General features: G+C 46.5%; 10 protein-coding genes and 2 pseudogenes across 10 annotated transcripts; 10 read left to right on the forward strand and 2 right to left on the reverse strand.

Moving 5' to 3' along the window:
• The first annotated feature begins 1,315 nt into the window (after positions 1-1,315).
• On the forward strand, positions 1,316-4,364 carry LOC101785226 (transcription factor MYB83). Its single transcript, XM_004962829.3, has 2 exons — positions 1,316-1,896; positions 3,133-4,364. Exons 1-2 carry the CDS (start codon positions 1,601-1,603, stop codon positions 4,073-4,075), a joined length of 1,239 nt encoding a protein of 412 aa, XP_004962886.1. The 5' UTR covers positions 1,316-1,600; the 3' UTR covers positions 4,076-4,364.
• A 12,230-nt stretch (positions 4,365-16,594) lies between these two features.
• LOC101785628 lies at positions 16,595-21,385 on the forward strand (annotated as a pseudogene).
• A 149-nt stretch (positions 21,386-21,534) lies between these two features.
• LOC101752978 lies at positions 21,535-24,673 on the forward strand (annotated as a pseudogene).
• An 859-nt stretch (positions 24,674-25,532) lies between these two features.
• On the forward strand, positions 25,533-27,160 carry LOC101786029 (DIBOA-glucoside dioxygenase BX6). The gene has a single exon (XM_004962830.4). The coding sequence runs from the start codon at positions 25,782-25,784 to the stop codon at positions 26,937-26,939; it is 1,158 nt and encodes a 385-aa protein (XP_004962887.1). The 5' UTR covers positions 25,533-25,781; the 3' UTR covers positions 26,940-27,160.
• Positions 27,161-27,645: 485 nt separating this feature from the next.
• Positions 27,646-31,834, reverse strand: LOC101786431 (mitochondrial import inner membrane translocase subunit TIM22-2). The gene is made up of 5 exons (XM_004962831.3): positions 31,524-31,834; positions 29,273-29,337; positions 29,104-29,176; positions 28,948-29,001; positions 27,646-28,167 (listed from the first exon to the last, which is right to left on the reverse strand). The coding sequence occupies exons 1-5, from the start codon at positions 31,792-31,794 to the stop codon at positions 27,935-27,937; spliced, it is 696 nt and encodes a 231-aa protein (XP_004962888.1). The 5' UTR covers positions 31,795-31,834; the 3' UTR covers positions 27,646-27,934.
• Positions 31,835-32,758: 924 nt separating this feature from the next.
• On the forward strand, positions 32,759-33,885 carry LOC101753378. The gene is made up of 2 exons (XM_004964045.3): positions 32,759-33,059; positions 33,216-33,885. Exons 1-2 carry the CDS (start codon positions 32,968-32,970, stop codon positions 33,637-33,639), a joined length of 516 nt encoding a protein of 171 aa, XP_004964102.1. The 5' UTR covers positions 32,759-32,967; the 3' UTR covers positions 33,640-33,885.
• A 1,786-nt stretch (positions 33,886-35,671) lies between these two features.
• On the forward strand, positions 35,672-39,576 carry LOC101752963. The gene is made up of 4 exons (XM_004962834.3): positions 35,672-35,906; positions 36,049-36,265; positions 37,856-38,048; positions 39,074-39,576. Exons 2-4 carry the CDS (start codon positions 36,176-36,178, stop codon positions 39,202-39,204), a joined length of 414 nt encoding a protein of 137 aa, XP_004962891.1. The 5' UTR covers positions 35,672-35,906; positions 36,049-36,175; the 3' UTR covers positions 39,205-39,576.
• A 2,287-nt stretch (positions 39,577-41,863) lies between these two features.
• On the forward strand, positions 41,864-48,799 carry LOC101786826 (heat shock protein 90-6, mitochondrial). Its single transcript, XM_004962832.2, has 20 exons — positions 41,864-42,134; positions 42,486-42,689; positions 42,782-42,855; positions 43,019-43,144; positions 43,231-43,324; positions 43,416-43,499; positions 43,654-43,797; positions 43,874-43,987; positions 44,063-44,125; positions 44,232-44,306; positions 44,415-44,519; positions 45,104-45,235; positions 45,325-45,417; positions 45,498-45,575; positions 45,658-45,912; positions 46,667-46,769; positions 47,039-47,213; positions 47,302-47,407; positions 47,617-47,706; positions 48,236-48,799. Exons 1-20 carry the CDS (start codon positions 42,018-42,020, stop codon positions 48,455-48,457), a joined length of 2,454 nt encoding a protein of 817 aa, XP_004962889.1. The 5' UTR covers positions 41,864-42,017; the 3' UTR covers positions 48,458-48,799.
• Positions 48,800-49,143: 344 nt separating this feature from the next.
• Positions 49,144-53,425, forward strand: LOC101753370 (OBERON-like protein). Its single transcript, XM_004962835.4, has 3 exons — positions 49,144-49,314; positions 49,881-51,084; positions 52,494-53,425. The coding sequence occupies exons 2-3, from the start codon at positions 49,905-49,907 to the stop codon at positions 53,102-53,104; spliced, it is 1,791 nt and encodes a 596-aa protein (XP_004962892.1). The 5' UTR covers positions 49,144-49,314; positions 49,881-49,904; the 3' UTR covers positions 53,105-53,425.
• Positions 53,426-55,444: 2,019 nt separating this feature from the next.
• Positions 55,445-56,535, forward strand: LOC101753780 (CASP-like protein 2U1). The gene has a single exon (XM_004962836.4). It carries the CDS (start codon positions 55,669-55,671, stop codon positions 56,269-56,271), a length of 603 nt encoding a protein of 200 aa, XP_004962893.1. The 5' UTR covers positions 55,445-55,668; the 3' UTR covers positions 56,272-56,535.
• Positions 56,536-73,747: 17,212 nt separating this feature from the next.
• On the forward strand, positions 73,748-75,675 carry LOC101754572 (polyol transporter 5). Its single transcript, XM_004962838.3, has 3 exons — positions 73,748-74,083; positions 74,186-74,532; positions 74,613-75,675. The coding sequence occupies exons 1-3, from the start codon at positions 73,939-73,941 to the stop codon at positions 75,576-75,578; spliced, it is 1,458 nt and encodes a 485-aa protein (XP_004962895.1). The 5' UTR covers positions 73,748-73,938; the 3' UTR covers positions 75,579-75,675.
• Positions 75,676-105,747: 30,072 nt separating this feature from the next.
• On the reverse strand, positions 105,748-107,578 carry LOC111256773. Its single transcript, XM_022825304.1, has 2 exons — positions 107,195-107,578; positions 105,748-105,756 (listed from the first exon to the last, which is right to left on the reverse strand). Exons 1-2 carry the CDS (start codon positions 107,576-107,578, stop codon positions 105,748-105,750), a joined length of 393 nt encoding a protein of 130 aa, XP_022681039.1.
• Positions 107,579-129,485: the final 21,907 nt, after the last annotated feature.

Below are 129,485 nucleotides of genomic sequence, written 5' to 3' on the forward strand. Positions count from 1 at the left end.
CCCGACGCATTTCTACATCTTCCGCACCTGTGCGTTGAGTGGTAATCCCGTGATCCATATATGGCAGTTTTCCTGGTTTACGTGGTAGAAAAATTTTATTTTGCGCTAGCGTAGCCTACCTCGTATCCCAACATGGAGTGTGCCCAAAACATTCTTTCTAGTGCCTCCCAAGCTTCTGCTGCCGTAGTTGCCGTTGCTACTGGCGCCAAAGCATCCTTGGTGAGAGAATTTAGCAGGTAGCTCAACACGCTCAACACTTGCTGATCTCTCGCAATCCAGGAGTGGTACTCAACATTGTGGACGATCTTCTTCTTGCCATCTTCCTGACACCTCCAAGGTCTTGGGCGGTGCCAGTGTAGATCCATCTAGAATTCCCATGGGTTGAGCTCCTCTTATAGCAGGAAGGAATTGAGCCTTCCATAAAAGGTAATTGTCTCGGGTTAATTTGTCCGAGACTACTCCTAGCACCGGCATGGCAGAAGTTGATGTCAGTGCCATGGAAGAAAGTTGCTGGCGTAGGAATTTTTGTTTCTGTCGCAGAAAATTGACCTATTGCAGGGCCTTCTGGTTACGCGTAGAAAATTGAGCTGGTGCAGGAGCTTTTGGTGATGCACAAAAGTTTTTGCTTCTTTGATTCTGGCGCAGGAATTGATTCTGGCGCAGGGGCTTCTGGTGGCGCAGGAGGTTGGGGTGTTGGGATGTTTAGGAAGAGGATGCTCTGATTATCATGAAAGAAAAGGAGGAAACGTGGTTGCCTATCTTGGCTCGCCACGGTTATACGTTTATATGTGGTGAAAACACCAAAGAGATTTACATCAATACAGTTGTGATCATCTAGGACTCGTATTCTTGAATTACATCCGGACTCAATCTATCTCTAAGCAAACTTAGGCTCTAAGCAATCTTGAGCCGCACCCTAGATCACAAACCGAAACAGACTCAATTACAACCATATATTTTAACATCTAGTTCCTAAATAAGTTGTGTTTTATGGTCGCAAATGAATTTCTCTTTACATGCTAAAAGTGGAGTTTGTTTAATTTCTCAAATTTTTTACCGAACTAATTAATCTACTCGCAAGGCATACCTGTAAACCCAAATCCGCACGGATCGAAACGAAGCGAATTACACCTTGGCAAAACTTGGACGTATTTCGGGGTCGGCCAAACTCCTAGAAGGGCACCGTGTGAGCCTAGCAAATTTGCTGTTTGTCGATCTCCCCAAGTCCCCCTGCAGCTTCCCATTGTCCAGTTTCTAAGCAAAGCACACACACCCCATCACCATCACCATCATATGTCATCTCCTTCCTCCCTCTCCTCCACTCCTCTCTTCCTTCTTCCATTCCCCATCCTCACTACTCCATACACACACACACTCTCTCACACACACCATCATATATATATACAACACACACTCAGGTCCATTTCCTCCTTATCTTCCACACCTACACACTGCTTGGAGATCATCATCTACCGATCGACCTCATGCACATTCCCTAGCACTACACTACTAGCTCACCGCCGCAGCTACGTGCACCGGCGGCACGCCGCACGTGCGAGATCAAGCCAAGATCAGAACCAGCTGGGTCAATAGGACGGCAATGAGGAAGCCGGAGGGCCCAGCGGCGAGCGGCGGCTGCAATGGCGGTGCGGCGGCGGCGGCGAAGCTGCGGAAGGGGCTGTGGTCGCCGGAGGAGGACGAGAAGCTGGTGGCCTACATGCTGCGGAGCGGGCAGGGGTCGTGGAGCGACGTGGCCCGGAACGCCGGCCTGCAACGCTGCGGCAAGAGCTGCCGCCTCCGGTGGATCAACTACCTCCGGCCGGACCTCAAGCGCGGCGCCTTCTCGCCGCAGGAGGAGGACCTCATCGTCAGCCTCCACGCCATCCTCGGCAACAGGTGCGGTATGGTGTGATTGGTCGTGTGTTTGTTGGTGTGCACGTCAAGGCTCCAAGTCAACTGACCATGGGTGCTGATTTGATTATGCCGTTCATTCGGGGTGCACTTTTTTTTCTCTTTTGCAATCTTTTTGTTTATAAAATAATAATTTTGTTAGTTGATCTAGAGAACACTTTGCTATTTTGAATAATGAAAGACGATGTACTCATAGAAAGAGGATCATAGATACGTGCTGCTGAACAAAGTACTGCACTATGAGTTTTTGATATGTGTGGAGTTTCTCTTTTAGTTTCTGGTTTATTTACACTTCAAGTTTATGCTTACTTATGTAGGTGCATTGCGCATATGTTTAGCGTTTCGTATTCCAAGAGATATTTGAAATTCTAGGTGATTTTGTTCACATATGTTTGCAGTTTCATGTTTTGTATATATCCCTCATTTCCAAGCTTGCATGCATATATTTACCTTTTTAGATAATTTCAATCGTGTGAGACCGAATATCTTTATTAATGTCGTATGTCACTAATGTCTCGCCAATACACGGTCCTTGGCCCCTAACTATCAACCTAACAATGAGTGAGTTATCATGGATGTATCCTTTTTTTAGGTACAAAATTGTGTTAAGCACAAATATCATCAACTGGTTTTTGTTCTAGCTATCTCATATATGCTGTACCTAGGTAGATCCAACATTTTACAGCATTAGCATGAATGTTTACATAAAACCTATTCATACATAGGCGACATATATAGCTAACATCGTGTAATAATTAATGCAGTAGTACATGCATGTCAATTTACAATATTCCTTTTCTTTTTGCGAGGACATAATATTCCACATTTGCATGTCTCCACACTAGATTTTTCCCCTTTGATGTCATTTTGCATGAAATGAACATATTGACAAAAATTGATATATCTAACGTAGTAGAAGCTAAAAGTTTCTCAAAAAGGACACTGAAAGGGATATTGTTACCTGTTCTTGTACTGAACATGCAATTTTCTGTCGGAGCCACACTAATCTCCGTCTTAAAGGAGATTGAGACATCATTTATTTTCTTTAACCACTAGATATTTTTCTTTTAAGCTAGCCATGCATCACGCATATCAGAATTAGCTAGCTGCGTGAAGTTGACACGTACAAATATGTGTAAATGGACGCATGACTTTTTCTCTGACAGAAACTTCTCGACCGTTTGCTTACTGTGAAATCAACCCTACGTTACGACATTCCAGGTGGTCTCAGATCGCTGCCCGGCTGCCGGGGCGCACCGACAACGAGATCAAGAACTTCTGGAACTCCACCATCAAGAAGCGGCTCAAGAACAGCTCCTCGGCCTCGTCGCCGGCGGCCACCGACTGCGCGTCGCCGACGGAGCCTAGCAGCAAGGTCGCCGGCATCGACATCAGCGGCGCCACCAGCTGCCCGGACCTCGCCGGCCTGGACCATCATCATCAGGACGGCGGCCACCACCACGCGATGATGACGACGGGCTTGTGGATGGTGGACTCGTCCTCCTCCACTTCCTCATCGACCTCGCCGATGCAGAGCCGGCCGCCGCCGTCGGCCATTGCAGCGGCGGTGGCCCGGAGCTACGGCGGCCTCCTCCCCCTCCCCGACCAGCTCCGCGGCGGCACGGCGGCCGACACGTCGCCGGCAGGGTTCTTCCACGGCCACGCGGCGCCGTTCAAACAGCAAGCAGCAGTTGCCTCATTGCATGGCGGTTACTATGGAATGGGCAGTCCTCATCACCATGGGATGATGGCAATGGAGGGAGGAGGAGGGTGCTTCATGAGAGGAGAAGGCCTCTTTGGTGTGGCCCCTCTGCTGGATGCCATGTCAGCACAAGACCAAGACCAGGCAGGCCAGGCCCTAATAGCATCAAGTGGTGGTAACAACAACCCTAAAAACAACAGCAGCAACAACACTACCGAGACTACAACAACAGTGAGTAACAATGAGAGCAACATCACAGACAACAACACCACCAACACCAAGGACAACAACATCAACGCCATGAGCCTAGTGAACAGCGGCAGCAGCAATGTGGCTGCTGTCTACTGGGAGGGGGCCCACCAGCAGTACATGAGCAGGAATGTCATGCATGGGGAGTGGGACCTGGAGGAGCTGATGAAAGATGTGTCATCCTTGCCTTTCCTTGATTTCCAAGTCGAATGATTGGGAGGGCCCATCTCCAGCTGGCTGCCAATGAAAGGAGTAGAGTAGTACATATATGCATATATACATATATACACAACTATACATAAATACATACGTATACATTAAGATTAGTATTTCCCCCCATCCTTGACATTATTGTTCCCTCCAATGTAAAAGATTTTTCTCTTCTCACCAAACCTACTTCACCTCACTTTTGGTCCTACACATCTTGGATTATTCATCCTCCTGTATACAGGCATTTTCATGCCATGCAATGCAAATAAACAAAATCAAATCTTGAGCTACACTATGTGCATGGTAGTAGTCATCATCTCTCATCTCAACAGACATAATTTCTCAGTAATATCTCTAATGTCAGCACATAATTAAAATGCATGTATTAATAATGCATGCTTCACCTTTATCCATTTTTTTCCTTGGTGGTAAAGCTATCTCCCTTTTGGTTTTGTGTCTGCTCCTTTGCTTCCCCTTTGCTTTCCTTTCATGTACCAACTGCTTCCCTTGCACATGAAGTCACATTGATGAGCTTGTGTGAATATAGATCCTGGGGCCTGCTGGCCCGGACGGGAAAGGTGCAGTACTGTGCCTGAGACAGAACATGATTGTTCACGACCCTGCTGATGCATCCGTCGATCGTGCATGTGCTTCCATGCATGGTGTTGGAGGAACAGTCACTATCGGTACTGGGTCAAGCGTATGTTGGTTGCAGACGCAATCAGTTAAAGACGCAATCAGAGGCACGGCAGGGGTCGTTAGCAGAGAGGTGCAATTAGAGCACAGAAGAATGGAGAGGGGAGACACAGAAGGAAAGTGGATGTGTATGTGTCGCTTTGCCATGACAAATTAATAGAAACACTAAAAAAATTTTGTAGGTGCGCCTCTGGAAATAACTTTACAGGAGCGGACATGTTATCCGCTACTGCAAACAGTTATCTGTAGTTGCGAAAAGTAGGAGCGGGTAACACATTCACCACTACAAATGCTATTGTACCCGCCCTTGGAAACTTTTTATATAGTAGTGAAACGCCTCTCTCTCACACACACTAAACCACAGAACAAACTCTATCGTGCTGTCGTGTAGTGTTTCTCTCCTCGTCTCAACTAACCGTCATCTAGCTAGCGCGTCAGGACATGAAATGAAATGGGATCACTATCAGAGAACCCAAATAACTGACGGCTCATATCACTGTCGGCAGCAGTCGTAAATTACTAACTGCTTGGAGCACCAAAACTTGATGGTGCTGGGAGCACCAAAACACGGAAGCATGCTAATAGGCAATGCAAACGGCTCACAAGAATGATGAGCTTACAGCTGGTAAATGAGAATAGCATTTCCAAATGAACATTAGGGATATGCATGCACTATCGATAATCATGCAAGATCACAGTTGTTGCGAGTTGGCTCAATTGAGATTGTTACAAGTTTTAAAAAACTAAAATCAACCAAGCCATGTTAAAAAATTTACTGTAATGCCATGTTATACATGTGTGAATCACTACGCCAGATTTGATTTGTGCTGGCACAAGCAAATTAGCGTGCTGGCGGGTGACGCAAGCACCCGCCAGCACAGATGCACCCCATCTGTGCTGGCGGTTGACTTATGTCGCCCGCTAGCACAGACCTCGTCCATTTATGGCAGCGGGCATCTTCTTCCCCAGGCAACCTTCCATTTGGAGCTTACCCGAGAGGAGCTCGGGAAAAACTCCAAAAACACCAAATCTAAGGGGGAAGGTTTTGCTCTTGATTTCTTTGGAGGAGGTGGCTATATAAGGTGAGTTTGTGCCATTCCAACCTTCCTTTTCAACTTCTATCCATCATTTCTAGCTTCATTAGCTTGTCATCTAGATCTAGAACTAGGAGAGAGAGGAGGGAAGAGAGAGAAAATAACTAGAAATTGATTATTTTTGTAAATAAAATTCTATGGTCATATTATAACCATTACAATGCTATGTTTGTCATTTAATGTAACATAGAATTGAGTTTGATTATGTTTTTCCTACTTATTAATTATTACATCCATAGTTTTAATTAATGAAGTTGATTATCTTAATATATAATTGAGTTTGATTTTTTCCTTCTTCTTATTAATTATTACATCCAAGGTTTAATTGAGTTTCATTTAGGGTAGAATTTTTTTATTAAATTTCTTCCTACTTATTAGTTACTACATCCATAATTTAATTTAGTTTATAGAATAGCTCATTAAATTAGTTACTATAACATATAATTCTTGTCATAGGTTGTTAAAGATGGATCATAGAGTATGGATGTATGGCATGCGGAGACATTCACATAGAGCATGGATGTATAGCATACGGAGACATTCACATACTTTCATGTCAGACGTATCAAAGTTTGTGGAGGTTGCGAAGAAGCATGCTCGCATTTGCAAGACAAAGCAAATACTGTGTTTTGATTGTAGCAACAATATTGTATGAGAGGATACTAATGTCATCAAGAGGCATTTGATAAAGCGAGATTTTGTAGATGGATACACAATTTGGTCCCACCATGGTGAGGTAGGAGGTACTTCCAACAACATAGACATGGATACTGGCTGTGATGAAGTGGGTGGTGATGATGCAAACGAAAATAATCATGTTATGATGGATGATGATTATGACCGTGGAGATCAAAATGGTGATCAAACAGATGTGTGTGTGTAGAACCACAGGTGAACGAGGAACGTGATATTGATATGGAGGACATGTTGCACCACATTGAACCGAAAGTATTGCTAGGAAGTGCTAAAGGGTTAGAGAATTTTGAGACACTCAAGAAGGCAGCAAAGGACCGTATGTATGTGGGATGTGGGAACGAGTGGACAGTGTTACATTTCGTCCTTCATCTTCTGATCCTGAAGGCTAAATTCGGCTGGTCAGACAATAGTTCAATGATCTCCTTACTCTGCTGGGCAATTTGCTCCCAAAGCCTAACTTTGTGCCAAAAACACATATGAGGCAATGAAGATTATCAATCCATTGAAGATGAGTGTGCAAAGAATACACGCGTGTAGCAACCACTGCATATTGTATCATGGTAAGTACGCGGCATTGGAAAAGTGTCCAAATTGCGATGCTAGCCATTACAAAAGTAATGCTGATTTCTGTGAGGATCGTGTTGGTTCCTCCATTGGGAATAAGAGGATGAAGGTTGCAAAGAAAAGTGTTGGTGCTCAAGTGGAAGACGAGTCCTGTATAGGTACTGACACGATGACTCAGCGTAGAGTCCCTGCCTTGGTGATGTTGTATTTGCCTGTGGTGGACCGTCTGAAGCATTTGTTCTCAAACCCAAAGACTGCTGAAATGATGACTTGGCATGCTGATCGCCCAGCAAAGGATGATGGAAAGCTTCGACATCCTTCCAATGCTCGCTAGTGGAAGACCTTCGATGCCAATCATCCAAAGTTTTCAGATGAAAAAAGGAAAGTACGGTTCGCATTGAGTACAGACAGCATGAATCCGTTTGGTCAAAGAAGCAGCACGCACAGCACATGGCCAGTACTGATGACCATATACAACCTTCCCCAAGAGAAAGTTCCTTCTGCTAACCATTCTCACACAAGGCCCGAAGCAGCCTGGTATCGACATAGATGTTTTCCTTGAGCCATTAATGGAAGATATGTAGAAGCTTTGGAAAGATGGGGTTTGGATGTGGGATGAGTACAGACATGAGCACTTCACACTAAGGGCCATTATCTTTGTTACCATCAAAGATTATCCCACCCTATTTGTCCTGACAGGTTAGGTAAAAGGTAAGACAGCATGTGTAGTTTTCCTGAATGGAACATTATATGTGTACCTTAAGGGATCTATGAAGACAGTGTTCACGCGGCATATGCGCTTTTTATTGAAGACGCACAAATACCGTAGGATGAATGACTTTTTCGATGGTACCAATGAGAATGACTTTGCTCCAAAACCGGCTACTGGTAAAATAGTATTTGAAATGTGCGAGAAGGTCAAGTTCGAACTCGGTAAGAAGTCATTAGGTGGTGCTGATAATTCAAAAAGGGGAAGGAAGCAGGCTGAAACTACAGACGTCGCAGACGTGCCATTTAAGAAGATGTCTATCTTCTTTAAGTATTTGCCATACTGGTGAGAGCTAGCGGTGCGTCATTCCATTGATGGGATGCATCTTTAGAAGAATGTGTTCGATAGCACCATCGGATTCTTGGGCTTATCGGGCAAGGCAAAGGACGGACTAAAATCACGTAAGGATCTGGTTGACCTTCAAATCAGGCCAGAGCTCCACTTGCAAGAACTACCTAATGGTAAGCATTACCTTCCCCCGGCTAGCTACAATTTAACACCAGATGAGAGATTGGCTATGTGCAAGTGCTTGCGCGGGTTGAAAGTGCCGACCGAATTCTCATCAAACATCTGGTCACTAGTCTCATTGAAGGACATGATGCTTGCCGGCTATAACTCTCATGATTGTCATATGATGATCATAGTTTTTCTCGCTATTGCGATCCGAGCTATCAAACCAGTATTCATAAAGATGGTTATCACATGGATGTGTTACTTCTTCAACGTGATTTCGCAGAAAGAGATTGATTGTGTCGAGTTGGCTAGGCTTAAACTGTTGAACAATCATGATATTTGGCATGTAACCACTTTAGCAGTGAACAAACATGGATAAAAAATATTAACACAATTTTGAGATAGTGTAACAGTACGTCTTTCCCAAATGGATATCCAAGTCATGATCACCCTATAACTCATAAGGTGTTTCAACCTATAGTGACAAGTGAACTAACTAGTCATTCTCATTTATGTTATGTATGAAATTATATTTTCTACATTCACTAAATAATATTTATGTTCACGTGTAAAAGTTTCAAACAATTTTAAAATTATTTATCAATTATTTAAATTGGTTGAAAATTTCTTGAAACTATTGTATCAAGTATCTAAATAGCACAGAGTCTCAACACTGGCGGGCGCCCGCTAGCGCAGAGTGTGACCATATAACCCCCAACCAGGCTCGAAATTTTCCAAGTCCTAGCGCGAAACTTTCACTACACCGTCAGGCTACCAAAATTTCACGCCGAAACCGCCGCCCTCCTCAACGCCGCAGTTAGTCACCCGAGCACGGCCTCGCCTCCCGGAGCGCCGCCGCAGTCCCCTCCCCGATGCCCCCGCCGCACTCCCGGAGCGCCACCGCTCGCAGCGCCCCCCTCCCGGAGTGCCGCCGCCTTGCCTCCCGAGCACCGCCTTGACTCCCCTCAACGCTGCCGCCCTTCCGTAGCGCCTCCACCGCCCTCGTCCCCCTCTCCACCCGCCGGTCCTCCCCCGACCGCCCCCCTCCCCGATGCCCCTCGACGACACCGCCCTCCCAAAGCGCCACCACCGGCCCTCGCCACCCGCCAGCCCTCCCTCAGCCTCGGCTCATCCCCGACCCGACGCCCGATGCCGCTGCGCCTCCCTCCTCCCCGCCGCGACATGATGCTATGCCGCCGCTTCTTCCCGAGCCATGCCTCCTCCCCGACCGTTCGCACGCCGCTCCTACCTGAGGCCGCCATGCTGCCGCCGGCCTCCCCGATGCCGCTGCGCCACCGCCAGCCCTCGCCGAGCCCGCCAAGCTGTCGGCCCTCCCCCATGCCGAAGGACCTCGGTTGTTTTTTTTCATGCAAATAAAATTAATTGATAAATGAGAACAATGCCGAAGAAAATGTAATAATAAATGTTGTATTTAATTGATAAATATGTTTGAATTGACAAATATTCATTGATATGCATAAATTCATGAATAATTTTTAATTGCAAGTAATACAATTTTGCTTATTAAGAGTGATGGACAACAATGAGAACAATGTTGAATCCGCCGAGGGGGATTCTGATTTCAATGACGATTGTTGATCGTATTCTACTCCACCTGAGTACGAACCAAGCCCACCTAGGACTCGCAAGTGTCTAGATGAAGATGACCCTAAATACGATCCAACCGCGGATCATTAGGTACCTGCATGCATATTCATATACTAGCTAGTGATGCATTTATTGTTCACATGAAAATGATAAACTCCAACTATTGTTTTCTCTATAGAACGATGACCAATCTCTGGCTCATTCACCACCACGACGTCGTAGAACATCTACTTTGCATGAAGGCGAGGTAGCTGCCTCTACACCACAGCCTTCGGCTACAACTGCTTCCACTAGTAATCTGAAAAGGCAACATGGGAAAAGAAGCTGAAACCAGATCCCTAAAAAAGGTATTCTCGTAATAGAATTGCTTGGCTCCAAAGGTGAGCCCATATTACCTGAGGGGATAGCTGCTAGGTTTTGGAACATATGTGGAGCTATTGTCAAGGATAAATTGCAGACCTGGATCACGACTAGTAATTGGAAGAATGTGGCTACCACTACAAATGATGTATTGTGGACTACATTGAAAGAAAAGTTCACTTTTCCTGAAGGTCAAGAGGAATCCGCAAGAAAATTTGCTGAGGACCTCATTGGGAGATGTTTCAGGAATTGGTGGTCCACTCTTAATACAGAATATGTATAGAAAGGCACGAATGCTAGGGATGACTTTGGTAGGATTCCTCCAGGAATGTGGGAAGAGTTCATATAATAGAAGAACATGCCAGAAGCAAAAGCCTTGAGCGAAGAAAATACCAAGAAGGCTAGGAAAGCCGCCGAGAACCCCCATCACTTGGGTGCGGGAGGGTACGCAGCCAAGATCGCTAAATGGAGGAGAGAGGAAGAAGAACGGAGGATAGCTGATTTACCGGATTTGTTTGAAGGCTTGGATGAACGCAGCAGGAATTGGGTACTAGCTCGAATTCCGACAATCACACCCGATGGCAAGGTTAAATTCAAACACCCAACAACAGACGAAATTTACGCGAGGTTGGAATAGCTCGTCGAGCTGCAAAAGAAGGGTCTTTTCATGCCGGATAGGGAGAGAGATCAGCTAACCGCCACAATCGGAACCGTGGAGCACTCTGGGTGTGATCGAGGGATGTCATCAACATTGCCCTGGGGTAAAGAATTCCACAACGACCAAGCAAGCTACAGGAAGCGGGACCATTATAAGAAAGACCTTGAGGAGAAGATGAGAGAAATCGCGAAGCAAGAGTTCATGGAGTTCTTGGCCAACCAGCAACTATAAACAAGGGCTGAATTGATAGTATCCGATGGTCAACGACAGGCAGAACCAACCATGCAGCTTGCCCACACAAGAGTCGTTGCTCCGAGTAGTGCTAGCTCCATGGCAAACGTGAGGTATCCCATTGACGACATACAAGTGGATACACCATGCGGGTTGCTGATAACTTATGGAAGGAAACAAAATAAGTTTCGAGAGGTTGCAAGCGGCATGGTAGTAACGGGTCATGTGTTCCCAAAGGAACCTCCGCCAGAATACGCCTGGGTGCAAGTTGTTATGGTGTTGGATGAGTCGTGCAAGATTGACATCCCTATTGATGAGGGGATTGAGGTTCTTGGTGACGCGACGAACCAATACATACTGTGGCATTGCCGAGATATCATTCTGAATAATGCATCGCCAGAAACCTCACGACCGAGCCAAGATGTACCCCTGCTACATTCAAATGTTGACACGAAGCAGCCGACGCAATCACATGTACATGAAGAGGGTGAGCAGCCAATGCTATCACCATTCTAGAAGGTCTCACTGAGGATGAGTGGACATCACTACTCCAAGGCGATGAACAGGTAGATGATTTACCAGTTATTGATCCAACATCGCCTTCGCCGACATCTCCACCTCCCCAGAGGCCAGCGGTACCTCGTATGATTAGCATATGATCAAAAGGCTCCATCAACAGAAGTCAACAAGTTCTTAAACATATTGAAGAAGAAGGTTTCATCTTCTAGTGAGAAATCTGTAGCTTGTGGTGCCTCTCGGCAAAAGGAAAAGGATGAAAACCTCAATTTCTTTGTGTCGGATGAAGTCCCAGAGAATTATGAGCATTGCAAACAATTCTTGTATCAGTGGGATCTACTGGAGGGCCCATGGGAACTGAATAAGCTGCATGGATGGATCATGAAAGCAATGAAGCAAGGCATTTGAGCAATCACCATGCGTGTCCCAAAAAAAGTTCTCCTTGGCATTCTCGATTACGAGATTGTGATCGATTTTGAGGATTTACACAGACTTTACCATCAACAACACCTCGACGTGAATCTCATTACCGTATGGTGCTTGTAAGTCCACATGTACCGTATACACGAGTTTTAAATACATATGTATATATTTTATATGTCAAGTACATGAGCGACTACCTATTCTGTAGGATGCAACGGAGGGAGGAAGAATTGATGAACGAGAGGTTCAAGGTAGCGTACCTTGACCTAGCACGAATTAGCGAGCCAGAGCACAAGTTCAAAATGATGGAAATGGTAAAAGAACAAATGGAAGCAGCACATACACAAAAGGAGAAAAAACCTATAAAAGCAAAAGCCCACAGAGATGAAATGCATAAAGTGTCCGTATACATTGCAAGAGTAATAAGGAAAAAGGATCACAAGGATTATATCATGGCGGCTTACAATTTTCAGTAAGCTAGCTAGTTTTAATTACTATATATACTTAGTGCTATTTAATGCTGTCTATAATATAAATTATTCTAATATAATATAGAGACCACTGGATTTGCATCATTATTTTACCTAAGCCTGGAGAAACAGTGGTCCTCGACTCAGCCAGATTTAGCAGAGATAGTTACAAGGAAATCATAAGCACTATATAAAAGTAAGACATTCCTTGCCACTACTTAAATGCATGTTGAGATTCTATGCACCTAAGTTGTATTACTAACTCTTGTCTTTATATCCTCAAAGTGCGTACAAGCTTTACATAATAAAAGGCACGGAGTGCCATGAAAACAGGAAGAAAGCTATGAAAATAATATATTATAGATTCGTAAGAACATAAAAACTTGATTTTTTTCATATAATGTAGACTTGTCATTAATAACAACTCATAATTTTTCTATTTGATTGCAGTACCACAAGCAATCTCCCAGCTCTGTGCTATGCGGATATTACGTGTGCGAGTTCCTCAGAAACAATGGGATGTACCGGACGAACCCCGAAGACGTAAGTCTCCTATACACTGCCATGTGCTAACTTCTTAATGGTAATACATCCTAATCTTCATTTACTGTATACCTGCAGATGCCTAGGTTCAACACTTGCGATGCGGCGCTCGAAGACAAAGGCATCAACAACATTTGTAGGGACATGGCGAGGTTCATCCAACGTGAGATTTGTCATGAGGATGGAGCATTCTTTGATAAAGATGGCGTGTTTATGGTAGACGAATGCAAAGGTCTTCATAGATGGACGTAGTAGTTTTAATATTAGCGTGGCAAAGAATAGCTCTATTCCAAATGTTGAATTATGTGAATTATTTATTATTCAAGTTTGTTGAATAATGTGAATTATCTATTGTGTATGATGCAGTTTTCAATAATGTAAATTATTTATTATTTAAGTTTGTTGTAATGTGGTTGGAGATACATATTTAAATTTGGCGGCTAAAAACTGGCTAATTTCTAGAAATAATAAATAATTCATGGGAAATAATATATTGAATGGGAAAATACATATTCCTGACGGGTGGCATAAGCCAGCACAGAAATCTCCTATGCTGGCAGGTGGCTAACATTGCCCGCCAACACAGACCGCTCTGTGCTAGCAGGCGAGCACCCGTCAGCACAGACCCATTTGTGCTGGCTCAAGGCTGCTGGCGGGTGCTTTACCCGCCATCATAGATATTTTGTAGCCTAGTGAATGCATATCTTTTTCTCTCTTTTTTCTCATTAACGAACAGGCGGGGGATCTATTATAGCAGAGAATTAATTTACTGCCGAGAGATGAATTTCACGAGGTAAAACTCTGCATTCACAATGATAGATGATTATATCTCATCATGTATGTCCCAAGTACAACTTCTTCCAAGTAGAGGTAGCTTGCTTTGTACCACAAAGTCCCTTTTCAAAGATCCAAAGGGAAGCAGGAGAACGTCGTTTGATGGAAGAGGGCCCTTGTTTGCTTCTTTCAAGGAGGTGCTAGACAGTTGAAGTATGAAAATCTTGCCCCCAAGGATTTGTCCATCCCCACTTTGGTTGTTAGAAACAAAGCAAGATCTCATAATAGAGGTTTATGAGCATTATTGTACTCCTCAGTCCGCACATCATTAACACAAGGAACACAACCACCAAGTGAAGTACAGATGTAGTAGCCAAAGGTTTGGAATATATGAGTGCATGCATGTGAGGGCATTATTGTTGCTGTATACTTGCTAGGGCGCCCGGGATCCAGGATAAGTAGAGGACACATTTGTTATCATCTCATACAAATTCATGTGAAAGATACATCATTGCGCAATAGGTGTATTTTTCTTGAAAAAAAATATCAATAGGCGATCTCACTATACCCTTACTTAAATAACAAACCTTTTTGAAAAAAAAATATGAAGGCCTATCTAACTAACCCATGCCCGATTTGGTAGCTAACTTCTAAATTCTCCAACCTCTTTGCTTCATATTTTGTATGCCTTTTCGCTTTTAGCAAAAAGATATGCTCAAATTGAGAGCCTTCAAAGTCTAACCTAGCTCCTTTCGCTTTCTCTCGATGAATCGACGAGCTGGTGAATTAAAATTAAAAGCTAATGAGCCCCATCTATTTCTCGCATCCAATCGGTGACATGTCGTGACCTTTACAGAATCCATGATTCGTTGCATCTGTAGAAGAAGAAAGATTCCCTTTGCATGAGCATTGGCTCATTGATCTATATACTACTCCCTCCGTTCCAAATAGTAGGTCGTTTTAGTTTTTTAAGTTAGATATATGTATGTCTAGCTTAAAAAACCAAAACGACCTACAATTTGGAACGGAGGGAGTACTAATTAGTCACCACAAGTTTCTTTCAAAACCTAAAACTTTGATGGTAACCACGTACGTACATCATTTGTTCATTGAACTAAAAACCATTTATTAAACAAGATAAATATGTATTTCTTTTGGAAGCCAACACAAATTAAATAACTATGGTTCCCCTAGTGAGATCTGTCGCATGCTCGGTACTCATTCATTAGTTGGAAAGCTTATTACTGACATCCGGGGCTTTCTTTGGTCAATTTCGTAGTTATTTTCTTTCATAAAAAAGTTGGTTACATATTGGAGAATCTCCTTTATCTTTTCTTCCAATGAAAATAATACAGTTATTACTGCCAGACACCAAAAGAGATCATCAAAGATCTTCTGTATGCCTTGATCAATTGTGTTGTTGTTGCAAAAATATGGAGTCTAATGGAATCATGTTGTTCATCTAGGATATAGAATGTAAAAGGATAGACATATTATAAATATACGTATAAATTTATATATGAGGCTCTAATAAGAAAAATAAATAGATGGACCATGTCTACCGTACCTGCAAAAAAATCTCGCAGATTCACTTCGTCTACAAGAGAGAAATTATATGGAGGAAATGGGTTGAAGAAAGTTTTTTTAAAGAAAAAGGGGTTAAAGTACGAAAACTTCCACTCCAAGCTAAGGTAAAAATAAGAGCATGACTGATGAGAGGCCTAAAATAAAAATTGATTTCCAAGCACCAATTGACTATAGCACAATAAGTCTTTAATAAGCTTGTGCAATCACAGTCGAGCAAGCCTCGATTTGTCACATTTTCTTTTCAGTTACTCAACGAATTTCTTGCTATAGCTACCTAGCTTCTCCATTTCATCTACTGTAGTACCGTGGCAGCTTGTCGATGTCTGCTTGTGAGTTGTGGGACTCAAAAACAGTTGAAATGATCGATGGAGAGACAACACGAGTGCGTGTGCTATTCAAGTAGCTAGGAGTACTGTTCGAGCAACAGGTTTTGGCAATATGGTCGGCAACTCGGCATTAGACATGGAACGTATGTCCGCGTTGCGCGATTAATATATTTCCTCCATTCTGCCTGGATCGTTTCAAAAAAAATATTTTTCTCCAGGAATTTAGCGTTCAATGGCGTTGATTCTTTTTCTTACCATCTATAGCCGATCAGTTAGTCTAGGTGACACTTCCTATTATGAGACGCATTACGACTTATAGCACTGCGAAAGTGCTGCAATAACAAAAAAAAGAATTGGTGTTCACTTGTTACAATATTTGCTTGGCTCGGTAATGCTCATGCAAAATTTTTTACTACCTCTGTTTTTATTATTTGACGCCGGCAGATGGAAACGTAGGCCATTTAACACCGGAGCAGCTGTAGCAAACGACATATAAACAAAAGTGGAGGTAGTATATACTTCCAAAAAACCACTAGAATATGTGAAATCTTCATGCCTCAAACTTCTTTTCTTTTTTGGCGACAGACCTCAAACTTCAATTCAAGTTTAGAATTTAGATCGATTCCTCCTTGGCGCACGTTTATTTGCATATTTTTCGCATACCACCCTTTAGAAAGACGAAAATTTGCGTGTGCCTTCGTTGCCTCAGGCAGCCACAGAGACACAGATCAGTAGATCACAGAAACAACTTTCCTGTTTAGCCCCCCACACTTTCTCGTAATCCGGGGAACAGGGTCAAGACTCAAGAAGACAGGAGGCGCGGCCAGTGCGGCGGCGGCGTCGGCCATGGCGATGCCCCTCGTGCTCGTCGTGCTCCCGCTCGGCCTCCTCTTCCTCCTCTCCGGCCTCATCGTCAATGCTGTCCAGGTGACTTCACGCTCCCCGGGCCCAGCCATCTCTTCTTCAGTAATTATTTTTACTGGTGATTTCGGGGGTTAGTGCGGTGATCTGAATCAGTTCGGTCGCAAAGATTTGTTTTATAATTAGTGAATTTCTACGAGATTTGGCTCCTGCAAACTCTTTACGCTTATTTGCTGGGGTGAGTTCCGTTTGATTTTATCGAATCGTGTTTGTTTCTTCTATTTTTTATGTTGTTGCCTTGTTTTTCCCTCAAGTCTGATCTGCTGCAATGCGCTTTCAGTTCAGCTGTTTCATCCGGAAATATGTCCTTCGTTTGGCTAAATTTGGAGTTGTAATGATCTAGCTAAATGCTTTCCGATCCATTAATTGCATACTAGAATCACCATATGTTACAATACATTGCAGGCTGTCCTGTTTGTGTCTATAAGGCCCTTGTCGAAGAGCTTGTATCGGCGGATCAACAGATTCTTGGCCGAGCTGCTATGGCTTCAGTTAATCTGGCTTGTGGATTGGTGGGCTGGTGTTAAGGTAATCAGAAACATAAAGTTGAGCAATCCAAAGTCAGTTTCTTTTCTTCTGGATGGAGCTGCGATGCATCTCAATTGTCTGAAGGGGAAAAAACAGCAACTTGTTTCCTCGTGTGGGCTATATGGCCCCTCATGCTAGCTTATTGATAGCAAAAATAAGACGAATACATTGGTATATTGCCTACTAATTACTTGCATGAAGAATGGTAGTATGCCATCGAATGGTCCACTCGGGAATCTGGTATGACAATGGCACATTGAATAATTTGCAGTTCCTTTCGGATAAAAGGGAGTGTTGAGTGTTGGGGGTTTGGATGGGCTGTTTTCCATCAAGACAAGAATGGCCAACACTATACATGATTAAAGTCAACATTCTTTTTGAAAGTGGCCAAGTCTACAATTAAAGTGACTACTATCTGCTTATCCAGTTGGATTAAGTGAAATTTGGGTGCCACATGAGATTGCTCTGTCTTCTTCAGTTATATTGTTCTTCTTAAACTGTATTGAGATAGCATAGTGAGGGGGCGAGGGAGGAGGGAGGTATTTCCATCACAAACGTTATTTAGGCAACATGTAGATGTTTGACCAAAGGGTGGCATGCAATGGAGCTGTTGCTGCTAAGGGTACACAATTTTCCTCAGTATGGTCAGTTGCCCACTCACAGAAACAATTCAAATGCTTGTGTGATTTGCAATGCAAAGTGTCTCTTGTTCCCAACTTTTTTAAAAAGGAAATAAGGTCACACAGGAAAAGGTTGTATTCCCAGAGTAGTCAGGAAAAACTCCTATGTTCGGGCCTGAGACACAGTGCTTGATAGCAAAGCTTAATTTGTTTGGATCTTTCTGAAATAATTGGTTTCACATTCTTAGTTTGTTCGCTGATTTCAACAGTTTAATTCAAATTTTCCAGGTACAATTGCATGCAGATCAAGAAACTTATCAGCTAATGGGTAAGGAGTTAAGTTCCAATATTTTCACATGGGCATTGACGTTATAGCTTAGTTCACTAGTAAATTTTTTTTTAAAAGAAGATGGAATTTGATTATAGCCTTATCTGAAGAATTCTATAGGCAAAGAGCATGCCCTTATAATATCAAATCACCGGAGCGACATTGACTGGCTTACTGGATGGATTTTAGCACAGGTGATTATTTTTTTTTTCTCATTAACTATTTTGCTTAGAACTAGCTGTTTTACTGCTCATACATTGTGATGAGATGAGATTGAGCATGATTCGGTGGCCAGCGTTCAGGATGCCTTGGAAGCACACTAGCTATTATGAAGAAATCGTCAAAGTTCCTTCCCGTAAGTTAGCTCTTACATTTTTACAATGGTATGCTGTCTCATGTTTTTGTTCTGTATTACTACTAGTGCCGCTCATTCCAATGTATTTCTGAAAACCTGTTTCAAGTAATGTAATCAAGGGAAACAAACCGAATAAGATTTGGGATACATATAGACTTGTGCTACAATTATCATGCATAGTTCTTCATGATACATGGTATTTCCCTTTGACCATCAGTTTTGTGACCTGATGGTTATGCGAAGGAATGATTTTCCATAAAAACCTATGAGATCATCCCTGGTGTCAAAGTCTCAAGAGTCCCAAGCAACAAAGTAGTAGTGAACAAGTAGATGATCATCCATATTGCTAGGGTCCTTACCAGCAAAGTATTTTAAGAATAGATATCAAAATTGAAGTCATACTAAAAATATTCTTACTGAACTTACGAGCACCCCAAAACAGGCACAGGTGACAGGCCAATTCATTTCTGAGCTAGAGCTTGCTGGTGGCCTGATAGTTGATTTGTCAGACATACAAATTGGTTTTAACTATACAGGTTTAATCATGCTTGAATGATAGCAACCTAAACTATGCATAATCTCTACTTTTTCACACATATTATCTTAGCATAAGGGGCTGCATGTACTGTGTCTCTACTCGTACTCTGATAAACTATTGCAGGTTATTGGCTGGTCCATGTGGTTTGCAGAATACCTCTTTTTGGAGAGAAGTTGGGCAAAGGATGAAAAGACACTTAAAGTAATTTCAACCTTACCTAACAATTACAATTGACACCTTGCCGTTCACAGTAATTTAATGATCTTAATGCTCATGAATCCAGTGGGGTCTCAAAAGGTTGAAGGACTTCCCCAGATCATTCTGGCTTGCCCTTTTTGTTGAGGGTACACGGTTTACGCCAGCAAAACTTCTAGCAGCTCAAGAATATGCAGCCTCACAGGGTTTGCCAGCCCCTAGAAATGTTGATTCCACGGACAAAGGTATCCGTTTATGCTGTTTCCTGACTGAAATTTAATATGTTACCATGAATGTTTCCACTGTTATAGTGAAATGTTAAAGACTTCTCCCAAACATTGACGGATTACCTTCTCCCATTTGATACAACTTTATGTAAAACTGTTATATATTTGAGTTCCACTCTAACTTTAGTTGATTTGCTGTGCCTATCTTTTCTGCTAATTGCTTATTGAGGTCAGAACTTAGAAGGCAGACCTTCTTGCAAGGACAGTTGGTCAACGTAATATTTAGTAGTTTTTACTGTGATGTATTATACATTTTCTGCAAATTTCGGCCTCTCCCTTGTTTTTTTTTACTTTTCTTTCTGAAAGTCTTAATGTGCTGACAGCTCTTTTCTTTGTGTAAATATCAGGGATTTGTATCAGCAGTAAGTATTATGCGTGATTTTGTCCCAGCTATCTATGATACAACAGTGATAATCCCTAAAGATTCACCTGCACCAACAATGCTGTGTATTCTCAAGGGACAGTCATCAGTAGTAAGTGTTTCAACTTTCAACTCCTGTGGACCAGAATTGCTGAGATGCCATCAATTTTTATCTTGAAATTTCAATTGGCTACCATTCTGATGTCAATTATAGTTACAGATCCAATTTTTATTGTAGGTTCATGTCCGCATAAAACGTCATGCAATGAGTGATTTGCCTAAATCTGATGAAGATGTTTCAAAATGGTGTAAGGACATATTTGTGGCGAAGGTATTTGACTACTTTGTGAAATTATGAGCACACAAGGTATCACATTGGAAAGGCTCCACAAATTGGCTGATTTGTTAATTACTTTTTCCATGGCAGGATGCATTATTGGACAAGCATATAGCAACTGGTACTTTTGATGAGGAAATTAGACCGATTGGTCGTCCAATAAAATCTTTGCTGGTAAATACCTAACTAAGTGCTTAAGGCATCGTGTTATAGCATTGGCCATCAGTTGTTAAGAAATCAAAATAGTGAATCAACGATGCCTTTGTAGGACGGTAGCTCCACTAGCAGTCTAGCACCTTGAAATTTCAGACTAGCATCTTCTGACAGAAAAAGTGGCAAGATGGTCATCATGATAATGACCACACATCTTTGCTCAGTGTAACTAGCACCTCATTTCATGTCAAAATATTTTGCTATTCCTACCATAACAAGCTCAATTCTCTTAATGCATGAAGCATGCTTGATAAAAGATCACAGTGCACTAAGTAGTTGGGCACATTTGGTTCTTAGCTATTTTGCTACGAGAATATCTTTAATCCATAGCCTTTTCACACTTTTCGCTTGCAGCTGCTCACTTGTATTCCTGTTGTTGGAGCAGGTGGTTCTGTCTTGGTCATGCCTCCTCCTATATGGTGCCTGTAGATTCTTACAGTGGACTCAGCTCCTGTCGACATGGAAAGGTGTTATCCTCTTTGTTGCTGGATTGACTCTGGTGACCGGCATTATGCATATCTTTGTTTTGTTCTCCCAATCAGAACGCTCGAGCTCTGCCAGAGCAGCGAGGAATCGAGTGAAGAAAGATTGAGGGACTCCCAACTCGTTACTTGACCAATTATGTAGGCACAGGTGTGATGGAAAAAAAAAATTCTCAGTGCTTGTGCTCTATAGGAACTGAAATTTTGTGTGGCAAGAACTGTCATCTCCCAACCTCTTCTTGTACTTGTATGACACAATTGTAGATTTGTTTTTGGTACAGCAGAAACTAGTACATGAACTTATTGAACTTGTAGACTGAATCTGCCAAAAGTGACAAACAAAGAAAAAGGTGTTGTATTGTTTTATTTAGATTACAAAAGGCAACATTTTAAATTACATTTCCACTGTGTCTCAAGCTAAATTACCTGGTGGGTGTATGGGTGACAGCTTACAGGATTGGATGGTCAATTACAGCAGACAGATTGTTATTAGTGATGGTAAAAAATAAAAACAAGGCTGTGGGAAGATAAGTGGACAGGTGAGCAATCTCTTGCAAAGATTTGTCGCTGACAGGGAGGAATCTTTCAGTCACACATGGGCTTTCAAAGCAAAACCAAGAAATTGGTGGTGAGATCGGACGACATGGCACATGCTCTGGATGCAGCTATGCATGGGAGGAAGCTTCCAGCCAACGGCTCAGATGGTGTGGGAATCAAATCCAACAGTCAACGATCTCCGCGCATCTCATTTGTATATGCCACCCAGCGCGCCACCGGCAGCAGCTTTGCTTTGATTTTTTTTTAAAAGGAAAAAAGGAGGTCTCAGCGAGAGCTGCCATTCCAAGCTAGAGGGAGACGCGGCCATGGAGATCCCAGCGTTGCTCACTGTGCTTCCGATCGACCTTCTCTTCCTCCTCTCCGGCCTCGCCATCAACGCCGTCCAGGTGACCGACGACCAGCCTTTTTGCTTCTCTGCTTATCAATTGATCTCTTGCAAGTTGCAACACATGTCTAGAACACTTTTTGGTGATGCAGGCAGTCGTGTTCCTGTCGATTCGGCCATTGTCGATGAGCTTGCACCGGCGGATCAACGGGTTCTTGGCCGAGCTGCTGTGGCTTCAGCCAGTCTGGCTTCTGGATTGGTGGGCTGGTGTTAAGGTACTCCATATGCATAAGAATTACATTTTTAAATATTGATTCATGTTCCTTGGTTTCAACAACGCTGTTCAAATTCAGGTAAAACTGCATGCAGATCCAGAAACGCATCAGCTAATGGGTAAGGAGTTTAAGTTACAATACTGGAACTCAATGTGATTGCATTGCTCACAAATAACAATTTAAGGAAGGAGAAGTTTTGACTAGATCTTTATCTGAAGAATTGTATAGGCAAGGAACATGCCCTTGTCATATCAAATCATAGGGGTGACATTGATTGGCTTATTGGATGGATTTTAGCACAGGTAATTATTAAATTTTTTATGTTAAGAGCTAGTAGATTTTACCACTAAGATATTGTTGATGAGAGAGGTGCCCATGATTTGGTGGCCAGCGATCAGGATGCCTTGGAAGCGCATTACCTACCATGAAGAAATCCTCAAAGTTCCTTCCAGTAAGTAAATTTATACATTTTAACCATGGTCTGCCATCTTATATTAGCTGCACATTACTCAAAGGGGTTTTAAAAATCTTTTCATCGGACTATCAAGATCTCTGCTATCAACAATAGTGTTAGCAAATTACTGACTATCTTACTATGTTGCATAGTGTATATGACTGTATGAAGTAGTTTGTCTTATACAATTTTTCTGATAAACTATTTCAGGTTATTGGCTGGTCCATGTGGTTTTCAGAGTACATCTTTTTGGAGGGAAGCTGGGCGAAGGATCAAAATACAATTAATGTATTTACTGTCTTATCGAAATACTAAGATGTCTCTCTGTTCGTTGTAATTTAATGATATTTGTACTCTTAAAATGCAGTGGGGTCTCCAAAGGTTGAAGAACTTCCCGAGATTATTCTGGCTTGCCCTTTGTCTGAGGGTGCAAGGATTAATCCAGCAAAACTCCTAGCAGCTCAAGAATATGCAGCCTCACAGGGCTTGCCATCCCCTAGAAATGTATTGATTCCACGTACAAAGGTATTCATTTTACCCCTTCCTAATGACATATTTCACTTTAAAAAAAACACAAAGAAACAACTATTGTCTCAAAGAAGTTAGAGTAGGCAACTGAAATGTTGACTCTCCTAAGAAACCTGGTGTTGTGTGCAATGTAAAATACCTGTCCCAAACATACACTACTTGTTTTCTCTCATGTGGTAGTTGTTTTTTATTTTTTGTTGTAAAAGTTATAACTTTCCTGTAGATTTAATTCTCCTTTTACCTTTGGTTGACCGGCCTGGCCTATCTTTTCTGCTAACTGTACAGCTGCATGTGCAGTTATTCGTAATGGTATTTTGTACTTTTACACTGTGATGCATAATACATTTTCAGCCAAATTTTTATCTTCTTGTTTTGCTTTTGTTTTCTGAAAGGTACATTGATAGTCGATTTTAGTTTTGGCTGCACTGTTTTTCTTGTAGATTCATGTCCACGTAAAACGCCATGCAATGGGTCCTATGCCTAAATCTGATGAAGATGTTTCGAGATGGTGCAAAGACATCTTTGTGGTTAAGGTATGAACTAATTACTTTATGAAACTATAGTCATAGAAGGTATTAAAATTGGTATACTACAAATTGCATTGGCTGATTATCAATTGATCACTAGTTCTCTTCAATGGCAGGACGCGTTATTGGACAAGCATATGGCAACCGGTACTTTTGGCGATGAAATTAGACCCCTTGGTAAATCACTGATTAACACACTATATCGTGCGTTAGCATTATTATACAGCACCCGTTAAGAAATCAAAATAGCAAAGGATAGGTTTCCTAATTAATACTCCCTCCGTTCCAATTATAAGCGGTTTTGGCTTTTCCAGCCAAAACTGCGAATGGATGGAGTACCATGGTAGGCCCACTAGCACATTGAAATTTTCCGAATGGAGTTTTCTCCTAAAGGAAAAAAAAAACAAATGATCTCCAAACAATAGGATAGATTCTGCAGTAGCTTATGAGTAAGCAGAAGCGAAGAATGAACTGAGAAGCTGAAACTTCCTCCAAGTAGTAGTTCCCACAAGCTGGATTCTGCACTAGCAGAAACTATGACAGGTAGTTTTCAAAAGAAAAAAAAAACGAAACTATGACAGGTTGACCATTCTCTTGCCGCTCTACTGACACTGCTTCTTTCTTTGCTGCTGGAGCAGGTGGTTCTGTCTTGGCCATGCCTCCTCCTGCATGGCGCCTACAGATTCTTCGAGTGGACTCAGCTCTTGTCGACATGGAAAGGCGCTCTCCTCCCAACCGCTGTATTAGCGCTGGTGGCTGCCAATATGCATTTCTTCATCACTGTCTCCCAGTCAGCGCGCCCCAGCTCTACCACAGCAGCGAGCCAGCGAGGAATCAGGTGAAGGACACGAGCAGAAACCCGCTTCTAGCGTAGCAGGAACGGGGAATGCATTTGTTGCATTTTTCTTTCTAGGAGCCTGAACATGTATGCCCATCTATATTTCTGAAGTTCCGTTCAAAAAAAATTCGTTCAAATCTATATTTCTGAAGAAAAATCAGTCCGTCATCGTGTCCAAGGTTTAAAAACCGGAGGTCACCGAGAAACGTGTTTATTGGATTTCTCGGAAATTTTTCGGATTCGGACAAAATTTAGAAAGAAACCCCCTCAGTTTGTACACAAAATAACCTAGATTATTTCCAAACAACCTAACATGAAAAATAAGATATAACAATGCATAGAAATAGAATAAGGTTTAGGGTTATGGGAGCCGGGAGGCAGGGGTTTTTGGGCCGGGCTTTTTTGGTTTGGGCGTGAATTCAAAAGGGTCGAAAATATTGAGCGGTAAAAAAAACGGCCTCGACTGAGAAACACGTTTATCGGATTTCTCTTTTTTTTCGCGGAGAAATTTTTCCCTGGTCGTGTCTCCTTTTAGACTTTTCACTGAAGTAGTAGCCGTTGCTTTACTAGCCGGCCTTCTATTATTTTTCTTTTTGCTGTTACTGATGGTGTTTTTCACTTTTTCTTAAAGAAACATTGTTGCTTAGCTCAACACAAACTTTTTGTCAAATGTAGTAATGATTGGTCTGTCCTTGGAGCTACTGACCCGGTCCATAGCAGACTGACAGTGAGGGCCCGGTTTTTAGTGATGTTTGGCTGAGCCTCGTCAGCAAACATTGTACCTCCGACCGATGTCGTGTATCATTTGTGACATAATAATGGTCTGGTTTACTTCCGGAGTTGCAAAATTGTCATTTTACCATAAATGCGACACTGTAGCGTTTCGTTTGTATTGTGAATTATTGTCCAAATATTGACTAATTAGGCTCAAATTTGTCTCGCAAAGTACAATAAAACTGTGCAATTAGTTTTTGATTTCATCTATATTTAGTACTCCATGCATGTACCGCAAGTTTAATGTGATGGGGAATCTTCTTTTTGTATAGTGTCAAAGTTGGGAGTTTGGAGGGAGGTAAAAAGGGCATTGGCATGTTTGTCTCGGTTCATCCGATTACTGTTGATGATTCTTCTTGCCTGCGTATGTGCTGACGACCTGAAGCACCCAAGACTCAACCGCCCACCGCGACCGTCCCCGCCACCGCCAGGATTGATAATCTTGATCCATCCATTTCAGAGCTCGCCTCGCCACTGCACCGGGCCAGCCGGCAGCCATGTCCACGGCGGAGGAAGCCGCCGGTGCCTTCGACCGACTGAGCGAGCTCAAGGCGTTCGACGACACCAAGGCCGGCGTCAAGGGCCTCGTCGACGCCGGCATCACCGCCGTCCCCGCCATCTTCCGCCACCACCACCAGGGCCCCCTCGTATCCTCTGTCAGCAGCAGCGGCAGCGGCGGCGGCGGCGCCATCAGCATCCCGGTCATCGACCTCTCGGCGTCTTCGTCATCGGACGCCCGCGCCCGCGCGGAGGTGGTGGCCCAGGTTAAGGCCGCGGCGGAGACGGCCGGGCTCTTCCACCTTGTCAACCACGGCGTCCCCGGCGAGCTCTTGTCTGATATGCTCGCCTCCGTGCGGCGGTTCCACGAGGCGCCACCGGAGGCGAAACGGCCGTACTACACCCGCGACCCCGGGCGCCGCCTCCGCTTCAACTCCAACTTCGACCTCTTCAGCTCGCCGGCGGCCAACTGGCGCGACACCCTCTTCTGCGCCGCGGCGCCGGATCCCCCACCCCCGGAGGAGCTCCCGCCCGCCGTCCGCCACGTGATGCCCGAGTACGCCGCCGCCGCGCGCGGGGTGGCGGCGCGGGTGTTGGCGCTCCTGTCGGAGGCGCTGGGGCTCGCCGCCGGCCGCCTCGCCGGGATGGGGTGCGCGGAGGGGCTCAGCCTGGTGTGCAACTACTACCCGCCGTGCCCGGAGCCGGAGCTCACCCTGGGGTGCGGCGCGCACTCGGACCCCAGCTTCCTCACCGTGCTGCTGCGGGACGCGCACGATGAGGGGGGCCTGCAGGCGCGCCTCGGCTGCGGCGGCGGAAGGTGGGTGGACGTGCCCCCCGTCGCCCCCTGCGCCCTCCTGGTGATCGTCGGTGACCTCCTCCAGCTCGTCAGCAACGGGCGGTTCAGGAGCGCGGAGCACCGGGTGGTGGCCAGACGGAGCACGGACAAGGCGAGGGTGTCGGTGGCATGCTTCTTCAACGCCGACGTCGCCAGGTCCACGAGGCTCTACGGGCCCATCGCCGAGCTCACGTCAGGCGGAAACGGCGACGACGGCGACGGCGCGCTGTACAGGAGCGTGACGGTGCCGGAGTTCCTGGCGCACTACGACAAGAAAGGCCTCGACGGCCGCCCGGCGCTCGACCACTTCCGGCTGCGATAGTGCAGCACGGCTACTAATGGTCCACCACTCCACCGTGTGCAGAAGCTTCAAGAGGCTTCAATGGTTGAAGCTTAATTTGACTCTTTTTCGCATGCACCGTAGATATATGTCTTTATATCTTCATAGTTTCCGCAAAAAGTCGTACCGATTGACTGAGATAAATCACTGTCAATCAAAATATTATATATCGATTGAAAGAGAAAAGACATCGGCTTTTTTAAGTGACATATAAAAAAAATGTCTGATCATTTAGCAGAATATATAAGAGCTATTTCACTTTCAACCATTTCATGCTTAACGTATCCCCAACAAAGATTTAGGGTTTAGCTCGAATAATGCTACGTACAAAAGACATGTTAAAATTGTTGGTTCTCCTTAATTCCCATTGTATTTCGGTACCAACGTGATGACCCAATGTTTTTTCAAACTAAAAAGAAGTAGCGTGCCTTTACTGAATTCGTCAAACAAATTCATGGGTTGCCCTTCTTATAACCTCCCAAAATAACATGATAAAATTTAGCAGGGGTGCCATGTAGGCTTGGGGCTTTATCGTGTTCCATTTGGCACACAGCAACCTCTTTTTCAGTAAACTAGTTGCCAACCCATGCAGCTGTAAGCGCTCTAGTCTTGTGGTAGAGATGAAAGATGGCCTGAAATGGCATGGTACTTCGATGGTGGTGGTAAAAGTATACACGGCTTCACCTGGTGCATGTCAACACTAGATAATTACGGGACATGCTAGCGTTGATACTTGGTAGTTGGTACAACTCGAAAGGTTCAGCGGCACAACCACAACCGATGAACACACAAAGGCTGCTCCCCTTATTCGCAAAATTGTCACAGAACAGGGTAGAATCATCAACACTAGCAATGCACTACCTTAGAAACACACATTCGCGGAAAAATAAACTGAAAAAGAGAAGGCTCAGATTGACGCATTTACAACGAACGACGCGATCCTGATCCCCGAGTAGGCGTCATTCCATAAGGCAAACTCAGTTTTCCCGGAACTTCGACAACAAAAAGTGTTGGAACTTGGAAAATCCATCCATCGCATCCTGGGGAAGAGGTAGCGTGAAGGGAGGAAGAACGGTCTGTCCACCCTTCAGATCCTTCGTGCCGGTGAGCGGTGGGAGCGCCAGCGCAGGCTGCTGCTTGTTTAGCTTCTCTATGATGTATGAGAAAGTTCCGAAGGTCAGGCAGCTCTGGATCAGAGTTTGTGGTGCACCTGGACCCCAAAAAGAGATATAATGAGATTCATTTGCCACAACATTAACAAAACAGGGCTATCATACCAAGACAATGAAAACAAGCGAGCATAACAAATTAACTCGGTAGAATGCAAATAGTTCACATATGCCATGGACAGCTACATAAGACGAGAGTAATTAGCAGCTAAACATTGGTACTCTATAGTGAGTAATTAGCAGCTAAACATTGGTACTCTATAGTGCATGGGGATAAATCGCAGTTGACTGTGGGGTCATTTGAAGGCTTCAAAATGCACAACTGTTAACTATGATAAGCATCAAAATTGCAACTCCTGATAGATACTAAGGGCATCACATAAGGCTGCATGTTTCCTCAAAACCATCAATATACAGAAACTACCATGCCATGAACTATCACAAGTTTACAAACCAGCTACACTGTGTTGCATAGCATGGGAAGGTTTCTACTATGGCACCAAAAATCAATTAGATCTGGTTGCAGGCAAAGGCACAGCCCATGAACCACACAAACTAGAAGCATCATTAAAAAAAATATATATTAAACATTATGTTTTCACTTTTCATCAAAGACAAAGTCAGAGTTGCAAAGAGCAAGTACATTACAAAATACTGCAGAGAGCAGTGCCTCCTAGATAACTCAGCATAAACAATATCATAAAATCCTAGTCCTTGCCAGGATATCCAGGAAAAGCTTGTAACCATTAACCATTAATTGCCACAATTGTATATTAAAGCAGTTCAAAGCTTAATAATTGCACTAATTCCTGTAATTTTACCTGGAAAGCTCAGAGCAAGGCCAGTGCAACAGCCTGCAACTCCTGCATTGATACCTGGAAATAAAACAAAATTAATAAGTTCATGATCATCCTTTAGCATTTATTAATCCGAAGCAATAGAAAAGGAAAAAAGGCAGAACATAGACAAAAACGAACCATCATCTTTTCCACGTAGTTTTCTCAAAGAGCAGGCTACCAAACTTTGAACACCAGCAAGAACAGCAAATATCTGAGCAAGAAGACAAAAATTTCAACATGAGATGCTGGTAAACAATAGGCTAACAATGGTACCCACGTGACAATGCATAATTGCATATCCTTATACCTTAGCAGATGATGCAGCATCAGGAAATGATCCTTTAAAACCCTTCATCATAACCAAACCTTTACCTGAAGAGTTACCGGAAACAGCAAAGTGGAGCTATCAGATTTTCCATGTAGACTTAGCAGCAAAAGATCAAAAAAGAAAACAACAAAAACACAATCTGGTGCTAGACAGCCCAGCAAGCACTTTTTAGAACACTGGGTCAGTTGAAATATAAGGTCTAGTCTGGCATTCCTGTGCTGACTAATCCAGTAAGTCATAAAGGTAATCTCTACCTATTCTATATTTTTTAATGTCTCTATGAAAGAGCATAAAATATGTTGATATATCTAACAGCAGTAAAACAGATTTTTTCCTGCATAGCACCCACAGGACCTAACAGCTAAAGGCAGAGAATATATGGTTTAGACAGAGGAATACTGATCCACTACCAGTACTAAAACAAATAAAAGCAAAACCATTTTGTGGACGGAGATTTATGGTGAAAGTTTCATGCAATGTGGTGATGACCATAACATCAGTTAAAGGATTTAGATCTTTATATCTCAATCTCGTGTTTTTTTTCATTTTCAAATCAAGGTAGCACTTATTTGGCAGAGTCACTCTCTGCCTGGCAGTCCCAAGAATAATCTTTTCCTTTCACATGTGATGATTCAGATCAGGCCTCCACGGCTCAGGTTGAACCATATATGCATTTGACAGGCTAGCAGGTTACAGCCTTACAGGGAACTGTTCCACGGACTAAAGACTAGCTCCAATTACATAGTGACTGAACAAGTAACCATGGTAATTTATGGATTATTCAAGTTAATTTATAGCTTCAGTAATGCCAGTAACTTATGAATTATTCAAGTTAATTATTGCTTTAGTAATGTCAGTAGTATTTGATACAAGCATCGTCTGTGGTTTCCTATTCTGGACTTCCACTACAAAACAGCTATCTTTGGATTTCTACTTGTAAGTGGTGACTCAAGCAATACAAGCTCAAGGATGTCCAAACTGGTTTGGACAAGAGAATACTAGTCAGGGTTTTGTTAGGTTAACTGTGTGTGGTGATGCAGGATGAACTAAGAACACAAGATGTCGTATGGCTGGCATGATGGATGCTGTAAAAAGGAGACATGATTGAAATCTAATCTGCATTAATCTACTTATGAAACCTTAAATTCACTTTTAGGGCTCATCTTTATCTAATCGATCGCTATTGCAGATTCTCAATTGCATAGAACTGTAAGAAGGCCCATCTTCACATACCCAACTAATCCTCATACATGCAAGGCAGGTATAATAACAGAGCAGCAGATGTGAAACGCCTCAAACACACCTCCAGACCTTCTTCCGTTCAAAAAGAGATCCGGTATAAGACAAATATGCCAGAAGCATCCACCATACCAACTAACAATTTAACTATGCACATACATCAAAGTTGAAAACAGAGAATACAGATAGGGTGCGATTTGGGATTCTGTAAACTCTTTCAGATAACACAAATAACCATGCAATTGAACCCTTTTTTCAGGCTCAGAGTCTCAGCCCACAACAGCAGATTGATAGTCAAGTAATATCTGTCTGTGTGAAGCAAGGTAATCATCTACAGTTTGCTTTTACATTTCCTCTTAGTCTTTGTTTCATGAATACAACCAACACTAAACCTCTGCACAGTTAAATGGTCAGGACTCAGGACCTAAATGAAGTGAATAAAGCAGAGGAGAATTTTTCACCCAGCATTTCCATGTAGATCTACACATTTATTGAAACCAAGTAGTTCCATTCTCATTGTTATCACGAGTTCATGACGAGTTCAAAAGGTGCATGTAACTTAAATAGAGTCAAATCGTCTCTACAATCTCTAGAAACTCATACTGACATAACACTAAACTAACAAGAGAAAATTCCAAAAGGCGAAACTATACAATGTGAATAATTCCTCGGAGAAGGATACACAAGAGCACAACCAAATGAAACGAGTGTAAATCACACTAATACCCGCCTATCCGCAGGTGAACAATGCCCATCGCTAAACAACACTAACCACACACCAATTGGTCGGCTAGAATCGGGGAAAGAAAACATAATCCGCGCGGGGTCCAAACCCCATCGTCGCAAGTCCGTAGGTGAGGCCTCGAAATGGCGCGACGACCACACGTCGCCTCGCCGCCGCTGAGCCCTAAACCCTAACCCGAGGTTCATCCCGTTCGAACAGGGAGAGGCAGGTGAGGAGGAGCGGGGACGACGGGAGGCGTGGGCTTACCGTATCCGACGACGGCGCCGACGAGGGACCCCGCGGCGGACTCCCAGGCGAAGCGGAGGAGGCAGACCCCGGGGGCCGCGGTGGCCGCGGCGAGCGGGCTCGGGTTCCGCGACACCGCGAGGCGCGTCAGGATCGGGTTGTTGGTGGCGCCGGGCCGGCGCGCCCCCATTCGCCGCGGATGGGACTCGTCGGCGGAGTCGGAGTCGCTGGTGCCGCCGTCGGAGAAGGGGTCGTCGTCCTCCGGCCTCGGGTCGCCGCCGCCGCTCGCCATGGCCGCCGCAGTGCCGTGCTGGTGTTCGTGTTCGCGCGCGTGTACGCCTAGCGTGCGGCTCGTCACGGGGGCCGGGGGGGTGCACCGTGCACCGCAACTGAACCGCGCAGCCTGCGGTGGGTCCACACTCGAGTAGGATTGTCTGTGGCCGCCGAATCCACAGTGGGGAACTGGTTATGGCCTTATGGGGTTGTTTTGCATTTGTGAATTGTGACTTTCTTGTGTTCTATCTACTCCGGTGATCAGTTCCTTGTTGGTCAAAGACCAGAATATACCATGTATTTTATATCTAAAAAGATTATTTAAAAGGGTTTCTTCTTCTTAAATTCGTTTACTACTTAGTTCATTGAAATTACAACGTACATTTTGTTTCATTAGCATAAGTCTTGACCAAGAATTACTCTATCAATACATAATTTTTGTTTTACAAAGTTGATGTCATTAAATTCATAGTCAATACTAAAAATATTAATAGAATAATTGCTTGTCAAAGCTCTATCCAAATTAATTGAAAATGCAAGGTTTCATTAGTAAGTTAGTTGTTAGTTTGGTAAATTCTCTTTCACCGTTCTTTTCTTTTCGTAGGAATTAACTACACCTGACATTTTTTGTTCCGTGTCGGGCTCCGAAAAGCAATGTTATAATTCGTCTTTTCGTAGGAATTAACTACACCTGACATTTTTTATTCCGTGTCGGGCTCCGAAAAGCAATGTTATAATTCGTGATCATGACCGTTCCATGGGCATTGCCAAGTCGAGTTTTCAGACCAGCCGTCCAGACCCGGCTTCCCGTTCCTTTTTTGATGAGCTCGGGCTGGCTTAATTTTTTGGGTGGGCTTTCGCTCGCTCGGGTGAGCAACTCCAAAAGATCCCTTAAAGGTACCGCAAAACCTTATTTAGGGGGAAAAAACTTATTTCTAACAGTTCCTCATCCTTCCTGTAAAAATACGTGGACGCGAAAAACACCTCCGTCGTCCCGCATCCATGCGGGAGATCAATCCTTCCCCAATCCCCCAAACTGCTCCCCGACCTGCTCGAGTTCCTCTCCCGGTCCTAGAGCGCGTCCGGGCGCGCGTTCGCGCCCCAGCCACCGACGCTCATCCTTGGATAGATCCGTTCCTTCGCTGATCAGCCTCTGCTCAGAGCCTCAGGCTAGCTATTTCTTCACCGTTCCATGTCCATGGCCACGAGAGCACTCACCGCCGTCGTCACCGGCCGCCGGGCGGCCGAGCAGAGTGGGCTCGCCGCCGTTCTCTCGTCGTGCAGGTAACATATAACAAGCAGACCATCTGAGCTCGTTTTGGAGTTGACGATGGGTGCATTTCAATCTGCAAGCTCTTCCCTTTCCTCGGATCTTGCGTCTTCGCAAGCTTTACGATCCTGATGTGCATCACTATTCATGTCTGCGTTGGTCTTTTGCAGGAGCGGAGGAGTTCGGGGTCTGTCGCACAGCAGCGCCCAACAGCGCCGGGAGGACCAGAGCGCCGGCGACCGTCACGACGCAGCGGCGGCGGCGGCGGTCGCCGCGGCGCAGGTGGAGGCGTCGCCGAACCGCAAGAACGTGGAGGTGGTGCAGGGGGACCGGTCCGCGACGCTGCTCCCCGACGAGGCGGCCGACGCGCTGGGCGGCGTGGGCGCTGAGGAGGCCGCCGACGCCTGGGTGCCCGACGAGGAGACGGGGGTCTTCGTCCCCGCTGAGGAGGCCACCGACAACGGCAACGGCGGCCCGCATGAGCAGCCTGCTGGGCCGTCGGTGCTGGACCAGGCGGTGTTCGTGCGCGTGGACATGGAGGACGTCGAGAGGCCCCCCGTCGACATGGCCAGCGCCCACAGCGGCGCCAAGTGAACAACCCCACCATGCGCGCCGCCGGCGACGACCGTGTAGGCTTGCTTGTTAGTCTCATGCTCTCACCCCGGACGATAGTTGTACATCCGTTATGAAATATTGGGGTGAAATATTGGTGGGCGAGTTATTAGCGATCTGCTCTGAGTTGATATATTTTTAGGGGAAATTTTTTTTGAAAAAGTCCTGATACATAGTTTTGGAGAAGAACTCTAATTACACCTCATAGCTAATAACTTTTTTTATTCATATTTTATTTTATTCTAATTACCCTGCAGGGTTATAATCTATTGCAATAGCCGCGCTCCCGGTCAGAGAGCACGCTCTTGTACTTTGACTTTAACGTAGAGTTCCGTGAAGAGCTTATGGAAGATTGAGCTCATGACTACATGGCCACTTTACTACTTATGCAATTGTATTGGTGCTTGATATAGAAAGTAGACACCATGTCTTTTGCTTATTCACTTGATAAATTATGCTCGCATTTTTATGGTCTAATGTTAAAATTCGACAAGCCTCGTGCGTCCACCAAACGTATAGTATTATGGTTAAGTCCTGCAAGCACGCAATGTACTTATGGTGTGTTTTGCAGGTTTCTTGTTGTGAGTAATAACCACATTCATCCTATCGGAGCCATCAAGGTGGATGAATGGTGGAAGTCGCTCTAAGCTTGTGCAGATAGTGTCTTATGGGCAAGGACATCATTGTTGCACCTTATTACTTTATATCTCCCCACTGCGTTTTAACTCTCAATCTAAGAAAAACATGATAGGATAGCCGCCTAGACCTAAATAAAATCTAAGTTGTTAAGAACCTCACTTTAATTGGCGAGAATTCTTATGTTCTAGTTCATGTATGTTGTAAAAATTGTGAAATTTTTGTAAGATGATCAAGACTTGTGAATCAAAGTTTAAAATTTGTTCTCATATGTTTCCTTGTGATGGTTGCCATAATATAAAAACGGTATGCAAGTTGTTCCTAGGCGATGCTCGAGGCGCATACCGAGAACTACCGGGATTATTTTGATGAAGTCGTGTTGATCAATAGATGATAACCTGGTTTAGTTGAAATAATTTGGGTGGTTCCACAGTTTCAGTGGCCCATTAGTTTAAAACATTGCACTGGGAATATCGTATAAACAATTAACTGTGTTGTGAGTTGCATTTGTGCATTGTCCAAAAAACTACCAATGAAAATGTGTGTGCTTTAGAAATATTTATTATTGCCTGATACTACTGGCCTTATCCAACAAATGACATTGAATGGTCATAAGGTAGCCTTTGAAGCACATCTAGATATTATTATCTTGTAGATGTGTAGCCCGCTAAACTCAACTTGATGGATTAGTGATGAAATGGGTAATTTTTGTAACATGATCTTAAGGAAGCATTAAACATGAAGTAATTTTTTTATAATATATTTTTTATTTGTTCCATGAGAAAGAAATATTTTAATGTGCTTCTTCCAGTTAGCTATCATATTAGATTATGGGGTGTTGGTTTGTATATTCTTTATGCTATAAAGCATAAGTTTTTGGAAAATGTTGTAGGTGTGTTTATTTTGTATGCTATAAAGCATTTTTTTTCTTTTAAACACCAGCATGCACACGTGTTTAATTTTTCCAATTAATAGGTTTTTAACGCCTCCAAGTTTTTAACAAATCAGACATCTTTGCTCTAGATATAAAATTTATTTATTTGATTTTCTATCAATATAAAAATATTTACAATATTTTAAAAATATGTGCGTGCGACTGCACCCTACTAATAACACTTAAAAACCAAAAGTAATATTCCGCAGAAAGAACCAGTACATTTTCCAAACCAGTACATTTTCCAAACTAGTACATACTAAATGCATTAATCCGTTCATTGAACTTTTTTAAAATAATATGTTACATTACCCTTATTTAAACTGAAATACACTTTTCTTCATCATTTTGAAAGTAAGAAAAAGAAAAGAAAAGTGAAAAGAAAACGAAGGTGGAAGTGGAAGCGGGCGTTCCCAGCTGTGTGAAGAAGCATAGGGCCTCGCGCTGCCATCTGCCTCCCAGACCCGGAGTGCCCCACTCGCTCGCTCGGCCCGGGCACGGGCACCACCGCACAAGGCTTTTACCAGCTCCCCACGCGTCGCCGCCGACCGCAACGCCGCCGGCGAGGCGGCTCCTCTCCCTCTCTGACGCCGCCGGATCCTCCACCCACCGCGCACCTCTCTGGTTCCCTTGGGGGGTAGAGATCCGTTCGCGCGAGGACTGGTCCCTTCTTGGGTTGGTAAGCAACCTAAGCTCACTTTCTCGGAGGATTCCTTCCAATCAAACCCGGATTCCTCTCTCTGCCCATTCGGTGTTGGCTCGGGGTTTTCCTTCTGCGTGGTGCGCTGCTAACCCGATCCGTCCATCCATGTCTTGATTAGGGTCTCCTCCTCCAGCGCGCGAGATCGACGCTGGTTGGCACTGACTAGAGTACTTCGTGGCGCCTGATTTCGGGGGTGCGGTTTATCCTCCAGGAAATTTTGGGGGGTTTGGTTCGGCTGAACCCCCATGGCCCAGGCGAAGTCTGCTCCCGGAAAGAAGGAGGTGGGCCGGGGACGGTCGCCGGAGCCGCTCGATTTCTTCATCTGGACTGTCGAGGTGCTCATCTGTGTTCCCCTTCCTTTGCTTTGACTACTAGAAATGCTAGTTTTCTCGCAAATTAATGGTTTTAATTTTGTGCGTTGCTGCTATGTAGGCTTTAGTTTGGGAGAATTAGCTAGGAGATTTGGGAATGTGGAATCTGTCATTCTGTATTCTCCCTCTGATGATCCTTGGCTCTAGATTTTGCTTCTGCCCTTCCCTGGAGGACTGGAATATAGAGTTATGCATATCTATATTTTACCTGTTGATTTTGAAAAGGGGATGTGATGATATTGGTTATGCACCTAGCTTTTTAAGTTATCACTCTGGTTAGGTATTTGAGAAATCTATGGCGTGAATTCTTAAGAAAAGTCTTAGCGCCTTGGTATTTGTATGCGGTTGTCTCTTCCATGTATGAACTGCTACTGAGTATTGACGTTGCAGTTACTGAATTGCTATTTTCTTGCCCTGCAGCTGCTATTTGTTACATTTGTGAATTTTGTTTGCATCTTCCATAATCCTGGGTTCTTTTGTGTCTGTGGCTTTGGATCTTCGCCATTAGAGTATCTCTGGTTTAATCTTGTAAGTCGACGGGGGTGCTTATTGTGAAATCTGTACCTAGCACCAGTTTGATGATGTTGCTACATGAAGTTCAGTTAACTGACACACCCTTGTTTCCTATGCTGATGTGCTTATCAATTTTTTTTTACTAATCTGGGTTAGAATGCAATCTTGATTTTTGTCATGATGTGGTGCAAACTCTGTTTTTGTAGCTATGCATTGTTGATGTTTGTTAAAAGTTTGCCTTTCTGTTGATCATTTCTTCTGTGCCTTTAAGGCACTTAGTCTATGTCATGATCTCTTTCCGGTGTAACTTTCCTAAGAATGATCTGAACCTTGAAATTCCTTGCTCGTTTGGTTATTATTACTGAAGTATCATACGCACGAGTACAGAAAGGAAAATCTCCACATCTTTAGCTAGGTCATGTCCAAAACATAAGTGTCATTTATTTTCCTATTTAATTATCTGGTGTCCTTATCAATAAAAAAAAATCTGGTGTCCATATTTCTCTGTTTCTTTTTGGGTCTCTTTTTTGTCATTGGTATGCTTCTTGTTTTTAGTTCTGCATTTCTGGTTGCAATTTAGTTCAATCTGACAATCTCGTCCTTCAATTTTGTGCATGTTTGCTCTAGAATCATGTCTTATGTTAGGCTTTATGCGGATGCAATGATAGCGTAATGATAGAGCATCCAGCTAAGATGCCACCTGCCCAGGCTCCAATCTAGGGTGCCGCAGGTCGTGTGCCCGTCTCGCTGTGTAAATTGGTTACAGTGAAGGCAGTTCCAGCTTGTTTCCTGTCTGCTCTTGGCCAAGTTCAGTGGGCCCCTCCTGAAGAGCTATGTCAGGGGAAACATCTCTCCCCCTGATCAACTTTTCTTCTTCTTATGTTAGGCTCTATAATTTAGAACCATATTTGGGCTGGCATAGTAGTTTTAGTTTTTTATTTATGACTACAACAGGTAGGGTCCAAATGCAAGAGTTCAAGGCTATCTTGTCACCTCAAGATGCTTGGCTATTCACCTAATAAGGTTATTATTTTTATTCAGGATGTTGGATTATGGCTGGAAGAAATAAATCTTGGTGGCTACAGACAAGTATTTGAAGAAAATGGTGTCAATGGAGAATATCTGGAAAGCTTGTCTATGTTTACTACTGAGCAGATTCTGCGGTTTATCAGGCGATGCCATATGAAATGGGGAGACTTTATCACACTGTGCAAAGAGTTGAGGCGCATTAAAGGTTTGTGTAATTCTGTTTCTTTTTACTTAGCCATTCATATCAAGGAGTCTATTACAGCATGTTTCTTCTATCTTATAACAGTTACAGTGCTCCATTTATACACACATGCACTCTCAGTTCCACTTGACTTATAACAACGTGTAAATTAGCCATTAGAATGAACTTCTGGTCTGCTCTCACTGATGCTATCTTTTTGGGATTTGCCTAAGCGACCAAAAAACATAGTCTTTGAAGTAGTAAACATTCAATGCTTGATATTGGTTCTCTATGTATGTAGATTGGCTTAGCTAAGTCTGTTGCTGAAGTTTGGTGCATAAAATCGTTGCCAACTTAACGGCAGCAGTTTGAGTTAATCATGACCAAAATATGCAGCACTATCTCTGGTCTAGAATAGATATCCTAACTTGTTACCATCAAACATTCAAAACTTTGGCCATTATTATACATAAAACCACATAGACTTATCATGTGGAATGGCGAAAAGGATATTAAGATATTTGCCACTAAAAGTACTGTAGTTAGAAAAAAATTATCTAACATGCACATTTGATGGCTGTACTAACACCTTAAAACAAGGAAGTCAGGCAGGGAGGAATATTGTTCAAAGGTTAGATGACTTAGATCTCAGTATCACTCACATCAAGGGATACAGTGCGCCTACCTTGTTATGGACTGATCTCTTAAGAACGTTGACTCATTAAGTCATTGATTGCATTGATGCCCCAGCACTATGAGAATAATAAGGGTAAGCTGCAAGGAAATAGGGTGCAAGATTGAAGCTACTACGTACTTTGGGTCTTTCTGTTTTGGATATACTGTCACTGTGACTCCAATGTTGTTTAGCATAGTGACTAGTGAGATGTAAGATTATATCGTATTCTAAATATACTGCTGAATATGAGATATGTTTGCCATGAACTCTAGGCACTCTTAGTGAATTGTTTGCTGTTTTATTTATATTTTTAAGATGGCATGCGGTGTATATTATATGTAATCTCTGAAACACCGTGTAAATCAACATCCAGTCGCCTGCCTGAAGGGAGAGCAAGAAGTTCGGCGGCCATGGTGGGCGCCAGCATGTCTCTCCGTGGTGTTTGTGAGGGCGGCCAAGCAGAACAGGAAGTCTCGGGTCGTCTCCTTGAAGCTGGAACCCTGATGCTTGTAAAGCGCCTTGAGTCCCTGCCTGCACTCTTCTCCTCCAGCTCCATGGGAGGTAGCCTGCGCACACACCATCGTGCGCTAGTTATAAGTGGTCTGAGAGCTGTTTTGCTATGAGAGTAGTATGCTCCTACTATGTACAACTAGTCTCTTATCCTTTACTAGATCTGTTGTTTTACTTCATATGTAGGTTTGGAATAGTAATCTGATGTAGACAAAGAAAGAAACATATGTTGTGTAGATGGTCCTGGTAAGGTCTGCTTCTGGCAAATCGTCCTGAGTTGTTATGCATTTTCATTGCTAAGAATTGGCCTGGATCTTCACTATCTGTTCTGTTATTTCCGAGGTTTTTACTATGCTATTCAGAAAATCGTTATCATAGCCATTGTATGAGATGAAACAATTTAGTGATGGGAACAAGTTCTTGTACAGTTCTATAAGGAAATTCAGATGACAAGTGTTCCCACAAACCAATATGGAAGGCCGTTGGTTATGGATCACGTATAATTGGTGATTTGGCGCACCTTATCCGTCACGGATGATCTACGCAGCCTTGTCCATTAGATTCTACTCCCTCTGTTTCAATTGTACGTTGTTTTAGCTTTTCTATATTTCTATATTTGCATTATTATGTATCTAAATATAAACTATATCTAGGTACATAGTAAAAAATATACACCTAGAAATACTAAAACGATCTACCATTTGGAACGGAAGGAGCACTTATGTTTATCTACTTCACTCGGTAACTTCGATATCCTGACACTAATCGCCACAGGAAACTAAGGCCCTACTTGTTTGCCTCCTAAATTATATAAACTAGATTATGATCAAGGGTAATAGGGTAAATAACTATCTTCCTAAATTATATAAACTAGATTATGATCAAGGGTAATAGGGTAAATAACTATCTTGGGACCATAATATTTGAAAATATTTGTGATCCCATAATGACCCACAAAGTGTTCTTTTACTATAGTACACATGGGGCCTCAGCTGACTGCAGCTGCGCTGCGACTGTGGCTGCAACAAAAAGCCAACAGCAGCTGCAGCCAGTTTCTTCTCTCTTGCTCCTCTTTGACAGTAGCAATGCGAACAGTTAACTAGCAGAAAGACGTATAGGGTGAGAATTGTTGTGCAATTTTTTTATGCCTCAAGATAAGGTTGCGTAGTTGTTTTTTAGCTGGAACTGCATGAGCTGCAAGCTACAGCTGAGCAGTTGCGCCATGCAGCTGTAGCAGCAGCAGCAGAAGCAGAAGCAGAAGCGAGCGCGCCCATAACCCATAATCTAGATTATTATATAATCTATATGGGTTATAATCTGAAACAAACGGGGCTAAGAAATGCCAATACCAATCAGCCTTTGCCCGTACGGCGTAACACCACTAAGCTCGATGGGATCTTTGGGGCCAAAATGCCAAACACATCAAGCGTATATGTCTAATAAGGGGGTCAATACATTACCTAAAATCATTTTAACCAAATGCATTTATATTTTTTTATTAGAGTATATGTCTAACGAGGGGCCAATAGGTTACTTTTAATCGTCTTAAGCAATGCATTTACATTCTTTTTTGTGTCAAAAGATACCAGGGAGGATCGGTTATGTATGATTTTTCATGACTTCACGGCGATAGAAAATGTTTGCACAATCATGAAGCAAGTTTAATGACATTTCCCTTTTGATTGATGATTTGTATGATTATATCGGAAGTAACACTTGGAGCTACACTAGGAAATTAGATTTGCCGGGCTCACGATCTTTTATTAAGACTGCTACTTCATGCTTTGAGAAAACAAAGCTGTACATGAAGGCGAAGATCCACGAATACGTGCCCATGTTGCGAAGGAGGAGGTTCACACGAAAGTTCGAAGTTCGAACCGCCCGGTATCCTCTGTAATGGTTTTCTTTGGGGGCGTTTGGTTCCCTTTGCTTATTTTTAAGCAAGTGTCACATCAATATTTAGATAGTATTAAACGTAGGCTATTTACAAAACCCATTACATAAGTGGAGGCTAAACAACGAGACGAACCTATTAAGCCTAATTAATCAAACCAGACCTTTGTTAGCGTCATTTTTTTTATTGAAACACAGTACCCTCGTATTCACGCTCACGCACTCCCTAAACGTGAATCTGTTGCACCTTACCTATCTTTTTCCTCTGTGTTTTTTTGGGGAAAAAAAGTTGCAACGTGCACCTGAGCCTACGTGGCCTCTCCAGCGCCGAGAACCTTCTTCAATCTGCGTGTGAAAAAACCGACCTACCACAGTAGCATAGCTCAATGACAGATGGGGTAACATGTCACATGGACCCACATGTCATCTAAGGAAACCTCCCCCTTCTGGAGCCTTCTGAACCGGCGACCCGGAGCAGCAGCAACACTAATCCTACTGACTTGTGGGCCACATCCCGTTCCAGGCCTCCATGAGGCCCACCTTGTCATCGTCATGAAGCTGTGCTCGCAGCATTTGCCCAACCCTCCGCCATCCAGAACCTTCCACCGTTAACCGCTAAACCCCACCAGCCAACCCCACGCATACCACCACACACTCACTGACACTCCGACCCCGCTACTGGGCCCACCACGTCAGTGACCTACCTCCTCTCTTCTTCTTGCCCTGCAAGGCGCACGCCATTTATACGCCTTCCCTCTTCCAGTCTTCAATCACCCCCCACCTCCCAAAACCCTACCCCTCCTAAACCCTCGCGGCGTCGACTCCACCGCTCCGTCTCGGCCACCCCGCCTCGCCCGCGTACGACCTCGCGGCCTTCCTCGCCCTTGGAGCGTGCTTGGTAGGGGAAGCTGAAGATGCTCGGGGCCTCCAGGCGATCCCTCTGCGCCGCCGCCGCCGCCCGCAGCCGCGCGGCCGCCGGCGCCGCATCCGCTGTTTCCACCGACGCCGCCGCCTCGGTCCCGCCCCTCCCGGTACGTGTGGCATTCTGTTTTCCCCTGTTTGTTTGGCCCTCAAGCCATGTAGTGGCTCGCTATTAGTTGGAACAGGTCCGTACTCATTCGTTCGTCCGAATTGGCGAATCGAGCTATTTGCTTTGGATGAATCTGATGGGCATACTTGAATTGACGCTTAGGTTCAAAGGTCGATTTATTCATTATGCTGTTTACCATTAGTTTGCAGTGATTGCCTTTTGCCAAATTGGTCACCTACTGTGGAAATTTTACTGTTCAATAGAGGGGAAAAGATATTCTCTAATTCAAGTGTCCAAATTGAGTCGATCCAACTACCTGTTTGGTTATATGTGTTATGTCCTGTGATCTCAGGCGAACAATGGGGCGCCAGGAGCTCCTCAGCAACAGAAGAGGTTGCTCTCGGTGCTTGCGGCGCCCAAGGTTAGTGGAACCAGTAATGTGGCATCCCTCAAGCTGATGGATGGTGCCCTTATCGGGAGGCGCTATGATTCGAGTGCGGCTGCAGTTGACTCCACAGACATGCCGCCGGCTGAGAAGCATGAGTACCAGGCTGAGGTACTTATGGTGGATTTGTGCAACTTCATGCTAACTTCTGCTGATGTTTGGTTATAATTGACTCCATGGTGTTTCTGCAATGTGCTTCACAGGTAAATAGGCTCATGGATTTGATTGTTCACAGCTTGTATAGTAACAAGGAAGTCTTCCTTCGAGAATTGGTCAGGTGGGTGGGTTACATTTTTGAACATAAGTAGTTTCAGCTCGCTATTTATCTTAAATGTTCCCTCAAGTATAGCCTGTTGTTAATTGTTATGTAACGACTGCGTTATGGATTTCAATCCCTCTACTTAGTTTGTCGTTTCATTTTCTTTTATTTGTGCTTGCAGCAATGCTAGTGATGCACTTGATAAGTTGCGTTATCTGAGTGTCACTGATCCTGAGCTTCTGAAGGATGGTCCTGAACTTGACATTCGCATCCAAACAGACAAGGATAATGGAATAGTAACAATTACGTAAGTATTAGTTACTTGTAGCTGATCATAGAGCGGTTTCTTTGTCGGAAGTGATTTTCATTCTGTCCTGTGCTCTTTATCTTCAGTGATTCTGGGATTGGCATGACGAAGCAAGAGCTTGTGGATTCTCTTGGGACTATTGCGAGCAGTGGAACTGCTAAGTTCCTGAAGGCACTGAAGGTTTTATCTTGCTGAAGATGGTGTTCTTTTTGTAATTTGTCCAAGCCCAAAATTCTTCAATATTTATGGTTTACTGTCTGCTGTACAACAGGAGAGTCAAGAAGCCGGCATGGACAGCAACTTGATTGGTCAATTTGGTGTTGGATTCTATTCTGCATTTCTTGTTGCGGATAAGGTATACTGTTATCATGATTTATCTGTATAATTTGTTATTAGTCAACTTCCTCTGGTCATGTGCTCTTACTTCTTATTAATTTGACTTTCCTTTCCTGCTGCCCTTGTACCCTATAATTTGTAAGTTAATTGGTATTTTCTCTTCTATGCAATAGGTTGTTGTGTCAACAAAGAGCCCAAAATCTGACAAGCAATATGTTTGGGAAGGAGAAGCAGATTCCAGTTCTTACACTGTTAGAGAGGAAAAGGACCCAGAGAAGCTCATTCCTAGGGGAACTCGCCTTACTCTCTACCTCAAAGTCTGTGCGCTTATCCCAATGTGATTTAACTTCTTTCTATTTTCCCTATTTTAACTGTCATGCTTTCTACTTTCAGCGTGACGATAAGGGTTTTGCTCACCCTGAAAGGATTCAAAAACTTGTAAAGAACTACTCTCAGTTTGTTTCCTTCCCCATTTACACGTGGCAAGAAAAGGGCTTCACAAAAGAGGTGAATATTCTTTTCAGTCTCTTTGCTATTTCAATCCAAGATACTACTTACATCTGACATGTACTGATCATCTAGGTTGAGGTTGACGAGGATCCAGCAGAAACCAAAAAAGAAGGCGATGCTGAAGCCCAAACAGAGGTAAGTATATAGGCAGATTGAACTCTTGATTTTGCGCTGCTTTACTGCGAACAAAATTGTGTTGTGCTTTATTACTGGTTGAGAATTAATATCTCTATGTTCACAGAAAAAGAAAAAGACCAAGACAGTTTTGGAGAAGTATTGGGATTGGGAGCTTACAAATGAAACACAACCTATCTGGGTAAGACTTATTTATATTATCTTTGTTGATACAATCATGATTTTATATGTGCACATTCGAAAATGTAAAGGTGTGAACCTTGTGGGTACCTTTTTGTGCTGTTGGCAGCTTCGGAACCCTAAAGAGGTTTCAACTGAGGAGTACAATGAATTTTTCAAGAAAACCTTCAATGAGTACTTGGATCCGTTGGCCTCCTCTCACTTCACTACAGAGGTGGGTTGTGTTTATATTGGTTGTTTGCCATTTCTTTGTTTTGATGAGTTAACAGTTATGACTATCATGGTTGCTTTAGATCTCATAGTATACACGGCTATATGCTGATTTGCATAATGTGTCCTATGTGCTTTGCCTTTGCTGCTAAATTGTATTGTTTGAGTTTATCTGAGTCATTTTTTTTTCTTGTTGCTTCATACTCTGTTGCTTTAATCACAGTTTATTTTTGTGTGTCCAAGGCAAAAATGTCATACAATAAAAGATAATCAAACACTGCAGATTTGCGTAGCATGACAACAAGTGTATTAGATATATTTATTGTTGAAGATGAAATTGCCATTGTAGTTATGGCAGCTCTAATCTTCTTTTGTCAGTTTGATCTCCCTTTTAAACACCTACAACCTTGTGGACAGTTGGTTCTGTAACATTTGCATTGAATAGGTGACAATCTTCACTATCACTAGTTCATGATCTTTCAATAGCTCCAACTTGTATGATCTACTTAGGTAGCCACTATGCTAAACTTGACTTTTATGATTGCAACATCGTCACATATAAGTGGGTCCTTGATCTAATTGGTGCAGGGTGAGGTAGAATTCAGATCGATTCTTTTTGTTCCGGCTACAAAGAAGGAAGACATAACTGACAGGAAGACCAAGAATATCAGGCTTTATGTTAAGCGTGTATTCATATCAGATGACTTTGACGGAGAATTGGTATGTTCAATACCTAGCACCAATTCTTCATTGTTTGTATAAAAATTTACTACCAAGTGGATCTGATGTTGACAACTATGTTTGGCCAGTTCCCAAGATATTTGAGCTTTGTAAAGGGTGTTGTTGACTCAAATGACCTTCCATTGAATGTTTCTCGTGAGATCCTTCAAGAAAGTCGAATTGTAAGTTGCTTGATGTGGTTTTCTTTTCATGTCTTTGTCACTTCAACACTTAATACTGATCTCACTGTCATTTTTGATAGGTGCGGATAATGAGAAAGAGGCTTGTGCGGAAGGCCTTTGATATGATACTTGGCATTTCTTGCAGTGAAAACAGAGATGTAAGTTTTCTCCTTTCCTCATGGGACATGGTGCCAAGTATCTGCCTTTTCTTTCAGCTTTCTCATCCGAATTTTTCTGTAGGATTATGAAAGGTTCTGGGAGAATTATGGCAAATTTTTAAAGCTGGGTGCCATGGAAGACAAGGAAAACCACAAGAGAATTGCTCCTTTGTTGCGATTCTTCTCTTCTCAAAGCAACGATGAATTAATTAGCTTGGATGAATATGTGGAGAACATGAAACCTGAGCAGAAGGACATTTTCTTTGTTGCTGCTGACAGTCTGAGCAGTGCCAAAAATGCTCCTTTCTTAGAGAAGCTCACTGAAAAAGAGTACGAGGTAAGAACTGATGATATCTTACTGTTATTGCAAACAGATTATTGATTCTATAGTATTTTCTTGTTTAGGTGGTTATTTTTGGTTTTTCTGTATTTTGTATGGAGCCCATCATTCATCACAGCTGCCAAATTGTTCGTTGAATAATGGTTGGAGTAGATTATGGAACCAACCCACTTATTCTGTTAATTTACACGAGTCTCTACGCCTTGTTTCGACCTGGGCAAGTGTGTGTGGAAAGAAGCCAGTAGAAAGGATATGAACAGGTGGTGGTCATTGGTCAACTTGGAGCAATGGAGGGGCTTTACGTGGATACATAAGTTGAAATTATTTGCCTTAGCCTTGAATTAGACTAAGAATATGAGAATGTGGCTTAAAGAGATATGGTAGTGACCAATCTAACCATTGAAATTGGGGCACATAAGGAATAAGCAGTTGCCATGCAGAGCTAAAGTGCTTTGTGGCCATTCTGGAAATGCTGCTGCTGTGGCTGCACCGCGTCGCGTGGGGTAATGGGACACTGTTCACTCAGCTATTAGAACAAGTGGGCTTTGTACTATTTCTGAGGCATTTTTGGGTTTTGCTTTGTCCATGTTTTATTTAGGCTGCGTATCATTCAAATAACCCTATAATATGAACAAAAATAACCCTATGATCATTCAGGAAAATGAGTTTGTAGAATGTGAATTACTCCAGAAATGAGATTGGATGATGTTAGTTCTAACTTCAAACGTGATGTTACTTCTTTTTTTTGTAGGTTCTACTTTTGGTCGACCCTATGGATGAAGTGGCTATCCAGAATCTGGCTTCCTACAAGGATAAGAAATTCGTGGACATTAGCAAGGAAGATTTGGATTTAGGTATGCACATAGAAGTGTTGTCAATCTCCTATTACCTACTGGCTAACCTGCCTTATTGTGGCAAGATTGTTTCTTTTTGTTTTCATCCGGATTAATCACCATGTTATTAGTACATTAATTGTGATCCATGATAGGTTTAATTTTAAACTTCTGTCCTGTACACTTATCTCTTTGTAATTTAAATTATTTCTTCAGAAGTGAGACAGCTAATCTTTATTTTAGTGATTTATTTTTCTTGTTTCTGATTGTGATATGCAAATGTACCTTAGGTGATAAGAATGAAGAAAGAGAAAAGGAGATAAAGCAGGAGTTCAGCCAAACCTGTGACTGGATCAAGAAACGCTTAGGCGACAAGGTCGCACGTGTTGACATATCTAATCGTCTCAGTTCATCACCATGTGTTCTTGTTGCAGCCAAATTTGGCTGGTCTGCCAATATGGAGAGGTTAGTGTCTATTTTTACATCTGTAATGATTCCTGACTTTATAACTATAACTGAACAAATTTAATAATTCCTCGCTGTTTGTTAACAGGTTGATGAGGGCACAGTCTATGGGTGACGCATCTTCTTTGGATTTCATGCGTTCGAGGAAAGTATTTGAGATAAACCCAGAGCACGAGATAATTAAGGGCTTGAATGTAAGTTCTCAACCTGCTGTTGGCTATCTCACCTCCAAGTATTCAGGCTATAACAGGACTGCGCTGATGAACTGCAGTCAAATTTGGCAGCACTAGAAGTTACTTCATATCTTGATGATTTGATTTTGTTTTACTCATTGTGATAAATCTGTTATTTTAGACCTGAAGTACCTATTGGGTGTTCCATTCTAATGACTTGCAAAATGCAGGTTGCATGCAGAAGCAACCCTGATGACCCTGAAGCTCTAAAGGTTCTCGATGTCCTCTTTGAAACTTCTATGATTTCTAGTGGCTTTACGGTGAGTACACTATTGTTTTCAATCTCATTAACACCATTGAGAAAAATATTATGTACTAGAATCCTTGCTTTCGTTTGGCTGTGTGAACCTCTGTTTTTTGTATCTGGAAACATGGGCATGGCGAGACCATATGTCATTTCCATTTTACTCATTTCCATTTTACAAATGAAACGAAAATCAGTGTAAGCACTATTTACAAGCATCAGACAGTACGAGACAAACACAATGTGCTCGGCACCTGAAATTGCCATATCCCAGCCTTAAAAATTGAAATAAGATTGAGTTAAAGTTTCTTGTCCCAAATTCAATTGCATTGGTAATGGCACTCTGAAGTCTGAACTGTTCGTCTGTAGTCCTTCGTGTAATGTAAGGACACGAGCAACTCAGTATGATCTTCACTTTATTTTGACTACCTGGGCAAAATTTTCCTACTTATCGGTTTTGCTATTTCCTCACCAACTCTATCAGCTTTGCCTTAACTTCAGTTGCAATTCCGTATCAACTCATGCCTGTATGTATGATGTTGCAGCCTGACAATCCGGCCGAGCTCAGCGGGAAGATCTACGACATGATGAGCTCTGCCATCGCCGGCAAATGGTCCTCACAGTCACAGGCACCGTTCCCAGGGCACGATGCCCCGCACGTCGAGCCCTCGTTCTCACAGCACGCTGCTGCCCCGCATGTCGAGCCTGATACAGTTGAAGCCGAGGTGGTCGAGCCTGAGCCCGTTGAGTCTGGCCAGCAGAAATGAGAAAGAGGCGAGGAAACCCCCAGCCGTCCGCTCGCGCGGAACTTTGTAGCGTATCTAGTGTCACGAACATCGGATGTCAACGCCGAGAATTTTTGAGATTTTGTTCCAGCGGCCTGTACAACGAGCTGTGTGATGGCTAATGTAGACGTGTTGGATAGGATTTAGAAGAGACCGGAATAAGTGGTGTTTAGAGAACTTGAACATCAACTTATATTTTTATATGGGTTTGGTCACTATGGAGATTGTAGTTGGACATTGGAAGCCCACAACTTGTATCTTTGATGGGTTTGGTAACTATGGAGATTGTATCCGGAAATTGGAAGCCAACTTCTTTATCATATATGCGGAATCGCCTAGGCAGGTTGTGTGTTATCTGAGATCAGGTCTGCAGGCTGCAGCACTGGATTTGGCTGGATACCCGACAGCCAAGGCAGTTTGATTGATGATTGATACAAAGCCACGAACTCACGAGGCGATTTGCAGTTTCCTCTGCGCGAGCACGAGCGCGCGTACGCCGGTCAACTCTTATCGACCGGCCAACCCCCCCACCATGCCACCACCGTGGGGGGGCGGGGCCCACACGCCAACCCGCGTCGCCCACCGGTCAAACCGGTCGCCCTCCCCACTCCGCACCGCCCGCAGCCGGTCTTCCAAATCCCCACCCACGCTGGGTGGGTTCGTCTCGGTTGGACTCCCACTCCCATTCCTCCAGTTTTTATTTTGAAAAAGAAAACAAGGCACCGCAGCTCGGCGGAGAGGAAACTTGCTGGGGACCTCGCCGCCCGCGTCGGTCAAAGGCGGCGGCGATCCTGGGACGGCCTCAGCCCGCGCCGTCGATCCGGTCCGCTCGCCTCCAGGTGAGCAGCTACCTTAATCCTCCGGTTGGGCCCCATGCCGCCGGTTCACCCGTACGTTAGCTAGGCTGTGCGCGCGCGGATGCGGAGGCCGGGCCTGGGATGCTCGATTCGGTGGCGTCGGCGGCGGGTTCCGGTCTGCGCAGGCTCGCTCGGGGTCGGCTCCTCGCCCTCGGCTTCCTGTTGAGCTGCGAGGTTCGAACTTCCTTTAGGTGGAGGCCATGCGGCTGGCGCTGGGTTGGTTCGTTGGCTGTGTTTGGATGGTTAGGTCCCGATTAGCGAATTCCGGTACGGATTTCTGCTCTAGGCGCTCCTTCGCTGAGGAATCGAGCTGTAAGTATTAGGGGGAGAACAGAGTATCGAACCGACTTGTACTAGCTGTTGCGTAGGAGGAAATTCATTCATGCACTAGCTGCTGCGCGGCTTAGATCCGGTGGTTTCCTTCTTAGTTGGGATACATGCAATTTTGTGTATTTGTCCCGTGATGGTTTAATCAGAAACTTGTTGGGTCTTATATGGTCAATTAATTACTATCCTTGTAATTAGATCGAACGTGTTGCTCATTGCAGGTTGCAGCTTAAGGTCTGTGGAAGATGGGGACCTCATCCGGTGCTAATTTCCACCAGCAGCCGCCACCAGCCCAGGGGATGCTGCCTCCGAGACATGGCCCGCGCCCCTCCGGGCTGCAGACCTCGCTCTCGTTGGCCTCATCGGAGCAGGTGGGCTCGCCGGACATGCAGGAGCCTGGCTCGAACTCTGACCCGGGCCACGACTCCGCCACCGAGAGCGCCAGTTCCAGGGACACATGGCCTGCAGAGCCAAACCAGAGCAACGGCGGCACTGCTGCCACTGGTATTGTGAGTAAGGCTGTGGAGAAGGAGAAGGAGGTGGCGAACGGTGTGGCCAAGCTGCAGGTTATCCGCGGACCCTCGTCCCGCGTGGGTGGGATGCTTCTGCAGGAGGTTGCGAGGGAGAGGGTTGATTTGGTTGCTGAGAAGATGAAGGTGATGCCGGAGGAGCACTTGGAGGAGATCAAGAACGAGCTCAGGTCGATTCTGGAGGGCACTGGGGGTTCTCAACACATCGAGGAGTTCTTGTACCTGCAGAAGCTTGTCCAGGACAGGACTGATCTGACACCATCCATGCTTTCAGTGGCGCACCATGTGCAGCTGGAGATCCTTGTTGCGATCAAGACTGGGATACAGGCGTTTCTGCACCCCAGTGTTACCATCCCACAGGGTCGCCTAGTGGAGGTCTTCTTGTACAAGAGGTGCCGGAACATTGCTTGCCAGAGTGCTCTCCCTGCTGAGGACTGCAGGTGCAACGTGTGTGCTAGCAGGAACGGCTTTTGCAACCTCTGCATGTGTGTCATTTGCAACAAGTTTGATTTTGAGGTCAACACATGCCGCTGGATAGGATGTGATTTCTGCTCTCATTGGACGCATACGGATTGTGCAATTCATAATGGTCAGATTGGAATGGGGCAATCAGTGAAAAGCAGCATTGGCCATGCTGAGATGCTTTTCAGGTGCCGGGCTTGTCAGAGGACCTCAGAGCTGCTGGGCTGGGTTAAGGACGTCTTCCAACAGTGCGCTCCTGGTTGGGACAGGGATGCACTGTTACGGGAGCTTGAGTTTGTTTGTAAGATATTCCGTTTGAGTGAGGACCCAAAAGGTAGGGTGTTGTTCAGGAAATGTTTGGATCTGATTGAAAGGTTGAGGAACGCTCCTGCTGATTCCATCAATCCTAGGGTGATACTACAGGCGCTCCAAGGTCCGTCTATTTTTCCTTCACTAAAAGATATGTTTGCATCTATATGTTTGCATCTGACTTGTTACTTCTTACCTTCTGCTCTGTTCATGTTCATTTTCTGGATGCTCATTTCTATGTCTATGTTGTTCCATGTACTGTTCTCTCATGGCTCTGTCTGTGAAGTATTGTTGGTTCTATTACCAGTTTACCACCACTTATTCATATGAACTCTTATGTATTTCGATTATATTGGTGGACAATAAAAATTCTTTATTTCATATAATGACATATGTCAGTCATGTAGTTTTTCCTGCTTTTGGAATGGAAATGGGGCAGAGCCGAGAGCCAGTTTGAAAAAGAAAACTATTGCTTTCCCTCATGAGAACAATTAATGTAATGTTGTTTGTTTTCTTTTTGTATTTGTTTCTTATGTGCTTTGTACATCCACTGAATTAGGGCAAACTGACGATTTGCCACTATTGGGAGTGGGTATCAAGAAATGCCACCAACTTTCTATAACTAAGGAAATATCACTCATGCCACTAATTTTTTCACCCACTTGAATTGACTTAATGACCTATTGCAACACAGAGCCTTTGTTCCTGACCCTCACTGCTCTCGCCAACACCACCCTCCAGTCCTGCAAGCCTACCACCCCCTAATCATTCCACCCTCTAGCATTTCTACCTTTATCCTAATCTCAGGCACAGCTGTCATAGGCAGCCCTGACATTCATCATGCACCAATGCCATGGTCTTTGCCGCCTTCATCTCATCATCGTCGCACTGATGAACCCTATGCTTGTCACATGCAACCATTGACCCTTGTCCATCCTAGCTGCCGAGATCCAGCCAATTGTCTCCATTGACCTGGGCAGTGGAATGGTCACGCTCATCAATTGTTTTCTTTATTTCCGTCCCTGTAATTGTAGTTCATTTTACCTGGTTAAGTTATACTGTAAAATTATTGATTCTTGGTAGTTTGGGGAGATATTCAGTGAAAATGAATTTGTACGGTTGATCTAAGACAAGGATTTGGAACATGCTATCTTTTGGTTTGACAGGCAAAAAGAACTCATGTTGACGCAGTCAGAACTCTTCCAGTTTATTGTATTCAATACCTTCATCTTATGGGTAGGCCACTAGATTCTATAAAAAAAATTTGCTGTGAAGGTTTTAAAAAAAACGATCAATTGTATCCAACATTCTTGCAATTATTCTTCTTAACTATAAGCATTTCTTGCTAGATTTTGTTCACAAGACTTAGGAGTTCCTTTGGTTGACATGCTATGTTACCAGACTCACTTCCACCACAGTTGTGAATACCACCTGGCTTTCTAAATTCCCTTGTTTTGCACCCTTGGTTTTGGTAACTCACTAAGAACTGATGGATTGATGCAATTTCTTCGCATTCATATATATTTTACACAGAGCTTGAGATGGATTCCCCAAAGATCTCTGAAAATGAGGATTCAGGACGCCTGATCACTCCCCAGGAGGCCTGCAACCGCATAGCAGAGGTAGTCCAAGAGGCCGTGAGGAAGATGGAGCTCGTCGCGGAAGAAAAGATGCGACTCTACAAGAAGGCCCGCCTGGCGGTGGAGGCCTGTGACCGCGAGCTGGAAGAGAAGGTCCGGGAGGCGCAGGAGCTGAAGGCAGAGCGGCTTCGCAAGAAGCAGCAGGTGGAGGAGCTGGAGAGCATCGTGCGGCTGAAGCAGGCGGAGGCGGAGATGTTCCAGCTGAAGGCGAGCGAGGCCCGGCAGGAGGCGGAGCGGCTGCAGAGCATCGCGCTGGCCAAGTCGAAGACGGCGGAGCAGGACTACGCGAGCATGTACCTGAAGCGGCGCCTGGAGGAGGCGGAGGCGGAGAAGCAGTTCCTGTTCGAGAAGATCAAGCTGCAGGAGAACCAGAAGCCACCCCCGCCGCACCAGGCGAGCAGCAGCGGCGCCGGAGGGGACCCCGCGCAGGCGATGATGCTGTCCAAGATCCAGGACCTGCTCAAGAACGTCCGCAGCTTGCCGGCCAAGTCGGAGGGGCACTGAGCGCCGGAAACAAGAGATCGGTAACCGTATGTGTGATGCTGTGCTGATGCATGCTGATTCCTTTTCATCAGTGTAAAGTGTTAGCAGAGGAGTTTGCTGTGGGGGGAGTTGTCGTGATGCCATTAGGTGTGTTGGTTGGTGCTTATGATGTGCCGTTGTAGTTTACGTATATTAACTCGGTCGTTGTTCGAAAAACTGTTAAAATTAAGTGGGGCAGGTACGAAACTGATGGAGCAAACACTGATGGTTCTCTCTCTATATACTGTCCCTGACCAAACATGTGTATACTTTGTGAGTAAATGTAATCTTGCTTGCTGCTAATAGGTTGAGGGAAGAATGTAACCACTGGTGAGTGGTGACAGAGTCGCACAGGGCAAACGCAAACGTAGTAGTATACTGGAGGCCCAGTGGTGTGGTTTAATTACGAGCTTTTTTTAATGTTCGAAAAGGATTAGATTAAAAATATTTGACGGTAATTTCATCTGTGATATGGATAAGTATACATGAGTAGTGTAAAGGTATTATGATAAAAAAACACAAATAGCATCATTATAATAGTTTTCTGACACTAGCGTAAAATTTAAAAGACTATTCCATTTGAAATATCATATTTTATAATGTAATAATTACTAAATTATCTATAATAATAAATAGTTAGATCTTATATAATAAATAGTTAGATCTTATATAATTGTGTACCATAAAATCTCGTTACCGTGTCGGCAGGTGTGAACGTCGCCTGATTGCCACGAAACTGCTACACGGCTGCATGATTGGGAGAACATACGGTGCAGGCTACAGGGTGCGCAGGTCTGAGTGAAGGTGGTCTTTGGCATGGTTGGGCCGGTGCAGGGGCACTACGTACGTACCGGTGTTGTACTACAGATTTGTATGGCTCGTGCCGCTCCTGCGAATGTGAAAACCGTGAAGGCCGGCCGTTGTTGCTCCACTTTTTGCCACTCAACGAACGGGGAGTCGGGGACGATGCCCCACATGCAGCGCCGCCTTTTCGTTGGAAATGTGAAAGGAACCGCAACGTGTCTCGCAGTCGCGTTGGGCATGTCTGAAAGAAAGAGCGGGAGAATGCTATATGAAATCTTTAACAAGTATATAATTTACATTTTCGTACCGACTCGTAAAGATTTATTTATTTGCTAAGTCCATTCGACAGGCATTTCCCGCTGCGAGGCCCTAACACACCTGTGAGGCTGCGTCATCGAACCTGTTCGCTTCAGCTTATTCAGCCGGCTTATCAACCATCAAATAGTATTTTTCTCTCACAACAGATTCTGCTCCCTTTCTATCTCCAGTAATAAATAATCATGCTGGCTCGTTGCTCCCGTCCCACACCACTGCCGCATGTCGCCGGTCGCGCCACCACTGCAGGTGCCGGATGCTTTCGTCCCGTCTCACGGTGCCCCGCCGCTACGTCACGTACGCATCACCGTGACGACGCAGGGACGCACCACCGATGGATCGATCGGAGTGTCTTCCAGCACGGTGGCGTCGGGCCGGTGCGAGAGCGAGGCGTGTGTCCAAGCTAGCCTAGCTAGCTAGCGGCGAGGCGACACGCACCGCCTTGTCCCGGAACCGAACGGCGCTCCCTTCTGATTGCCACATGCTGCCGTCGTCGTCGTCGATCGTGCCGTCTCTTCATCAGATTGGAAGCTTGGAAAACGATGAGACGGGACGGGACGGCCGGGGCCGCGCGCGTTTCAGGGATGGATCCGGAACTAAAGTTTAGTTTGTGTCACATCGAATATTTGATGCTAATTAGAAGGATTAAACATGAGATAATTATAAAACTAATTGCAGAACTTCTAGGCTAAATCGTCTCGCAATTTAGCTTAGAAGTTGTGAAATTGGTTTTGTAATTAATCTATGTTTAATACTCCTGATTAGTATCAAACGTTCGATGTGATAGGGGTTAAATTTTAGTCCCAGGATCCAAACACCCCCTTCTCGTTTAGTAAGAGGCCAGTGGTGGATCTCTGGCATGTCGTGCGACGTGTGGTCTCGGATGCTGCTAATGGATGCTCTCTGTTCCTGCCTGATGCTCGCCAAGATCCGACGATCGAGACCGAACGCACGGCACCCGGCTGGGCTGGTCCACTAATGTTTCTGTACGGTAATAAAACCAGGAGAAAGTAAAAAAAAAATGTTGGAGAGAAAATGTCAAAAAAAGAAAGTAGTAAAACCAGCAGCAGCAACGACGAGAAGCTGCTGCCGATGATGTGTGAAACCGTTCTCGCCGGAGTAGGCCCTGGCGTGCACATGTCTCCAACGCTATCCGCTTTTAATATCCTGGGAATGAGCTCCCGTGATGATGGCCGCCATGATTACCGGACGAGACACGGAAGCTACTGCCGCCACGCACAGACGACATAGGAGGGAGGATCTTCCCCACACTCGCACTCGCACAAGCTTTACTATTTTCTTTTCCGCTATAAGAATGGCCACCCATCACTCCCGCGAACCTCCACTCAGTCTCTCACTAGATCTCTCTCTCTCTCTAACCTCTGATTGAGCATCTCTCTGGTTGCTCTGCACGGCCGGCCACCGCCATGGCGGGTGCCGTAGCGGAGCGGAAGGTGAAGGTGGCGGAGGTGTCTCTGCGTGCGCTCCTCTGCTTGCTGTCCGCGCTGGCGGCGGCGCTGGTGGCCACCGACAGCCAGACCCGGACCTTCTTCTCCTTCCAGAAGAGGGCCACCTTCAGGGACATGAAGGCTATGGTGCTCCTCGTGGCCGTCGCCGCCGCGGCCGCGGGGTACAGCCTGCTGCAGGTCGCGCGGTGCTGCGTAACCGCAGCCCAGCGCGCCGGCGGCGGCGGCACGCTGACGAGCCGAGCCCTGGCCTGGTGTGTCTTCTCGTGCGACCAGGCGCTGGCGTACGCGGTGCTGGCGGCGGTCGCGGCGGCGCTACAGGCCTCCGTCATCGCCAAGAGGGGACAGCCCGAGCTGCAGTGGATGGGGATCTGCAGCATGTACGGCGCCTTCTGCAGGCAGGCCGGAGGGGGCATCGCCAGCGCCGTCGCGGCCGCCGTCGCCGCCGTCCTGCTCGCGTTCCTGTCCGCCTTCAACCTCTTCAGGCTCTACGGCCATAATAAGACAGCCGGCGGCGGGGCCGCCCGGAACGGCGGCGGCGGTGGCGGTGGCGCGACGTGGTAGAGCTTCGTGTTAGCGGGTCGGCTTTCACTGCTCCGTTCGACACGGTGCCGCGTGCTTCCCTTGCAATGCAAACATTGTAGGGACAGCCGTGCACTCGAGCTCTGCTAGCTTCTCTCCACGAGTAGTACCACTGCAAGATATAGCTGTACGCAGCTAATCAAGAAACAGCTTTAAAATACTGTCCATGAATCTTTAGGATGTGATATATCTTTCGTGTTGCAACGAATTTTCCCGTTCCTGATCAGATGGATCAACTGATTCATGAGCAGATACTTGTTCCTGGTATGCCGGGCCATTCATTTTTTTTTTTGGTGTTGTTCGTGCCGATGACGACGCAAGATGGCAAGAATGGATGGTCGAATTAAGCCACGGTGGCACGTCGAATTGCATTTCAAAGTCTTCACGGCTTTTCAATCTCCCAAAGCTATTACTAATGCTTATGGTCTTTTTTTTTTGCAAAGTCTAGATAATTTAGGTGCCATTTCGTCAACCTCAAGATTTCTTAAGATTTGCAATCTAGTGTCTTAAGGCTGTTAATAAAGATACAATTATGTACGTGTATTCGTAGGGATGAACCTGCCTGCGCATATCCATTTACTGAGTATTGTAAAAGAAATGTATGATTCAAATTGATTGTCAATTGTAATCTTATGTGAGTATAGAACGCATGAAATTTTTCGATAAAGTATTTGCATGTGACACATGAAAAACAAAGAATTTAAGGAGCAATGGACACAAAAGTTAAGCCTACAAAATGCTACTCCCTCCGTTCCAAATTATAAGTCATTCCAACTTTCTTGGAGAGTCAAACATTTTTATGTTTGACTAAAATTATAGAGAAAATCACAAAAGTTTATGACACCGAACAGATATACTATGAAAATATATTTAATGAAGAAACTAATGGTACCTATTTGATATCATGAATGTTAGCACTTTATTGTATAAATTTGGTCAAACTTGAGATGCTTTGACTCTCCAAGAAAGTTGGAATGACTTATAATTTGGAACGGAGGGAGTAGACCATATCATTCTCACGGAATTTAGTATGGGACGTCCACGCTCACACTACACGACATGTTCCTCATGAGGCTCATTTTGAGAGAGACAACAGACGTATTTTGAGATCGATGGAGTCACTACATCCACCTCATTATCGAATGGTGCACATCCACAACTAAAAATAATAATTAGCCAACAATACAAGCAATCACATCAAAGAATTTGGTGTGAATAGACAAGTTCTACGACAAAATAACCAAACTGATTGAACTACGCTTAGTTTGGCGAAGTACGTACCTTTATGTTAGGGTTTGTACAAAACCTACTCCAAATTTTATAAAATCCCACGAGTGGACCATAATAACCAAATTTTATAAAATTTCTTCACCGACGTTTGGCCCTCTTTATTTCAACATTCACGTCCTAGAAATGCCCGTGCAGCCGAACTGAGCGTAGCTCAGCTGGTAAGGTTTCATGTGGTGAAATCTGTCCATCAGGATTCGAGTCCTCGACTCAGCACTGGTGCTCGTATTTTCTTAAATTTATTCTAGGATTTAACCGGCGCAGTGGTAGGCGACATGCCCGTCGATAGCGATGCGCCAGTGGTGACTTCGCCAATCTGAGAATTTGCCGGCTCAGTCTTTTGAAGGTGCTTATTATAGAGGTAGGGTTACGTGTATGTGTTCATAGAGTGGAGTATGAGTGTATGTATGTGAAAATCTGTGTCTGTTACCATGTAACTAAGGAAAAAAAATTTGGAAACGCCGTATAGGTTGACCGATGAAGAAAGGGTCCCGTGGCGTCGGCACGACGAGGCTAGCACGTAACCTGAGTGCCGAAATCGCGGCCGGCGAGGCAGCTGCGCAAAAGGGCCGCGCGTCGTGGGGTTCCTCCTTGGCGTGCGGTGCGGTGCGGCCCACTTCCCGGTGTGTTAAGCAACGCACGCGTGCAGCAACTCCACTACGGACATCACCATATTGGTGGTGGGAAAAGAAACAAACAAAAGTGCGCCTTCTGGTTCCTCGCATCATTTTGTGCAACCACACACTTTTCTCTTTTTTTTCTTTTGACGTTTATAGAGATGCGCGTATTAAGTAATTATTAATAAAAGAATATTCAAATGATGTTGCCTTTCATTCTATTCTCAGTTGTGTCACCTGATTTGTAAAAGTGATAACATTTACTCCCCTTGTCCTAAATTTTAGGTCATTTTGGTATTTATAGATTCATAGGTTTGCTATGCGTCTATATATATACTATGTTTAGAAGATTATGTCTGGATGATTAGATGCATAACAAAAGCTATAATTATAGATTCATAGGTTTGCTATGCGTCTATATATATACTATGTTTAGAAGATTATGTCTGGATGATTAGATGCATAACAAAAACTATAAATCTAAAAATGCTAAAATAATCTACAATTTGGAACAACGGGAGTATTTATTAGCAAGCCAAGAAATGAAGAAAATAAGGAAAAAATACTTTTTTTTTGAAAACTTGGAAAAAAACCTACAAGAAAGAAATAAACTTGAGAATGCTAAAACATGTATTTGGAACCTCTGTGTCAACATGGGCCTTTGCCCAAAGCCCATTCCACTTCAAATGATGCCCACACGGGCCTGGAACGTGCTTCCCCGTCGAAAAGCCCAGCGTGCGCCGCACTAATCTCAAGACGAAACAAACGGTGCCCGCTTCCCAGGTCCACGCGTCAGGTCCGCCCAATGCACTCCCGCCACGTCAGCCCGACCACGTCCCAAACCGGCCAGGCAGTTATAACCGGGAACCTTGCATAAAACCCCTCGCATCGCGCCCCAAATCACGCACCTCCCCCGCTCGGTCGCTCCCTGTTCCTGTTGTCCTCCCCGCCGCGCCTCGCGCTGTCGACCTCCCCGCCCGTCCCCGGCGAGATCACCCGCGGCGGCACGCGAAGATGGTAAGCGCGGAGAAACCCTTAACTGAATGCCTTGTTCTCGAATCGTGAGGCTCTGTGGTGGCGTAGGATTGGGTGCTTCTGATCTGATGATCCCGTTGGCCGGGGCCTGTAGGATTAGCGCGGAATTTTAATTCCTATTTTTTACCCCCCGTGCGATCTGGTGTGTGGATGCACGCGTTCCGTCTGTTGTTGTTCGATTTGGTCCGGCGGATTACTGGTTCGATTTGTGTCTCGCGTCGGGGATTCGCGCGGGTCCGGTGGGTGCCGCCTGCGTGATTTCTCCGGCTGCGGGTACGGCGGGATGCGGTATCGGGGGTAATGTGTCTGGGGGTAGGCCTTGGCTGATAAATTGGGTGGAAATTATCGGTTCAATTCGTCGGGGCAACAATCCGGGAGTGGATTGTGTTGACGCCCTTCCAGTCCACTGTTTGTTTGGGGGAGATCTAGAAAATGGAGAAGGTAATCTAATAGGAAATGAGGATCGTTTCGTTGCGCAAGCCAAGGCCAAGCTTCTGGCTGTGGTGTGCTCGATTCCTATGCGGGGCTGTGAAGTGCGTCTGGGTCGGGTGGTGATAATCGTTGAAATTTGGATTGACAAATATCACTTTTCGTTGTATATATTTCACCCCTAGTACTGGCCTCTTTTGATTCGAAATAGATATGGATGTTGGATCATGGATTATGCAATGCTGAAGAGAATTCGTGCTGTCTAACTTGAATGTCTGAAGTTTGGATATAGTTTCTCTTACATTGGACTTCAAACTGTCAACTGTATAAATGATATGATCTTGATTTTTTTAACTTCTCGGAAGCATATAGTGAACCATGTTATGCAGTTGAGGCTCGTGGTCATGTATTGAATTAGGAACATGAAGAGCTTATCTGTATAGACAACTAAACTCAAGGGTAGCTATGGATTGCGTTTGTGGTATTTTAAATGTGGAACTTGCGTTATTTTCACTTGTATGAGCACACCTAACTATTTGAGCTTTGATATGGATGTCGTTTAGTATTCGGTATCAGATAATCTTAAACCAATTATGAATGAAGTTAATTTTCTGTTTCAAGACTATGTTATTTGTTTCAATACTCTATTAGGTTGGTTCTAGAAAAGCCATCAGTGTTGGTAGACAGTTGCCTGATTTGTAGTAATCTTGGCAACTTTAGATGTGACATAAATGTAAGCATTGTTTTTGGTGATCCTTGTTTGTGATCTCAACGGGATGCTCTGTGGCTTGTGTGTCTTCACTTGTAATGCTTACTAATGTGGCACTGTCTACACTTCTGATGTGTCACTACTCACTGTGATCTATGGAAATCAGTATCCTCCATACTGTGTTTGTTGGACCAACCACCATCATTCTTTAGACTGATTTGTGATATGAACAGTTTTAGGTATTCAATAGGTGAAATGTGCCTTGAGCAGTTAGGTTAGGAGGAATTAGCAAGATTTATTTTGCATTGTTGGTCTTTGTTTCTTCAGTAGATCTATGCTAGTATGCTACTCTACAAATAAGTGAAATCATTACCAATCCTGAATCAAAGAGAGACCTGACATGATCCTGCTGTGGCACTTTCCCAACTGATCAATTCTTAACTTGATCTGAATATTGCTATTCTTTTTATTTTTAAAAAGAAGTTTTTATTGATATGAAAGAATAAAAGAGGTGTCCTGTTCATATGATGTGGATACACATATGTTACATTTTAGTCCATTTAGAAACTGTTATCTTTGATTCTGTATGCCAAACTAATTTTGTTTGAATTCACCCAGACTACTTCAAGGCGTCTTGCTGACAGGAAGAGTGCCAAGTTCCAGAAGAACATCACAAAGAGGGGCTCCGTGCCTGAGACTACCGTGAAGAAGGGGAATGACTACCCTGTTGGACCAATTGTGCTTGGATTCTTCATTTTTGTGGTCATTGGGTCATGTAAGCATCGCACCAAAGTCTTCCTTACTTTTTGATACACTTAGATATCCCTTGTATTTTGGAGCTGTTTTTAATATTTTATAAACTCATGGCTCTTTAAGTGGCAACACATCATAATGTAGCTCTGCAGCACTGTAGGATCATGTGATGAGCTTATTTTGCATTCATGAACTGCATGTATAAATGTAAAGCTAGTTTGACTCATTCTTGCATTTATTAATTACTGATTCTCCTTTTTGCTGTTTATATCAGTTCTCTGTGACATCTTGTTAGTCATCACTACTCGTGCTTGAAATAGTTTGACACATCTACCTAGCATTGATGTTGGATAGAGCAAGCTGAATTGCTGATTTTCATTACATTATCCAGTGCATGTTTTGATGTGCCGTACGTGTACTGGACTTCCATGAATTTCTTGATGACCATTTATCACCCAAACTAAAATGGATACTGCAACCAGCTTTGTTGGCATGCTACCTTTTGCTAGTCATCAAGGATATAAGTTTTTTTTGGCTCAGATGTAACTATCGTTCACTTCATTGTAATTTGTAACAGTCAACGTAATCGTATCAAGTTGGTATAATGGATTATGCACATTTACCTGTCTAATGCATTGCATGCTTCAAATTTAATTGCCAACCAAACATGCTGTAACTTGAGTTTTTTAATTTTGCCTCGTATTTTCTGTATATCACTGTTTCCTTTAAATGTCCTGCCCTGAAAGAAAGGCAGTGATCTAAGCAAAAAGAAATCTGACCGCTTTGTTTGGTCTCCATGCAGCCTTATTTCAGATAATCAGGACGGCGACTAGCGGCGGGATGGCTTGAGCTGAGCTAAATTCAGAAGCGTGCCCATCCATGTGTTCGGGAGCTGGGAGGCAGTACCTGTATTCTGTAGCAAACTTGTTCCTGGATGATGTCATGTAGTGTGCGAATCTCTGCGTTTCTTTTCTTTTGTTTGGGGTATCAAAGAGTTTAAACTTGAACTGATGTAAGTTTAAAGATATGAGAAAACTTTAAATATGTAGAAGAGTAGCTATAATTCCTCCGTCGGATGATTTCTCTATCTGCATGGATATGGCTTTGGTGCCTGTTTGAATCGGTCATGGCCATGTGTGTCTGCATGGCCATGTGCCTGGATGACGGTGTCCATGGATCTCAAGCCCATCACGAGCTGGTGATTCAATCTGCAGTTGGTCGCATCGTGCTGAGAGCCTGAGACCGGAAATTATCAATTTCTCACAGAGCAACCGTTGACATTGACCATCATGTTTAAGAATGTTAACACTAATCAGGCACATTCCCATTAGCCGAAAGAACCTAATCACTTCAATTCGCATTTTGATGCGCACTAAGAAATTTTAGTATCTACAGCAAAAGATCTTCATGGCCAAAAAAATAAAAATAAAAATAAAAATAAAAATGAAAATGTCATAAAGCAGTGGTCGGTTAGTGAGGATTCAAACCATATCGTCATTAAGGTGGGATATGGTTGCTTGGCCAACCACCTTGACGAAAGACTTTTCACCACAAAAGTTAGTACAATCAACGACGATACTGGAACAAATATCAATTCATTTGTTTTTCGGTATCACCTTAATCATTTTTTTTACAGTAACCCTTGCTACCACTCTATGACACGTCATTTTCTCACAAAATGATTCCGCCTGCTGTTGAAGTTGCATTAATTGATTATATGATAAATATCAGTGATGATTCTTCTCCTGATAGTGACAACAAAGATGACCATGACACTCTACAACACTAGTGCAATAATTATGAAAGATCCGCAAAGACATGTGTGTGAAGCCGATGACGAACAATTTCGAAAAGTATAGAGCTCTGTTTTTTCAGAGTGAGTAGTATTGCAATGCATGGGAAGAGATAAAACAAAAGGACAAAAGTGTGTTCATGGTCATCGAAGTTGCTTGAAAGGATTATGTTTTGCTGCACATATATTGTTTGGTGAAAAGTGTATCCCAACAGGCTCGGTGATCGCTGGGTTGCCGCCGAACCCCTTGCTCAGCTCGCTGCTCCTGTTTGGTGAGAGAAGATCGCCATGTCCTGTCTCCTGGTCCTAGAGAAGGCGTTGTTGCTCTGCTTGCCGAATTCCATCCCCGAGACCCTGACTTGCAGAGGCACAAAGAACAGGACAGTTCTGCTCTTCATTAGTGGCTAGTTCACTTTACTATTTTCAAGACTGCGATATTATCCAAAGTGGAATACAACTGTAATATCACTCAAAATTGAGTGATATTAATTATGACAATTTTTGCAAAAAATTTAAAACTTTTTGTTTGAATGTGTGGATCATCTAAATACATGGTTAAACTTAATGTCAACCCTCATTTCTTTCCCCTAAATTCAAAAGCTAGTAATTAAAATTGTGCATTCAAATTTAAAACATACTTGCACGAGTGATTTGGATTTTATTTGGTTTAATTTGGATTTCAAAGGTGAGTTTGTATTTTTGGATCTAATCCAAAATATAAACTAAATCTAGTATGTAAATAACATAATAAAAATTTAATGTGACTAACTCTAACTTTGCACACGAGCTAGCCACAAACCCAACCAGCTCGGCCTGATCCACTGACATCCCTCTCTCTTTCTTTTCTTCTTGGACCAGTAGTTATCCTGGACTGCCAGCTTTGTTAATCACGTTTAGCAGAATTTTTTTATTTTTTTATTTTTTTTGATTTTGCAGAAATATATAGTCGAATAAAAAATTTGCAAAAATGGGCTTATACTGCCGGCTGAAACGGCTATATGGGCCTTACTGCCGTTTCAACTGGCGGTAGGGGCCGGTAAGGCGATACCGCTCACGAGTCACCCATCGGATTAACTCCGCGCTGCACCCGAGGAAGCTCCGCCGTTTGAACTGGCGGTAAGGCCCTTACCGCCAGTTCAAAGGGCGGGGCTCGCCCACTATAAAACACGGCCGCGCCCCTCCCCCTCCCCCCGCACCAGACCTGCGCCAGAGAAAGAAAGATGAAAGGAAAGAAGGGAAGAAAAAAAAGGAGAGGAGAGGAGGAGGAGGAAAGAAAGGAGGAGGAGGAGGATGGAAGAAGGGGGAAGTAAATTCTTCCGTCGTTCTCAGGTAAATTTTTTTAATCTCGTAGTTTAGATAGTATAGTGTAGTGACTAGATCTAGATTTAGAAAATATTAGTGGATCTAATATTTAGAAATAGCTAGTGAATCTGAGACTTAGAAACATTTAGCTGAATTTAGATATAGCAAAATGTAGCTTAGTTAGTACAATAGATTTAGCTTAGACAGTAAAATAGATTTAGCTTCGGTGGTATAGTAGATTTAGCTTAGGTGGTATAGTAGATTTAGCTTAGATCACAGTAAATTTAAGAAATCTTAGTGGATCTAAGATTTAGAAATATCTAGTGGATCTGAGATTTAGAAATATCCAGTGGATCTGAGATTTAGAAATATCCAGTGGATCTGAGATTTATTTGTCATGTATATTAGTTCTGATACATGCCTATGATAAATTTAGTTAGTAAGCTTAGTTTAGTGTTACATAGTTGTTTGTTTATTGAATTGAAGTCGTCATTGTAGTTAACTGATATATATATTGCTGAGATTAATTTGGACTGCCTGTTTCACGTATGTTGGCAGGTATGTCGGATAGTTTAAATTTTCAAGTGTTCTATAGGCCGGGGGAGGTTAGATATAGTCCAAAAGGGGTAGATTTGAGTGGATTTCCTTGTTTCACCAAGTGTGTTCCAAGAGCAAGAGAGAACTTGGGGAGCATTTGCAGGTGGCTTTGTAGGGATTTTGGTGTTGATAGAGATCAAGTGGATGTGTCTGTGAGGGTTGTAGTCAAAAGATGGCTGGACATAAATTTTTAGGAGTTGCTTCCGCTTGAAGGAACTCCAAGCTACCGGGCTTATATAAATGGTTGCACGAGAAAAGGTTTACTAATCATATGGTATGTTCAACTGTTCATGAAGGGTGGATCTAGCAGTCATATTGAAGAAGAAGTAGGAGGTGATGAAGTTGAAGCGGAAGAAGATGTGCAGAGTACTTAGGGTGGAAACGAAAAACTTGATTACGATGAACAAGAAGGGGGAGATGCAGAGAATGATGTTGCATCCCGCGCACCAAATAGGGAGGCTGATGAGGGGGAAGAAATTCTTGAGTTAGTAGAGTAGCTGGAGATGGAAGGAGAGGAGGCCAATGGTGCCGTGGATGATGACTCGTCCGATGTGGAAGATGCTTATCCTGTACCGCGAAATTGGTCAAATTATGACCATTCCGCCCTACAGGTCAATATTGGGGAAAATATTCCTTGGGAGTACAGGGAGAATGAGGTATGCGTGGGGGCTTTGTACTAAAGTGGGGATGAAGTGAAGGTGGCTATTAAGAGGTGGTCCACTTTGTCTTTGCAGCGTCAGTTCAGGGTGGAAAAGAGTAGCTCGAAGGTGTATGATGTCCGCTTTGTGCGAAATAATTGCCCATTCAGGGTGCATGCATACAAGGGGAAATGGAAGGATTACTGGGAGGTGACTAGAGTGGTTGAGCACGAATGCTTGCTGGCTGAATTGGAAGGAACACACTGCAACCTCACTGTTGATTTTGTTGCTCAATACATGTATCCTCAGATAGTGCAGAATCCTAACTTCGAGCCCAAGTCTATTGTTTGTGCCATAGAGGAGAAGTTCAAGTACAAGATCAGCAACAACAAAGCTTACCGGGCGAAGCAGAAAGCACTGAAGATGAAGTGGGGTACGTTCGAAGCATCTTATGACAACCTCCCTGTTCTGTTGCACACTATCTGCTAGAGAAATCTTGGAAGCTTCTACGACTTGAAAACCTATCCATGTGTTCAGTTTCCAGGCAAACAGGTACTGCATCGGTCATTCCTCGCGTTGGGTCCTTGCATTCAGGCTTTCCGTCTATGTCGACCAGTCATTTGCATTGATGGCATATTTCTAACTGGAAGGTACAAAGGAACAATATTGATAGCTATTGGGTCCGATGGCAACAATCAGGTGTTGCCGCTTGGGATCGTATTTGTGGAGAAGGAGTCTGGAGATAGCTGGTATTAGTTCCTCGAGAGGGTGAAGAACATGATTGTGATGGACGTCGAGGGGGTTTGTCTCATTCATGATCAGCACAAAGGCATTTTGCAAGCAATTGAAGACCTACAGAATGGAAGTCAGGAGCGTTTTAGTGTGTCGATATATCCGAACTTGAAGAGTAGGTGGTGCATGAGGCATATGTGTGTGAACTTTCATAAGCAATTCAAGAATAAGACGCTTATGAAATTGTTCAAGCGCCCGTGCAGCCAAAATCAGGAGAAGAAGTTCAACCTGTTGTGGAAGAAACTATAGCAGAGGCCGCGTCCAAATCAAATGCCTCGCACGGTTTTGCTGTCGGCATCAACCAACAGCTGATGAAGATCAAAGATGGGATTGATTTGTCTTTCACTTGATTTGCATGTACAATGGTTCACCCTAGTACATGAGGATGCCGTGCAGGTGCGAGTCGCTGAGGTCGGTGCTGGCGTGGTTGACGAAATGGAGCATGGAAATGATGGGGCTGAGGGATTGGACACCCAATGGTGCGTTCTCAACCTCCAACTCGGTGATCTTTGGCTTGATCTGCACCTCCCGGCCGCATGCTGCACCTGCTCCAAGCAGTAGAGTCCCTAGCCACACATCAAGCTAGAAGGCCGAAGGCGCCGCCGCCACAGCTCACCATTGCCGACAAATGCACGAGGACAGGGGCAGCTAGATCTGTTGTTGACGAACGCATGGAGCCAATTCATTTTTTGTTTATGCTGACTTTAGTGCGGCTCGATGAAGGAGGTCAGCTCGATCTTCTCGCAGAGAACACACCAGCTTGGCTTAGTTTCGCTAACATAATGGATTGTTATTGGGGACACGCGTTAGCCATCTGGGCGATGTCGCACCAGGCGCGCGGTGAGGTACTCTCGCGTGAGTTTTGGGTGAGTGTGATTTCTTTACGTGTTTTGGTGGGAGCAAGCCGCGGTCGGTATAGCGACAATGCCTAGCTTGGGGAAAGGTTCTGGACTCTACGTGTTCCCCGTACCTGTGACGGGTACTTTGTTTTAGACTTAGGAGCAGGTGATGTACTTGTACATTGCAGGTGCTTCGATATGTTCCTTGTGGAGTTGAGTGCTCGTTCTCGGCATGTAAGGATCGAGTTAGTTTATCACCAGTCACAATATCTATATATGTACATATCATTCGCTCATGTTATGAGCGGGGTTCGGTCCGAGACTAGTGGTTGATAGCACTTAGCCTGTAAGTGAATCAGCTGAACAGTTAAGGAGTTCGAGGCGATGATCGTCTCTGACCAGACTGTACCCTAGTGGGACCATGGGTAGGTTTCACATCTTGGAGATCTACAACTGGCGACAGTGTGCCCTGCAGTTCAAGACACTTCCAAACTCGAGGAAATAGGAGAGTGCTAGCCACCTACTAGGGCTTCGGCTATTAGGTGGGGTTTGGACGGTCGTACACCGTTTAGGCTCCAACCGAGCGGGTACAGATGTACAACCTCTATAGAGTTATAAACTATAACTATAGCCGTGTGCACGGTATTGGACAGTGCTGTTGACTACTGCTACTTTCAATTAGACTTATACTATTCTTCTACCTCCCCCTTTTGAGATAGGCCGACGTTTGCCGTTGAGATGTGAGGGAAGGGAGCTCTCACATCGCCTAGTCTGTTTGGGTGCTGAATTCTTGGACGAAGGATTTGGTGGTTTGTGACAACTTACTTGATATAAGGTGTTGACCTCGGTGATGGTATTGCTTTAATGCATCCTTGATTGCTGCTACTGCTGCTGCATAAACCTCTACAGCTATATATATGATTATCCATGCATATAGTATTATTCCCCTGTTTCCTTGGTTTGATGCTATTCGGAGTTGACATGGCCTACCCGCTTCTCATGTAGACTTTGGCTTTTCAGGATCTGAATCCGACTATGACGTCGGCGATGGATTTGAAGATTAGGGATGGCCCTTCGCTTAAGTCGCCTATGGAGTTGGCGTTCACCATGCTACATGTTTCCGATGCGTAGATATTTTACCTTGCATGATTCAGTCTCGATGGATTTGTACCGGCATGTGCCAAGCTGATATACCAGATATTTATGTTATCATTACTATGTTGCTACTCTATTTCTGTGTCGTTATGAATTTGTACTATCTGAGATAGGGATTCACACGTGATAGCCTTCTTGAGACTATCACGGAGGTACGTAGGCTTGGATTCTCAGAAGTGGGAATTCAGGTCATTTCAAAAACTATGGACGAAACAACTCGTAAAATGCAAAATATCGTTTTGTGATTCTAGTCACAACATTTAATTCATACATGATGTAAAAACATTTAATTATACACGGGATGGAATGAAATGATCTCTAGCCTCAATATGTTTGTGGAAGAGTACTTTACTGTGTTAGAGGCAATGTGAACCGAGTATATCACCATGTTTGGTCACGCAACGTATTATTCACGAAGAATGAAACTCTCACCGAGAGTGATCATATAAAACCAACAAGCCCATGCCGCGCCAGTATAAGATACGAAAGGCAACATGCACAAAATAACTTATTTATACAATTATCTCTTTCAATGAGTCAACCTTTCTTCTTCTTTCTACCTCTCTCCTCTCCAATTATTGTCTGATTGTCATCCCGTGTAGGTTCTTGATAACACATGTCTTCTTTTTTCTCTGTCTACTCCGTACGTGCGCAATTTTCTCCTGTTTGTCAGCTCCATATGTAAGTAGGTTATAACATAGATTCTGTGACGAACCCCTGGCACATGAGAAATATTACTATTCTTCTCCTCCTCCTCCTAGCTGCTGCTACTTTGTTTTCCTTCTACTACGACAAAAATCCATCATTGTGACAATAATCGATCATCGTATCGGATGCGTTCAATTGGATGTAGACTCGTAAGTCATCCGCGCAGATCGCGCGAGTTTCCAACAACCCGGTTGTCACCAAAAATCTTCCGCTCACGTACGTAATCCGTCAAGTCGCTTTCTGGTTATTAGTGAGCCGTAACCGTGCCAGACTAGTAGCAACCCCACCACACCCACTGCTGCACTGACCACAGAGTATAGATACAACATCATTATTCTTTTGCGCGCGCGAGGATGTATGACATATTATTGGGGACGGGCTTATTTAACTGGGAGCAAGTGTACCTCTCACAAACCTGCCAAATTAAGAGTCGATGTGTGTTCATCTGCAGACAACTCGTCGTTGTCTTGCGTAAATGCTGCTGCGACGGCAACTGATATTTTTTGCCTGACAAATGAAATACGGCACACGTGCTGCTAGCTCGTACAGGCGGATTGGCCGCGCGCTACATCACGATAGCCCCGATGGTGTTGTAGGAGAACCCAAGAGCACGGATGATGGACATAACGGTAACATGTGCATGTTCGCTTCAGCTTATTCAGCCGGCTTATCAGCCACCAAACAGTATTTTTCTCTCACAACAAATTAGCCGTTTCAGCTTTTCAACCGGCTTATAAGCTGAAGTGAACAGGCCCAATATACACACTGCCGTTCATTTCGTGACGACTGCTGCACTGCTACGAGCCCGGTAAATGGGGAGGTCAGCTCCGAGGTAACGGCTGTTGGGTACCTTTACTTGTTCCTCAAATCCACACCCGGTGGAACGGGTAGGGTATGGGTAGTCCCTACTGACAGAATGGTAGGGTACGGATAAACCTATCAGATCGAGGGTACGGGAAGGGTATATTACCGCACCCACCACCGCGTGTAGCTTGGTAGCTCAAACGCCACATCCAAACCCACCACCACGTCCACGTCACCTCCACACGACTGGAAGAAAATTCTCTGCGGCAGTGCCACACCGCGTCCCTGGTGCGGCACCGCCCAGTATGTCGACACGTGGCAATCGGCTGAAATCAGGAGCAGACTTAGGGGTGTTTGGATACGAGGTGTTAGACTTTAGCAGAATCACATCGGATGTTCGGACGTTAATTAGGAGGATTAAACATGAGCTAATTATAAAACTAACTGTAGAACCCCTATTTTAATTCGCGAGACGAATCTATTAAACCTAATTAATCCATAATTAGCAAATGGTTACTGTAGCACCATATTATCAAATCATGGACTAATTACGCTTAATAAATTCGCCTCGTAAATTAGACTCCATCTATGCAATTAGTTTTATAATTAGACTATATTTAATACTCGTATTAAACATCCGAAGTGACAGGTAAACTAGTTGTTATCCAAACACCCCTTATGCGCAGGAGCTGCGCGCCGTTCTGAGCCGAGCCGAGCAGATGTCGTAAGAAGGCCCATCTGCTGCACGAGTGCCGTGGAACCATCGAGCTGACTCGCGCCAGCCGTTTTGTGACCGAGCTGGTTCCGCAGCATCCATCGAAGGCGGCTCCGTCCAAAATCAGATCGAGCCTGCCCTCCTTCTCGCCCAGGTCGTTCTTCACTCGCGAAGGAGGAGGCTTCTCTGTTTGAATCGACGGAACAGCGGGAAACAAGTAAGGATGAGAAGCGACCAGCGGCAGCGGCGGGTCGTCGAGCTGTGCGGCGCGAGCGGTGGCCGGTGGGTCATGGAGCAGTCGTTGGAACTGCAAGTGTGAAGCAGACCAGCAAGCTTGATGGCCTCCGTCAAGCCGGCTATCTTGTACGGGCGAACAGGGGAAAAAGTCTGCCTACTGTATTTATGTATTCAAATGTCCGTCTATTTTGGATGAGCAAGCAAGTGGCTTAGTGAAAAGAACAAATCAATGGCTAAAGCAGTTTCTGCTTCTAAGAAATAATTGTGTATCAATGACAATGTTTGTCGTGTTTGGCCAATGAGATATAACTTTGTCTTTTGATTTCATCAGCAAACAAGATGTGCATCTAGTGCTCTCAACTTCCAATGGACGAGATGAAAAGTGCAATCTGGAGGGGTGGTCAGACATCAGCTCTCTAGTTTCAGTTTACATGCAAGATGAAACGGCAAGCAGAAAGAAAACTGAAAGTTTTGGTGAAGCTAAAAATTACAGTGGTCTTGATAAATAGGGTGTTAATTGTTACTGAATTGTTTTGTTTGTATAAAATAAGACTGGGCATTTGCCTTTTCTTCTACTGTATGGAATTGTCTGATTCCTTCCTTCTGTTGGCCGTATGGAATTGTAAATGGATCCTATTTCTGCTATCCCAAATAGAAATGTCCTGATATTATTGAAGAGAATGGATCACAAATGAAAGAGCAGTAGCTGTATGGTGTCCAGAATAGTTCAGAATCGCTGAAACAGGATGATCTCGATGGTGAACCACAAGCAACTGCAATCTCGGCAGCCGCTGCTGCCTCAACGTTGAGGGTAGATGGCAGAAGGGTACGAACCATGTTGCCATCACCAGAAATCGAATGCCCGGCGGCAGACTTTTCCAATGAGGACAGCCACGAATATAATGGAAAATTAGGGCATCTGATTGCCTAGCGGCAGCAGAATTCTCCACGCGACGAGGAAAGAGGCGGCCCTGATCCTATTTTGACTGGGCTTTCTTCAATCAGGAGAACGGGGAGGACCGTCGGCTTGATTGCCCATGGGCAACCTATACCTTTTCCTCCTTTTCATTTAGGCCTTGTTCGTTTCATTGGGATTGGATTCCAGCCAGGATTACTTCCAGGTCCGGTTTGAGTGATTCCACCCGTGTCACTCAATCCGGCCAGGATTCATTCCAGGGGTGAGGAGGTATGGTTTCAATCCGAGCCATCTAATGTAGAAGTATTCCAATCCAGGCCGATTTTCGTTCCAGATCAGACTAAAACGAACAACACTTTCAATGCAAGTCTGGTTTCAAACCGGATCACTTCAAACCACCCGGAATGGACCTCGTTCCGGGTCAATCCGGTGAAAACGAACGAGGCCTTAAGAAGTTTCTAGTAACTTATCATGAATTTAGTTAAAAATATTGGCAATATCAAATTCTTGGTAACGAACCAAGTGATAGCCAAAACTTTCTAGGCATGATTTGAATTTGGTTAGGCAAATATTGGAACCCAACCAATCAGGATGTCAGTTCTCCTCGTGCATGGTCTGCTCGGCTTGGCTAGGCTCAGAACGGCGCACAACTCCCGTGGATAGGCCTGCTCCTGATTCGGCCGATTGCCACCCGTTGATATCATGGGCGGTGTCGCACCAGTTTGGTGGAGCTCCCACCAGCTCCGGTTCCTCTACTGACACGCTACTGCATAACGTGTCAGAGGAGCAGGGGCGAAACCAAGTAGTGTTTGCCTGGTGCACATGCACCAGGGTAAAATGCTATTTTTCCTTGTTAATAGCCCATAATCACCTCATGTGCACTCCCCTTTGTCAAACTGGTGCACCAGGCAGAGAGTCCTCTTCCCCTTGCCGCTGGGCCTGGACAAAGCAAGGCGTGCAGCATGCCAACCCAACTCCGTTGCCGTGGCCAAATTATCTATAAATTGCTATATCCATCGATGGGCTACACACGTGTTTGTTCAGAACTTTAAGCCTGCATAAATGCATAATGTTTGCACTATTTGAAGATTAATTATATGTGCCTTCACAGTTCTAATAACTGCTCAAGCGTCTAATCTTGATTTAGTATTTAGAAATAGAGGAATCACACATTCATAAAAATATATCTTCTCACAGGTCGCAGCATCAGGTGGCCACTCGTGAGATAGCAAACCAAGATTGCTCAGCATCGATAATTCTTTCTTGTTTACTCAAGTGCATTCTAGTTCAATAAATTGCTTTAAGAGATATAGACATAAGCGATTACATCATTTTCTTTTTACAAAGCACATACACATCCGTACGCACCCCTGCTAACTGCCAAATGCATGTACACATACTCTACCCCTTTGAATGCCTATGAGATTGGGAGAGAATCAAAATTCCGTCATGATTGAAATCACTATTCATCCGAAATATCGCTGTCTTCCCTAAAAGATCTACCTTCTAAACTTAAATTTCGTCCGAAATTTCAAGAATTTTGATCATTTCAATGGGATCTAAAAATACCGAAAATAAAATTTAAAACCCAAATTGGGACTACAAATCTTGAGACTTACCATTCATTCCTTGAAACTTTGAAAGTATAATTAGTCGTAAATGCATCCAATTGTGCTTAACTGGATGTTCGAATCTGGTTGGATATGTTCCACCACAAGAAATCTAAGCAAGTCTTTATTCTCTTATCTTTGATTCATGTTTACCAAGAAAAATGCTTTAATAATTATTATACGCTTTACGGATGTAAATAGAAAAACAATGACCAAATCCGCCCACATTTGACAATTATCTTTCAACAAAACTATCAAATAGAAGAGTGTGGTCGGAGTAGGTGGAAATGTATGCATGTCAAGACGATGCACCAAGGTTTTCCGAGCTCTAGCTTCGCCCTTGCAGAGGAGTCGGAGTTGGAGGAGCCACAAAAACTAGTTCCACCGGCTCCTCCTCGATCTATGAGAGGCAGGGAGAAGGGGGATAAAAATAGCTCGTATGAACAGTATTGCTACAGTGTATGAATAGTAAAATGGCAGAAGAAGCCAGAACTGTTTGGAGCCGCACCGGAAGGAGCTGGAGCTGTTTAGAACCGCACCAAACTAGCCCTAAGCTGCAGTCATGGTTACGAGTGCGCCGGATCCTTGTCCGTCCGCGACAGCCTCCCCACTCCTGTCCCCGTGTAATTAATAAGCTCTGCCAGCGACCAGTACGTAGTCTTCGACAGACGACAGGCCGTCGGGGACACGCTGCGGACTGAGCCAGCGAGCGACATGGTCAGCCCACGAGACGCCGAGGCGCCACTGCTCTCCGAGCCCGACGACGCCGCCGCTCCGGCGCCGGCGCCCGGGAAGCGCAACAAGTACCCCTTCTTCTGCGCCGTGCTCGCCTCCATGACCTCCGTCCTCACGGGCTACAGTACGTTCATATAAGCATCTTTTGCATATATACATATATGTATCTATATATATGTACGTATCATCACAGACGCCGTGCCACGGCATGCTTGATCGGTGGCAGACGTGGCGGTGATGAGCGGCGCGCAGATCTTCATGGCGGAGGACCTGGGCATCAGCGACGCGCAGATCGAGGTGCTCTCGGGGATCATCAACCTCTACTCGCTCGCCGGCGCGCTGCTGGCCGGGTGGACCTCCGACCGCCTCGGCCGCCGCCTCACCATCGTGCTCGCCAACGTCCTCTTCCTCCTCGGCCCGCTGTGCATGACGCTCGCCGGAGGGTACAACGCGCTCATGGTGGGGCGGTTCATTGCCGGCATCGCCGTCGGCTACGACTTCGTCATCGCCCCCATCTACGCCGCCGAGATCGCGCCGGCGTCCTCCCGCGGCCTCCTCACCTCAGTCCCCGAGGTATCCTACGATAGCTGTGCGTCAAGAACAATTATCGACATATTTGATTTGATTATTTTGTGCAATCTTTTGCCTTGAAGATTTTTAACAACACTGGAGTGATGCTGAGCTACGTGTCGAACCTCGCCTTCTCCGGGCTGCCGGCGCACCTGTCGTGGCGTGTGATGTTCGCGGCCGGGGTGGTGCCGCCGGTGTTCCTGGCGGTAGGCACGCTCACCATGCCGGAGTCGCCGCGGTGGCTGGTGATGAAGGGCCGGGTCGCTGAGGCCAAGGCCGTGCTCGACAGGACGTCGGACACGGCAGCGGAGGCCGAGCAGCGGCTGCTCGAGATTGTGGACGTCGTCTCCGGCGACAGCGGCGGAGGGAAAGGGAGGAGCAGCGGCGCGTGGAAGGAGGCCGCGGCGAAGCCCGGCGTCCGGCGCGTGTTGGCCATGGTGCTGACGCTGCAGTTTTTTCAGCAGGCGTCGGGCATCGACTCGGTGGTGCTGTACGGCCCGCGGATCCTCGCCACGGCTGGCGTCACCAGCACCTCGGTCCTCAGCCTCAACGTCCTCTTCGGCGTCGCTAAGGCCGGGTCCATCCTCATCGCCATGGCGCTGGTCGACCGCGCCGGCCGCCGCCCGCTGCTCCTCGTGAGCACGGGCGGCATGACGGCGTCGCTGCTGCTGGTGGGCTCCCTGTTCACGGCGTCCGCGGGCGCCGCCAAGCAGGACGCGGTGGCGTCGACGGCGAGCGTGGCGGCGGTGGTGTCGTACGTGGTGTTCTTCTCCATGGGGCTGGGGCCCATGGCGTGGGTGTACAGCTCGGAGATCCTGCCGCTGCGGTTGCGGGCGCAGGGCGCCGGGCTCGGCACGGCGATGAACCGCGTCATGTGCGCGGTGGTCATCATGACCTTCATCACGCTCTACAAGGCCATCACCATGGCGGGAGCGTTCTACCTCTACGCAGCCATCGCGGGCGCCGCGTTTGTGTTCGTCTACACGTGCCTGCCGGAGACCAAGGGACGGAGCCTCGAGGACATGGAGGAGCTCTTCCACACAAAGTGACAAGTGTGATCTGATCCAACAATCATTCAGACAAATGTATGAGTTTTGGACTTTGGCCAAAATAAATTTTCCATATAAATCCTAAGAGACTTACTCATCCTACATGGTATGGTGGGGCCGCGGGAGACAACATTAGACGCTACGCCAAAAATGATTTGTGCTGGCACGTGCAAATTAATGTGCTGGCAGGCGTGATTGGCACCCGCTAGCACAGAGGTTTCTTGTATCGGTGGAGGAGCACCCGCCAGCACAGTGACCACTATGCTAGCGGGCCACATAAGCACCCGCCATCACAGTACTCTCCATTTGTGTTGTCGGGCGCTTATGTGGCGGGCGCTTAAGGGACTGTAGTTCAAATGGTAGAGTGCTTGCTTAGCATTCAAGAGGTACAGGGATCGATACCTCTCCATTGCTGTTTTTGTTCTTTGGGGCGTTTTCTTCCACTGACTTATTTTTAGCATGTGTCACATCGAATGTTTAGATACTAATTAGGAGTATTAAACGTAGACTATTTACAAAACCCATTACATAAGACGAATCTAAATGGCGAGATGAATCTATTAAGCCTAATTACGCCTAATTAATCCATCATTAGCAAATGTTTACTGTAGCAACACATTGTCAAATCATGGACTAATTAGGCTTAATAGATTCGTCTCGCCGTTTAGATTCGTCTTATATAATAGGTTTTGTAAATAGTCTACGTTTACTACTCCTAATTAGTATCTAAACATTCGATGTGACGGGTGCTAAAAATAAGTCAGGGAAAAAAAGGGACCTTTGTTGTTTTCAGCATCCATTTTTCTTGGAGAACCCCGTTGGCCGTAGCTGTAGGACACCATCCTTTTCTTTCTTTTTTTTAGACACGTTGGCCGTAGCTGTAGGAATTGTTTTTAATTCTTTCTCTCTCTATGGTCAGATCGGATGTCCCATGCTCAGATCGGATGTGCCATGCATATAGGTTGGATTTAGACCCATGTGTAGCTCAATCTAAAAATTCCAAAACATACATGCACAACCTTTAATCCCCTGTTGGCCGTAGATGTACAAATGAGACACGTTGGCCGTAGTTGTAGGAATTGTTTTTAATTCTTTCTCTCTAAGGTCAGATCGGATGTGCCATGAATATAAGTACGGTTGGATTTAGGTCCATGTGTGACCTAATCTGAAAATTTCAAAGTATGCATGCACAACCTTTAGTCCTAAATTGCTAGTTCAAGGAGAGGTTGCCTTGCTTAAATATGGGAGTCTCTTCTCTATGCAAAATAGGTGCAAATGAGAGAGAAGGATACTGTTGCTACACGCACGCGTAGCTCGCGCGTATTTTTGCGTGAAAAATCACGTGACATGTGACTTGCGTCGTGTATAGCAGGCTATTATTTGTGGATGTTCTATGTTTTTATGCTGAGATTAATGGAGCTTTATTTTTATTTGGGACGAACTAAGCATACATATTACCGCACAGCATGGTTTACGTAATCAAAGAACATAGTTTTTAAATCACAAACATACAAGTTTTTCATTTCATATTAAGGATTGAAGGATTAAGTTTCAAAGATGTAGTTTTTGAATACAAACTTTTTCATACGATGTTGGATGAATACGAACATTATATCAAAGTTGTAGATTTAGATTAATCTAAAATTTTGTAGTTGACAGTATCCTTTTTCTTTCTTTTTTGAGACACGTTGGCAGTAGCTGTAGGAATTATTTTTAATTCTTTCTCTTTAAGGTCAGATCGGATGTGCCACGCATATAGGTACCGTTGGATTTAGGTCATGTGTGGCCCAATCTAAAAATTGCAAAACATGCCTACACAACCTTCCCTATTGGCCGTAGCTGTAGGACAGCATCTTTTTTTTCCTTTTTTTTTTGAGACACCTTGGCCGTAGCTATAGGAATTGTTTTTAATTCTTTAGAGGCCGTAGCTGTAGGACAGCATCTTTTTTTTCCTTTTTTTTTAGACACGTTGGCCGTAGCTGTAGGAATTGTTTTTAATTCTTTCTCTCTAAGGTCAGATCGGATGTGCCATGCATACAGGTACTGTTGGATTTAGTTCCATGCGTGGCTCAATCTGAAAATTTCAAAGCATGCATGCACAACCTTTAGTTCCATATTGCTAGTTCAATGAGAGGTTGCCTTGCTTAAAGATGGGAGTCTTCTCTCTATGCAAATAGGTGCGAATGAGAGAGAAAGATACTGTTGCACACGCATGTGCAGCTCACGCGTATTTTTGCGTGAAAAATCACGTGACTTGTTACTTGCGTCGTGTATAGCAGGCTATTATTTATGCATGTTCTATTTTTTTATGCTGAGCTTAATGGAGCTTCATTTTTATTTGGTACAAACTAAGCATACATTACCACATAGCACAGTTTACGTAAGCAAAGAACACAGTTTTTAAATCACAAATATACAAGTTTTTCATTTCATGTTAAGTATTGAAGGATTAAGTTTCAAAGATGTATTTTTTGAATACAAACTTTTTCATACGATGTCGGATGAATACGAATATTATATCAAAGTTGTAGATTTAGATTAGATCTAAAATTTTGTAGTTGATAAGCTTTTCATTTAAAGTTGTTTAATAAAGTTGTTTAATAGCTCAAAATATCATTGTAAGCTCTCTAATTTCAAAATATTGAATTTTTAAATTTTTAAATGACATCAGATGCAAACAAGCTCTATATCAAATTTGTAGTGCTTAACGAGATATAAAATTTTGTAGTTGATAAAAGTTTCATTTAAAATCGTTTAGCTGCCCAAAACTTCATTATAAGGTTATGAAAGAAACATGTTTCGCCACGTCAGTGATCTGTGTCTCCAAAATAAAGCTCTCCCGTTGGCTCGAACTCCTCCCCATGAATCCCTCCCTCTTATCCCTTCCCTCTCCCTCTCTCCTTATCCATTCCTCCCACCATCTTCCAACTAGTGCGACAGGAGGACGGTAGCAGTGGCACCCTGTGGCCCTCCTCCCGATGACGTACGACGCCACGCCCCTCTGGCCCTCCTCGCGATGCCGCTCTTCCGGCCCTCCTCACCGCGATGCCGCCCCTCTGACCCTTCTCCCCACGACCCGTCCCTACTTCGCTGGCGCTCCTCTCTCACTCCAGCAGCCCTCCTTGGCCCGACGACGCAGCAGGAGGCGGGTAGTGGGCGCGGTGGGAGCCGGCGCGGGAGCCCATTTTTTCGCAAAAAGACTGTGCTTGCGGGTGACGTAACCACCCGCAAGCACAAAGAGCCCGCTGTGCTGGCGGGTGGCCCACCAGCACAGAGCGGTCTATGCTAGCGGGCGAGCAACTGCCAGCACAGAGAGCTATTTGTGCTGGCTCAAAGTTGTTGGCGGGTGCTAGGCCCGCCAGCACAGAGCCATTTGGCTCGCCAGCAAAACATTTTCTGGCGTAGTGAACTGTGAAGTGAAACTCGGCATTGAGAATACTTGTTGAGAATGAGTGAAGAATGCGCCATAAATTATTATTAGAGGAACATTAAGGGGTGTTAGATTAAAATCATTGACTTGTTTGAGCACATTAGATCAACGTGCAAGGGTGATTATTCTCGATGATGATCGATGGGTAGTCCTTCTTTTTTATTTTGGAAGGAACAGGTACTTCCCCTAAAATTAGATGCGCAGGCTTCCATGGGAGAAAACAACCTAAGTGCTGGGGTGGTGTGCATCAAATCGAAGCGGGTCGCTTTAATTATATAGAACAGCTTGTTTAGTTAGCTGGCAGGATATTCAACGCTTGGTTGAACTAAACAAAGGGAGCACACGAGTGAAGCATGTATGTTTACTTTAACTAGGCGAAGCTCGACGGACTCCCGGAGCAAGGAATATGCAAGGCTAGATGTTATTCTTTATCTTTGGTTACTATGCGATTTTCTTATGGGTATGTTTTTTCCTTCCGTTATCTATTTTTGCATTTCTTTTTACTGAACTGGCGGTGATAATGACTATCACTGCTGGTTTAAATCATGAACAGACGATCATAGTCATTTGAAATTGTTTAGAACCGGCGGTGATAAAGTCCGCTGCAGTAGTGGCTGTTCCAGCTCTTGCTGATGGTCGATGTTCATGCTTCCTCGATCGGGAGAAAAAAAATAAGATCGACGTGCCGGGATGGTTTACATCAAATCGAAGCGAATCTCCTTATAAAACCTTGTTTAATTAGCTGGCTTCGCGCTTCGGTTATCCGCAACATGATCCTGGATGTATATTCATATTCAATGCATATGAATAGTACTAATGAATTAAACAAAGGGAGCACGGGTGAAGCCTGTGTTGTTACTTTAATCAAGCAAATCATAAGCTCTACAAACTCCCGAGGCAATCAACGCCTATAAAAACGCTTGCAGCAGGCATCCCATCGCCGCACCCCAACATTCCATTCATTCATTTCACACCCCAAGATACCAAGATATCCAAGGAAACATGGCACCCTGCAGATTCTGCAAGCATCAGGGCGTGGCCGCAGGGGTTCTTGCCCTGCTGGCGGCGCTGGTCGTCGTTGGCCTTGCACTGCCAGGCGGCGCCGCCGCCCAAGGCCAGGACGGTGACAAGGTCGTCGTGATCCCTGCCAGCGTCCAGGATGCCTGTAGGCGAAGCGGCTTGGAACGTCTGCTTTCCTGTGCATCGGGCCAAGAGGAAGATATTCAAGGTTGCTGCAACGACCTGATGTTCGTCGCGGCTGCAAGGTTCGTGGCCAGGGTTGCAGACGACTGCGCCTGTGGCGTTCTCAAGGTGATCGAGGGTAGGGGCATTGACGTCAATAATGTCTGCAAAACTACTGGTATTGAAAAAGATTGTCAATAATCTTTTTCCATTTCAAAACATCCGCCTAGCCCGGTGTGCGAGTTTCTTCGACAAATGCTTCATTTCCTTTAATTTCCTATATTTACTGTAATGATTTTTCCCCTGTTTGTTTCTGCAAGTAATACTTATGTTTCGCGTGCACGCATGCTTGTACTATTATTTGAGAGCTTGTATGTAATTCTGTAATGATTTCTCCACGGTTTGTTTCTGCAAGTATGAATAAGGCTGCCACCTTTAACTTACTTATTTCCTGTTTATCTTTTGTCTATGTCCTTTGCTAGCATTTCGCTGTTTCTACGATCTTTTTATTTCTCTTAACATTTACTAGCTCAGCTTACAGATTATCATATACATTATAGTCTCAACATATACAACCATCCATTCACTGCTCTCGTTGTCTCGCTGCCGCTCTTTTAACACGTTATCAGCGCGCTCTTCCCTGAGCGCACCAAAGAAAGGGTTCGACACCGACGTGCGACATCTGATAGCGTCGGCGTCCTCTCACACACCGGTGTTCCAAAAGCAGAGGCCACAGTGATTTTCTACCCTCGCGTCATGAGGATTCGCTAGCGACAAGGCTGATTCCGGCCACGCGGCGTCGATATCGCCAGCGGTACGATGCGTGTCGGTACACTCGGGCCTGCAGGCGATCTACGCAACCATCAGCGGCGGCTCACGGACACGGGAAACGTGCGCTGCGAAGATGGCCTGCGTCGCCGCATCGGTTTCTCTGGTGATGGAACGAAGAGGAACTGACGCTCGGCAACAAAGAAGTTCGAAAGATAAGATGCTAATCTGCTTCAACAAACGGATTTACCAACAATCCAAAGAGCCGTCTCTACCCTATCTGGTATGATCGACGATGCATCTTACTTTATTCTTTCATCCGGTTTTCATTGGAATTCAAGCACGTCCGCGCGCGTGCTCCATCGCCTTGTACTTGACGCGCTGTGTAGCGCTCCTGCAACATGGTTTCTTCGGGCGCCCACTCCTCTTTGTCATGGCTGCGCAAGGCCCGTGGCATGGAGTCAACTGCGGCATGATGATCCGCTCGACGTCTCCACGTCTCCTGGTTGGCTGGTTGCCTCCGCGCGAGACCACCATGCTTGACATCCATTGCGTCTGCGGCGCTTGGACCTCCATGTGTGTGCGCGCCTTGGCCAGGGCCACCATTGCACCACGCCTGCTACGGGCTACCTTTGGCCTCCTCCAAAAGGACTCAATCGCCTGCGCGCATCCCTGTACGCGGCTGCTTGCGTGCCCCTCCGTGACCCACCGATTGTAGTGGCCCCATCCACCATGATGGCGCCCGCCAGAGTTTCGACGTAGGCGGCGGCGGCGGCGGCTTTTCGCCGTGGCTGAAGCGGCACGGTGGCGACTGGCGAGTCGGTTTTGGACGAAACTCTAACCGACCGCGTCCTGGGCTGAATTGCATTCCGGACTCAGATTGCAACGTCCGGATGCAGGCCGAAACTGATTCTTTTCGGCCTGATAGCAATTAACTATTTTCATTTATTTTCTCCAGTTACTTATTTTACTGCTGAAATTTAAATGAATTTTCTGAGTTCCTATACTTTGGTATTTTGCTATTTTGCTGAGAACCCTGTAGGATCTTGCATTTGCCAATTTTGTATGGTAAAGTGTTACTCCTTCAGAGTATTAACTCCCGTATTACATTTATCGACTTTGTTAATTTACTTTATAAATTGCTTAATTATGATGAATTCATTGCAAAATATACTACATGTCTTCAACTTGGGATTGAAAAACACGTGATGGAGATCTAGGCATTGGCTGCAATAAGTTCTTCATAAGAATTTATTTGCATCATTTTTCATTCATTCAAAAGCACATGATGAATAGTATGATAAACTTCTTTTGAAGAATCATCATCAACGCCCATTGTGTGGCGCCTCTCTCCTGAGGTTCATAGTGTTTAGAATAACATTGAGAATAATACGAGGTTCAATGGATTGACACTCCTGCTAATCTACGAACTCGGCTGATAAATGCAAATACAACATGGGGCAAATGTCCAATGCATACTAGAAAGAGATGGGCAATGAGAATGACAAGAGGATCCTGCTTTGTTGGATGACATGCTCACTGAGTACTATTCAAATGATCTACTTTGAGATTTCGCATAATCTCACTATCATTGATATCCCATTTGATGACGTTGTAATATGTTCAAACTCATGCTATTTGAGTTGAACAAACTTATTAATAACTTAAGTTCTACAAACTCGGTTGTGATTAGGGGAGTACAAACTCATGAGTTTTGAGTTATACAAACCCGTATGTATTGGAATGTCATACCTTCGTATTGGATGTTCAATACTATGTTTCTATATAATTGATAAGAATTGCATTAAATTCTTGTCCTATATAGAATTGTACGGGAATCATTCCAATTGAGGAAGAAATGTGCCTTGTGGCCAATTGAACCACAACCTCTATAACTAGGGAAATAAAATATTCTCACATTCCTTTCAAAAGAGAAGGAAATATTTTGACAATCGCTCCATGCAATGTAACGATAGTCCACTATCATGCTCACTATGGTACTAAAGTCATCTTGGATGTTTTACTATATCTTGATTTGACTCACATCTTACCATATTATAGAGATATCCACAAAAGTTTCTATCATGTGGAAACACAAGATGATAGTAATGGATATGGCATATGTCTTTCTAAGAAACATTTCTCTTGGATTGGATTCTACAAATGTCTTCCCATACAACATGTTGCATTTGATGTAATTTTTCATGTCTTTGATGCATATCACACCTGGTATGATCGATTTTGTTATTCCATCATTATTGAGATGAAGTGAAAAATTATAGGCAATCCTATTGGTCATGATTTTCCCATAGCATGGATACTCTACAAGTACCACTGGGAACTAGATTTTAAGTCCCTCTTATCTTAAAATTCTTGAACTCCTTCAAGAGAACACGTGTGGTCCAATACAAAGATTGTATGGACATGTAAGGCATTACATGGTTCTATGGTGCATCTATTGATGACTCCTAGTGTGTCCTATTGACAACACAAAACCATGCACTAATAATGGCTCAATTTTTGGGCACATTAGCCTACACACTACTGAATTTACCTTTTGTGCTTACAATGATGATTGTATTGTCTAGGTATTCAGAATTATATCCACAATAGATATGATGAAACTATGATTCAGACAATTAAGATCATCACATGACCGTCACTAGTGAGTTGCCATTTCCAACCTTTTGTTGTAGTCAGGTCGTTTTACACGCTCCTGACTTTATCAGTTCCCTGTACTTTTAGTACGTGGGAATCTATGAAGTATTTCCCATTTGTGTGCATTGGGTGTGTTTTTCTTCTAAAACATCCCAATCTCACCACCATAGCGTACATCTATGGGCACACAGGAAACTGGGGATCTACGTGAGAATTTCACTCTCCGTCGATCATTTAGAACCTCTTTGTAAAGATCTATTTATGCCCTGTATGCTAGCTATATTTTAATCAAGAGCATTTCCAGGCATTAGGGGGAGATTTCAAGTACCATAAATAATGCTAGGAAATTTTTTGGAATACATTAAGCATTTCAGGTTCAAGATCCCGTACTAAAGCTGAACCCTTCCAGTTCAATGGTTTGCAACAAACTGCAAATCAACTGCCATATGCATTTACTATGAGGTGTCATAAAATCTTACTGATCCTATGTAGTGCTAGAAAGAGTGGTGGTACCATGTAAAACCACTCAACTCCCTGTTACAACCACCGTTGTAAATAAAAGGGGAAGAAGTATAGTCACAAATTGGGATTAAGCTGCTTGCAAGCAACTGAAGGCTAGACCTTCTAAGATAGTAAATGCAGACCAACCTTTCATTGGCAACCAACCTACTATTGGTAGACACCTAAAGGACTCTGATTATCATGTGAATGGAAGACATTCACGACCTAGCTCAGTGGTGAATGTCTTCCATGAATAGACCATGGCCATGGCAAAGCACCTCCGTGCTCAAACTGGATCTTGTAGAGTGATGCAATGAAGTAGAGATAGCCTTGCTCACCTGAAAGAAGTGTTTGGACTATTTCCAACGCTGCATGGAATCTTTACTGTGGATACAAATTTGTTTTCATAAAGAGATGGATTTGGGAACAATATGGTGGTGAGAAGCAAGGCTAGTAGCAACAAGGGTTTTATGCAAAGCCCAAGCATTGTTTCAATGCTATTTATTCTCCTATACAAATCATAAATTTCCAATATTATACTTATGGGAAGTAAAATTATCTATCTATGCAGTTGATAGATGTAGTGACAACATACACCTATGTAGTCACTAGATTCTAGTGTATTTGATGGAGTCCTGAAGGAATTCAAATACCTAATTCTCAAACACAACTTGCAACATATATTGTGTAATGCTTAGAAAGTTACTTCATGGCTTAAAACATCCTGGCCGAATGTGGTACAATCGACCTAGTGAATTCCTCCTTTCGAAGGGATACACGAAGAATTATATGTTTAGTATATGTGCCTGCTGCACGTTTCTAAACATACATTACTTATCGATGGAGTTCAAGATGGAGGATATGAATTGAACCAAATCTCCTTTTGAGATTTTCAATTCAAAATCTCTTCTCTCAAGAATCTTGGATCCGAAGTTGTTTATATCCAAAATATATTGAAGAAATTCAATATAAAAGAATCATATCCATATCGCTTATGGCTGTTTGATTCTCTTATACCATGAGATGTGCTAATGAATCTTGCAAGAGCATCCGGCCGAATATTGCTTTTGCAATGATTTGCTAAGTAATAGCACATGAGATCATGTTATGTTCTTTAATGGAACTCAATGATCTAGTTATGATTTGATATATTGATCTTGGTTGTCTATATAAGATCCCCAAAGTGCCAGATCACTGACATGCTTAATGTACTTGTAAGTTGGACCTGCCATTTCATGAATGTCTATCAACAGACATTAGTGGTCCCTTACACCAATCATTCTATAGGAACACTACATGTGGCTTTGTAGAATGATAAACCACATACTAAGGCTATGTGGTGGTTGTGGTTCTACTAATCACCAACCATATTATCTATGAAGATAATATCACTTTGTGTTGTTCAGATGGATACAAGTTATGTGAGGCTCAATGTTACTATGTATTTAGCCCCAAGAAATGTTTTATCCTTATCATTAGGAAATAAATATTTTGCAGACTAAGTATTGTGATAATCCTACAGATTATTTACATAGTCTCTACCTTACTCCACATTTTCAAATGTGTTTAAGAGATTGGTATGCGATGACTTAGTGATTTGCAAGTATCAGGGGGAGTTATCTCTTTGATCCATAACTTGTTTCTACATGATGTTGTGCCCTTTTCTTTGTATGACTTTTTCCCTTTTCTAGGTTTCTCATTCAAAATTTTTAATGAGGCTACATCAACACAAGGTCTTATGTCGTATTATCTATTTTCCCTGCTAGGGTTTTTGAGGATGATACTCTATGACATAACTATTGTTCTTTTGAACTAGATTATGAGTTTACCTCACAAGAGTTCAAATGGAGCAACAATATATCATGGCTATTCTCCTAATATATCTATATATTTCTCTGATTTTCTGACAAGATTATCTTGGAGAAATATTAGCCTAAACTATATGTCTCATCATTATTTTTCTCCCACCGGGATTTTTAGAGATGATGGCTACAAACATACCATTGTTCTTTGGACTATACTTTGAGCTTCTCTCATGGAGGTCTCGATGGAATAATAATGTACCATGGTTCTACTGCTTATTTTTCCCACTGGGTTTTGAGGAGTTCACTTGGTATATATTTACCTACATATATTCCTCAGAGTTTTCCCACATGATTTTTTTATGGAGGAATTAACAACATAACCGAAGGATGATCAAATGAAGCTGAAATTGATCAAGGGGGAGTGTTAGAGAATATTTACCATGTGATCTAATTCCAAAGGGTGTGGGCGGTTAAATGTCCTAATAGACATGTCCCTTAGTGGTGCCCATTCACCATGTACATATATGTACAGACTTCATAAGATCAATGCAACCATCCATTCACTCTTGTCATTTGCCCTTACTTTTAACACTTATGCACATAATGGTTAGGCACGTATTTTTACTTCATAAATCACTCAAAGAATAGAGTGAACTTTATATTTATTTTTTTTAAAGAAAACAAATGCAACGCAGCTTCATGCTGGTGGTTAGGCGGCTTATGCTTAAACATTAGTATTACGCATATATAGGATAGAATTGCTTGAGAACAGAACCCCCTGGTGCATCTCGGATCTTGCATTCTCATTTCCTTGTGTAGAACAAAAGGCGGCATTTGCTCCATCACTTAGGGCAATTCCAACATACTCCTTCCGTTTCAAATTGTAGGTCGTTTTGACTTTTCTAGGTACATAATTTTTACTATGCATCAGATAAATATCATGTCTATATACATAACAAAATCTATCTATCTAGAAAAATTAAAACATCTATAAATTGGAACAAAGGGAGTAGAAACCAATGAAACTAAATAAATCATCAACCAATCACGGAGCTTTATAGGTCGGTAGCAGTACATTGCCGCGATAGTGCAAACATGAACAGTGAAGCCAATGCCACGGACGGCCACCACACCACACCACAGTGGAGCTAGCTCAGGACTTGAAGGCTGAAGCAAAATCGACTCGCGGTGGCCGGGATGAAGCGCCCCGTGCTTTAGGACAGAGTACCTTCGTATAGAAGAGGTTGATCTTTGCTATGATCTCTTTACGAGGGCCAAATGCAATTGATCGAGAAGGGCCCTATACTCCGGAGTTGAGAGAGTACGTTTACTAGGGTGCCTGAGATGGAACCAATCTCTAATACGCAGGGCCCTTGGCCAATTACGTGATTACAATTGCTGTTGTTGGTCCGATGCGTTCACGTAGGCCCAATAACAAAATCATTTACATGGCCACACCAAAAGTGAGTCCAAGTTGTTCATTCCTCACGTGACCTCTCACATAACCTATACATTTATAACGTACTAGGATCGTGCTTGTGGATATAGCAGCCTATTATTTGTGCGGTTTCTATTTTTTATGCTGAGCTTAATGACGCCTCATTTTTATTTGGTACAAACTAAGCATACATTACCACACAACATAGTTTACGTTAGCAAATAACACAGTTTTTGAATCACAACCACACAAGTTTTTCATTTGATGGTAAAGGATTGAAGGATTAAGTTACAAAGATGTATTTTTTGAATACAAACTTTTTCATATAATTTTGGATGAATACGAACTTTATATCAAAGTTGTAGATTTAGATTAGATCTAAAATTTTATAGTTGACAACTTTTCCATTTGAAGTTGTTTAATAGCTCAAAATATCATTGTAAGCTCTCTAATTTCAAAATCTTGAATTTTAAAATTTCAAATGACCTCGGATGCAAACAAGCTCTATATCAAAGTTGTACTGCTTAACGAGATATAAAATTTTGTAGTTGACAAATGTTTCATTTAAAATCGTTTGGGTGCCTAAAATTTCGTTATAAGGTTATGAATGATACACGTTTTGCCACGTTAGCGATCCGTGTCTCCAAAATAGAGCTCTCCCATTAGCCCGAACTCCTCCCCATGGATCCCTCCCTCTTATCCCTTCCCTCTCCCTCTCTCCTTATCCATTCCTTCCATCATCTTCCAACTAGCGCGACAACAGGATGGTGGGCAGTGGGCGGGCACCTGCAAACAGAGAACCATTTGTGCTGGCTCAAAGTTGCTGGCGGGTGCTAGGCCTGCTAGCACAGAGCCATTTGGCCCGCTAGCAAAAACGTTTTCTGACGTAGTAGAGAGACTTATTCCCACCTTGGTACTCAAGCTGGAAAGAGATTAGCTTCAGCTAGCCTTAATCCCGTGCATTCACACTTGCTAGTTCATATACGGTACTTCTTGTTTTTTTAGAGCAGCCCCCGCACTCCAGCTACACAAATTGTAGGAATTAGTTGAATGGTCTCTATTGCTCTTGGTTGGGTTGGTGTTTTTTTTTCACGAGCTACGGTACCCAACTACTACAGTGCCACCAGTGGTGAACACTTTGGACAAATTCACTCAAAATGGGACGTGTGATATATGGTTAACATATCTCATTAGTTCTTGAGCATAGAAAAATGAGTTTGGATATTTAAATAGGAGGTCAAAGATTGAACTTTGTTTCAGCATTTCCTGGGTCACTGACGGACGAGTCTAAAGGTTCATAAGCAACCCGTGATTTTGCCTAGATTTCAGCGATTCGTATCTTTAAATCCATTGATCTTTGGAGCAAAAGTTCTATCTGTTACTAGTAGCTGTTTGTACCAGCTCCAACTTTGGTTAAAGGCCCAGGGCGAGTTGGTGTTTGCTTTGGATGAGTTTCATCGAAGAAGGGACTGCATTTTTGTGCACTTTTGAGCTGCAACTGCAGCTGCTGCGTTCTTCTTTTCTTCTACCCGCAAGAACAAAGCTCCGCCGTCGCCGAGCGATTTGAGAGCTCAGCTTCTCCACCGCCAGATTCCCTCTGTCCAAGGATTCTCCACAACACCACAAGCCTCTCCGCTCCATCAATCAACAATCAAATCAACAGCCGCGCCAAGCTCATTCATCCCACCTTGTTTGCGCATAGTGAAGTCGAGTGATGCTGCCAAACACATTGACATTAAGTCTCATGTTCTCAAAAATAGAATTTGGGATCACACTATTGAGTTAGAGTATATAAGTACTAAGAAAATGCTCTTGGATTCATTAACAAAAGGCTTACCTCCCAGTACATTTTGTGAACATGTTGCCGGCATGGGATTATTGGATAGCCTGTGATCTTGGAATTGAGGGTCATGAGACAACCGTCTCCCATTACGATAGGTGGTTTTGTTGGACAATTGTGTTACAGTGGGATTTTAATCACCATTGCTACACATTGGGGGTGATTGGTTTGCTGCATGACCCTCCGTTGAGGCTCCCCCGCATGTGACCTTGGGCTGATTGGTTACCTATGCTAGGTGCTGGGCCTAGCCCGCTGCGTGCAAAAGGGGTCATGGAGCCTGACTCCCGGGGTGCAGCTAGAACCTTCATTTCCCCAGAGCCAGGCTCGCGAGGGCAAGCGTGCGCGGGGCGAAAAGTGAATGCGCACGTGCACACGGGAAGTTCTAGGGTTACTGCCCTGATTTCGTGCCATCTGCCGCCCATCAATCCTCACCGCTCCCCCTCCCCTCGCGCACTCTTCATTTTCACCGTCGCCCAGCAGGTGAGAGCCTCTTTGATTTGTCGCCCCTCCTCTATTTGTCTCCTCTCTCGATTAATCTGTGCAGGCTCTAATCTCCACTCCTCTCCCCTTTCTTTCATTTGCAGGGTAGAGTTCTTCACGGATCTGTGTTGCAAGGCAAGTGATTTGTCCACTTCTCTCCGGTTTTCCTCTTTTTCATAACCCTAGACTATGTGAAAGGCCATCGATTCCCTCACTTAATCATCTCAAATATGCAGGCCCCCACTAGATCTGCGTTCTTTGGTTGTTCAAAGGTAAAAATCATGCTTTTTGTGCCCCTGATCTCGAGTTGTGCTGCCATGTTCTTGTATTTCAGAAGCAACATGAGTAAAATGAACTATATTTTTGTGCTGAATTTCAGATCTGAGTCTTCCCTACCTCTGCACGCTGCTGATCTGTTCATTGACCAGCTTCCTGCTGCTTGTGTTGCGGTAAAAAAAGCACTTACCCCTCTTCCCAACTCCTCTCTTCAAATCCTGTGGTTGCACATATATGACTATATGATGCTCTAAATGATTTTTCTATGATGGAAATGATGATGTATTCGTATTATTCATGGTTGATAGCAACTCTTATTTTGAGCATACGTGTCCATATCAATGATGCCTATGATATTAATCTGAGCACACTTGTCCATGTCAATAATGCCTATGATATTGATCTGAGCATACTTGTCCATGTCAATGATGTATGTTATATTAATCTGAGTATACTTGTCCATGTAAATGATGTCTGTTATCAAGAAGCTGAGCATACTTGTCCTGTTAACCATGCCATTTGTGCATTTTTGTGCAAACACTAAAGGCTATGTTACTTGTTATTTATATAGATGGCTCTTGAAGACAAGAGACGCATGCTTATTGTTCATGTAGTTGCTCTAGTCCCTACCATGTATGCATTCTTCCTGAATAGGATTAGAATGGGTCAATGCTCATGACCTCAGATTACTTATGCCCCAATGAGTGCTATGGATGAGGAACGACAAAAGAACTTGGATAAAATTTATAAATGCAACGATGTAGAGTGTGTAAACATGCTTCGCATGAGAAGAGCTCCTTTCTTTCAGCTATGCAATTTGCTTAGGGATAGAAACTTGCTTAGAGACACCATACATAGCAGTGTAGAAGAGCAAGTTGCAATGTTTCTTCATGTTGTTGGGCATAACCAAAGATTTTGAGTTATACACCAAAATTGGAGCTCTGTAGAGACAGTGAGTAGACATTTTAAATAGGTGTTGTATGCTATTGGTGAACTTAGGCATGATATGATTAAGTCTCCATCAAATGAGACACCTCTTAAGATCAAAAATAGCTCAAGATGGTACCCATATTTTAAGGTAATAAAATAGTCATTCTTACAAACAAATGTTGCATACTTGAGTGCATATTTTGTAACAAAATTTGTTGGATTTCCTATAGGATTGTGTTGGGGAAATAGATGGTACTCATATCTATGCTAGAGTCCTAGCCAAGATGCAATCAACATTTAGGGGCAGGAAACACTACACAACTCAAAATGTGCTAGCTGTAGTGGACTTTGATTTGAAATTCATATATGTCTTGGCTGGGTGGGAGGGGTCAGCACATGACGCTACTGTTTTTGCTGATGCACTAGAGCGGGATGATGGGTTAAGTGTCCTAGAAGGTAATTAACTTAGCATGGGTAGATAAATAAAGTCACAAACTACATAACTATAGGACTAATGTACTTGTATACTTTTTCTAGGGAAATTCTACCTAGTAGATGCTGGATATGCATGCCGTCCTGGATTTCTTACTCCTTACCGAGGCTCTAGATATCATCTTAATGAGTTTGGTGGTACAAACTATCCAACCAATCCAAGAGAGTTGTTCAATTTGAGGCATTCAAGTCTACGTGTTACAGTTGAGAGGGCATTTGGGGCTTTAAAAAATCATTTCCGCATTATTGACAACAAACCTTTTCATCCATTCAAGACACAAGTCAAGGTGGTCCTTGCATGTTGCATTTTACACAATTGGATACCTGGGCATGGTACTGATGACGTTATTCCTCTTGAGTACACTTGAGAGCCCAATACTGGTCATGGGCATGGGTTTGCTATGGATGACAATGCAGCATGAGCTACTATTAGAGATGAATGGGCTAATCAAATGTGGGCCAATAGGGGTAATGCTCACACCTAGATGCATGTAGTAGGTTATTGCACTTTGTATTCTGGATAATGTATGCTCCTAAGCTTATGCATTGGACAAGTTTTTATGATGCTTGTTTAATCCATTTACTTTGAATTAAGGCATTGGACAAGTGTGCAATGATGATTATTTATTCTGTTTCCTTATAACTGATGCATTGGACAAGTGTGCAATGATGATTATTTATTCTATTTCCTTATAACTGATGCATTGGACAAGTGTGCAATGATGATTACTTATTTTGTTTACGTAACTGAGGCAATGGGCATTATGCAATGATGATTACTTGTTCTTTTTACTTAACTGAGGCAACGGGCATTATGCAATGATGATTATTTGTGTTGTTTACTTAACTGAGGCAATGGGCATTATGCAATGATGATTACTTGTTCTTTTTACTTAACTAAGGCAATTGGCATTATGCAATGATGATTACTTGTTTCATGTTTACTTGATCATTTTCTCTACCCTATTATTCTCCCTTCCTTGATGATTTCCTCTGCCCTATTATGCTCCCTTCCTCACATCTAAGTTGGGTAGCACCATATGTGTTAGGCTATGGCACAAGAGAATGTTCACTTTGACTTGGTTGAGGAGCTTGAGGCTGCTGAAGTTGCTGCCCAAGCTGCTATCCAGCCTGTTGCTGGTGCTGGTGACCAGGCTGCTGGTGCAGCTGGTGGCCAGGTTGGTGGTGCTGTTGGGGAGCAGCCGAGGGCTGCAGTGAGGTGGACCAATTTGATGTCCGCATTTGTGCTTCACCGCATGTGCTAGCTAATCTCCACTGGTGTGAGAACTGATAAAAGTTTTAAGGAAGTGAAGTTGAACCAAGTTGCCAAGGCTGTGCATGAGTTCTCAGGCAATGAGGTGACTGGCATCCAGGTGTACAACCATTCGCACAAGTGGAGGCAGAAGTGGATCAGGGTTATCAAGCTTAGAGAATTTAGTGGTGCTTTGTGGGATGAGGATAACTTCATGATTACTTTGGAGGATGAGCACTACAAGGGGCATATCAATGTGTGTTACGCTAACCAAGTGTATTACGTTCATGAAGTATATTGGTTTGTATCCTTCCTATTCTCACTATTACATACATCAATTTCAGCCACACCCTAAGGATGCTGATCTGTTGAACAAGCCAATAGAGAACTACCAGCAGATGCAGATCATATTTGGCAATGGCTTGGCTACAGGCAAGTTTGCCATGGGATATAGTGAGGCTTTGAGCTCCCCATCTGACTTTGCTGAGTTTGAGTCAGATGCCATGAAGGTTGATGATGTGACAAAGGTGTTTGGAGAGGCACCCAAGACTCAGAATGCTGCTGCTGGGTCTAATGCAGGCAACAAGAGGAAGAGGTCCATACTTAGTAAGGGGGACATTGTTGTCATGATTGACATGACTAATGCAATGAACAATGTTGCAAATGCCATTCTCCAGACCAAGGTTGAGGATGTCCACCCTAAGTTGTATGATGCTCTCATGTTCATGCCTGGATTCACTGATGAAGCACTAATGGTGGCCTATGAGCACCTGCTTGGCAACAAGGCTCATGGTACTACATTTGTGAAGATGAATGATTCTAACCGTGTGCTGTGGCTGAGGTCCTTCTTGGCCAAGCTGTACTACATTTAGAGGGTGCTTGTCTATTCCAGGTTGATCCATCTTTTGTGTAGTGAGCCTGCTGATCAGATGGTGGTTTCTTTTGTGCAGTGAGCCTACTGATCTACTAGTGCATTCTTTTGTGCAGTGAGCCTGCTGATCAGATGGTGGCCTCTTTTTTGCAGTGAGCATGCTTATCTGCTAGTGCATTCTCTTTGAACGAGCCCCAAACTAACATAGTACAGGGGCAAGCCCTGGGCATAACCTCGATTTCTAAAATTATGCACTACTTATGTTACTTATGATTGTGCATTAAGTTCATAGGAGTTGCTTGAAACCTTAGTTGCATATTCCTAGTACCTCTACTGTGAATACTAGTATGATAAGACAACTAGTTGCAATGCTTAATAGGGATACGATAAAAGTCGAGTGATTTCCTATCACTCGCGAGCTATAGGAGTTGCCTGTTTACTTATGTTGGAATCATAAGGTTGACGGGCGGGGCCGAGTAATATGTTCTGGATTGGTGGATGCCCCGCCTGGATAGAGGAAAATTTGCTAAGGTCGAACCGTGTCGGTGTTCGTGGCCAAGTGTTTGAAAGTACTAAACTCATACCTACTGGGGAAGCCTAGTACCTGATTGAACCGGGACGTGGGCATACCTTCCTACTCTCTTTGGAATCGGGTTCCCCTGATGCATCATGTGGGTACAGGTGCAGTCACGGTACGGCATCAACCAGGACCGTGGGGCATTGTATCCGAAGGAAGCGGGCCCTATCCACGTGCCTGGGAATTGATGGGGACGGTTGACATGTGTGGACCCGGTGTGGTACGCCTATGTTGTGGGTTTAGGTTCATCTTGCAAGGTTAACAAATTCGATTCGAATTGTTTGCTTCTCACAGTTTGGGACTACTTGATCACTATGCTGCATTGAGTAAGAAGAGGAACAAGTATGATGTTTAATATTGATGCTTGAATTAAATTGCTTGTTCACCATTCTTGCTTAGAATAAGTGCTTACTTAGAATGGATAACCAACTAGAATTTGCTGCTAAAACTTGAAAGTAAGGACCTACTTTAGAAGCTTTTGACAAAACAAACCCCTCAGCTAAAAAGCCTTGCATGTCTAGAAGTCGGTGGATTAGATACCACCTGACAGGTAAGTCTTGTTGAGTATTAGTATACTCAGCCTTGCTTGTGGCTATATTTTCATGTATGGCTGATGTGAATGATTTAGCTGCTAGTTTGACTTGGCCGACCCACCTCCCTCCGGGTTGGACGGTCAAGTGGGACCCGTCCTCGATCGGCGAGGAATGCGGTGATTGATATCATGGTAGACTTCACCATGGTATTTTGTATCGATGTTAGATTTTCTATTTATTTCCGCTGCTTTTGAACTTTGAACTTTACTTTATGCATTTGAATTTGTGACTTGTAATAACTTAAGTTGGGACCTGTAATAATTTATCTAGATTGCTGTAATCTCTGGACTCGTCTTCGTGTGAGTATGCTTTGTTTCGATCTGAGACACGTGGTTTTATCGGGTGAAGTTGTTACATCCCTAGTTGTGAATTAGTCCTTAAAGAGTCTAATTAGAGTGTTTGAGGATCAATTAACGTCTAAGTGTCAAACTTAGTCTTGTTTGAGCACGATCACCCTTAAACACTTAAAGAAATGTCACATTAGGGGCTAAATTGCTCAAACCAAGTCAAACCCAAAAACTAAATAGTAGAAATACTCAAACTAGTTTTGAATTATTATAAACATGCCAAAAACCCAAAGGAACCAATTAAACTCAGAATCAAGCAGTTAAATGGACCAAAATGCCCTTAAAAGGCTTAAATTGCGGGCAGTTTATAAATCCAAATTTTATATACCAACTTCAATTTTTGCCAATACAAGAGTTGTATAACCTTTAAAAACACACAATTTTTCTTATATGAGCTCTTGCTAGTTTGGAGTGGAAGACGTTCAAAAATTAGTTTGAAGTTCAGTGTTAATTCAAAACCCTTGTCAAACTGTCCTTAAGAACATGTCTGTTAAGGAAGTTTTAATTCTGTTATCTCCATTTCTAGACCTGGTTTTAAGATGAAGCTTTTATAGAAATTGTATAGTAAACTTTAGAAAACAACTTTGTTAATTTGAGCACTGACCAATTCGAAGTGGAACCTTTTCAAAAATCGAGTCAAACATCAGCTCCAGTTCAAACTCAGCTCACAATTCACTAAGCCCAAGCGAACGTGTGTTTCTTCCAATTTTGCTTGTGTTTATTTCAAAATCCAAAACTGTACTTGCCGTTGTCAAGATCGGCGGATCAAGACTTAGACTAGTAAAATTCTTTTATGCGCGTAAGCCTCAGGTGGTGGCGCGAGAGACACGGGTTTAGACTGGTTCGGGCAAGGGAAGCCCTACGTCCAGTATCGAGGATGTTCGTGTTGCTCACGCGGGATTCTGTAGTAGGGGGTTACAGATCGACGAGAGAGGGACTGGTCCCCAGTCTCTTCCGTGCTTGCGCTCTCAGGGAGAGTAGTGATGTGTTGTGGCTTGCGGGGGAGAAGAAGCCGATCCCCCCTCCGGCCCTGGATTCCTCCTTTTATATCGCAAGGGGGGTGGCCGGTGTTACAGCTGGGATCGGGTGAAGAGGACCGTAAAGAGTAAAGCGTAGAATGGTAAAAAATACGGCAGGAAGGAGGAGCAAGTTCCTAGGCGCCCGACGCCTCCGCCGGCCCCTGGCGAACACCGGCGTGCGTGCCGGAGGGGGAGGCGGCCGTGTGCCAACTGTCGTTGCATCCTACAGATAGCTCCTTCGATACTCGTAGGCGTCGGGTCATGATGAAGGCGTTCCGTCGTTATCCTGGTGTCTGTTGGGGAGGACGGTGGATGCTATCGTTCAGACAACGGCTCCTGGAGAGAGGGTGTCACATCCTTGCTGCTGGGCGCGCGGGACTCGAGGGCGCGCGGGGCCCGAGGACAGGCCGGTCTCTCCTTCGCTCCGGCCAGCGCAGGCCATGAGTACCCTGCGGCGAATGGGAGCGAGCCGCCTGCACTGTAGCTTGTACAGTGTGGTCGTGCACGGGTACTTGCGACGGGTTGCGTGAGGAGCGCGGTCATCCCTTCCCTCCGCCAGGCCTGCGGCGCATTTATGGCGAGGCCGACGGGGGGACCCACAGGATTTTGTCTGTCTTGCCCACCTGGACCGCATCCGAGGGGGATGCCTGCCCCGGGGGCCCCAGCGCGCCCGACCCCTCCGCTTGGGGTCGGACAAGGCGGAACTTTGTGGCGAGGGGTCGGGCGCCCCCGACCCCGAGGCCGCAGTCGGGCGAGGCGGAAGCCTTGTGGAGGGGGGTCGGGCGTTCCCGACCCTGGCACCTTGGTCGGGCGAGGTGGAGTTTCGATTATGCTTAGGTGGGCTCGGGCCTCCGCGTTTGCTCTTTTAAGCAGTATTTTAGGGGATCGTTAATATTTCCCCCCAACAGTAGCCCCCGAGCGTGTGGTGGAGCAGAAGTGCTCCTCCGGAGGCTTCTTTCGCTGTTTCGCCGTGGGCTCTGTTTTATGGCGCGCTTGTTTTATCCCAGCTTGGCTGGGGAGCCTGCGAATGGCGACCACACGCGTGGCCGCTAGTTGCGATGCTAGCCCGCGAGCTCCCGCGCGCTGCAGGAAACCGGTCGGGAGGCTAGGTCGACTTTTGATCGTTGTCCCTCAAGCGTCCGTTCGCTAGGACGGAGGGGTTGAGCCGGGCCACGTTATCCTCGTTGGACGAACCATGGTGCTCGTTTGAGCTGCAAACGGGTAGGTTCGAGTGGAGTCCTGGTCCCCGTTCGGGGGGGTCCGGCTCGGGCCAAGCTGGTGGCGCACTCCAATTTCCCGCCGGCCAGTTCATATAGTTCCCGGATTCGTTCGACCGGATCTGGGGGCTCGTTGCCTTTCCCTGTGGAAGAACCATGAACTTTATACCGGACGGGACTCGAACGTGAGGTCGGGACGCCCTTGGCTTTCGCTTGCCTGGGTGTTTGCCGCTAGCGGACCCGTCCCTTCTCACGCCTTGCTCGGGGGATGTCCTGAGGCAGCTGTCGAACCCGTGTTGAGCCAGCTTTCGAACCTCTGGACCGTAATGGGCCGTAGGGGCGTTTTCAGCCCTGTATCCCTTTCTTACCTCCCTGTGGGCCGTGGGCCGGAGCGAAGCGGTCATTGCGTCCGGCCGAATTTGGGGGCGTCGTGGGCGCGTCATCCGGGAAGTGGAGTTATGGGGAGCGTCGTCCCACGAATCGAGGAGGATAGGATGTTTTCGCGGCCGATCGTGCGCGCGGTTTTCGAAAAGGAAACGGGCATGGCAGGGGCGTACCTGGCGCTGCATTTATGGCAGCCGGGGCGTCGATTTGGCTTCCCCGGTACCTTTCCTATAAAAATGGGAGCTCGCCGCGCTGGTTCCGCCTCCCTTCTGCATTCGAGCCTTCTCGCCTCCCAGCCTTATGCTCAGTTCATCCGCGCCTTGCTTCGTTTCCTTCGCTCCAAGCCGCACGCTCTTCTTCCCGTCTCCGTCGATCTCCTCCCTCCTCCGGCGATGGGTTCCTAGGGGGTCTCTCATTTCACCTCCTCGCGCGCCGAGGGCCTGGTGCGGAAGGGCCTTCTTTGCGAGAGGACGGCGGTGGGCGAGTGGGAGCTGCCGGGGCTGGAGCAAGTTCCGACGCCTCCCTCCGGCTACGTTGTCTCCTTCGCTCACTTCCATGAGCGGGGGTTCGCCTCTCCCCCGAGTCGCTTCTTCCGCGGGCTCCTCCACTACTATGGCCTCGAGCTCCAGCACCTCAACCCGAACGGGATCCAGCACATTGCGGCGTTTGTCGTACTGTGCGAGGGATTCCTGGGCATCGAGCCCCACTTCTCGCTGTGGAAATATTTTTTCACAGTGAGTTTGTACCAGAAGTCGGGGAAGGCCGGGAGCCAGCAGCGGTCGCCTCCGGTGCCGATCGGGTGCGTCAGGATCCACCTTTGTCATACTCGCTCCAAGGAGTATATGACGATGAAGACCTCGGCGTCCCATAAGGGGTGGCACAATCAGTGGTTCTACGTGAAGAACTACCCGGACTCCCCCCTGCCGGCTTTCACCGGCCGTACCATCGACGCAGCGCCGGATGTATGGGCGTACGGGCCGATGGAGAAGGAGAAGAAGCGATTCTTCGACCTGCTGCAGGCCATCGAGCGGCTGAAGAGGAACGGGCTCACCGGCGCCGGGGTCATCGGAGCGTATCATGCCCGACGGGTGGCGCCGTTGATGCTCCGGATCCAACCGCTCGCCGCCATGACCCCCGACGCGCCGACCGAGGGCACCGTCTTGGTGATGGGCGCGCTCGCCGCCTCCGAGATCCGGCAATGGATTCGGGAGGCGTTGGAGGACAAGGACGTCGAGTACCCGATTCCCGGGCACCCGGCGATGCGCCCGGAGGCGGGCTTCATAGACCTGGTAAGGAGTTAGGGCATCGTCTTCCTTTCTTTATATCCTGCGATCGTCGCTCTGACGCGGAGCTGTTTTGCATTTGCAGGGCCCACTAACCCGGGTCGCGGACTCGCTTCCGCCGGTGCCGGAAGATGCCGAACGGCGAACTCGCAATCGTCTCCTTGCCGAGGCGCAGAAGCGCCGCAAGGACAAGGAGACGGCAAAGAAGCGGAAGAAGGCCGCCAAGGAGTTCCAACGGCGGCGGAGGGGGTCGGTCGTGTCCGACGATGATGACGACGACGATGATGAAGATGAAGAGGATGAAGATGAGGAAGGTGATGAAGAGGAGGAGCTGGTTCCCCCCCGATCGGGTGCCCTTGTGATTCGGGAGGCGCCCCCGCGGACGGCCGCGGGAGGTGAAGCGGGGGAGGCGTCTGCCCGGGCTTCGGCTCCACCAGGCCCTGGGGCTGTGCCTCAGGGGCCAGCACAGCGCGTGCCCCAGGAGTTGGCGTGGGCCGCCCCCCAGGGGTCGGCGCAGGACGTCCCCCAAGAGCAGGTGCGGGACGCCCCCCAGGGGTCGGCGTAGGGCGTCCCCCAGGAGCGGGTGCGGGACGCCCCCCAGGGGTCGGCGCAGGGCGTCCCCCAGGAGCGGGCGCGGGACGCTCCCCAGGGGTCGGCAAGGGGTGCCCCCCTGGGGTCGACACGGAGCGCCCCTCGGGGGTCTTCGGAGCCTGCCCCCGCCGCAGCTTCGGATCCGGCGCGGGGCGCTCCCCAGGAGCCCGTTCAGGGCGCTCCTCGGAGGTCTGTGGAGCCTGCCTCCATCGCCGTGCCCGCTGCCGGAGAGCAGCGAAGCGGCGACAAGCGGCCGTTGCCGGATGCCCCGGGGTCGGCGTCAGGCTCCGAGTCGAAGCGCGCGCGCCGCCCTTGTGGTTCGTAAGTTGCCCTTCCTTGTGCCTCGTTCCTCGCCTCTCCTTTCATCCGGTTCTGCTGACGTCTGCTCATTGATGTGCAGCACTGCTCCCCGTGGCCTCACCCTACAGCTGGCGCCTAAGAAGGCGCTGCGGTTGTCGGCTTCCTCTGGGGGGCGGACCGCGGTCCCGCCCGCGGCAAGCGGCGGGGTCCCTGGTGAGGCCGCGGACCCCTCCGCGGAGGTGGCTGTTGGAGGTATGCCCTAGAGGCAATCATAGAGATGATGATATTCCATTTGTATCCATGATTTGTATATTGTGTTCATTGAATATCCATTAAAGGCTACTTGAATTGATTTGCAATTATGTGAATTGTATGTGAAACTCTTTACTTGTATGGTTATTCTAAAGTTGTCTCTAGTCGGAGTTCATGTGAGGACACACATGAATATTAGACTAGCACATGTATTAGTTGATGACTATGTTTCACAAGTCATGGACATGGAGATGTTGAACTAATAATGTGGACACATGTGGAGACATGTGTTAGGACTGACCCAACACGAGAAGTAGTTCTCTCTTTAAACAACATATATGCTTTGTCCTTAGACCTGAGATTGTCGCATGTATTCTAGATGTGGATCGACCTACTTAGGGGCTATCAAACGCTACGCCGTAACAGGGTAGTTATAAAGGTAGCTTTCGGGTTTGTCAAGAAGCATGCTATGAGACATGGTCAATCAAGAAGGGATTTGCCCCTCTCTGATTGAGAGTGATATCTCTGGGCCCCTCGAGTGATCGGATCCGAAAATGCATGGCCATGCTACGTACGGTTAAGAGTTAACCTACAAAGGGATTCCGAATCACAGGATCGAGAAAGAGCGGTCGGCTTGAAGCTAGACCAAATATCGTGAGGCAAAGGGAATAGCATGTATATTATGTTGTGATGGTTCGTCTGATATGATCTTCGTGTGCGTATAGGAGTTGGCACGTCTTGCTAGAGGCCGCTACCGACTATTGGGCCGAGTAGGAGTACTCGGGCTATGTCTATACGTATCCGAACCCATAGGGTCACACACTTAAGGGGCTGGAAGCCCAATTCGGATCTGATCCGAGTTGGATTAGGTTTAGGAGTACTAATGGGCCTCGGATCCAGAGGCCCATCAGGAACCTCTATAAATAGAGGGGTGGGGGCGCCCTAGGGTTTACACCTTTTGGCGAAACACACCTGCCGCGCCTCCCACGCCCTCGCCTGTTGCAACTCGCGGATCTAGCAATCCGGCTTGCGACGCTTCCTCCCTGCACGTGTGGATACCTTGGAGGTGTTGCGCCTGCAGCACTTGGACGAGCCGCCGACGAGCCGCCGACGAGCCACGACGAGCCGACGACGAGCCGCGGTACCGGAGGCGATCTTGCTGTGCACGTGGACGAGCTGCTGAGGAGCTGCTGGACGTGATCGACTACGTACGACTACGTTGATTGACTACGTACGACTACGTGATCGTCTTCACTGCATCGACGCATATCTACATCTTCCGCACCAGTAGTGCGTCGAGTGGTAATCCCGTGATCCTTATACGGCAGTTCTTCCTGGTTATACGCGGTAGAAATTTTGATTTGCGCTAGTGTAGCCTACCTCGTATCCCAACAGTGGCCCCTGCGGCGGCGGCTGGCGGAGCGACGGCGGCGTCAGCCGCGGCAGGGGGGCGGACCCCACTCCGCCTTCGGTCGCCCCAGTCGTCCCTACAGTGCAGGGCGCGATCCTCCCGGGTTCTCAGGCCGGGGAGGTGATCGACCTCGACGCCGACGAGGCAGAGGGGACGGCGGCGACGGGAGGTAGGGCGGATGCCCCCGCAGCCGTGGTGGGACCAGAGGCGGAGGGAACGCCTGCACCCGGAAGCGCGGCGGTGGCGGAGGCAGTGGTGATGGAGGCAGGGACCTCCGCCCCAATCACCCCCGTGGGAGTGGCTCCGGCGGCGGAGGTGGAGGGGCCCACTGGGATGCCGCTGGCGGCCTCGGCGGCGACGAGCGTGCAGGTGCCTGGGTCATCGGTAGACCTGGCGGCTCTTAGTGCAATGGTGCCGACCTTGACGGCAGCGTCAGGGTCGACCCCTGCCTCGGCCTCGGCTTCCTCCGTTCCCAGGGCGTGGAGGGGGTCCGTCCTTCGCTGGTCATCCCGCGATGACCTGCCAAGACATCTCTTCGCGCTGGACGCCGCCGCCGAATGGCACAAGTGGCAGGCGGTGCAGGGCGGCATTGCCCACGTCCAGGCAGCTCTGTCTTCGGCGTTAGGGGTTCTGGGTAACACCGTCCTCCCTGGCAGCCAGGTATGTTGCTCCTACTGTTGGTGATCAGTACCTCCCTTTTGCTTTTTGCCTTAACAGCGCGTTGCTTTGCAGGCTCTCCAAGAGGGCAGTCGGGGGAAATCTGATTTCCTCCGGCGGCAGCAGGGTCTCTGGGAGCGCTTCAATACTGAGAGGGAGCACACCAGGGACCTGTCCCTGCAAATCAACGCCGCCCAGGGGGTCATTCGTGACCTGCAAGGGCGTGAGCGGGTGGCGTTGGAGGAGGCGCGGCGAGCGGAGGCCAAGCTCCAAGCCGTCACTGAGAAGGCCCGCCTCAACCTCGAGGAGTTCCAGGCCGTCGCTGAAAGGGCCCGCCGCGACGCCGAGGAGCTTCAAGCTGCCGCTGAGAGGGCCCGCCGTGACGCCGAGGAGCTTGCACAGCTGAGGGGGGAGCATGAAGCCCTCAGCGCGGAGACTGGTCACCTTCGCTCGCAAGTGCAGGGACTTCAGTCCGCCGTGTCCCGAGGGGCCGACCGGGAGCACGAGTTGAAGACCCGGGCCGACGGTGAGGTTTTTTCCGTTCCCGCGTTCCCATGTTGTTTGTGTTCTGTTCTTTGCTTGGTTGGCTTTTCTGGATGGTTTCTGCAGGTGAAATCGCCAAGTTGTAGGGTCTGCTCGACGCGGAGCGCGGCGAGCACAGCGCCCTGCGAGATGCGGTCCGCGTCGTCTGCGACGACTTTGGCGTAGCTCCGGAGGAGGGGTCGAGCTCTCTGCCGGCTCGTGTCCTCGGGGTACGCCGTCGGCGTCGCGAGATCGCCGTGGACGCGCTTCACATCGGCGTGCGGCGAGCCTTCGGGGTCTTCGGCTCTCACTATTCTGGCATCAATTTTGCCGGGATGAGTGAAGGGTACGCTGCCGGTTACACCGAAGCTGAGCTGGACGGGATCGATGCAGCGGTGACCGCGCCGGCGGAGGCCCTCGCGAAGCTCCTGAAAGATGAAGCCGTCCCTCCTGCCGACCCCTCGTCAAGTTAGCTGTACCGGGCTTGTGCCCAAAAGTTGTAAATATGTCAGTCTTGAACTCGTTTTGCGTTGGCCATACGGGCCTGTTCTATGACTTTGTTGCGTGAAAAATCCCGATCCCCTTTACTATTCCTTTGAGCTCGAAAGCTTAGAATGCGTCGCCGGGTGCGTGAGTAAGTTTTGATGAGCGAAGGTGCCGTAGCCGCTGGGGCGTAGGTTTTTTCGCAGTCCGATCAAACTTGCCTAAGCACCGTTCACGCATCCTTCTCTTTTTTGCGCCCAAAGGTCTAGAAAGGGAGTGTTCGGTTTGAAAAAGAAAAAACGTTTCTTTTAGATGGCGCCAAGCGGCTGGGGTCGGGACCCCCGATAGCCCCCGAGGGGTATGCGGTCCTGGAGCAAGGCCAGGGTCGGATACCCCTGAGCTTGAAGGACTGAACCGAGGCGGCTCGGGGTTTCTTTTTTCGTAGAAGAACAAAACTGGTAGCCCCCGAGGGGTATGCGGCCCTGGAATGAGGCCAGGGTCGGATGCCCCTGAGCTTAAAGGAAAAAACGGAAATGACGGCAAGTTTATGCAGGACTTGGAAATAAGAGCTATGGGTAGAAGCGCCTTAGCTGTTCTATGTTCCAGGCGTTGCTGAAGACCTGCCCGTCGGGAGTTGCCAGTTTGTAGGTGCCTGGCCGTAGTACTTGCACGACGATGAACGGGCCTTCCCATGGGGGAGTCAACTTGTGCCGACCCCTGTTGTCCTGGACGAGGCGGAGCACTAAATCACCGACGTTGAAGGCGCGGCCTTGTATCTTGCGGCTGTGGTAACGCCGTAGGGCCTGCTGGTATTTAGCCGAGTGTAGTAGGGCTACGTCTCGCGCCTCGTCGAGTTGATCTTGTGCGTCCTCGAGTGATGCCTGGTTTCCCTGTTCGTCGTATGCCTTGACCCTCGACGACCCGTACTCTAGGTCGGTGGGCAAAATGGCCTCTGACCCGTAGATCATGAAGAACGGGGTGAACCCCGTCGCCCGGCTGGGGGTCGTCCTCAAGCTCCAGAGGACTGCGGGAAGCTCCGCAACCCACCGTCCGCCGAACTTTTTAAGGCGATCGAAGATCCGTGGCTTGAGACCCTGGAGTATCATGCCGTTAGCTCGCTCGACTTGCCCGTTCGTGCGGGGGTGCGCCACTGCCGCCCAATCCACTCGGATGTGGTGGTCGTCGCAGAACTGGAGGAATCTCTTCCCGGTGAACTGCGTGCCGTTGTCGGTGATGATGGAATTTGGGATCCCGAAGCGGTGGATGATGTCGGTGAAGAATTGTACCGCCTGCTCAGACCTGATTTGCGCCACTGGTCTTGCTTCGATCCATTTGGAGAACTTGTCGATAGCGACGAGCAGATGGGTGAAGCCCCTGGGTCCGACGAGATCCAGCCCCCAGACCGCGAACGGCCACGTGATGGGGATGGTTTGCAACGCCTGTGCGGGCAGGTGTGTCTGGCGGGCAAAGAACTGGCATCCTTCACAGGTGCGGACTACCTGGTAGCATCCGCGACCGCGGTCGGCCAGTAAAAACCTTGTCGGAAGGCGTTGCCCACGAGGGTCCTTGGCGCGGCGTGGTGACCACAAGCCCCGGCGTGGATATCCTGGATCAGCGCCTTTCCCTGCTCGATTGGGATGCAGCGCTGGAGGATCCCAGTGTGACTTTTCTTGTAGAGCTCCTGGTCGATGATGGTGAAGGATTTGGCGCGACGCGCGATCCTGCGGGCCTCTGTTCTGTCTGCCGGGAGTGTGTCGCGGATGAGGTAGTCGAGGTATGGGGCTCTCCAGTCGATCAGGGGGTCGGCCCCCGCCGCACGGTCTGCCGTGATTTCCATGACCACGGGGTCGGATGGATCGGCTTCCAGGGCCGAGTCGGGCAAAGCAGCGTTGATTCCCTTGGGACTGGTGCTTGGGTCCGGGACAGGTGGCGCGTTGCCGACCTCCCCTGGCTCGGGTCCCGATCCCAGGGCTGGGAGTGCTTTGCCGACCCCTGCCGGCTCGGGATAGCAGATTGAAGGCTTCAACTGGTCGCTAACGAAAATGCCGTCGGGGACGGGCATTCGGTCGGATGCCGCCTTCGCCAGCTCGTCAGCGGCTTCGTTGAAGCGCCTTGCGACGTGGTTGAGCTCTAACTTGTCGAACTTGTCCTCGAGCTTACGGACGTCGTTGCAGTAGGCTGCCATTTTAGGGTCGTGGCAGCTCCACTCCTTCATGACTTGTTCGACGACCAACTGGGAATCGCCCCGGACATCCAGCCGACGGATACCCAGCTCGATGGCGATGCGGAGCCCGTTGAGGAGGGCTTCGTATTCGGCAACATTATTGGATGCAGGGAAATGGAGGCGGATCATGTACCTGATGCGCACGCCTAATGGAGAGACGAAAACGAGGCCTGCTCCGGCGTGGGCCCTCATCAGTGATCCGTCGAAGTACATTGTCCAGTACTCGTGCTCCTCTGGCGCCGATGGGGTTTGAACCTCCGTCCACTCAGCCACGAAGTCGGCAAGTGCCTGAGACTTGATGGCGGTGCGGGGGATGTAGGCGATTCCCTGGTCCATGAGCTCAAGCGCCCACTTCGCGATTCTCCCCGTAGCATTTGGGTTCCGGATTACTTCACCTAAAGGGAATGATGAAACAACCGTTACCGGGTGGGAGGTGAAGTAATGACGCAGCTTCCTCTTCGTGATAAGGATGGCGTAGACGAGCTTCTGGATCTGTGGATAACGCGTCTTGGATTCAGACAAGACCTCGCTAACGAAGTACACCGGGCGTTGCACCTTGAGAGCGTGTCCCTCTTCTTCCCGTTCCACCACCAGGGCCGCGCTAACCACCTGGGTGGTTGCCGCAACGTAGAGCAGGAGGGTCTCACCGTCGGTGGGCGGGACTAGAATCGGGGCCTTCGTTAGGAGGTCCTTGAGTCGGTCAAGTGCCTCCTGGGCCTCGCTGGTCCATTCGAAGCGGTCAGACTTCTTCAGGAGCCGATAGAGAGGAAGACCTCGCTCGCCGAGGCGCGAGATGAACCGGCTTAGAGCTACTAAGCATCCCATGATGCGCTGCACCCCCTTTATGTTCCGGATTGGCCCTATGTCGCTGATGGCCGCTATCTTCTCCGGGTTTGCCTCGATGCCGCGCACGGAGACGATGAAGCCTAATAGCATGCCCCTTGGGACTCCGAACACACATTTCTCGGGATTGAGCTTAATACGCTTATCCCTCAGCCTTTCAAAGGCTAGCTCCAGGTCGGGAACGAGCTGGTCACCCCTCCTGGATTTAACCACGATGTCGTCAACGTAGGCCTCAACGGTCCGCCCGATGAGATCTCCGAAGCACTTCAGCATGCATCGCTGGAAGGTAGCCCCCGCGTTTTTGAGGTCGAACGGCATTTTAACGTAGCAGTAGGGGCCAAAGGGGGTGATGAAGGAGGTAGCGAGCTGGTCGGCCTCTTTCATCGCGATCTGATGGTAGCCAGAATATGCATCGAGGAAGCTGAGGGTCTCGCACCCGGCGGTCGAGTCGACTATTTGATCTATGCGTGGCAAAGGAAACGGGTCCTTTGGACATGCTTTGTTGAGACCGGTATAATCGACACACATCCTCTATTTCCCGTTCTTTTTTGGTACAAGGACAGGATTGGCCAGCCACTCGGGGTGGCGCACTTCCTTGATGAATCCGGCCGTCAGAAGCTTCTGGAGCTCTTCACCAATGGCCCTGCGCCTTTCCTCGTTGAAACGGCGCAAGCCTTGCTTCACTGGTTTGGAGCCGGCTTTGATGTTCAAGGAATGCTCGGCGACTTCTCTCGGGATGCCAGGCATGTCCGAGGGCTTCCACGCGAAGACATCGTTGTTCGCGCGGAGGAAGTCGACGAGCGCGCTTTCCTATTTGGGGGATAGGGCCGCGCTGATCCGCACAACCCCTCCATTGGAATAGCCGGGATCGAGAGGGACTTCCTTGATACCTTCGGTGGGCTCAAAGGAGATGTTCGACTGCTTGGAGTCGGGCTGATCCTCGATGACCTCCGCAAGCTGGACCGCCATGCCGCTCGTGACGGTGATGGCCGCGGCGTACTCGCAACACTCGACGTCACACTCGTATGCCTTCTGAAAAGTCGTGCCAACGGTGATGACCCTGTTGGGCCCCGGCAGCTTGAGCTTGAGGTAGGTGTAGTTGGGGATTGCCATGAACTTCGCGTAGCACGGCCGTCCTAAGATGGCATGGTAGGTTCCGCGAAACCCCACCACCTCGAAGGTGAGGACCTCCTTCCTGTAGTTGGAAGGGGTCCCGAACGTAACGGGCAGGTCGATTTGCCCGAGAGGCGTCGCCTGCTTCCCTGGCACGACGCCATGGAAAGGTGCCTTGCTGGGACGGAGGCGGGAGCGGTCGATCCCCATAGCGTCGAGAGTCTCGGCGTAGAGGAGGTTGAGGCCGCTGCCCCCATCCATGAGTACCTTGGTGAGGCGCGTCGTGCCGACGATGGGGTCGACGACGAGAGGGTAACGCCCCGGATGCTGGACGCGTCCAGGGTGGTCGGACCTATCGAAGGTGATGGCCGGCCCGGACCAGTCGAGGAAGGCCGGAGTCGCAGGCTCGGCCGCGTAGACCTCCCGGTGCTCCAGCTTTTGCTGGCGCTTGGTGTCGTACACTGCGGAGCCGCCGAAGATCATGAAGCAGCCGTCGACCTTAGGGAAGCCGTCTTCCTTCTCTTCGTCGCCCTTCTTTTCCTCATCGGGCTTCCGCTTCCGGTCGCCTTTCACCGGATTGCCCACGAAGTATCTCTTCATGAGGTTACAGTCTTTGTAGGCGTGCTTCACGGGGAACTCGTGGTTCGGGCACGGTCCCTCGAGTAACTTGTCGAAGAAGCCGGGAGCGCCTTCGGGGGGCGGCTGCCCCCGCTTGCGCTCGACCGCGGCCACGAGGGGGGCCTCGCGCCGTTTCTTGCCCTTCTTCTTCTGCTGGCGGTTGGAGGTGCCTTCGTCGGCATCCTCCTCCCGTTTCGCCTTGCCTTTGGAACGGTCAAAGATCGCTCCGACGGCCTCTTCGCCAGAGGCGTAGCTAGTGGCGATATTGAGAAGCTCCTCCATGGTTCGCGGGCCTCGGCGCCCCAGCTCGTGGCGAGGGGCCGGCAGGAGGTCCCTGCTAGGACGGCTCCTATGACGTCGGCGTCCGCGACGTTGGAGAGCTCGGTGCGCTTTCTGGAGAAGTGCCGGATGTAATCCCGGAGGGACTCGTCCGCCCCCTGACGACAGCTCCGAAGATCCCAGGAGTTGTCGGGGCGCGTGTACGTGCCTTGGAAGTTTCCTATGAAAACCTCTTTCAGGTCGTTCCAGCTGCGAACGCGTCCCGAAGGGATATGTTCTAGCCAAGCTCGCGTGGAGTCGGCCAGGAAAAGGGGTAGGTTGTGGATGATAAACGGGTCATCATCCGCCCCGCCGGCTTGACATGCAAGCCGGTAATCGCTGAGCCACACTTCAGGATTCGTCTCCCCTAAGTATTTGGCTATACTCGTGGGTTTGCCTGAAGCACGGTGGAAAAGGTGCATTTAGGATGCGCGTAGAGAAGGCCCGGGGCCCAGCCGGTCCAGGGCTCGGGCTGCGGTCTTCCCCGCTGTCGTAGCGCCCGCCACGGTGGACGTGGTAGCCTCGGTCTACCCCGTCCTCCCTGTCCGCGCGGCAGCGTCTCCGCGCGTTCAGGGTGTCGCGGGCGTCGCGAACGAGACCGACGCGCTGGTGGACGGATCGAGCCTCGCCCCCCGCGGGTGGCGGGGTCCGTCAGGCGGACGCGGCCTGATTCGCCCCCGAAGGGGGTTGATGGACAGATTCCCCCCGCCTTTCTGGGGGCGCGTCGGGCGTCGCTCGGCTGGCGTTCTGTCCGCGTCGCCGGGACGCCAAACTTTCCGCCTGCTGGACGGCAGCGCACTCGAGCAGGTTGCGCATCTCTTGGCGTGCCCGTCGCTCCTCGGGCGTCGCTGGTTCGGGGAGCTGTCGAAGCAACACCGCCGCGGTTGCGACGTTTTGGCTAGCGCGGGCGAAGAGCTGCGGACGCTCCTTGTCCGCGCAGATGCGTTGCTGGACGTCGCGCGCCCGTTGTCGCGCTCCTCCCTCGTGGTGGGGGTGTTCGACTTCTTGGCGGGCGCCCGCGCGCGCCTCTGGTTGCTGAGAGCACTCCGAGGCCCTTGGCAAGGCTCTGGTTGTGGCTGCGGCACGCGAGAGGGGAGCCCTTTGTCTCCCCTTGGCATCGTTGCCGTTGGATCCCTCGGAGTGCGCGTCGGCCACGAGGCACTCGCGCGAGGGGTGTGGACTCCCGCTGTTGGAGCCAGCATCAGAGATCGTCCTCATTGCGCCTACGAGCTCGTTGCTCGCGGGCGACGCGGTCATGGACCGTGTCAGGAGGCGTCCGTAAGCCCCCGTGGCGTTGCGTAGCCCGAAGGGCTGTCCCCCTGGTGAGGTCCTTCCAGTGGGCGAGCGGCCGTTCGCTGCCGTCCCGGCAGTGGGGCTGGGGGCAGCTGAGCGAGCGGGTAAGACGAGGATAGGGATCAGCTTGATCCCTTCCCCGGTGGCAAGGAAGTCCAGGCTCCCGAATCGGATCAGGGAGCCCGGAGCAAAGCTACTATCGTAATTGGCCATCTGAGGCTGGGAATGTATGCGCAAAGGTCCCTTACCTGGCGCGCCATTTGTCGTTGTCAAGATCGGCGGATCAAGACTTAGACTAGTAAAATTCTTTTATGCGCGTAAGCCTCAGGTGGTGGCGCGGGAGACACGGGTTTAGACTGGTTCGGGCAAGGGAAGCCCTACGTCCAGTATCGAGGATGTTCGTGTTGCCCACGCGGGGTTCTGTAGTAGGGGGTTACAGATCGACGAGAGAGGGACTGGTCCCCAGTCTCTTCCGTGCTTGCGCTCTCAGGGAGAGTAGTGATGTGTTGTGGCTTGCGGGGGAGAAGAAGCCGATCCCCCCTCCGGCCCTGGATTCCTCCTTTTATATCGCAAGGGGGGTGGCCGGTGTTACAGCTGGGATCGGGTGAAGAGGACCGTAAAGAGTAAAGCGTAGAATGGTAAAAAATACGGCAGGAAGGAGGAGCAAGTTCCTAGGCGCCCGACGCCTCCGTCGGCCCCTGGCGAACACCGGCGTGCATGCCGGAGGGGGAGGCGGCCGTGTGCCAACTGTCGTTGCATCCTACAGATAGCTCCTTCGACACTCGTAGGCGTTGGGTCATGATGAAGGCGTTACGTCGTTATCCTGGTGTCTGTTGGGGAGGACGGTGGATGTTATCGTTCAGACGACGGCTCCTGGAGAGAGGGCGTCACATCCTTGCTGCTGGGCGCGCGGGACCCAAGGGCACGCGGGGCCCGAGGACAGGCCGATCTCTCCTTCGCTCCGGCCGGCGCAGGCCATGAGTACCCTGCGGCGAATGGGAGCGAGCCGCCAGCACTGTAGCTTGTACAGTGTGGTCGTGCACGGGTACTTGTGACGGGTTGCGTGAGGAGCGCGGTCATCCCTTCCCTCCGCCAGGCCTGCGACACATTTATGGCGAGGCCGACGGGGGGACCCACAGGATTTTTCTGTCTTGCCCACCTGGACCGCATCCGAGGGGGATGCCTGCCCAGGGGGATACCTCCGCTTGGGGTTGGACGAGGCGGAACTTCGTGGCGAGGGGTCGGGCGCCCCCGACCCCGGGGCCGCAGTCGGGCGAGGCGAAAGCCTTGTGGAGGGGGGTCGGGCGTTCCCGACCCTGGCGCCTTGGTCGGGCGAGGCGGAGTTTCGATTATGCTTAGGTGGGCTCGGGCCTCCGCGTTTGCTCTTTTAAGCAGTATTTTAGGGGATCGTTAATATTTCCCCCTAACAGTACTAGACCTGAACCTTTTCTAAGAGTTTGAATGAGGAGTGTGTACAACAATATTGTCTATTTGAGCTCAGTCTAAATCGGAGCAAAACCCCTTCAAAATTTGACTTAAAGTTCAGCAAAGATTTAAAAGGCAATTTCATCTTGAATTCTTCCAAGTCTTAAAAGTCGGTGTTCTATCAAAGCTCATACTTCTTTCTGTTCAATTTCAGCTAAGGTTTCAACATAGAGCCTTTGTAGGAGTTGTAGGGTGTAGTTCGGTCAACAAGTTTTGTATTCAAACTTTTCAAAGTTTGAATTCAAATTTTTGCGCAAAATCTGTTCAAACGTTGCTGCCTTGCACGCCGTCGCGCGTGCAGAGCGTGGTCACCACGTTCGTCACGCTGTGACGCACCGCGTGGTGCCGCCGCACCGCGTGGTGCCGCCACACCGCGTGGTGCCGCCGCACCGGCGCAGTGCTGCCGGCCAACCAACGATAATGACACGACCACACGACGCCCTGAGCTGGCCAGTGAGCAGCCGGCGCTATCCCTCCCCTCTGCACTGCATCCTTGCCGCCCTCGCATGCCGCCGCTGCCACGTCGCACTGTCTCGCCGGCACTCGCCGCCTGGCCAATCGCCGTCCCTGAGGTGACAACACGCGCTCAGCAGCCGTCCAACCATTACCCGCAACCAAAGCCATATGCCGACACGACAATCCGGCTCGACCAACCGCTGGAGATCCCCTGTGCGAGCATCCCGCCGTCACCAGCCAGTCCGCGCTGCGGAGCCCTGTGCCAGTGAGCCGCTGCCCTGCTGCTCCCCTCCCCAGTCACCGTGCAGCACCGAGACGACCTTATCTTCACGCTCGAGCCCTGCACCGACTATAAAATCCTTTAACCCGCTCGCCGGCGCACACCACACTGCCGCCTCCCTCTGCTCTGGCTCCGCCACCACACCTCGCAGTGGAGAACCCCCTCCTGAGCCTCGCTACCGTCCTCATAGCCTCCCTGAGCATGACACACGCCCCACTGAAGCTGCCCGAGCAACCGCCGAACCTTCTCCAGCGACCATCTCGCCAGCGCACACTACAAGAAACCTGTTAATCTGTGACGAATAAAATCTATCATACATCGCTGAAAAACCGTCATAAAGCAGCGTCTGTGATGATTTCAGATAACATCATGTATGGAGCATCAAAGATTAACACAGGTGATGTTTCCTTCATTTTCGTCACATATCAGCACAATCTATGACGTTTTTAAACTATCACAAACCACCCTCAGGCCCGTGCAACCAAGCCCAGGCCCAATATTTTGTGACGAAAATAAACATCACAGATGGTTGCCACATGGCGGCCAACGTGGCTGGTAACGTGGATAATGATGACGTGGACGATGATGTGGCTGGTGACGTGGATGATGACGTGGGCCTATTTGTTAATGGGCCCATTTTTAATTGGGCCACTAACATGGGCTATTTCAACCCACTGTATGAGATCAAAACCCACTAAACAGCACCCTCTCACCGCCGTTTTCATCCCCACCGTGAACCTTCACCATCGGTGATCCTCTGCCGCCGACCTTTACAATGCAAAGACTCGCGGTGAGTCCCTCTACACGCCCGACCCCTTTTCTCCCCTGGCCATTACCGCCGCTCGCTGGAATTCGGCCGGAGATGCCACTGACGAGGCCAAGGGTACAGTTGTGAAGATCGAAGTCTTTCTAGGGGCCTTAGTGCTAAATGTAGTGACCATTTCGTGAATGTTTGAAAACTTTAGGGAACCCCTGTAAAACATGTATTTCTTTTCTGATTTAAATGGATTTAAATCGGCTAATTTTTGAAAATGTGTAGAAAATTGTAGAAAAATGGGAAAAATGTAAAACTAACTTTGTTGGAATCCGTGTGATGAGTAGTTTCACAAAAAAATAATTTGTGCATGTCACTGTAGTAGTTATTTCTCTAGGATTTATTTTGTGTTTAAGCCAATAAATGCACCACAAACCACATAAAAAATATAAAATGATAAATCCACCTTTGCTAGCTTTGTTAAGTTAAGATTGTGCTAAATAAAATAGATGTGGCCATATTTTAGATGTTTAACACACTGTTTTAAATTAAACTTTGAAATCTTAGGTAAAAGCTTCCTTTTTTCATAATAAATAGAATAAGACAGAGAAAAATATAAGCCTACTTTTGTTGGATCACTAATGCAACACACTTGCTAGGAAAAATATTGACCACTGAAAGAAACTGAGTGAAACATGCTTAAACTTTTATACAAGATTAAGTGAAGGAAAAATATGGAAAATAGATGGTCTTCACCAAAAATCATGGAAAAATCACTGAAGCCTCTGTCACACTAGTATAACCCACTGTAGAAATTTCAAGGCCAGACTCGCTGTAGAATTTGAGATAAAAATAGTTATGTGCACTCTACCTTAGGATATTGTTTTAATTCTAATGATTTTTGTAGTAACCAAATAAGCCCCAAAATTTTACAGTAGCTCAGTCATGTTAGTAAGAAGTTTTTGTAAAATTTTCATCCCAAAGATGATCATAGGCAACTGAAACAAATTATGGAAATCAGTCATGTTAGTTGAAATGAATAAAAACAATTAAGTAAATAGAATGGACAAAAGGGTAAATACACAAGGAGGTACAGAAAAACATTCAGAAACAGGATAACTTTCCAATGTTAGTTAAAAAGAGGAACAACATGGTAAATACACACTAAGGTACAGAAAAACATTCAAAAATAGGATAACTTTCCAAAGTCAACTTAATCCACCCTAGGATGGTACCATTTCTCTTGTTGGAAGTTAGTAATAACAAACTTAATATATGTGTACACAATCACCATCAAATACACCCGAGGATTAAAACACAAAATTACTTGCCTGGTATATAAAGATTAATGTTGTCTAATTGTCCATGGTCGTTGCACCGGTTACGTTGTTTAACTCGAATCCACCTTGCTCGTAAACTCGTGAAACTTGAACATTGAATTTGCATCTCGTGTAAAAGTGAACCTCGCAGACGGGACATACGAATTGACGCCTGCTGTCGAGGAAGGATCTGCAGAGTTGCACCACGTCGAGGCTGAGCAGGGGATACCAGAAGCTTCCGACGACCCTCTCACTAACTTAGACCAGGAAGGCAAGCCCCGAAGCATAACCCTATTTTTAAGATTATGCAATATCTATGTGTTGGCGCTAGAAATCGGTCAACCGAATCCCAGCGACCGACACACGACCCGGGAGAATCTGCTTAGCTCCTGTTCGGGTGAATGCCCTGGTGTGGTTCACGCGGCGTGCCAGCCAATCTGACCTGTTGATTGGCAAGGAAGAATACGTGTCAGGTTCAGAAATCTCGATCAGGCTATGTTCCGATTTCGAGAGAATTTATCAGCGAATCGGCCGATTTACTGTAATACTAAAATCGGCTATGAGACAGCCTGATCTCTGTAGCCTTGTAGACAGGAAACTGCTAAAGTAATCGGTACAAAGCTATGATAACAACACTAGGAACAGATCCAATCGGCAATAGATGAATTTATCGATAGAAAACAGGGAGAGCCGACACTACCGATTCCTAGCTGGATAACTGGTGATAAAGACTAGAAAAACAGGTAAAACCTATGAATCTAGTAAATATCGATAACTGGTGAATAAATCTAAACGAAACAACAGCGATACGCCAGAGGTTAAAGCTTAGATATTACTCGATAAACGGAACTTACAGAATTGGCCGGAGATCAAGATGATGCAGTCCTGCCAACCCGCACGAACTCGTGAGAAAGGAAAAGTAATGGCGAAGTCGCCTGCTCAAAAGTAAGTACGAAGAAAAAGTAGCTTGTTGTATTGATTGGTTGATGATTACAGATTTACAAAGGTAGCTATTTATAGCCCCGTACAGATAACTCCTTAACCGACTAGAATCCTATCTCTAATTCAAACAGAAAACGAATATCTACAAGCACAATTCGTGCTAGGTTAGTTACTCCACGCTTCGTGGGCTGACCTCCACCTTATCCTTCCATTCCTTTCCAAGCCCATACAGGCCCAATTAGTCCACTCCCCTAATCGGCCGATCCCTTATCGGCAAAGGATTACCGATTGGGACTCCGGTGCATTCGTCCTAAAGCGAGACAAAAGTCACCGGCCGATTCCGCACTATAGCACCATTTGGCCGATTCCCAACTGTGCTTCTTCGATTTCCCTTCTTCTTGGCGCCGATTCTACTAGTGACAAAATCTGGCGTCAACACATGCCCCCCAGTTTCGGAGTAAAACACAGTCTTTTACTACGAAATTCTTTATAACCTCCCCTCCGAAACGGCCGCAGTGAAAATATCCTTCCGTTTCGCGGTCTTCCAGTTGATCATTGCAATTTTTCAAAACGGGCGCCCACGACAGCCACTACCCCCGAAAAACTCGAAGCGCCGGCGTGGTGAAAATTCCATTTTTACCCCCCCCCCTTCAGGCATCCTTTAAATAGCGCTTCACCGCACCTCATCTTCAAGCTCACGTCTCTTTTCTCAGCGCGCGCGCATTCTTCCTCTTTCAACACTTTTCCCTTGCCACCGAAGCTTTCTAGCTCCACCTCCTGTTACTTCTTCCCTCTTCTCCTCCAATGGCGGCTCCTTCCGGCAGCTCTCCCACACGCGATGCCCCAGAGATAGCGCCTCCGGTGGTGGTGGCGACGACCGTCACTCCTTCCACAGATGAAGGAGCTTCATCAGAGATCCCAATGGCGATCCCCATCGCGTCCCCGTCGTCCGCATCCGCATCGGCGACCACACCGATTACTCAGAACTTCATCCCAGAGGTAAATACCGAATCCTTCTCCTATCGGCAATGTATTTACCTTAGATCTGTTTCTTACATTTCCATACTCCCTTTCTTTTTTAGGCGGTTAGGCATAGAATTACTATTCACCTTACGGGAAGTCCTGGCCTTGTTTGTCTCGGTCCTATGGGAGATACAGATCCAATAGATCTTATAAATTTGGAAACCGACCGGATACCCTTCAAACGATCTGATATGAACTTAGATCACTGGGTGGGTACTTTTAGATCCTGGCTGAATGAAACCCCAGGTTGGAGGGAATGGTACCAATGGGTGGCCGCGTCAAGGAGCGTCTCATGGGACGAGCTCAAAATCGGCCAGTGCATCAACCTTTCCCTGTCTCAAATGGAGAAAAATGAGCCGTTAGTGATGGCGGCTTCTTATTTTTGGTCTGATGCACTTAATGCGTTCTTATTTGGGCACGGTCCTATGACCCCCACACTGGCCGATGTGGTCCTGTTGACCGGCCTAGACATATCCTCCCCGGACACACCCTTCCGCCTTTTGACCACAACGTCACATCGGCTGGACACAAGGGGAATCGGCGGTTGGAAGGGCTTCATCAGAAGCAATAAGAAGACCGGGACCGTTGAGAACAGGGAGCACGCGGCTTTCCTGATGATGTGGTTAGAAAAGCACTTCTTTTGCGGAAGAGCCGCCGGCCCAACAACCAACACCCAAGCCTTAGCTGAAGCACTGTCCAGAGGAGACCGTGTCCCCCTCGGGAAACATCTATTAGGGGCTGTGTACCACATGCTTCATCAAATCGGCATAAGATTATCCAAGGGAGAGCCGATCGGCAATCAGGGCGGGCCTTGGTGGTTCGTCAATCTGTGGTTGAATCTTTATATGAGCAGAATCACCCAGCAGCCGGTGGACCGCATGTCGTTTCCCAATGTTGAATCGGCAGAGGACCCTACCGAACGCCGCCGATGCATGTCCTTTGGCGAAGCGGCGTCAGCTTTCCCAGGTTGCGCGTATTCTGCTACAAAGGTAGCCGAGTACTTTCGGTGCTTTTACAATGGATTTAATGAAGATGCAACCATTTGGTTTCCATATCAAAGAGACGACCCAATCTTCGAGCTCCCCACCTATTTCGACTCGGCCTCTGGCCGATTTGATGATGATCTTTATGAAGGGCTGATCAAACCAGGACTCCTACCGGCCAACTTCTTCTCAGGGAAAGATGCCCCTACATACGAATTCTACAACCCCTCCGCCGCAGCACGACAATTCGGCATGGGTCAGCTGCCGATTCAAGTGTATTTTGCAGGCCGAATCAAGTTTAGAGATGAGCTCAAATCTGGCCTGGATTACGGTCGGTTGAGAGACCGAATTCCGGACTCCAGCACAATTAACTTGAACGACTGGCTATTAGCTCCATTTGCCGTCCAGCCGTTCAAACTCTGGTGGGCCGATTGGAAGCAATTTCTTTTCTGCAACTCAGCATCGGCATACTGCAATCTTCTAGACCCGACCAACATTGACCCAAACGCCGAGGTACTTCACATAGCCGATTTTTATTTTTCTTAACATGATTGAGTACTAATGAATTTATTATTTCTTTAGGCCGAGAATCGGACCCCTCCAACGCACAGCCGCAGCGGACGGTTGATAGAGAGCCATCCATATACCACTTATCCTCTTATCGGCTATAACGCTCCGTCCGTTGACGTGATTGCCGGCCGATCAAAGCAAGTTCATAAGAGGACCACTAAAAAGACCAGTCGCCGAGTCCGGGCTCGTACGGAATCGGCGGATCCTCCTGTGCTCGTATCGGCAGAAACTTTGACCGCACCACCTTCCCAGGTCACTCAAAGTGCCGATACTCAAGCCATCACACAAGCCGGGGTGGCTGCCGCATCATTATTGTTGGAAGCTATATAGGTAAGCCCGAGTTTTACTATCTCCGATTGTCATTCTGATATTAACCCTTCTTAACTGTGTACTCCCCAGAGCACCCCTATGGAAATACAACAATCGGCGACAACTCAACCGGACACCGACGCGCCCCCGCCCCCATCCATTGAGGTATAGTACTTATCTTACGGATTTCCTTCGGGTATTTGCGTAATGTACTTAATCGACCCTCTGACACAGGCCATCGGCACCCCGAGCGCTACTCGACCACCGATCTCTTCTCAGGGAGCTGGTCCAAGCACCGCGCCGATTATCGTGGAATCTTCCTCATCCGATGAACCCATGGCGCAGGCTCCTGAGCAAGGCACGACGGCTTTACAAGTGCAGCATGAGGAAATTCGCTTCAAAATGGTAAGTTCCTAATTCGGCTTTCACCCAGCCGATTTGTTCTCATTCCCCGCCGACTCATCCTTTTTCTTCATTCTCTTCAGGAACAAGACTCTCCCGATAACAGCCTCTTTTCTTTTGCGGTTGCACTTTCTGATGACGAAGAAGTCGCTTCCCGCCAAGTCGCCCTGAGCTCCGTTCCTGATGACGTTCGAGCTAAACTTTCCACCATCCGATCCCTCCTCCAGGGGGACATCGGCCGATTAGTAGAAGATGCTTCGCCGATTCGGCAACTCTTCAGTGACGTCAGCGGGCGAGTACCAGAGGAGACGGAGGAGGCCTTGGCGCCGGCGGCCTTCATCGAGTCCATGAGGATCCCAGTCTTCAGGGCCCTTCGTCACATGGCCGATCGCGCAAAACTGGCCAAAACTCGTGAAGATGAAAACGCTTTCAAGCGTCAGGCCCAAGAAGCGCATCGGCGTATCCATGTTCTAGAAAACTCCCGCCCGGCGATCATCGGTGAGATAGACCGCCTCAAACGTCGAAGGGCGGAGCTTGCCAAGGAGATGGAGCAAGTGACTAAAGCGATCAGTGCCGAAGAGAGTAAACTCCAAGAGTTGCCCTCTGTTATTGCCGATTTGACACGGGAGAGGCAGCGACTTGCTCATGAGGCCTTGAGACTTCATCGCAGCGCATCGGAGGTCCCTGGATCGGCGGAAGAAGACCAACGGGTTCTTGACTCTGCCGATCAGATCCGGCGTCGGGCCATCACGGCTATCGATACCCTTCTGGGTAATCTGTAAAACACTGACCGTTTTGTACAAACATTTACTATCTTCTTTGACCGTCCCTCGCGACGCCCTTTCTATTTACTGCTTTCTTGTTACCGATGGGACGTGGCCTCACCAGATTTCCACGCATTTTTTCCCATAAATATCGACCTCGGCGCCTACTCCCGATAGCATTAACTTGGCTCTCATTTTACTTCTCTTCTTCTTCTCATCGGCACGACTGCTTCGTCATGGCTTCATCATCCTCTTCTTCTATTAACCAGGTGCAGCCTTGACCTTTACCTTCCCTTAGATCTTAGGAAAAGAATGTTCCTTCTTATCCCTTCTTTGTTTCAGCCTCAACGTCTCAGCCCGGAGCTCGTGCGCGCCATCGAGTGCATCCACTCCGAGGACCCATTGTCATCGGAGGACAAGGCGCTGATCTTGGCCTACCGAGAGGAACTCCAAGATCATGTTACTGCGGAAGCCCGTATGGTTCTGGACTCCGTGGTGAGCGAAAGTAGTCGCCGATCCCCAACCGTCAGGGGCCATCATCGTGACGTTCTTGAAGACGACGTTGCTTCGGCGGCCCGCACGATCTTGGATTTCGTGGAAAGGAACGGCAGCCAGCGAACTCCTACTGATAGGAACCGTCTGATCCCTCGGCCAGTCATCCTCGCGGCGGCCGGAGCTTCGCGTCCCCGTGTCGTGAACGAGTTGGAGCGGAACGGGAAGGTGACCAAGAAGAACAACTAATTTGTTTTTCGTATTTTTTGTTCTAAGGGCGACTAATATTTTGTCGGCCATGTAATCCGTTGCCCGTACCGAATGAATGTAATCGGCCGATCCGGTCGACTTATGTGTTTTGAACCGATTTGTATCGGCTACGTGTGATTGCATTACGGTCAATTTCTTACGCTCCGACCCATATGCTAGGGTAGTATCTTTTTAAGTACCTTCCATTTAGAGCTCTAGTAAATTCTTCTCCTTCTATTGTTTCCAAAATGTAAGCATTTCCTGGAGCGCATCTGCCGATTTTATACGGCCCTTCCTAGGTAGGGGACCATTTTCCGAATTTAGGATCTTTCGACCCGATCGGCAATACTAACTTCCATACCAAGTCTCCGGGGGAGAACTGTTTGACTTTGACCTTCTTATCGTACCACCTGGCTACTCTCTTCTTATTTTCTTCAATGCTTATCAGGGCCCTCAATCGTTGGCTAGCCAAATCGTCAAGTTCCCTTTTCATAAGTGATGAGTAATCATCGGCCGATAACTGGTCCTGGAGCGAAATACGCCTCGATCCTGCCCTCGACTCCCATGGTAGTACTGCATCGTGACCGTACACCAACTGATAGGGAGACAACTTGGTAGCCCCATGACAAGCCATCCTGTACGCCCACAGGGCCTCATTCAAACATAGGTGCCACTTCTTCGGATGTTCTTCAATTTTCCTTTTGATCAATTTGATTATTCCTTTGTTGGAGGATTCCGCTTGACCATTGGCTTGGGCGTAATACGGAGAAGAGTTTAACAATTTGATACCCATATCGGTCGTAAATTCCTCAAATTCTCCCGATGTGAACATTGTTCCTTGATCGGTTGTTATAGTCTGAGGGATGCCGAATCAGTAGACGATGTGGTCTCTTACGAAGTCGGCCATGACAGCCGATGTCACGGCTCTCAACGGGATTGCCTCCACCCATTTGGTGAAGTAATTAGTAGCCACCAGAATAAACTTGTGCCCCTTGCTTGACGGTGGGTAAATTTGGCCGATAAGGTCTATTCCCCACCCCCTGAACGGCCATGGCTTGATGATGGGGTTCATGACCGATGCGGGTGCACGTTGGACATTTCCAAACTTTTGACATTCCTGACAACCTTTATAATATTTGAAACAATCTTCAAGGATTGTAGGCCAATAGTACCCGTTGTTCCTGATCATCCACTTCATCTTATGTGCCGATTGGTGTGCTCCACATACCCCTTCATGGATTTCTCCCATTAGAGTCTTGGCTTCTTCTGTCCCAAGGCATTTAAGAAGGACTCCGTCGATCGTTCGGTAGAACAGATCATCTTCGAGCAGTACGTATTTGGTGGCATGAAAGCGTACTCGTCGCTCCACCTTTTTAGACGGATCTTTCAGGTAATCGGCAATTTCTTTACGTCAGTCGTCGGCTGCGAGTTCTAAAGCCATAGCGCCCAGAATCGGCCGATACCCAGATGCGTGCTGGGCGAGTTTGTTTGCTTCTTCGTTGCGGTCCCTTGGAACGTGCTCGATTACTGCCGATCTGAATTCTTTTAAAAGCTGTAAGCAATCTTCGTGATAAATTCTTAATACGTCATCTTTGCACTCAGCCCTTCCGGTCAGTTGATCCACAATAAGCATAGAATCTCTGAAGATCTCAACAGAATCGGCCTTGACTTCTCTCAATAGTTGTAAGCCTTTTAATACAGCTCTGTACTCCGCTTGATTGTTAGTAGCGGCGGTTTCTATCGGCAGAGAAAAATCATAGCTTGCCCCCCGAGGCGATATGAGAACGATGCCGATTCCTAATCCGACCCCGCATGACGACCCGTCGAAAAATAATTGCCAAGGCGCTAGCTCCACGAGGGCGATCTCCGGTCCACAGTGCTGGGCGACGAAATCGGCCATGACTTGACCCTTGACGGCTTTTGCCGATTCATACCGCAGGTCAAATTCTGATAAAGCTAAGATCCATTTACCGATTCGTCCTTTCAATATAGGCAATGATAGCATGTATTTTACTACATCATCTTTGCATATGACTACACATTCCGCCGACAGTAGATAGTGCCTGAGTTTGGTGCATGAGAAGTAAAGACACAAGCACAAACGCTCTACCGGAGGATATCTTGTTTCAGCATCCAGGAGTCTTCTACTGACATAATAAATTACCCGCTCTTTGCCTTCAAACTCTTGGACTAGAGCCGACCCAATAGCTTTTTCATCGGCTGACAAATACAGTTTAAACGGCTTACCAGTTTGAGGGGGAACCAAGACTGGCGGTGAGACCAAGTATCGCTTGATATCTTCTAACGCCTTGCGCTGTTCTTCTCCCCATATAAACTCCTGGTCTGGCTTCAACTTCAGAAGTGGCGTGAACGCTTGAATCCGTCCAGATAGATTAGATATAAATCTTCTGATGAAGTTTACCTTGCCGATTAGAGACTGTAGCTCGGTTTTGTTCTGTGGGGCCACGACTTTGTTGATGGCTGCTATGGTCTTCCGATTGACTTCTATGCCTCGTTCGTGCACCATGAACCCTAAGAACTGTCCGGCGGATACGCCGAAAGCACATTTGTTGGGATTCATCTTAAGACCGTGCTTTTTGGTACACTCTAGCACCTTTCGCAAATCGGCTAGATGTTCCTCGTGACTTTTGGACTTGACCACAACATCATCGATGTAGATTTCTACCAGGAGGCCAATGAGTTTGTGAAAAATGTAGTTCATAGCTCTCTGATATGTAGCGCCAGCATTCTTCAAGCCGAAAGTCATCACCACCCACTCGAACAAACCAAGATGGCCTGGACATCTGAAGGCCGTTTTGGGTATGTCCTCTTCGGCCATAAGTATTTGATTGTATCCGGCGTTTCCGTCCATGAAGCTAATAATTTTATGTCCCGCGGCGGCGTCGATCAGTACATCGGCCGTAGGCATGGGGTAACCATCCATCGGTGTGGCTTGATTAAGATTCCTGAAATCAACGCAAACGCGTAACTTCCCATTTTTCTTGTATACTGGCACGATATTAGAAATCCACTCGGCATAACGACATTGCCGAATAAATTTTGCTTCGATTAGCCGAATTATTTCAGCTTTTATGTCTGGTAAAATTTTAGGATTGCAACACCGTGCGGGTTGTTGGTACGGCCGATACCCTGGCTTTATGGGTAGCCGATGTTCAACAATAGATCGATCTAAACCGGGCATCTCGTGATACTCCCAAGCAAAGCAATCCTTGAATTCTCTTAATAAATTTGTCAATTTACACTTGTACTCTGGATCTAAATTTGCACTAATAAAAGTCGGCCTTGGTTTGGTTCCATCACCTAAGTCTATCATCTCTAATGAATCGGCCGACGTGAATCCGTGCCCTAGCTTCCCATCTTCTCGGGCGAACTGATCCATCTATTCTGAGTCTTCGGAGCCGACTGCTCGGATCGGCTGTAGGCCAAAATCGGTGACCTTCAGGAAATCGGTCTCCCACACCCTACCTGATATGCACCTGACGGTTTCGCAGCTCCACTGCTGCGTGTCGGCTGCTGCAATGCTGTACGCGGTGTCGGCTTTGACCACCTCGATGTTATCACTGACCCATTGTACGAGGCACTGATGCATAGTTGACGGGATGCAGCAGTTTGCGTGTATCCAGTCTCGGCCAAGAAGCATATTGTAGGATCCCTTGCCATTAATAACGAAAAACGTGGTAGGGAGGGTCTTACTGCCGATGGTGAGGTCGACGCAGAGAGCACCGCGAGCGTTTGACACCTTGCCTTCGAAATCCTTGAGCATCATGTCCGTCCTCGTCAGGTCGTCATCGCTTTTCCCCAGCTTCCGGAGTACGGCGTACGGCATGATGTTGACAGCAGCTCCTCCGTCGACCATCAATCTAGTGAGGGGGCGACCGTCAACATGCCCTTTAAGGAACAATGCCTTCATATGTTGTCGTTCGTCGTCTTCGGGCTTTTCGAACGTGGCCATCATTGGCTCCAAAGCCAACCGCGCTGTCTGTTGATCGGCGGGGGTCATGAACTCCATCGGCAGTATGAAAACTATGCCGATCTCGGCTGCCGATTCATCACCCGCTGACTCGTTGTTTCCCTTATCGTTTCTTTTGGGGCGCCACACCCGAGGCCTCCCTTCCTTCTTGTCCGTAGCGCTTTCTTCTTCTTGCTGTTCCCATTGGCGGAGACGTTGGATTCTCCGTTTTTGTGACTTGGTCAATCCGTCGGGGCACCACCTGGGGTTTATTGGCCTCCCTTCTGTCCTGGCGCGTTCCCACTCCGGTTCGCGTCCTAATGGGTTTTCATCTGTCACCCGAGCATCGGCCATCTCTTCGAGCCGGCTGTGAACGCTGGCCTTACTATCTGACTGGTCCCGCCGATCGGTCCTGCCCCCCTACCTATCATGGCGTTTATCTTCCGACTGATTATATCGGTCACTTCTGCCCCCTAGCCGATCACGCACGGGAGGGCGCTGGTCATCTTGGTTGCGCCAATTCCTGCTGATCGGTTCTGGCCTTCCATCCCTGGAGCGAGACCTGTTGAACGGCCGATTGCCTCGATAGGGACCGTTGCACTCTGGGCAAGTATCGGCCGAAGGTAGCCTGAGGTTATTTTCCCAACAATGAATGAAGAACGAGCATCTCCAGTGCTCCTCGTGCCGACACATCGCTTCTTCTCGGGACCTTGAGCGTTCATGTTGGCGTTGGTACTTTTGGAGCAGGAACTGGGAAGTAATTCGTGGCCCTTCTGACTCACCATCATCGTCCTCCATTCGCCGTTTCCCCTTGACATCTTCAGGCGTAGCTTGATTTCTCGGATCGACAGCGCCACTCTTTTTGGCCGATTCGGACGTCAGCACTTTTGTTTGGAGAGAATTCTTCCCCGTATCAACCATGTTGGTAGGAAAGGGGTGATGGTCGATCTTCATTGGTTTGGCCGATTTTGCCGGCACTTCAAATTTGAGTCTGCCTTGCTCAATGGCCGACTGTATCTGTTGCCTGAAGATCTTGCACTCCTTGGTATCATGTGATGTGGCATTGTGCCACTTGCAATACTTCATCTTTTTTAATTGTTCGGCAGAAGGTATTGTATGGTAAGGCGAGAGTTTAATCTGCCCTTCTTGGAGGAGAAGATCGAAGATTTTATCGGCCTTAGTTGTATCAAAACCGAATGCTTCTGGCTCCTTTTTGCCGAATGGGCATGATATCGGCTTCTTCCCTTTGATCCACTCCGCAAGTCTGATTTCGACATCTTCCTCATCCTCTAATTCTTCCAGGAATGCCACTTTCTTCTGGAAATTCCTCCGCGGATCGAATGGACGCACCTCCTGTCCGGACAATCGGTGAACAATCTGGCTTAGGCTCTTGAACTCCTGTGAAGCATATTTCTCTTTAATGTGTGGCAGAAGGCCTTGGAAAGCTATATCGGCCAACTGCGCATCAGTTAGAGCCAGGGAGTAGCACTTGTTTCTGATTTCCCGAAACCTCTGTATATACGAGGGTATCGGCTCATCACTTCTTTGCCGGAGGCTAGTCAAATCGGATAGCTTCATCTCATGGACCCCAGCATAGAAGTACTTGTGGAACTGTCTTTCTAAATCGGCCCATGTGATAATCGAGTTTGGTGGCAAAGTCGTGAACCATTGGAAGGCCGACCCGGACAGAGATGACGAGAACAACCGTACCCGTAGGGCATCTTGCGTAGCTGCTTCTCCGCATTGGATGATGAATCTATTCACGTGCTCCACGGTCGAAGTATCATCCATCCCCGAAAATTTGGTAAAATCAGGAACTTTGTACCGATGGGGGAACGGCAACAAGTCATATGTAGATGGGTATGGTGTTCTATAGGTATAAGTTTGCATTTTCGGCTTCAAGCCGAATTGTTCTTGCATCACTTCCGCAATTCGCGCCGACCAATCTGGTTGTTGCTGGTGAATAGTTGGCTGCGGTATTGGCACGTGCTGATAAATCGGAGGCTGAATAAAAGGAGACTGATGAAAAGGTGGTATCTGAGTGTAAGCCGGCGGTGTAGTAAAGGTTGGCTGTTTGAATGAACCACTCGTTTCATTATATAGCATGAGCTCTGTTGTCTTGTTGACCTCCGGAGCGACAGGCTGGTATGGTGGTATGGTCGGCCGGATGGCCGCCTGGGAGGGTGCCTGGAACGGAGGGTTTCCTTGACTAGCCGATTGATTCAGACCGGCCGTGTTTGAAGGTGCCCCCCAGGGTGAAGGGCTGACTGGAGGGAATGGTGCAGAAGACAGCTGGATGGAGCCATATCCCAAAGGAGTTGATGACGCAGAAGCACCGGATCCTCCAACAGAAGATTGGATCGACTGTGAAGCCGGATAAGCCTGATTCGGTGGAATCGGCTGAAAATATGTCGGTCCCCTGTATCCTTGGGGTATGCCTCCGGCGAAGGAGTTGACAACGGCATTGTGCACCATGTTTGAAAGCACCGGGGACTGGTCGATGAAGGCGTGGTGAATAGATTGTTGGATCATATCGGACATTTTATCCGAATCATCAGAAATCGTGATCTGGCGGGGAGCAGGGAATGGGGTCTTCTTGACGGTCTCCCCGCTTCTGGAGCGACTGAAAGACTTTAGGCAAGTTTTCCGGAACTGTGCCATATACTTGTCCAGATCTTCCTTCTGGTCGTCCTTCAGATCTGCTTCCGTCACTTCGATGACGTTATCTTCGGAGACTTCAGCAGCTTTCGACATGACGGCGGTTGTATTGGTCCCACCAGGCGTGCCAAAAGTGTGTTGGCGCTAGAAATCGGTCAACCGAATCCCAGCGACCGACACACGACCCGGGAGAATCTGCTTAGCTCCTGTTCGGGTGAATGCCCTGGTGCGGTTCACGCGGCATGCCAGCCAATCTGACCTGTTGATTGGCAAGGAAGAATACGTGTCAGGTTCAGAAATCTCGATCGGCTATGTTCCGATTTCGAGAGAATTTATCAGCGAATCGGCCGATTTACTGTAATACTGAAATCGGCTATGAGACAGCCTGATCTCTGTAGCCTTGTAGACAGGAAACTGCTAAAGTAATCGGTACAAAGCTATGATAACAACACTAGGAACAGATCCAATCGGCAATAGATGAATTTATCGATAGAAAACAGGGAGAGCCGACACTACCGATTCCTAGCTGGATAACTGGTGATAAAGACTAGAAAAACAGGTAAAACCTATGAATCTAGTAAATATCGATAACTGGTGAATAAATCTAAACGAAACAACAGCGATACGCCAGAGGTTAAAGCTTAGATATTACTCGATAAACGGAACTTACAGAATCGGCTGGAGATCAAGATGATGCAGTCCTGCCAACCCGCACGAACTCGTGAGAAAGGAAAAGTAATGGCGAAGTCGCCTGCTCAAAAGTAAGTACGAAGAAAAAGTAGCTTGTTGTATTGATTGGTTGATGATTACAGATTTACAAAGGTAGCTATTTATAGCCCCGTACAGATAACTCCTTAACCGACTAGAATCCTATCTCTAATTCAAACAGAAAACGAATATCTACAAGCACAATTCGTGCTAGGTTAGTTACTCCACGCTTCGTGGGCTGACCTCCACCTTATCCTTCCATTCCTTTCCAAGCCCATACAGGCCCAATTAGTCCACTCCCCTAATCGGCCGATCCCTTATCGGCAAAGGATTACCGATTGGGACTCCGGTGCATTCGTCCTAAAGCGAGACAAAAGTCACCGGCCGATTCCGCACTATAGCACCATTTGGCCGATTCCCAACTGTGCTTCTTCGATTTCCCTTCTTCTTGGCGCCGATTCTACTAGTGACGAAATCTGGCGTCAACACTATGCTTCTTATGTTTGTGCATTTACGTGCATAGGAGTTGTTTGAAAACTTAGTTGCATAATCTTAGGTACCTATGCTTGGAACACTAGTAGGATAACTCGAGTAGTTGTTGTGCTATATGGGACTCGGTAAAAGTTGAGTGATTTCCTGTCACTCGCGAGTTATAGGAGTTGTTTGGTTACTCATACTACAACCATAAGGATGACAGATGGGACCGGAAATGGTTCCAATGTGATGGTTTTATCCCATCTGTCTAGTAATGAACTTGCTAAGGCCGAAAGGTGTCGGTAATTGCAGTCAAGTGTTTGAAAGTACTAATCTCATGCCTAGTATAGGATAGAGAAGCCTAGTACTTGATTGAACCAGGACATGAGCGGACAACCCCACTATCTCTGGAATGGAGTTTCCCCTGGTGCATCATGTGGTTACAAGTGCAGTCACGGTACGGCGTCGACCGGGACCGTGGGGCCTTGTATCCAAGGGAAGTGGGCCCGACACGTAGCTAGGGATTGATGGGGATGACTAACAAGTGAAGCAAACCCGTCGCGGTACGCGGATGTCGTGGGGTTAGGTCCACCTTGCAAGGTTCAAAAACTCGATTCGAATCATCTGCCTCTCACAGTTTGGGACTGCTTGACTACTATGCTGCACTGAGTAACAAGTAAAACTGAGAATGATTATTTAATGATGATGATGCTTGGAATAAAATGTTTGCTCAACTTGCTTGCTTAGAACAGGTTGCTCACCTAGAAAGATAATCTACTAGAAACTGCTGCTAAAACTTGAAAATAAGGACCTACTTAGATGCTTTTGGCAAAAACAAACCCCTCAGCCAAAAAGCCTTGCATGTCTAGAAGTCGGTGGAGTAGTTACCACATGACAAGTAAGCCTTGTTGATTATTAGTATACTCAGCCTTGCTTGTGGCATTGCTTTCAGGTAATGATATAGATGCTGATGAGTGTGCTGCAACTTTGACTTGGGCGACCCAGCTCCCTCCGGGTTGAACGGTCGAGTAGGAACCATCCTCGGTCGGCGAGGATCGTGGTAAGTGACGTCATGGTGTTCACCATGATGTATCTGCTACGATGTTTAGTTGCCATTTTATTTTCGCTGCTCTAAAACTCTGAACATTTACTTTATGCACTTTTGAACAATGGTTGTGTAACAACTTAATTCGGAGCTATGTATTAAGTACTGGAATGTTGTGATTGCTGGACTCGCCTTCATGTGAGATGCTTTTCGTTTTGATCTGAAAACAAGTGGTTTATCGGGTATAACTCGACAGACTGCTGAATTGACTTGATTAAAGTGTAGTTCGCATATGACGCGATGTTAAGAACACTTTAGTCGGGTTAATTTGGGTGGTTCGGCCACAACTAGTATCAGAGCCGGAAAAGCTTACCAGAAAAAGCAACAGTCCCTAAACATCTCTTTTCAAATAAAACTTGCAAGAAATTAATTTGAAAATTTTGTAAGTACATTAAGGATGAACTTAGTACGAGAATCCCTAAAGGAATTTTTGGGTTATTTTAAGGTGGCTAATTAACTATTGGTTATCTTATACTGACTCCCATCACTTTAATTCCTGCAACGGTTGGCGCAGTGGGTACAGCGATTCTGTAACATGCCCCTGGCACCATATGCAAATATGGTGGCGGTACCAAAAAATAAAGGTTGACGCAGGGGTATGGCAATTCCATAACATGCCCCGGCATCATATACAAATATGATGGCGGCACATAAAAAGTGAATACGCTTCCAAGCGTATGAACGTTGCCCGTACAACGATAATCGTGCAGGTGTTGTTCCTATAGTGGGCAGTAATGAATGTGGATGCTTTCGTGAGTGCTGGCATGAAAGATTCATGTTGGAATTTTCTGCAGGTACGCTAACTGCGATTCCGTAAGTTAACGATGTAGAAAATTTCAACTAGTTATTATAGTGAGAGCCGTAAATGTTGCCTCGCCACCGGCACTAACCACGTAAGTCCAAAAAATTTTAGCAATTGTTTATTTTATGAGGACGAATAGGTCTTGCATGCATCATGAATAAAAATCGCAACTTAAAAGATGAGAACCGACCTTG

Source organism: Setaria italica, chromosome III (genome assembly GCF_000263155.2).
Source record: "Setaria italica strain Yugu1 chromosome III, Setaria_italica_v2.0, whole genome shotgun sequence".
In the NCBI taxonomy this organism is placed as follows: domain Eukaryota; kingdom Viridiplantae; phylum Streptophyta; class Magnoliopsida; order Poales; family Poaceae; genus Setaria; species Setaria italica.

Coding starts and splice junctions, on each gene's coding strand:
- LOC101753780 (XM_004962836.4), top strand. CDS start 55,669: ATGGCGGGTGCCGTAGCGGAGCGGAAGGTGAAGGTGGCGGAGGTGTCT.
- LOC101785226 (XM_004962829.3), top strand. CDS start 1,601: ATGAGGAAGCCGGAGGGCCCAGCGGCGAGCGGCGGCTGCAATGGCGGT. Junction 1,897..3,132: donor CACGCCATCCTCGGCAACAG/GTGCGGTATGGT, acceptor ACGACATTCCAG/GTGGTCTCAGATCGCTGCCC.
- LOC101754572 (XM_004962838.3), top strand. CDS start 73,939: ATGGTCAGCCCACGAGACGCCGAGGCGCCACTGCTCTCCGAGCCCGAC. Junction 74,084..74,185: donor CTCCGTCCTCACGGGCTACA/GTACGTTCATAT, acceptor GATCGGTGGCAG/ACGTGGCGGTGATGAGCGGC. Junction 74,533..74,612: donor TCCTCACCTCAGTCCCCGAG/GTATCCTACGAT, acceptor TTTGCCTTGAAG/ATTTTTAACAACACTGGAGT.
- LOC111256773 (XM_022825304.1), bottom strand. CDS start 107,578: ATGGATGGGGGCAGCGGCCTCAACCTCCTCTACGCCGAGACTCTCGAC.
- LOC101786826 (XM_004962832.2), top strand. CDS start 42,018: ATGCTCGGGGCCTCCAGGCGATCCCTCTGCGCCGCCGCCGCCGCCCGC. Junction 42,690..42,781: donor AGCATGAGTACCAGGCTGAG/GTACTTATGGTG, acceptor TGTGCTTCACAG/GTAAATAGGCTCATGGATTT. Junction 47,408..47,616: donor AGATAATTAAGGGCTTGAAT/GTAAGTTCTCAA, acceptor TGCAAAATGCAG/GTTGCATGCAGAAGCAACCC.
- LOC101752963 (XM_004962834.3), top strand. CDS start 36,176: ATGGCCCAGGCGAAGTCTGCTCCCGGAAAGAAGGAGGTGGGCCGGGGA. Junction 36,266..37,855: donor TCTTCATCTGGACTGTCGAG/GTGCTCATCTGT, acceptor ATTTTTATTCAG/GATGTTGGATTATGGCTGGA. Junction 38,049..39,073: donor AGAGTTGAGGCGCATTAAAG/GTTTGTGTAATT, acceptor ATCAACATCCAG/TCGCCTGCCTGAAGGGAGAG.
- LOC101786029 (XM_004962830.4), top strand. CDS start 25,782: ATGTCCACGGCGGAGGAAGCCGCCGGTGCCTTCGACCGACTGAGCGAG.
- LOC101753370 (XM_004962835.4), top strand. CDS start 49,905: ATGGGGACCTCATCCGGTGCTAATTTCCACCAGCAGCCGCCACCAGCC. Junction 51,085..52,493: donor GATACTACAGGCGCTCCAAG/GTCCGTCTATTT, acceptor TATTTTACACAG/AGCTTGAGATGGATTCCCCA.
- LOC101786431 (XM_004962831.3), bottom strand. CDS start 31,794: ATGGCGAGCGGCGGCGGCGACCCGAGGCCGGAGGACGACGACCCCTTC. Junction 29,177..29,272: donor ATGCTGCATCATCTGCTAAG/GTATAAGGATAT, acceptor CTTCTTGCTCAG/ATATTTGCTGTTCTTGCTGG. Junction 28,168..28,947: donor CCTTGCTCTGAGCTTTCCAG/GTAAAATTACAG, acceptor TTTGGGGTCCAG/GTGCACCACAAACTCTGATC.
- LOC101753378 (XM_004964045.3), top strand. CDS start 32,968: ATGTCCATGGCCACGAGAGCACTCACCGCCGTCGTCACCGGCCGCCGG. Junction 33,060..33,215: donor GCCGTTCTCTCGTCGTGCAG/GTAACATATAAC, acceptor GGTCTTTTGCAG/GAGCGGAGGAGTTCGGGGTC.